General features: G+C 41.5%; 6 protein-coding genes and 2 non-coding genes across 8 annotated transcripts; 5 read left to right on the top strand and 3 right to left on the bottom strand.

Moving 5' to 3' along the window:
• Positions 1-11,329: 11,329 nt before the first annotated feature.
• Positions 11,330-25,450, bottom strand: PLP2 (proteolipid protein 2). The gene is made up of 5 exons (XM_075184992.1): positions 25,200-25,450; positions 21,308-21,463; positions 16,606-16,701; positions 14,259-14,349; positions 11,330-11,686 (listed from the first exon to the last, which is right to left on the bottom strand). The coding sequence occupies exons 1-5, from the start codon at positions 25,293-25,295 to the stop codon at positions 11,667-11,669; spliced, it is 459 nt and encodes a 152-aa protein (XP_075041093.1). The 5' UTR covers positions 25,296-25,450; the 3' UTR covers positions 11,330-11,666.
• A 12,484-nt stretch (positions 25,451-37,934) lies between these two features.
• Positions 37,935-66,766, top strand: GPKOW (G-patch domain and KOW motifs). The gene is made up of 11 exons (XM_075184991.1): positions 37,935-38,133; positions 49,762-49,919; positions 56,489-56,619; positions 57,255-57,361; positions 58,780-58,981; positions 59,071-59,203; positions 60,930-61,140; positions 62,218-62,290; positions 63,145-63,214; positions 65,171-65,256; positions 66,550-66,766. The coding sequence occupies exons 1-11, from the start codon at positions 37,985-37,987 to the stop codon at positions 66,676-66,678; spliced, it is 1,449 nt and encodes a 482-aa protein (XP_075041092.1). The 5' UTR covers positions 37,935-37,984; the 3' UTR covers positions 66,679-66,766.
• LOC142102656 (small nucleolar RNA SNORA50) lies at positions 51,090-51,226 on the top strand. The gene has a single exon (XR_012679310.1). It is a non-coding gene; the product is annotated as a small nucleolar RNA SNORA50 (small nucleolar RNA).
• Positions 66,767-70,150: 3,384 nt separating the features above from the next.
• On the top strand, positions 70,151-77,927 carry WDR45 (WD repeat domain 45). The gene is made up of 11 exons (XM_075184989.1): positions 70,151-70,247; positions 70,330-70,400; positions 72,475-72,549; positions 72,632-72,736; positions 72,857-72,953; positions 74,438-74,532; positions 75,315-75,394; positions 75,480-75,688; positions 76,950-77,051; positions 77,401-77,546; positions 77,628-77,927. Exons 2-11 carry the CDS (start codon positions 70,352-70,354, stop codon positions 77,735-77,737), a joined length of 1,068 nt encoding a protein of 355 aa, XP_075041090.1. The 5' UTR covers positions 70,151-70,247; positions 70,330-70,351; the 3' UTR covers positions 77,738-77,927.
• Positions 77,928-80,545: 2,618 nt separating this feature from the next.
• Positions 80,546-84,646, bottom strand: LOC142100999 (EKC/KEOPS complex subunit LAGE3-like). Its single transcript, XM_075184990.1, has 3 exons — positions 84,553-84,646; positions 82,720-82,848; positions 80,546-80,839 (listed from the first exon to the last, which is right to left on the bottom strand). The coding sequence occupies exons 1-3, from the start codon at positions 84,576-84,578 to the stop codon at positions 80,722-80,724; spliced, it is 273 nt and encodes a 90-aa protein (XP_075041091.1). The 5' UTR covers positions 84,579-84,646; the 3' UTR covers positions 80,546-80,721.
• A 4,540-nt stretch (positions 84,647-89,186) lies between these two features.
• LOC142101688 (RIB43A-like with coiled-coils protein 2) lies at positions 89,187-109,788 on the top strand. Its single transcript, XM_075186077.1, has 8 exons — positions 89,187-89,252; positions 91,425-91,555; positions 91,634-91,715; positions 93,260-93,604; positions 95,287-95,405; positions 95,483-95,710; positions 107,446-107,612; positions 109,561-109,788. Exons 2-8 carry the CDS (start codon positions 91,439-91,441, stop codon positions 109,640-109,642), a joined length of 1,140 nt encoding a protein of 379 aa, XP_075042178.1. The 5' UTR covers positions 89,187-89,252; positions 91,425-91,438; the 3' UTR covers positions 109,643-109,788.
• Positions 109,789-117,334: 7,546 nt separating this feature from the next.
• On the top strand, positions 117,335-124,901 carry HSD17B10 (hydroxysteroid 17-beta dehydrogenase 10). The gene is made up of 6 exons (XM_075184987.1): positions 117,335-117,427; positions 119,123-119,287; positions 119,512-119,676; positions 120,300-120,428; positions 123,198-123,306; positions 124,416-124,901. The coding sequence occupies exons 1-6, from the start codon at positions 117,404-117,406 to the stop codon at positions 124,604-124,606; spliced, it is 783 nt and encodes a 260-aa protein (XP_075041088.1). The 5' UTR covers positions 117,335-117,403; the 3' UTR covers positions 124,607-124,901.
• An 18,269-nt stretch (positions 124,902-143,170) lies between these two features.
• Positions 143,171-143,289, bottom strand: LOC142102543 (5S ribosomal RNA). Its single transcript, XR_012679276.1, has one exon. It is a non-coding gene; the product is annotated as a 5S ribosomal RNA (ribosomal RNA).
• Between the last annotated feature and the right edge of the window lie 890 nt (positions 143,290-144,179).

The following is a 144,179-nucleotide window of genomic DNA, read 5'->3' as shown; positions in this document are numbered from 1 at the left end:
GGAGCGCAGCGAAGGGCGTGGCGGTATGTATGTATATATTTGGTATTGGCTGTACTGTATTATAATTATGTATTGAACTGCTAAATTTTGCATCTGCTAAATAAATTAATTTGTGCTTTGGAAACACAAATCGCTTAGACAATGCTTATTGGAAAACAATTAAATTACTTTAATAGTGTGTACCCAGCATTACATAGTATAATCAGTTTGTTTTTCTGACTTGTGACAGGTGTTGCTGGTACCTTGTTTCAAATGGGTGAAGCATAGCAGAGCTTTGCAGCTGCGTAAGTGAGATTGGCTGCAACACAGGAGGTAAAATCTTATTCTGCAAAGGTTGCTCTCTGCTTTGCCAAGGTGTCCCCCCTGCCACAGCTTGTGCCACAGGAGCTACCTGTCCCACCCCCTCCAGCTACTTCCCAACCTGCAGCCTGGGGTCCCTCCAAAGAGCCTACTTCAAGGTTTCAGACCAAACACACACAAAAAAGCTGCAAAAAATTACGATAACAATCAAAATGATAAATATATATTTTTTGTGGGGTTTACAGCATGTGTGAGATCACATTGGTTACAGATCCATACATATTACAATATATAGAGGTTACTGGGCACATGTGAAACCTTGCATATTTATTTGCAAAGTACGATGGTCAACAGTCATGTTATGGGGCAGGGTGTTAAAAGTGTGGTCTCCATTAAAAGTTAAGAGTGTGCTGTAGTTCAGGTCTGGATAACCTGTGGCTCTCCAGCTGTTGTGAAACTACAAGCCCCAGCATGCTTTGCCATTAGCTAGCCAGCTAATAGCTTGCCGGACATGCTGGGATTTGTAGTTTCACAACAGCTGGAGAGCCACAGGTTGGCCAGGCATGCTGTAGTTTAAGACTCTGAAAAAGCACTCCCATACATGGATAAATGTTGGAACAGTGGGCCTCTATGTAGTTGCATTCATTCTCATGTGCATTACAGCCACAAACATAGTACAGACAACATGAACTATGTGAATAAGTACATTGCACACCTGATATCCATGAGTTTTGACCTTGCCTCTTAGATAATCTTTGCCATATGCCTGATTGCCACATGTTGTACACATCATGCATGGTGGTAGGATAATCGGCATTTAGACTACAGATAAGGAAAGACCCATCACATATTGCCTGTATGTTGATGGCATCCTAATACTTTCATAGTGCTATGAGAAATGGTCTCATATAGCACCAGTGGTACAAGAAATTTACCAATATTATGAAACTTCTACTTTATCCGCACAAAGGATATCTCATCCAGTGACAAGTGTATAAATTGGCTGATCTGAGATGGGAATGCCTGTAAGAGTCACAACTGAAAGCAGACCGGGACGCACCTGCCACAACAACCACTATGGTCAGGAATGACACAAACACACAGAAATGTAACACTGCCAACAATGTATTATATTGCTGTACGGATAGTAGTCATAGACTGCAGGGTATAAATGTATCAAGCGGCGAGTTTCCGGCAGGTTTGTAAAGTGAAGATGTTGCCTATAGCAACCAATCAGATTCTAGAATGTACTAAATAAATGATAACTAGAATCTGATTGGCTACTAAAGGCAACATCTCCACTTGTCAAACCCGCCGAACACTTACAGCTTGATACATTTACCCCCTGGTCTCTCTGCACAATGGCCAGAATTTGCAAGATGACATGAGGTGGGAGCCTGAACTTGCGAGATCTGGGGGTGTAAGGAATTACCTTGACATTTGCACCTCCGACCACTAGAGGTCTCTGTATTTGCAAACTTGCCCTTAGATTTGCCCTTATCCAAGATGGCCAGTTTGGAATCAAAGAGAAACCATCTTGGATCCTGTTTCCTGTTTGGGCCTATAAATGGCACTTCCTGGTTCAGACATATGCTTGAGTATTCTGCCTGCTCAGCTCCTGCTACTCGCTACTCTACCTTGCATCTGTGACTACCTGCTTGTGTACCCACCCGGCTAACGTCTGACTACCCGCTTGTGTACCGACCCGGCTAAACGTCTCACTACCCGCTTGTGTACCGACCCGGCTAACATCTGACTACCCGCATGTGTACCGACCCGGCAAACGTCTGACTACCTGCTTGTGTACCGACCCGGCAAACGTCTGACTACCCGCGTGTGTACCGACCCGGCAAACGTCTGACTACCCGCTTCTGTACCGACCCGGCTAACATCTGACTACCCGCTTGTGTACCGACCCGGCTAACATCTGACTACCCGCTTGTGTACCGACCCGGCAAACGTCTGACTACCCGCTTGTGTACCGACCCGGCAAACGTCTGACTACCCGCTTGTGTACCGACCCGGCAAACGTCTGACTACCCGCTTGTGTACCGACCCGGCAAACGTCTGACTACCCGCTTGTGTACCGACCCGGCAAACGTCTGACTACCCGCTTGTGTAACGACCCGGAAAATGTCTGACTACCCCCTTGTGTACCAACTCGGCTAACGTCTGACTACTCTCTGGATATCTACTCGGCTATTGGGCTTCAGGTAATACCACCAGTATCGTTACAGGGGGTAAATGTATCATACTCCGATTTGTACAAGTCGCCAGAAATCGACGAGTTGACAGCTAAAATTTAAAGCGCCACTGCCTTGTAAAGGGAAGTTTCCGGCGACTTGTACAAATCGGAGTATGATACATTTACCCCCTGTTGTTTATTAGCCACAGACATATGTGGTGAATTTACTTGGTTTATATATAACCCGTCATATAATTGCAGATGCTATTGATACAATGTTTAAAGTGCGATTATATTGGTTAGTAGAGTTGCCATAGCAACTACACGCTATATGCCGTGTTGAAATGAAACGATGTATGCGGATAATGTTTAATCCCCAATGAAGCAGATGCACAGTATGAGGAAAGAAATATGATGTATAATAATAAGCAGCAATATGTTAAAAGAAAATTTTTGCTCTTCATATGTAAATGTGACGATTTTATGTTTTTCAATTATTGCTGTAGCATTAATACATCATGATTGACGTACATGTTAAGTTGGAATCATGTCGAGCATGTACACGCCATGTTCAGGATTTTTATGTGGATTTTAACATTATCTATTTTTTTAATACTAATATACAAATAATATGACATTAATAATAATAATAATATTATTACTTATGACATACCAGCACTTCTTCCCCTACTTCATTTAAGCTGCACACCTGCTCTGCTACCCTTGGGGGGAGAGGCACAGAAGAGAGAAGGTGGGGTGAGATTGGATGACGACACATGGGCAGCGTGGACAGATAAGAGATAAGGGAAAGTTGAAGAGTCACAAGGAAGACATAGATGAAGAAACACAGGACTGTGGGGGACACTGGGTGGCCTTACATTATTTAATATGTTTTACACTATACTATACACTGTAAAAATGCATCTACAATAAATTTTACACTATAAACATCCCCAAAAGCTCCTAGCGGGGCCACAGCCTTTCATTTTAAATTTTCATACCTGCACTTCTAAATTCCCACTTCGACTGATTAACATGCTAATGAATGAGAAACGGGCCTGATCGGACTTTTAAACGGAAGATGACATTAATCCTCCCCACCTTGAAAAAGCCATATAATGTTGAAACACATTGGTGGATAGTGGGTGTTTGGATGTCTCCAGCCGAGAAAGTAAGATAAAAGGCACAGCCACCCTGACATTGACAGGGACATTAACCCGGGGTTGCAATCAGGGCCGGATTAACCCGGGGGTTTTCTGGACTGGAGCATCTTGGGGGGGCCCTTGAAACTATTTTAACTGTCAGGTCATGGAGAATGGCAGGCAGCTAACAGCAAATGTTATGCTGTTAGCTGCCAGCTGTCATCCTTACACAGTGCGCAGCAATCTACTTACTGAGGAGATCTCGTGAGAGTGAGACTATGACTCATAGTCTCACTCTCACGAGATCTCCTCAGTAAGGAGACTACTGCGCACAGCGGAAGCACGACAGGGAGTGACTGAAGAGGTAAGTGCTCCGGGGGGGGCTATAGGAGGAACGGAGCAGAGCTATTATATTATGCTGTATTATATATATATCGGGGGGGACTCACAGTACACATAGTCATGGGGGAGCCTCACAGTACCCTTAGCCAGGGGGGGCTCATAGTACCCTTAGCCGGGGGGCTCATAGTACCCTTAGCCAGGGGGCCTCACAGTACCCTTAGCCAGGGGGGGGGGCTCACAGTAGCCTTAGCCGGGGGGCTCATAGTACCCTTAGCCAGGGGGCCTCACAGTACCCTTAGCCCGGGGGCCTCAATTCCCTTAATCCGGCCCTGGTTGCAATGTAATAAGTGGCATATGATAAAGCTGATTTTTTCGGGTAGACTTGTATGGGGATAACTATACATACTTCCATGTAATAGAAATGTTGTGAGTGTAATACCAATTGATTATTTTTAATTAAGGTGATACACTAGAAGCGCTTGTCCCTTCCATTTTTGAGGAATCTATGAAACAAATCTGGTTTAGTAAAAGATAAAATATTGACCTGAGATCCACGCAGGAGATTTACAGAGATTTAGATGAAAAGTGTTTTACAGATTGTACATAGGTGAGTGCAATTCTGGGAAGGATTATATATATTCCAATTTTTCCCTGCAGTATTACAGTTCTTTCTTTTGAAGGCACTATTTAATATTTGCAATGCAGTTGGATTCGTGAGAAAATCTATCTTGCAAGAATTAATACAGAAAGTCAGTGTGAGAAGAAGCATTGATCCTATATATCAGTCCTGGTGAAAATGTGGCTCTCCAGGTGTTTGTGAAACTACAAGTCCCAGCATGCCTTGCCTGCTATCGGTTGGCTATCTACTGGCAAAGCATACTGGGGCTTGTAGTTTCACAACACCTGGGGAGTCGCTGGTTTACCAGACCTGTTATATATGAAAGGTGAATAAATTTTCTGCGCAAATGTGATTGAAACTCACTAGATCAGTGATTCCCAAACTTTTGCAGTTCGCGGCACCCTTAGAGTCTCCAAATTTTTTCACGGCACCCCTCCAAAATAATTACTGAGCAGTCCTGTTTTAGAAGTAGTTGGGTCAAAAAAATGTAATAAGTATTTAGGTCACGACAGAAATACTTATTTAGTTGTATGCAAAAATGCCCCTCTGCATCCAGGCACACTTCCCCCTCTGCATCCAGGCACACTGCCCCCTCTGCATCCAGGCACACTGCCCCCTCTGCATCCAGGCACACTGCCCCCTCTGCATCCAGGCACACTGCCCCCTCTGCATCCAGGCACACTGCCCTCTCTTACGTTGCCCCCTCTGCCCTCTGTCCCCACCTCTGCCCTCTGTCACGCTGTCCCCCTCCTCTGCCCTCTCTCACGCTGTCACCCTCCTCTGCCCTCTCTCATGCTGTTCCCCTCCTCTGCCCTCTGTCCCCCTCCTCTGCTCTCTGTCCCCCTCCTCTGCCCTCTGTCCCCCTCCTCTGCTCTCTGTCCCCCTCCTCTGCTCTCTGTCCCCCTCCTCTGCTCTCTGTCCCCCTCCTCTGCTCTCTGTCCCCCTCCTCTGCTCTCTGTCCCCCTCCTCTGCTCTCTGTCCCCCTCCTCTGCTCTTTGTCCTCCTCCTCTGTCCCCCTCCTCTGCTCTCTGTCCCCCTCCTCTGCTCTCTGTCCCCCTCCTCTGCTCTCTGTCCCCCTCCTCTGCTCTCTGTCCCCCTCCTCTGCTCTTTGTCCTCCTCCTCTGTCCCCCTCCTCTGCCCTCTGCCCCCCTCCTCTGCCCTCTGCCCCCCTCCTCTGCCCTCTGCCCCCCTCCTCTGCCCTCTGTTCCCCTCCTCTGCCCCCTCCTCTGTCCCTCTCCTCTGCCCTCTGTCGCCCTCTGTCCCCCTCCTGTGCCATCTGCCCTCCTTCTCTGCCATCTGCCCTCCTCCTCTGCTCTCTGACCCCCTCCTCTGCTCTCTGACCCCCTCCTCTGCTCTCTGACCCCCTCCTCTGCCATCTGCCCTCCTCCTCTGCCATCTGCCCTCCTCCTCTGCCATCTGCCCTCCTCCTCTGCCATCTGCCCTCCTCCTCTGCTCTCTGTCCTCCTCCTCTGCTCTCTGTCCTCCTCCTCTGCTCTCTGTCCTCCTCCTCTGCCATCTGCCCTCCTCCTCTCCTCTCAGTCCTCCTCCTCTGCCATCTGCCCTCCTCCTCTGCCCCGCGCCAGGCGCCAGCTATAGAAAGAAAGAAAGCAAACAGAAACTTACCAATCCGCGCGGCGCTAGGACCCTGCAGCCTCCTCTCTCGCCCAGCTGTCACTGACTTCGATATTCAGTGACAGCTGCAGGAGAGAGGAGGCTGCAGGGTCCTAGCGCCGCGCGGATTGGTAAGTTTCTGTTTGCTTTCTTTTTTCTAGGGCTGGCCCACGGCACCCCAGTGACAGCGCCGCAGCACCCCTGGGAGCTGCGGCGCACACTTTGGGAACGCCGCACTAGATTATACAATTTTTAAAGCATTTCAAATCAAATTACACTATGGGGTGTATCTACTAAACTGCAGGTTTGAAAAAGTGGAGGTGTTGCCTATAGCAACCAATCAGATTCTAGCTATCATTTTGTGGCATGTACTGAAAAAATGATAGCTAGAATCTGATTGGTTGCTATAGGCAACATCTACACTTTTTCAAACCCGCAGTTTAGTAAATATACCCATATGTGTTGTTTTGTTCTCGTTATTTGGAGCCATTGATTGCTGCAATATTATATTTTGAATTTCTGGGTTAACAAATTCAGTTATTTTTTAATGTTAGTATATATAATTTTTGCACGGAATAAGCAGACAATTTACGAAGAGTATGTCTTGTGCATGAAAGAGCATTGAAGTATGATCATGGAAAGTAAAAAGGGAGCACAGAGAGTTTATTCTTTCTTTACATTTATTGTGTTTTTCTTTTCTTATGTACACATTTGGGTACTGACACGTGGGCCTGATTACAAGAGGTTTCAAGCCTGGAAATCAATCACGTGAGAACATTTTCAAAGTGACTTAAACGTCTGGACATCTAGCAAATGATCGGAACTCTGTTATTTGCTGTATGTTTGTAAGAAGTGGAAGCAACAGTAGTTTCTCCATTTAGAAACTTGACATTTAAATATTTTTGGAATTGTGGTAAGGTTCCGGGAGTTTCTAGACGGCATCCATTTGGGAGTTCTTAAGAGAGAGTATTTAATAACTAGGTTGGTCCTTATAAATTGTGTTTGTGTATGTAACTATGTAGTCTTGTTCACACGATGTGAGGAGGGGCATCTCGCTCTATAACCTTCACAGACATCTGTTACCACTTTCTCAAGAACCACTGTTTGCACTCTGGAAATCCTCATTACTCTAGTGCCCATGAAACATCTCCATGTTTGTCCAGTCATATCCTATTTTGCTTTTCTCTTCTCAGCCTTTTGGCTAAGAACAAGTGAGTACCTGTCCAAGTAGGGAATTCCTGCACCTGAAAGTGCTATGGGAAAGCTTGGTCTGGCCAGAAGGCCAGTAGCTTGAAAGCCCCTTGAGTAGTGACCCAGGGGTGCCTGAACTCACTTAGGGCGCGGTGACCCTCATTTGATATTACGGCACCTTGCACGAACCCCACTTTCAGCTACACACTCTTCCTTGCCCCGTTCTTTTGGCTAGGCAGGAATAATTTTTTACCATCTTGGCCGAAAGGCTGGGGCCGTTTTGCACGGCACTATTTATTTTCTCAGTTTGTCACTTCACTTATTTTGATGTTTTTCTTTCACGGATTTTAGGGGTGTGGATAGGCCCTTTTTGGGCTCTTCCCCCGAAGATCTAGGGGGGGCTGTGTGGCCCGAGGTTCCGGCCCCCCTGCAAACCATTGTGGGTCCTCCCTTCCGGGGGTTGGACGAGCTGTCGAGCCCTGGGTGAAGCTTCTGTGGATCCCAGGGGCTAAGGGTCCTTTTGAAACTGGGGGTCGGGGACTAGGGCCTTTCCTTTTTTGAGAAGGGCCATGTACTGCACTCTTGTGCACGTTTTTTAAGTTTTCACATATTTTTTCGGACACTTGGGCACGAGAGCACTGCTTCTCAGGCTTTCAATAAAAAAAAAATTTGCACTACATTAGGCCACACTTGCCTACGCTCCCAGAACATCTGTGAGTCTCCCGTACCCCATGGAAGAGCAGACCTCTCTCCCATAGTACACCCACTTCACTAGTGGGTGAAGGTGGGGCTTGATGACCCGTCCCCACAGTGAGATGCCATTAATTGTGGCACTGTACACCAGGGGGCGGGGTCACAATGACATAATCACGTCACCGCGCCTCACCACCACCTGACCTCCCCTGACCACATGACCTCCCCCCGGGACATATTAGACATAAATAATAAGTCTACACAGTTATGCCTAAAGTCCACCCTGATCTCTTCCAGTTTGCCATCATATATGGCCCCTATGTATATAATGTGGATAACTACTATTATACAGAGAAGATCCAATCATAAGCTTTTGAAGAAGTAGTCTTCAAGGTAAGGAAAGTGTCAGATACCAAGTCAGGTTGTAGATCTGAATGATGAGAAACCAACATTAGGACTCATTTTGGATATATGCACCACAACAACCAATCAGATACTTGCACTTTTTGCCTAATTTTCACTAGACAAAATGTAATTGTTGATTGGTTGCTGTGGTTCAAGTTTGCACCCAAATGTAATATTAGTTATTATTATTATTATCATTTATTTGTTAGGCGCCACAAGGTTTCCACAGCGCCGTACATAATACAAACAGGAGACCATACAGGGTGACATAGTACAGAGCAATAAACACAAAGTACCAATACTTCAGAACTCCGGGCAGACATATGAGCGAAGATGGAGTAGAAGAACAGGTATGGAGACAGGAGGGGAGAGGGGCCCTGCTCATACGAGCTCACATCCTAAGGGAGGGTGGACAAACAGGCACAGGAGGGAGCCATTAAAGTAAGGGAGAGAAAGGCGGGGCTGGTGGAGAGAGGGGAGAACGAGAGAAGGATGTTTGCAAAGGTGCAGCAAGGTAAGGGTTAAGTGGATTGTTGGTAGGCTTTGAGGAACAGGTGAGTTTTGAGTGCCCGTTTGAAGGAGCACAGACTGGGTGAGAGACGGATGGAGCGAGGGAGGTCGTTCCAGTGGAGGGGAGCAGCTCGGGACAAGTCTTGGATTCTGGAGTGGGAAGACGTGATCAGAGTGGAGGAGAGGCGACGGTCATTGGCCGAGCGCAGGGAGCGGGCAGGGGTGTGAATGGTGAGGAGGTTGGAGATATAGGGGGCAGTAGACTGGGAGAGGGCTTTGTAAGTGGTGGTGAGGAGCTTGAAAAGGATCCTGTAGGGGAAGGGGAGCCAGTGTAAGGCAAGACAGAGAGGGGAGGCGGAGGAGGAGCGGCGTGAGGGAAAGATGAGTCGGGCGGCCGCATTGAGAACAGAGCGAAGGGGGGCGAGGTGGGAGAGGGGGAGGCCAGTAAGGAGAAGGTTGCAATTAAGCCCCACTGGGAAGTATTCCTCCATACCAGTTGTATTATTGGTGGGTGCAGAGTGACCGGGCTGTGGGCAGTTGTCCTGGTTCCAGAGACAGACAGGGGATCCCACATAATTCCTCTGCTGCTATTATCGTCTCATAGCACAATTCAGTTTGTGAGTTTGATGGTTTAAATTTCCATTTATTTTTTTTTACTTTTATATAACATTATTACCTTGCAAGTTGTTTTCCAAATATTAATACACGATTCTCTTACATATTTCTTACAAGATCATTTGCTTGAAAGTGATTTCCCAGTTGTGCTGCTACTACTGCAGTACGGTCATTCACATATCCTGTTTTGTGAATTGTGAATCTTCCCATACATCTTCCTAATAACATTCTTTACCAGACCTCAAAAATGAGAACGTAACAGGCCCCCAGGGTACTATCAGGCCCCTGTAAGATCAAGGAACTCCTATAGATTGCTCTTGTGTATCCCACTTCCTACACCATTTCTCTTGATGAAGATGATGGTTACTTTTTAGGAGAAACCAACTGATTTAAAGGACACGTCTGCTGATTTTTTTAAAGGAAAACTAACCTACAAAATGTTCTGTGCTTAATGGGTGCCTTAAACAGGGGCATTTATATGCTAGACGCAGATGTGTGTTATTCTCTCTGTGCAGGTCATGAGTAAACATGAGAATATTTTATACTTGCATCCCTTAATATTTACATTAGACATGTATAAAAGGAAAATAACAAAATATAGACACTTCAAATGTGCAAAATTGACCTAACGAGTCAAGTGTACAAATATAACCACTATCCCATACATAATAGTTAATGAAATACACGCTCTAGCAGGAACTCTATCAGCGCTAGTCACTTTCAACCCAATGAGGATGGCTGGTTCGAGACGCAGCGGATGGGGAAGTTCATATAGAGAGGGATGCATACCCCTGACACCCAAAGAGTAAAATCCAGCAAGTGTGGTACATAATAGATACATTCATCAAAAAAATACAGTTAATTAGTGGTAGGTTATCAAACCTTCTAAAAAGAAAAAAAAATGGAGGTGTTGCAGCTATCATTTTTTACAAGGTACTAGATAAATGATAGCTGGAGTGATTGGTTGCTATGGGCTACATCTCCACTTTTCCTTTATAGATGTAGCCCATAGTAACCAATCAGACTCCAGCTATCATTTATCTAGTACCTTGTAAAAAATGATAGCTAGAATCTGATTGGTTGCTATTGGCAACACCTCCATTTTTTTTTTCTTTTTAGAAGGTTTGATAAAACTACCCTTTAGCCATTAATTAGATCTCCACTTAACCCTTGCTCCTTACATTCCTACATGCTTACCAAACCCAAGAATTGGAGCTTATCCTGGTCCAACTTCTACCCTCAGGGGCAAACGCAGGATTTACATAGGGGGGTTTTCACACCACGCCGCCAGTGGGCGTGACCAGCATGCATAGGGGCGTGGCTATAATTCTAGACAGTGCTTGGCTGCTCTCCAACTCTTCCTATCCCCATAATATACATGGGCAATGCTACGTGCACTGCTATTAGGTGCACGCAGCTCTCCCTTTTCAAGCAGAGCCGTGTGAAGTATGGACAGGGTCCAGCCACCTCAATTATACAGTGCCCCAGGCTTGGAGGGGGGTTTCCAGGCACTAGTCCCCCCCCCTGGGTTTGCCTATGACCCTGTTCTTCTGACTTCAGAAGCTAGAAAGGACATTTGGATTACAGATATACCAATGTTGACCAGGTCACAACTGTAAAGTAATAACAGAGACCCAATAAGTACATGTCCTACTTCATTTCATTGATTGGGAGCCTGACTATTTACCTTGTGCCCCAATTTGAACCACGACACAGTGATATTAATATGTTTATTGACGTGTTGTGACAACTGTATTAAAAAAGCTGATTTTACAAGTAAAACACCTACCCATAGTGGACCCATGGTAGTAAACTGAAACATACTAGCACAGACAAAACTTGCCATCCATCCAATTAACATGAAAACCCTCACCCATTCATCTACCGTTATAATACACACTTATACGTGCACACACAGACGTCGTCCACCGTGGCCCACCACTTCCTATGCTGCCCCGGTTCCTGGTGACCGGCTGCACAGGGTGGGCAGAGGCATGTTGTTGGCTTGTAGCTTGTGTGAGGCGTTAGGATCCCTCCCGCTTAGAGCTGAACGTTAGATGTTATCTGGAGACTCTGAGAAAAGAATAAGATCAAATCGGCACAATGAGAGAAGATCCGTTATGATTTGTCCCATGACAGTTATTTAAAGGGACAGATTGATTGTACATTGAATTAACATAATTGCCAACTGACCATAATTTGTAGGGACCGTCTCTGTTATTAATAATGTGTACCTGGAAATGTCCCTATCATTCCCTATTGGCCAGCTGCCCATTAAAACTCTTTTTCTGCATACTATAATCAGTTCTTACATCTATCCTCATTCCCTGAATTTGATCAATTTATACTGATTTAATAGGAGTAGTTAAAATGCAATACCATAAAAACATACTGGTAGGTTAATTGGCTGCTAACAAATTGACCCTAGTCTGTGTGTATGTTAGGGAATTTAGACTGTAAGCCCCAATGGGGCAGGGACTGATGTGAGTGAGTTCTCTGTACAGCGCTGCGGAATTAGTGGCGCTATATAAATAAATGGTGATGATGATGATGATATTATAATTAAATTCAGTAAAGATGACATGATGGGATCTTTACAAGCCAAGCAGCACGGTGTCCTTGGAAATTTTAAAATGTTGGCTAACGTAAAATTATAGTTTTGTTTTTTTTTAACATATTTATTTATTTTGTAGCAAATTTGCATTTGGCACAAAAGTCAAGATATTAGTATGTATTAGAATTATAATCTTGTTTTAATTTAGTTTTACAGGGTTTGGAAAATAATTTTCTTGCAAACATACTTTTTGCGGACTGCGATAAAGAGGGATGTTGTTTTAAATGACTGTAGTACGAGACCGGGATAAATCAGTCCAAGCGGTACCAATGTGTCTTACATGATATAAAAGTAATCTGTCCGTTTTGATTAAATAGATATATAACTAATATTTAGCTTAGTCATGTAGGATTACTGTGTAAATTATGTAGTTTGATTACAATGATCTCTAGTTACATATTGTGATGTAATAGTGGATTTCTGTGTATTTTACATTGGTGATAAAGGCGTATATTTACGAAACTGCAGGTTTGAAAAAGTGGAGATGTTGCCTATAGCAACCAATCAGATTCTAACTGTCATTTTGTAGAATGCGCTAAATAAATGACAGCTAGAATCTTATTGGTTGCTATAGGCAACATCTCCACTTTTTCAAACCCGCAGTTTAGTAAATCTAGCCCTAAGTGTTATTATGTTGACTGTAGAGATACGTGCGATGTGAATAGGCTAATAGTGAGTGATAATAAATAGCTGTGTCCATAATACAAAGCTATTAGCTTAGTCAAACGACATTCTATTGTTACTACAAAGAAATAAATTCTGTCTATATTGTTTTTTTAAAAGGTTGACTATCTATAATAACAATTGTGAATAAATATAAAGTGTGAAATTGTGCATTAAATCTAATCGCGATTGTGATACGAAAATGTGTATATCATATCTAAGGTGTTAAATATTAATATTCGTGATTGTGATAGTCAAGTAGTGTCAAACAACTTTACTTACTTTGGTTAACTGATTATTAATTTTTTTACAGAAAAGAAAATGAGAAATGTTATTCTCATTCAATCTCTTAGGACTAATGTTATTCATGAGAGAAAAAAATTCATGAATCTCTTTTCAAAAGTTCTATTTTGAGGTTCCCTAATATAATAGCTAATAATACCTAATTCTTCCATTTCCTTTCCGAAGGCTCTCAAGGGTTCCCACTGTGTTTTTTCAAAAAGTGCATTTTAGAGTTGAATGTACAAAATACCTATTTGCCAAATATGTGTCAACGCACTTAGATTTCCTGTACAGTATTTTAAGCTATACTCATCTTAGATACATGTAGCCTTATATCTAAAGTATAGATTATCCGGGAACAAATATGCATCAATCATCAACTTTACAAGTACACCTATCTTGTGTACGTGCAGAATTGGTAAGGAATGTATTTTAAAGATACGTGTAACCCAAAGTAAGACGCATCTTAAAAGGGTTGTGAGTACGTGCTCTGTCCGGCCTCATTTTACTGCCCTTGCCCTCCTATCATCCGCCTCTCAAAGCACAAGGGGTAGCAAGTGTTAGACACAATCTAGCTCATAACACTAGTGCAAGTTGTGAGCATGCTCAATGCAAAAAAAAATTCTGTGTGTCGTGCAAATACACTTGCGCCCAACTCTGAAGTGCCCTTCACACATTTGATTAAAGTTTACACTTCAAATGCTAAACACTTAATGAATTGATATAGTCTAGTGGATACAATGGGTTTTCATACAATGAACATCACTGTTTGTTTAGAAAAGTACATGGGGATAGAAGGAAACAAAAATAAACATTCATAAATATGTATGTAAACGTTTTAGGAACTTGTTACAACTAAACATAGTTGAGATAATAAAGTAGTTTTGTCAACACTCCTTGTAAACCTATTCAAGAAAGCAGGAAGCCGTCATCAGTAGCCAAACATTTATATAGAGATAGATAGATAGACAGACAGATACACCCTGCAATTTAAGCTGTGATATTAATTTAGCAGCACTGAATGAAGCACCTTGAGAGCTGCACATAAGTAAATATTCTTATTATATTGGAAGAAACTTTACTCACCAGTTGCAGCTGGTGCGTGTGTTTTCCTCAGCGTAGGAAATGTGATAAACGCATCATAAGCAAACAGGATGCCTGCTAGAAGCCCGAAGACCTGCAAGAGACAGGAGGAGATGGCGACTCAGCAATTTGTATTTCTACATTCCAGAGATACTCAACAGCTTTACTACATGACCTCAGCCTATTGTCATGTCCTCGTCACAGCCTATCCTCCACAATGTGCTCCCTGTGTGTCACCTCTACACTTACTCACATTCCATGTACACAGAGACTTTAAAGCAACTACAGAGCAATCAGCGGCACTTAGAATGAGATGTGAGATCAGATCAATGAGCGTCAGAGCCCTGTACACTGCCGCACATGATTAATGTCAGCAGTGCCCAGCTTGGTCACTGTATAAACTGCTGGTCAGTCAGTAGTACCAGCCCAGACATACTGCCACCCATACTACAGGCCCTCCTGCGGTCTGCTCCCAGCTTCCTGCTGTGCTACATAGGCATATTTTTGCAGCAGTATGTAGGGCGGTATGACATATATATATGTCCACATATTTATTTATTTTTTAAGTAACATTAATTCAGATCCCTGTGATGCTGAAGAGCAAAGGAGGGTTGCCGAAGTGCCCAGTTACAATGTCATGATCTTTGCCAGTGGCGTCAAAGGAATCCCAGGTTGGAGTAACACTGGTGTCCATACAAGCAGCAAACCAGACGCAGGTAATTGCAATAAAGGAGTATTTAATAAATCTAACAAAATACGAAACAGTGAACATATATTGCTAAGAATAGGTAATACATAGAACTAGGAACAATCATCATCATTTATTTATATAGCGCCACCAATTCCGCAGCGTGGTACAGAGAGTATTTGTTATTCACATCAGTCCCTGCCCCACTGGAGCTTACAATCTAAATTCCCTAACACACACAGGCTGGGGTTAATTTTGTCAGCAGCCAATTTACCGACTGGTATGTTTTTGGAGTGTGGGAGGAAACCAGAGCACCTGGAGGAAACCCACGCAAACACGGGGAGAACATACAACAGAGAGTGAATAATACATAGAATAGAGAGTGTAGAAGGCCGGGATATACAACAAGGGAAGGCTGGGAAAACAGGATAAAGGTCAAGAAAGTCTGAGCTAAGCAGAAACAGACCAGGAACTCCAAGTACTAAAGACCGAGGGTAGTTCCAACAAACAGGATTCAGTACAGACTAGAAGAAGATGTTTTCAGGATACTCCAAGAAGTCAGGGAGGTGTTACAGTGCAATGCCCTGATCGCACAGAAGGGGGATAATATACACACAAGAAAATATGTGTCAGCAATCAATCATTGCTAGGGCAGCACGGTGGCGTAGTGGTTAGCACTTCTGCCTTACAGCACTGGGGTCATGAGTTCAATTCCCGACTTATCTGTGAGGAGTTTGTATGTTCTCCCCGTGTTTGCGTGGGATTCCTCCGGGTGCTCCGGTTTCCTCCCACACTCCAAAAACATACTAGTAGGTTAATTGGCTGCTAACAAATTGATCCTAGTCTGTCTGTCTGTCTGTGTATATATTAGGGAATTTAGACTGTAAGCTCCAATGGGGCAGGGACTGATGTGAGTGTGTTTCTCTGTACATCGCTGTGGAATTAGTGGCGCTATATAAATAAATGGTGATGATGATGATAAATCATTAGTCAAACACACACACACTGTGTCTATCTCCACCTACAGGCCAGCTGGAAGACTGCAGGATCTGTACAATGAAATGCTGCCACATTACAGAAGCCATCCTGACACACAACACATAAGATAAAATAATAATAATAAGACGTACAAATATATATTATAAAAATGTCCGGACCACCCTGTCCTACTGGTCTCCTGGCCTGCCAGAAAAGTGATATGTTTGCCCCTTAGTATGAAGATGGCTCTGGTTAATGTATCTTAAGGGAGACATGAACCATTTACAATTCTAATGTGATTTTAAGTGAAAATAAAAATCCATGCGTCATATAAGACATTAGCATAGCTCCAACTATTTAAAGGGCCACTAAAATAAAACAATGTCAGTAAGAGAAACACAGCACTGTACAGAGAATATGTAATCATTCACATCAGTCCCTACCCATTGGAGCTGACAAATAAGGCCTTGGTTGGAATCGAACCAATGACCCCAGCGCTGTGAAGCAGCAGTGCTAACCACTGTGCCACCATGCTGCATTTCTGAATGTTACAAAACTCCATTTCATACTGGATCGATGGATATTTTAGGGGGGGGGGGGGGGAGCTTGTGGTTACAATATAAATATAGCTTTCTATCTGCCATTGCAAATGAATGTCCAGCTCTCATAATGTCTGTTACTCACCGATCCAGCTATACCCGGGCCATCACCGCCACGGATTAGACACACTAAGGACAGAATAATGAAGAGACAGCCCCCGACTGCTGCACGTATAAAATCCTAATTGGAAAACGAAGTAACGAAAATTTGGTTTTAAAAACATATAACAATGTATTACACGTTACCACAGAAAATCATTTACTACAGCATTCTCCTATACACACAGCATTCTCAATCATAGCGACACAGGATCACTTTTTATGCATGACAGAGATGGAGTCTAAGGGGTAAGTTTACTAAACCTTCTAAAAAGTGGAGATGTTGCCTATAGCAACCAATCAGATTCTAGCTATCATTTATCTAGAGTGTTTTAGATAAATGCTAGTTAGACTCTGATTTGTTGCTATGGGCAACATCACCATTTTTAAGTTTTAGAAGGTTTGCTAAAATACCCCCTAAAAATTTTTAATAAGCTCATCATTTACATTAGAAGGAGCACTATTCTCAGTATGAAGTATAGAACCTAAAGCCAATAATTTGATTTTACCAATGCATGCTTCATTATACATGACAATATACATGGAGATATGTGGAACGTTTGTTACTGCTGTCCATGAGGTATTTCGTACTTATATGTAACCAAGCCAGCACTGCCAAACACTTAATGTTACGAAATACATGTGTTTATTGTTTTACCAATGCAATGTGTGGGCTATTTATGTATTAGTCTAATATGGGGTCTATTTTTATTAAATGTGGGGCTAATAATTTTATGGTGGGGCTGGTTGGGGGAAGGAGGCTTAGGGCAAGGTTTACTAAACTGCGAGATTGAAAAAGTGGAGATGTTGCCTATAGCAACCAATCAGATTCTAGCTGTCATTTGTTTAGCACATTCTACAAAATGACAGCTAGAATCTGATTGGTTGCTATAGGCAACATCTCCACCTTTTTCAAACCCGCAGTTTAGTAAATCTAGCCCTTAGTGTGTTCCCTTGTTACTCAGTTTTCCAAGATGTTAATAATACCTATACCTTTTTCAAACAGGGCCCTAAGACTTCAGCAGCAGGTAGTCAAAGCTGCAAGAACAGGTAGGAGAGAGAGGTGCAGTCCGCCAACTCTTCTCATTCAGACGGGACAGTCCAAGTTTTGGGGAACTGTTTGGAATCGTTAGGATTTTGTCAGGAAATATGTCCCGCTTCATGTTGCTCTCCCAGTCCACCCTTGCCATCAGTTCTTACCCTGTAGCTCTGCCCGGTGGAGGAGCAGTCAGAGTGCGGCACTGTACTACACATGCCGCTGCTCCATGATGTGAGCGGTCTGCCCAGAACACCAGTAACATCATCGGTGGAAGTCACCAGAGCTCTGCAGTGGTCCCACGTGGAGCAAGGAGTGGTGGGCAGGGCCGCCATCAGGGGTGGACAGGCGGTACAGCAGTAAGGGGTCCGGACAGACCCCTCTGTCCTTCTGGGCCCCCGGACTCCCTCGTCTAACCATTGTGACTCTGCATCCCTCCACAATGCGGTGGTTCCCTGTCACTGATAGGCTAGGAGCGCACAGGACGGTGACATCATCACTGTGCGGCACACTCCCAGGCTATCAGTGTCTGGGAACCACCGCATTGCGGCAAGAACAAGGTAAGTGGATTAGGGGAATGTATTGAGCAGAGGGAAAGGGACATATATTGTAACGAGGGAAGGGGGTGGACTGCCAGATTAATTTGTATTGGGCCCCACAGCAGGCAGGAAGCTTATGTGACAATGGGAGAGCGGAGAAGGTGTATTATCATCATCATCAGCCATTTATATAACGCCACTAATTCCGCAGCGCTGTACAGAGATCTCACTCACATCAGTCCCTGCCACATTGGAGCTCACAGTCTAAATTCCCTAACACACAGACAGACACACTAAGCTCATTTTAATAGAAGCCAATTAACCTACCAGTATGTTTCTGGAATGTGGAAGGAAACCGGAGCACTCGGAGGAAACCCACGCAAACACGGGGGAAACATACAAACTCCACACAGATAAGGCCATGGTCGAGAATCCAACTCATGACCTCAGTGCTGTGAGGCAGAAGTGCTAACCACTGAGCCACCATGCTGCCCACACATGTGTATATCACATATGCCCAGCCCACTCTTCCCACCATTCTACCCTTATCACATAAGGGGAGTGGGGGTAATCACCACTTTTGCACACTAATTTCATAAACCTCCCCTGCCCTGTCTGTCTGTTAGAGCTTTTAGTCATAAGACAGATCACTTCCTGGATATCACTAGAAACAAAGATACAGGATGTAAACATCTGCAATCAGCCAATCTGAAGACAAAGCAGCATCGTGACGAAACATTAAGTAGGAGAAAAACTAAGCATTTCGTTCTAATCAAGTCAGCTGGACAAGAGGAAACGAGGAAGGCGCCACAGCAAAATGTGTAGCTATGTTCTATATAGAGAGCATGGGAGTCTTACAGGATTTTGCAATCATTTTTCCTGCCGTTTACTACAGAATTCTAAATCACAACCTGTAATATATACACTTCCTTATTCACAGTTTTACAACATTCTATTTGGCAACATTCTTACTAGTTGCCACGGTAACTTGCAGCTTCCTGCTGACCATACTTGATACAATATTACTTGCAGCTTCCTGACAATACTTGTTATAATATTACAATTTACAGTCCATTAGAGGCTAACTCCACTTAGATACTGCAGGTTGACAGCAATAATTGCAGACGTAGATCAGGACAGTTTACATTTCTGTTCGGCAGCGTGATTGGTCGATGAAGAATCCCAGATAATAATCAGCCAATCCCACTAGAGGAGAGGGGTAGATGCAAAGTAAACTGTCCAGATTCTGGTCTAAAATTGCTCTTGGCAAACAGGAGGAATATTGAGAGAATAGGCAGTAACTAACAGATAAACCAGCATCTGTAACTAATTATATATAGATAGATAGCGCCATTGGAGCTTACAGTCTAAATTCCCTAACACACACACACACACACACACACACTAGGGTCAATTTTGAGAGCAGCCAATTAACCTATTGGTATGTTTTTGGAGTGTGGGAGGAAACCCACGCAAACACGGGGAGAACATACAAACTCCTCACAGATAAGGCCATGGTCGGAAACTGAACTCATGATCCCAGTGCTGTGAGGCAGAAGTGCTAACCACTGAGCCACCGTGCTGCTCATATACAAGCTCAGCATTTAAGTTCACATATAGTATAACTTTAACTGCACACTTATTATTGTCATTCTGCGTCCTAATTTATCTTGGCAAATTTTGTTTTCATTTATTTGTACAAAATTAAATGAATGAATGGGGTGGTTATATAGGGGTAGGAGGTTAAACATTGATGTGACATTTACACTTGTGTGTTGCTGCTTTTCCTCTCCACTCACCGAGTCACACTTTCAGTTTGCGGAGCGTCTCCTGAAAGCGGACAGTAAGCGCGCACCTTAAAATGCTACGAGCGATCATCTAGCTGCACCCGCGCAAAACCAATGAGCTCTACTGAAGGGGACTGGACGGATTGTAATACAGTTGTGAGAAAATGAGCTGGGATATTTCAAGCACCCTGCTCCCAGCTGTAGGTTACATGAGAGAGTTCTAGAGTGTAGGTCATATTAATGGGGAGAGGGGGGGGGGTCCAAAAATGTACAACCCCTTTAAGGGTATTGCTGCTTGGAGACCACATGTTGATCGATGTTATTGTCATGGTTCCCCGTGGAAAGCATTGGTAGTAAAACCACTCCAGCCAAAGATATAGGCTGGAGAGATGTACATCAGTTTCCAATCCACAAAAATAAGATATTCAACATTTCTATACTACATGATAAATGTACAAATAAATAACTTTAATATTATCCATTAAATTCTAGGCTATATCTAAAGCCTTCTTGTTCCCTGACACAGTACGCACCTATGGTACTGGGGTCAAGCTACCAAACTCTTCATAGACTGCAGTCAAGTTATTAGGCCATATAGCAGTCAGATGGCTAATCTATTAGATTGGTTATACCATGCATAGGCAAAACGGGGGGGGGGGGTCTCTAGTGCCTGGAAACCCCCCCCCCCACCCCAACCCTGGAGCACTGTATAATTGAGGTGGCTGGACTCTGCTCCTGCTTCACACAGCTCTGCTTGAAAAGGGAGAGCTAACAGTAGTGCACGCAGCATTGCCCATGTATATTATGGGGATAGGAAGATTTGGAGAGCAGCCAAGCACTGTCTAAAATTATAGCCACGCCCCCATGCATGATGGTCACGCCCACTGGCGGCATGGTGTGGAAACCACCCTGCGTTTGCCCCTGCCATGTGTTATTACTGTCCCTCTATTCTCTATATTCTTCATTTCTGTGAACAATAATAAGTTAAAAACAATACATTTATTCCAAGATAGAGACCTGTAATAACATATCAGCAAGCATTGCTGGTTACAAGCTATAACAAACAGATCTGACAATAAAGCATGGAGAAGCTGGGGGCCACGTTTGAAGGCTGCTCTCCAGCCAAGTGTATTGTGAAACGACAATTTATTTACACAAAGCAAATGTTACGGTGTGATCATAACATTGAAACGCGGCCGTCTAGTTACAGAGTAATACAAACAGAATCTGGTAGTTTGAACTCCGTTCCCTTCTAATGACCTATCAATTTAAACTCTCTGATGTGGTATTTGGAAGCCAAGCCCTGCCATTGTAGCCAATACTCACAGTCCAGCCCCAGTGGATGAAAGGGATCTGTTGATCGTATTTAACTGCAAAGATGACGAAAAAGATGACACAAAATATCAGTTCTGTGATGGCAACTCCGAGGTATCCTGGAGTCCTTGAGGCAGCGTAACAAATCAGGATGATAATGCAGATTATCTGTAGAAACACAGATACACAGGATTATGTTTTGTTAAAGGTTCCGGCATCCAAGTAGTTAACTAGTAATGCTTTTCATGTAAATAGAAAAATGGTTTATGTAACACAAAAATAAGTGTAATATTTTTAGATCTGAACAGATTATATTTGAAGTTGAATTTAAATTGTTTGCTGTGTATAAGCCATTAAGTCAACCATACCAGGGGCCTGATTCATTAAGGATCTTAACTTGAGAAACTTCTTATTTCAGTCTCCTGGACAAAACCATGTTACAATGCAAGGGGTGCAAATTAGTATTCTGTTTTGCACATAAGTTAAAAGTTGATATTTGTGCGCTACATGAAAAAACAGTCAGTATTTGCAAAACAGAATACTAATTTGCACCCCTTCCATTGTAACATGGTTTTGTACAGGAGACTGAAATAAGAAGTTTCTCAAGTTAAGATCCTTAATGAATCAGGCCCCAGATTCGTACGTTAATAGATTTTCACACAGTGGTGAATATTTGCTGCCATATGTGCATACGTACGCAGTGTAGATCATAACCAAAAACAACCAATCAGACGCTGGCTTTCATCAGTTTACCTTGTACTAGGTGGATCAAACCTGATTGCTAACTGGTTGAAACAGTTGACTGCAATGTGCAAGTTTGTTAGTAAACAATCCTCATTGAGACTACAGGGCATAAGATATTTCCCCATGAAGCAAAAGTTCATTCACATATTTTTTAACTTTACAGTTACTGGAGGGGTGGTCATCAGCTGGATGCTAAACCTGGCAGTGACACAGCAGCTATGCATGTTTCTGAAGATGGAGAGGGCAACACAAGAATAGGAGTACAGGCATTGATCCCGGATGCCTTTTGTGACAGGGTGAATTGTGGGTAAAATCCCAGAACCAATGAACCGTTCAGAATTTTCTAGTGTTAGGGCCTGACGTCTTGTTCGTACTGGGTTTGTGAACATTGCATGGGCCAATCTCAGTATAGTCTGACCGTGTAAACACGTTTTCTGAATGCACTCGCCTAAACAAGCCCTTACAAACCAAGTAAAGTCACTATTCACTACTTAACATTAATACATAACAAAGACTGTGTGTTACCATGCCGAGTATAATATACACAAGAATATTCTAAAGCTCCGAAGATTCAGATCAATTCAATAATCATCACCTTCTTTAAATGACAAAGGAGCAGGGAGGGTGAGTGTGAGGACCAATTTACAAGCCACAATCTCTTGTCTCATGAACAATAAGTGGGGAATTCAATTAGCCGCGAGGTGTTTCCAGAACGTCCACGAGACACTTTGTGCAGGGAGATATGACAGAAATCTCAGCTCATTCTTCCTCGCATGGAATATGAGCGGAGATTTCTACCGTAATTGCCGTCAATATGCGCGACAGGATGTTCGCACGCTACATCGCCAGCAATTGAATCTCAATCTGCACTTTGTCGCCAATTACGGTAGAAATCTCAGATCATTTTTCCCTCGCCCCCCCCCCCCCCACACACACACACACGAGGAAAAACGAGCGTACATTTCTGTCAAATCTCTTCCGTGAAGTGTCTCGCGGACTTTCCGGGGACACTTCGCGGCAAATTGAAACTTCCCCCAAGGGGCAGATTCAATTAGCCGTGAAATGTCTTGTGGGTATTCCATAGAAACTTTGCAGCGGATATGTTCACAGAAGTATCCGCTCATTTTTTCCTTGCGCCCTATAGAGCTGCCAGGAAAAAATGAGCGGATATTTTTACCGTAGTAATGGAAAAAAAAATGCGCAGTCGCAAAGTTCTCAGAAACATCGCGGCTAATTGAATCTGCCCCCTAAACTTTCTGAATTTTGCGACTACGGGCTACATTTCCTAAGCTGTGGGTTTGAAAAAGTGGGGATGTTGCCTATAGCAGCCAATCAGATACTAGCTGTCATTTTGTAGAGTACTAAATAAATGAAAGCTAGAATCTGATTGGTTGCTATAGGCAACATCCCCACTTTTTCAAACCCGCAGCTTCGTAGATCTAGCCCTACATCTTTTGTAGAAAAAAAGCAACTTTATAGCAAGTAAATTAAGTAAAACTCCGTATGCCTTTTTTTCTTTTTACAATCCCCATCTTAACTGCACAGTATATAAGTAATATAATCAATGATTTGTGATAAATGACAGCAGCCAATGTGATTTTAGATGGGAACGATTCCCCAGAAATAAACAGGAGCACAGGCGCTCTGCCTGTGTGCAGTAAGATCAGGTGCTGAAGTCGGTGGAAACTTATAGCTGGCTCATTTTTTCCTGTCAGGTTACACATTACACATGAAGCCTGGGTGTGTCCGGATGGCAATGCCATGCATATGCATTACTCATTCCTTCCTGAGACGAAGCAGCATGCACTACAGATGTGAGCGGGGCTCAGTGTGCTGGAAATCCATGCAAGAATAAATGGAGGTCTGATGCTTCAGCTTGTGAAATATTAGCTGTAAATAGGTAGTCAGGCAGCATAGGATGTGATAATAGGGCTGAATTATCACAGGAGCGGATAGAGCTGTGCACAAGTACATTGTGCCTGAAAGCTACTCAGAATTCTAAACAACTATTACTAAGCTGTAGCTGCTGCAGAACATCTTGTTATGCAAAGAAACTTGAAGGAATATTTTATCTTGTTCCAGTCCAAAATCCATAATGCTACATTTTATATATATTTTATCAACTTAGTTATTTTATTGGTGATATATTTTTTTTTCAGTTTATGATTGTGATTAATCAATGACAGGATTATATTAGCTAGCAAGCTGGAGGCTTGTTAGCATAGCCTTAAGCTGGGTACACACTACACTGTTTTCGTCCAATAATCGGCTCAATCAGCTGACATATGACCACTCGTTCAAAAGTCGGGTCAGTGTGTGCAGTGACACGATGGTCGAAAGTCTGCCCAAATGGACAATTGTCGCCTTATTTGGTTGGTCGTACCGTTTAATATTTTCGTTCCAATCTCGTTTCCGCTGTGTAGTGTGTATAAACTTCCGACCGATCCACAACAGTGAGTACGAAATTACAGTCATTGCTCACGACAACATGGCTGTAAAAAGTCGCTAAAGGGACGTCCACTCTTCCCTTTATCGTCCTAAACAAGGCTAATGTGTATGCAGTCCATGGACCGAGTGATCGGAACATCGATCGCATGTAAAATCGCTCGGCATAAAAAGTTGGTGGAAAATTCTGTCGTGTGTACCCAGCTTTAGTATTGTGGCCCTGCACAGTTATGGCAGCAGATGTCCCAGAAGTAGACTTGGCAGTTAACAGGCTATCTAACCCACCCTCTGTACACAGTTTTCAGCTACTGGTGTCAGTCCCACTATGATCTGTTTGCATTCATTCAAAAAAATCTGCAAAGTCTGCCATTCTTTACAGCCCTTGGTGATGCAATAACCCAACTAATCCTAAAAAGTAAATAGTGAGTGAAGGTGTGGTGAGAAAAAGGAGGGAGTGAAGAAAATAAAAAAGAAAAGAGAAATGGATGAATATAGGGAGAGGGTGAGAAAGGTGGATAAAGAAAATAATAGAAGGGGACAGGAGGAAAAGTAATATAATGTCTATTTATACAGTGAAATAAACTTGTTGTAAAAATATAGGAGAAGAATTTGAAGAGGGTGGAATTTGGGAAAGAAAATGGCAGGTACAGAAGAAAGACAGTGTGCCAAGCCAGAGAGAGGGGAAGGGGTGCTGCGTGGGCACTGCCACTCTTACTATCTCCGCTGTCAGGACCATTCCTTTCCTGCTCCGCACATAGGCTTTGACCAGGCTCATGCAGCTGGCGCTCTGCTCCGGTCCGGAGTCCGACATGCTGGCACAGACGGGTGGTGATTTAGCTGGTGGGGAGCTGTCACTGGGCGGGATGTAGTGCGCTCCTGTGGGCTGGTGGAGGGGTGTGGACAGCCACAGTGACTCCCAGCAGCTGTAATGCCGTGTAAGGAGAGAGGAGGCTGCATCCAGCCAGGAATGTGCGGCTCCTTGTTTGTTGTCAGTTTTATCACTTTACTCCGTCCCATGGGCTGGGGCGGCCAATGGTTTGCGCTGCGCCCGGGGGGAATGGGCTTATTCGGGAATGGTCAAGGGAGGCTGGCACTGAAGGGGTTACTCTGCAATGCCTAAGAGAGGACGGGGGTTATTAGGCAGTCCTTGTTGGATAGTGTCTGGCAGTGGGTGATTTATTCTTCATGTCACGTTAGAAGAGTATTTGGCAATGAAGGGGTTACTAGTCTGTTATTTGCAGGGTGGCTGGCAGCGAAGGAGTTATTCTTTATAGTTTTGGAAGAGTGTCTGGCAATGAAGGGGTTATTAGCTGCTTATTAGCAGGGTGGCTGGCAGTGAAGGAGTTATTCTTCACAGTTTTGGAAGAGTGTCTGGCAATGAAGGGGTTATTAGTCTGTTATTAGCAGGGTGGCTGGCACTGAAGGAGTTATTCTTTATATAGTTTTGGAAGAGTGTCTGGCAATGAAGGGGTTATTAGTCTGTTATTGGCAGGGTGGCTGGCAGTGAAGGAGTTATTCTTCATAGTTTTGTAAGAGCATCTGGCAACGAAGGGGTTATTAGCTGCTTATTAGCAGGGTGGCTGGCACTGAAGGAGTTATTCTTTATATAGTTTTGGAAGAGCATCTGGCAATGAAGGGGTTATTAGCTGCTTATTTGCAGGGTGGCTGACAGTGAAGGAGTTATTCTTCATAGATTTGGAAGAGCATCTGGCAATGAAGGCGTTATTAGTCTGTTATTAGCAGGGTGGCTGACAGTGAAGGAGTTATTCTTCATAGTTTTGGAAGAGCATCTGGCAATGAAGGGGTTATTAGTCTGTTATTAGCAGGGTGGCTGGCAGTGAAGGAGTTATTCTTCATAGTTTTGGAAGAGCATCTGGCAATGAAGGGGTTATTAGCTGCTTATTAGCAGGGTGGCTGGCACTGAAGGAGTTATTCTTTATATAGTTTTGGAAGAGCATCTGGCAATGAAGGGGTTATTAGCTGCTTATTTGCAGGGTGGCTGACAGTGAAGGAGTTATTCTTCATAGTTTTGGAAGAGTGTCTGGCAATGAAGGGGTTATTAGTTGCTTATTAGCAGGGTGGCTGGCAGTGAAGGAGTTATTCTTCATAGTTTTGGAAGAGTGTCTGGCAATGAAGGGGTTATTAGTTGCTTATTAGCAGGGTGACTGGCAGTGAAGGAGTTATTCTTTATATAGTTTTGGAAGAGCATCTGGCAATGAAGGGGTTATTAGCTGCTTATTTGCAGGGTGGCTGGCAGTGAAGGAGTTATTCTCCATAGATTTGGAAGAGCATCTGGCAATGAAGGGGTTATTAGTCTGTTATTAGCAGGGTGGCTGGCAGTGAAGGAGTTATTCTTCATAGTTTTGGAAGAGCATCTGGCAATGAAGGGGTTATTAGTTGCTTATTAGCAGGGTGACTGGCAGTGAAGGAGTTATTCTCCATAGATTTGGAAGCGCATCTGCCAATGAAGGGGTTATTAGCTGCTTAGTAGCAGGGTGGCTGGCAGTGAAGGAGTTATTCTCCATAGATTTGGAAGCGCATCTGGCAATGAAGGGGTTATTAGTCTGTTATTAGCAGGGTGACTGGCAGTGAAGGAGTTATTCTTCATAGTTTTGGAAGAGTATCTGGCAATGAAGGGGTTATTAGTTGCTTATTAGCAGGGTGACTGGCAGTGAAGGAGTTATTCTTTATATAGTTTTGGAAGAGTGTCTGGCAATGAAGGAGTAAGTCTGTTATTAGCAGGGTGACTGGCAGTGAAGGAGTTATTCTTTATATAGTTTTGGAAACGTATCTAGCAATGAAGGGGATATTATGTGCCTATTGGATATTAAGGACAGGGGTAACACACTCTTGTTAGAATTATCATGTAATTGAGGAGAGGTCACTGGTCACCTCTCATCAGCTGTAGGAATGCTGTGGGTGCAGCCAGGGCCGTAACTAGGGCTGTGCGACAGGGGCGACCGCCCAGGGCGCAACGCTGAAGGGGGGCGCAATTTAGGAATATTTTAGGTTCATTTGGTTAAAATTGAGGTCTAGGGGGGCGGCATTTGTCTTTCTCGCTCCAGGCGCTAGAATTCTAAGTTACCGCTCTGGGTGCAGCTTTAGGGGGCTGATCATAGACCTCCAGCTACACAGGGAATCCCTCTACTTAGCCACGCCCTGCTACCATGGCGACAGAGGACAGAGTCTGACAAGATGCAGCTTGTTCACAGTTTCATGGGAAAATATTATCAGGCACTTATCCCTTCCCTCCCTCTTCCCTGAGGTATAAACACAGCTCATGTCCTGCTGTTTATAGGTTCTCATGGAGATCAATGCCCTCAATGCAAGTATAAAACATATGGCAAATCAAAGTATCTTTAAAATATAATAAAAAAATCTGCATAATGATGATAATTATTACATCTTATGATTGGTTGCCTAAAAGCTACGACTTTAAAATGATATATCATTAATATTTGTGCCACGGAATGAGAAGAAAGTAAGGGGTATATTTACTAAACTGCGAGTTTGAAAAAGTGGAGATGTTGCCTATAGCAACCAATCAGATTCTAGTTATCATTTATTTAGTACTTTCTACAAAATGACAGCTACAATCTGATTGGTTGCTACATCTCCACTTTTTTAAACCATCAGTTTAGTAAATCTAGGCCTTGGTCAGAAAATAACAATAGATAAGGTTCTTTAGTGCCATGATGGGAACCACAGGGTGTGGACAGGCAGCTGGAGATATGGCAACATGCTGGCACCAACCTCAGTCTTACGGTTGCCCAACTCACCAGCTTTAATTATCAGTCTATCCTCACTCACACCTTTAACCCTTTAGCTTCCACACTACTCATCATGTACACTTATCCTTTTATCTCTCTCTGCCACTTTCACAGGACACCTGGGAGTATGTTTACTAAACTGCGGGTTTGAAAAAGTGGAGATGTTGCCTATAGTAACCAATCAGATATTGTTATCATTTATTTAGTACATTCCACAAAATGACAGCTAGAATCTGATTGGTTGCTACAGGCAACATCTCCACTTTTTCAAACCCGCAGTTTAGTAAATATACCCCCAAGTCTGTTGTGCTTATGGTTGTTATTTCCATCATAAATATGTTTGGCTTTACAGAAACTGGAAATCTCGTTGCAAATTGTAACCAAACTAAAGAAACAACAAAACACAGCAGGTTAGTTTGTAACAGAATTCAGGCCCTGGATTGAGTGTGACGGAACTAGAGAGAGAAAACATAATCCATCTATGCAGACACTCCTCGCTCTATGCTGATCACTTACATTGGCAATAAACCAAAATAAACAGACATGAGAATTCCTCAATGACATGGATTGGACCTGGCTACCAACATCACTCATCTCAGCTGCAGCAGGAGAAAGATTAAAATCTTGACAAATTCCCGGTTCCCCATAAACCTGTATGTGATTTTAAAATGTTATGCAAAATAGAGTAACCAATCATTATGTCACAGACCTTAGAAGGTGAGTGCAGCTGCAGAACGCTGGATCTGTCCAGACAGCGGAAACAGCTTTTAAGGTGAGCTTTTAAGTACCCCAAAAGTGTGTTCTATTAATCGTCCGGCAGCGATGCGCGCTGATAAGTATCTGTGTTCGGCTGCAGTAACAAGGGGCCTGATTCATTAAGGATCTTAACTTGAGAAACTTCTTATTTCAGTCTCCTGGACAAAACCATGTTACAATGCAAGGGGTGCAAATTAGCATTCTGTTTTGCTCATAAGTTAAATACTGACTTTTTTTTCATGTAGCACACAAATACTTGATAGCTTATTTGTACACTGAAATTTAAAGTTGATATTTGGGTGCTACATGAAAAAACAGTCAGTATTTAACTTATGTGCAAAACAGAATACTAATTTGCACCCTTTGCATTGTAACATGGTTTTGTCCAGGAGACTGAAATAAGAAGTTTCTCAAGTTAAGATCCTTAATGAATTAGGCCCAATATTTTCAAGTTGTATTTGCTTACTCCTGTGCTGAGCCCCCATCCCCTCTAAAAAAAATATATATATATACCATGCTTGTTTTCATAATAATTAGCAGTTTCAGAAAATACCATTAGTTTGCTTTTACATCCTGTGACGGTAAAGAAAATTGACCCAAAATGGGCAACAAAAAGTTTTGTTTATTTAATAAGCATTGAAATTGCAAGACAGTGAACTAAAAGCATTGTGGTTCTTGATTTGGCATCAATCCACCTTTACAAAAAAGCAAAAAGCTAGAGTCTTCACATTATTATTATTATCTATTATTTATAAGGCAAATGGTTTGAAGTGCTGTACATAACATTTAAAGTAATATACAATAAACAGAAAACAATGATCCATAACACGTTACATAATAGAGGAAAAACAAAATAATACAAAGACCAGACATCTGTTGATAAAATAAATAATACACAGATAACTTGGTAATGCAGATCAAGTTATTTACAGGACAGTGAGTGAGCGGGATGGTAATGTCTAATGTGAAGTAAATCTGGGCTCAAGAAGTCAAGGCTAGGGAAGCAGGCCTAGAGGTATAGAGGGTGAAGGAATAGTAGAAGGAGAATACGAGGAAAGAGGGCCCTGCACATGAGAGTTTGCATTGTAAAATCTGCACTTGAAAATTATAATACTTTTTTTTTTTTGCTAATTTGCACGGTCTTGAATGATATGCAAAAAAAGGCTAGGAATATTATGGGTAGCCCATTTTTAAAAATAGACAACCTACTGCATAAGGGTACCCCTGAGAAACCAGGATGAGGGAGATCAGGGCATTAAAACCAGTCAATAACTACTAAAGGGGCATATAAATTGAGAGAGGGAACTATCCTCTTTCAAATGAGCGGTCCCCCATACTTTCTTGGAGCCAGGGTGGGGGATATCTGGGCATTGTAAAACCCCTCCCCATCCTGGACTCCTTAAAGCAGGCCTGTCCAACCTGCGGCCCTCCAGGTGTTGTGAAACTACAAGTCCCAGCATGCCCTTCCAGCTATCAACTGGTTGTCTACTGGCAAAGCATGCTGGGGCTTGTAGTTTTACAACACCTGGAGGGCCGCAGGTTGGACAGGCCTGCCTTAAAGTTTTCTCTAGTGTAGAGGGCTATTGGATGCTGATCACATGTGATCATCAAACAATAACTACTAAATGGCCACATCATTGGAATGAGGGTACTCCCCATTTTCCAATGAGGCAGCCCGTGAGTTTATTAAAGCCAGGATGGGGTAGATCTTCCCCAATCCTTGGACTTCTTACTGATTTCTGTAAGGCAGAGGTTATTGTCTGGTGATCACACTTATCAAAAGAAAATAATTTCTAAGATATCACATCATTTGAAAAAGAGGACTTTCCTTTCTCAAACTAGGTGCCCGTGAAGGTGCCATGAGGGGGAGATAGGCATTTCTCTATCCCCTAAACTATATCTTTAGTTCTGTAGTGCAGTGGCCTAGCTCCGTCCCCTCAGTGACATCATCTCACACCTGCGCGATGATGTCATAATTTTGCTGCCTCCTCCACCAGCCCTCAGTGACAGTATATACGGTGAGGGACTTGTAAATAGGTTTTTTGTTACTTTGTTCAATGCTAACATCCTGAGGCCATGTACAGAAGTGCTTTAATTTTACATAGTTTAACTCACATACTTAAAGTCAATTAAATGTGCTTTGAGCTGATATGAAGAAAGCAATACAATGTGTATGCACACAATGCAGTTACACAGGTCCTCAGGTAAGTAGCGGGGAATGTTTGTGTAAAGAAGGTTAACGTGAGTCCCGTTACATAAGAGATGATACGACAGAACTTGGAAAAACTGAAAAAGACGAGTTGATGGGACCAAATGAGGTGCAATCAAGAATGTTAAAAAAGCATAAAGGTGTGCTGGTTTACCATTAGCTGAATAATTCCGTTCCAGAGGGCTGGAAAAGAGCAAGTGTATTATAGGAAACAGTTCTACTGATACTGAAATTAAAGTTTGCATTTTTCCATATGACACAAAGATTGGTCTCAAACATCCAAAACCTGAATATATTAATAAGGCCACAAAAATTATCAAACTACTGAGAAGGAAAGTCACATATAAGTCAATTTTTCAGGTTAATTAAAGGTAGGAAAGCATTTCAGCAAAGACATGGGGACAGCCAATCGGACACTAGGTTGAATAAGAATTAGCAGCAGAAAGAGGGAGGTGGTAGTGTCACTATGTAGGTTATAGTGTGGGTTAATCTAGAATATTATGGGGTATATTCAATTAGGTCCTGTGCTCACGATTATGAGCGGCTGCGTGTGTAAAGTGACAAAACGGTACCGCAATATTCATCGTCATCATAAGTTATTTATATAGCGCCACAAATTACGCAGCGCTGTACAGAGAACTCACTCACATCAGTCCCTGCCCCATTGGGGCTTACAGTCTAAATTTCCTAACACACACAGAAACAGACTAGGGTCAATTAGTGATAGCAACCAATTAAGCTACCAGTATGTCTTTGGAGTGTGGGAGGAAACCGGAGCACCTGGAGGAGACCCACATAAACACGGGGAGAACATACAAGCTCCACACAGATAAGGCCATGGTCAGGAATCGAACTCATGACCCCAGTGCTGTGAGGCAGAAGTGATAACCACTAAGCCATCGTGCTGCCATTGCCAACATTGCGGATTTCTCTTCGCAACCCTATGAGGAACGCACGGAAATCTGCGGTGTTGCAGTAACAGGACTTGTGCAGCCGTGTCCGGGCCTAATTGAATATGCCCCTGTATATAGTTCGCACATAAATATCAGAAGCCACACAGAAATGATAGTCATCAATGGCTGATTTAATATTGCTGGCTGATTGTTTTTCTGCCTTAAAGCAGCCACGCACTTACAATTGTAATTATATTACCTTATGTAGCAATTTTTTCAAGGGCTAGTTTTAGATTCTGTTTCATGTCGTTGTATATTATTTATTTTCATCATGATACTCTTAATTGTCAGTGCTGCATAATACGCTGGCTCTTTATTAATAAAGGAGAATAAGATCATTTTTGTTCCTGGAATCTATACATGGTTTTATTCCAGAAGCATCCCTACTAATCAATATTGTGTCCAGTGCTGTCATAGAGACTGTATGGGTGCTCCACCTATATACAATTTAGATTCATACCGAAACGCTACTTGTCATTCATTGTAAATATATCTGACTTAACCTGACCCAGGTGATCAGTGTGCACATATATAACGACTCCTCTTAGAACATCAGCATCTTTGCTACTATTCCCTCCATCATCTTTGTGTGCATGACTTCAGTACACATAATGTAACGCGATAGCCTCTGTAACTGTTCCTTTTGAGAGTATTTTGTAATTGGCAGGATATTATGACATCACACCTCATTATGTCTACAAGTGCATGCCTTCTTTTTAAGGCACCTGATCTCAGCTCTCTCTGTGTAAGCAACATATTAGTACAGAGCATTAGTTGTGAGGAGTCCAGCCTTTGACCTCAGCTAGTGACCTTGACCATTCTGCCTTCTCCAATCCTGACCTCGGCTTGTTGCATTGATTAGCCTATGTTTAGTCTATTCAGCTGTTCTTCTGTCTGGGTCTTCTTTCTGAATCAACAGACAGGACAAAGTTTCCTGCTCCAGGGTGGTTATTTTAGTCCCTATTTGTGCCTGATTGGTCCTAGTCCTGTCTGTAACGAGCAGTGTTACACCTTCTTACTGTAATAGATGCAGCAATGTTGTAAACTGAATAAAGAGTCATGAGCAAACTTTCTTTAGTTCTTTAGGAACTAATTGGCCATGCCTCAGTGACATCACTACATCTCATTATACTAAGATGAATTTGGTTCTAACTTCTACCCACGAAATAACTCTCCATTGTGTGTAGTTGATTGGCTCACTTGAGTAGGAGATTTGCTCCCTCTGCTTCCACATCTCCATTTTTCTCGTCTTGCACCTGAGCAACCATACTACACATTTCAGTGTCTAAATGGACAACTTCTATTAAACAAAAAATAAAAAAGGAGGGCAATAGGAGAAGTCCTCTCTCAGAAACCGCCCTTGTTACCAGACGCCGTACCGCACATATTGGTCATCAGAGGTCTATGTGCGCTATGGATGGCGAAAGCACTGAGAGCCGCAGCCGACTCTGAGATTCATGTAAGGAAGGGGTTGTCCACTTTAACCTGTCACTAATCCACTTCCAATGCAAGAATTGGAGATATCTGGATGTATCCTTTTTTTTTCTATTCTTTGTTTGAATGAAAGCATACATTGAGAACAGTTATAAGTTGGGCAAGTAGGGGGAGAACACTACATCTCAGGGCCCCAGAGAAATATTTGTTTTTGGGGGGTGGGGATGGTGATGTTGGTCCCATCACACCTGGGTCCCATAGCCATTGCATTCCCTGCAACAGCACCAGTTTGGCCACTTACATTGTAAGTGTACATTCCACCACCTAAATTTAAGCAAAGAAGCAAGTTTAATCTATGTACTTTGATTTAAAGAAGAGGAAAGATAAAGTATGGATGACTTCATGAGTATAACAATAATGATGAAGTGGAGTCAAAAAAAGGCTCAAAAGGTGGGAATTTGGAAGTAGGCCTTAATAGTCAGAGTTAAATGGTTTTCTGTAACATATTTATATAGATGTATAAGGATTGAGCTTAAATAGATAAGTGATCTTATGATTAGACAACAGAGAATAGGCTTCAGTATTCAAGATGGTAAGGTTACATTTCAACTCCTGACAAATGTGACTTGTGTAATCACCACGAGGAAAGGAATGTATACTGATAAGAATTGATTTTGCAGAAAAAACTTCATTGTGTACTGTGCATGTACCATATGGTAATGTTTTTTTCTCTTTTCGTTGTTTCAAGCAATAGCTACCAAAGTAATCCCATTTTATTGTATGTTGGCTAAAGAAGATGGCTGTGGGGATTGAGGGTGTCGCTACTGAGAGTTAAAGCACAAAATATTGTTGTCCTATACTGAATAAAGGAATTTATTTTACATACTACGGTCAATGAAGAGGTTATTTTTTAATGAGGGTGTGGTTTATGTGTTTTCTTCAAATAAAACTCTGTTTTAAAACTTTGTGTATTTATTATGTTTAACTAGGCCTTTTATATATACTGTAGGTTGCTACATCTGGTTGTCAGTTACCAACTACGGAGGCTCCATAGCAGAAGCTTTTTTTAGAGCACGTGCTGGTTGCCTCTAGAGGAGAGTGGCTACAGTTTGTGCCCAATTCCCGATACTTTGGACATCCAGCTGGTTACTGACCAGCCTTGAAGTTGCTTATTGTGATTAGGTCGGAACCCACTGCATATATTTACCCAAAATCATATTACTCAGTCTTGTCTGGCTAGAATAGAGGCTGTTTTTCAGGGTTGCAGGAATCACACACTTTGAGGATTTATTTTAGTTAAATATTGGAATCAAAATAATACTTCCATATTAATTAACGAAATTAAGATCACTTCATCACAACATGATCAAAAGAGGGACAGACAATACATTGTAGTTATCTACTCAGAGCAATATATGAATTTGCACTGAGCAGTGGATCTAATAAAGATTATACAGGTTGCTGAGCTCTGGATAAATGAATGTCACCCTTATGGGTAGGGCATACTTGCCAACTCTCCCAGAATGTCAGGGAGACTCCCTGAAATAGGGGTGATCTACCTCACTCCCTGAAGAGTTTGGCATTCTCCCTGATGCTGAGCCAGTACAAGATGTGGTTGACTTCATCATCTGTGGCATGAAGACACAGTTCAGAAATTGTGTTCTATGTCCATTTTCTGGGAGACCAAGATCTAATCAAAGACTGACAGGTAAGACAACATGACTTCAGTAATGGAGACAGAAATGTAAAAGACACTTCAGTCTCTAGAGATTCATTAGCTGCTTTTCTTTAACGCATAGTTGCCTACTCTCCCGGAATGTCCGGGAGACTCCCGCATTTCTGAGAGACCTCCCGGGAAAGCAGGGCAACCTCCCGGTTCTCGTCCCCGCAATAGATAAGTGGCACAAATATTGCGTCATCTTAGCCCCATCCCCTGCTGTAATTGGACAAAATTGTGACAATCATTTATGGGGTGGGGCCAAAATGATGCGATTAGTCAAGCCCCGCCCCCGCATGCCCACCTCCCCCAGGATCTCCCTGAAGCCAACGAGGAAAAGTTGGCAAGTATGGGGTAGAGTTTATTTGAGTCCGGCCTGGACATGGGAACCCATAGTTCTGCCTGTTTGGAGGGGAGGTGGTATAAAAACAATGGTTGGAGTTCTTCTTTAATAACAGTCTGGCTTACAGCGAAACAAGCAGAGCCATGCAAATGAGTATTTTCGACTGATAACGTTTGTTACACCTGTTAAAGATTATTGTTGGCTCCCTTATTTAAATGGAAGCAATTTTCCGTGTTGCACTACAGTTGCATCAAGCTGTAAGTTTATGGCCAGTCGAAAAAACTGTGGATGACTACATTGTGTAGGAATGTGTCTAAAATTAGTGTGATTTTTTTTTCTTCTTCACAGTAATGTGATCCTGACACACTGAGGGTGGTAAAGGTATTAATAAACCAACTATTTGTAGCTTAGCTAACGGTAACTGACAACAAGGATATTATTGTTTCCTATTTAAAATATACATATTGCATATGATTTTAACTCTAATTGGAAGTTATAGCTATAGTGTGTCAGCTACACTTGGGGGTAAATGTATCAAGCTGCAAGTTTCTGGTGGGTTTGAAAAGTGGAGATGTTGCCTATAGCAACCAATCAGATTCTAGTTATCATTTATTTAGTACATTTTATAAAAATGACAGCTGGAATCTGATTGGTTGCTATAGGCAACATCTCCACTTTTAAAATCCGGCAAAAACTTGCATCTTGATACATTTACGCACTAGTGTGCAAGTTTCAGCCCTCAGGTAAATTTAGAGAGAAGTGGATGTAATCTTGGCCACACACATGCTGCAATTGCTTTATAAAAATCAAATTTCTATACTAAACTCACATGAATACCATTTTGTGCGTGGTAGATAATCTATTGGAAAAGATGAACTTTGCAGAGATTTTGACCAAAGAAATCACTTTAAGTTGGAAATTCTTAGATTACTAAATAATTTTGTACTTTTGTGTGTATGTATGGGCAGTTGCATTCTGTATCTAATGTTTAGTATCTCATCTTATTCTAAATACTGGGAGCATTAGGTATTTAGGTCATACTTACCAACTTTTTGTAGTTGGTGTCCGGGAGCCTCATGGGGGAGGTGGGCGTGCAGGGGGCAGGGCCCAGAAATTGCGTCATTTTTGACACACCCCATGTGGCGTAATGACGCGCCATTTTACAGCGCGGGCGGGGCCAAATGCCGCGATTCCCGGAGAATCGCAACATTTTGGACCTAATTCTGCCTACTTCAGTAGGAAGTGGGCCATACTCTCCCGGGAGTCAGTGAGACACCTGAAATGCGGGAGTCTCCCGAACATTTCGGGAGAGTTGGCAAGTATGATTTTAGGTGCCTATGTATCCACAAGAGGGGAGTGGCATTTCGCCAACAAAGCATGACCACACCCTGAATGCTGCATGACCATGCCCAATTTATGTGGAGGCGCACACAGATTGTCCCATTATCCACCTGAACAATGTTGGGAGGTATATTTACTAAACTGCGGGTTTGAAAAAGTGGAGATGTTGCCTATAGCAACCAATCAGATTCTAGTTATCATTAATTTGGTACATTCTACAAAATGATAACTAGAATCTGATTGGTTGCTACAGGCAACATCTCCACTTTTCCAAACCCGCAGTTTAGTAAATATATCGCATGGTTTGCTGTGTCATACATATTTTCTATATCAAAACAAGTTCATACATCCAAATTGTTTTTTACAGGAATAAAAAAAGAAAAATATGCAGGGCCGTGACTAGGGCTGTGCGCAAGGGATGACTGCCCTGGGCGCAACGTTAAAGATGGCCACAATTTATCAATATTTTAGGTTCATTTGGTCAAAATTGAGGGCTAGAGGGGGCAGCAGTTTTCCTTCTCCCTGGGCTCTGAAAAAAAATAATATATATATTATATTTATTTATATATATATATATATATATATATATATATATATATATATTTATATATATATATATATATATATATATATATATATATATATATATATATCATTGTACACTTAGGCAACCTGTGGCTATCCAGCAGTGACTGGCATACTGCTGCAACTTGTAGTTCCACCACAGGTTACATATAATACACAACGTCCATCATAAACAACAGTATACTGCAAAACACACATAATAGTGTTTCAAATTAAAATAATTCCTGCGAATCTTTATCCACAATAACAACTGAGCGGATATTTGATCTATGGCCCCACATGTTCATTCACAAACTTCGGCTAAAAAACTACAGTTCCCATCATGCCCCACGTCACCTCCCAGCATGCCTTGCGGCTGACCGGCGTCTGTCTCCCCCTGGAAGCTGGAAACAATGGCGGCCCCCGGGTCATCACAGGCACCTATATCATTTGGGTTCAGCCGAACCTCCAGGCAGAAGCTGCTGGTGCCCGGGAATAAGGAGATCGGGGATGGGGAGAAGAAGGAGTATCTGCTGGGAGCAGAAGGGAAGGAGCTGCTCAGGTGAGCTGGGGTCCATTACCTCTGTATACAGCCACACAGCACTGCATGTCTTGGTTAGATGTGTATAACATACATTGATGGGGAGTAGGAAAGGGTGCATAGTATTACAATGCGTAGTAATAGAACTACATTCCAGCAGTGTAAAAATATATCCTCATCCAGTGTTGTGTAGTGTAGATTTTATCCTCTGCAACTAGTGTGTGATATATTTTGGTTTTAAATATTGTCACTAGCTAGCTTTTTCCATGTATGGTTAGTTATGCCATGATCAGTACCTCCCAACTGTCCCGAATTAAGCTGGGTACACACTACACTGTTTTCGTCCAATAATCGGCTCAAACAGCCGACATACGACCGCTCGTTCAAAAGTCGGGTCAGTGTGTGCAGTGGCAACGATGGTCGAAAGTCTGCCCAAATGGATGATTGTCGCCTCATTTGGTTGGTCGCACCGTTTAATATTTTCGTTCCAATCTCGTTTCCGCTGTGCAGTGTGTATAAACTTCCGACCGATCCACAACAGTGAGTACGAAATTACAGTCATTGTTCACGACAACATGGCTGTAAAAAGTCGCTAAAGGGACGTCCGCTCTTCCCTTTATCGTCCTAAACAAGGCTAGTGTGTATGCAGTCCATGGACCGAGCGATCGGACCATCGGTCGCATGTAAAATCGCTCGGCATAAAAAGTTGGTTGAAATTTCTGTAGTGTGTTAAGTGGGAAAGTTTGTGACGCAGTGAACAGCTTTGACTGGGCACAGCCTAGCACTGGACACCCCATTCAGATGTCCCAACATGACATGGTCACACCCCTGTACCGCATGGTCGTGCCACCTTTTTGTGTGCGCACGCATTGTCCCCATTACCCAACATCAAAAGTTGGGAGGTATGCGTGATGCTTGGTTATACAGACAACCGGCAATACATACCCTGGACCGGTTCCCACTAAAACAGGGTGACGCTGAGCGAGAGATCCCTCTGCTATAGAGGAAACCAGCCCCAGGCTTCACAGTCTGGGTTAGTTCCCACCATTAACAAGGAAACCCACAGTGTGCGGTTACCCTGTCATAGTGGAATCTAGTCTTGGGACAATTTGCCACCTTGGTGGTACCTGTTGTTATGATTATGGCCTAGTCAGAGAGTTAGTATATCAATGTAGCCCTGATCCCTCATAAAGATATGAGTTGTTTAACACGTGAAAACACTGTATGCCACTAAACAAGGAGTTATTGTTTTTAAAACATTGTTTTATTTAATCATGTTTACAAATGTAAAACATCCAAAATAACAATGTGATAATACAAGGAGTTATTGTATGGTAATATCTTTGTCTTGTCACTTAGCTTGGGTTGTTTATCCAGAGATGCCTGGGGTCATCTCTCCTGATGCGACATCTTTAATGATTTTGCCAATGCCTGAAAAAAAAAAAAAGAAGTTCCGATCAGCATGCCGATTCTTGTGTACACGCATTATTATTATTATTATTATTATTATTGTAGTACATACATAAAACAGGGACATACAAGGTAGACAAAATAAACGCAAACATGAAAACAAAGTGGTATGAAGGACCCTGCTCAATAGAGAGCTTACATTCTAAGTGGAAGAGGGCACAGCTGAAACAAGAGGAGCGAATGTGGCTCGGAGTAGAGATTGTGAGGGTGCATTAGTGTGCATAGTATTATCAGGGATAAGGTCACCTCTTAAAAAAAAAAAAAAAAAAAAGATGCATTTTTAAAGCACATCTAAATATTTGAAGGCTTTGGGAAAGTCTGTGCGTGGTAGGGAATTCCATAAGTGGGGAGCAGCACGGGAGAAGTCTTGTAGGCGGGAGTAAAAGGTGGTTACCAGAGACGAAACAAGACGCAGGTCGGAGGTAAATCTAAGAGGGAGGGATAGTATTTTGATATGAGATTTGAGCTGTATGCAGGGGTGTTGTTGAGGGCTTTGTATGTAGGGATGAGTAATTTGAATTTGATTCTGGGTGACAAGGGCCAGTGTAGGAATTTGCCAAGTGGTGCAGCAGATGTGGAGCAGTGAGAGAGGAAGATCAGTCTTGCAACAGCTTTTAGGATGGATTGAAGTGTGGACATTTGGGTGCCTTTAATGCCAGATAGCAGGAGGTTGCAATAGTCGAGATGGGAGATGATGAGAGAATGGATAAGAGTTTTGGCAGCATGTTGAGTAAGAATAGGGCGTATTCTGGCAGTGTTTTTAAGGTGGAGTCAACAGGACTGGGAGAGAGTCTGGATGTGAGGAATAAAGCAGAGGGTGGAGTCAAGTGTGACACCAAGGCACCGGGCTTGGGAGACTCAGGAAATTGTGGTGTTATTGACAGTGAGGGAGAATTGAGGGCTGGTGGTGACTCTGACTGGAGGGAAGATGTTTTGGACATGGTTGAACTTTAGGTAACTTTGGGAGGGAGAGAGGTCAGGGGGAATAGATATAAATTTCTGTGTCATCAGCGAATAGGTGGTGTTGGAGGCCGAATGAGCGAATTAGTAATTTTGGAACAATAATTGTTAATCGTTGGAGCGTACACACTAATGTGATATTGGGCTGAACGGTTGTTTATTGTGTGATTGGCCAGATAATCAGCTGAAAACCCTGTCGTGTGTACCCAGCCTTAGACCACCAGTCAGATATGGTTTATGGCTCAGCCACATATTCCTTAATGTATGGGAAATTCTTTCAGCTGGAATTGACCACATAAGTATAGGTATATATATGTCCGCTAGACACGTGTCCATCAACTTCAACCATTGTTACATTTTCTAGGCCAAGTTCATTAATAAAAAAGATTGAAAATTACAGAGCCGTATACTGATCACTGTGGTACACCTCTGGTCACTTTGACCCATTTATAACTACCTTTTGTTGTATATCTTTGTTTATCTCTTTACCCTAGACCTAGTATTCTCATCCTACGTTCCAGAGTGTTATGTAGAACAGTGACAAACACTTTTGAAAGATCCAAATAAGTCACATAAATTGTACTGTTAAGGTTCAGTTTTAAATTTGCCACATAGTGAAAACTAATCATATTTGAGAGGTATGAGCGGTTCTGTATGCAACTATGCTGACGCTATTGCAGAATTGTATAATTTCAAATAAAGTCATACTCAAGATCTAGGATTTCCTGGACCCAGTTTTGTACACTTTTTAAAATTGGTACCACATCTGCTTTTCGATTATCAGGAAGTTCATAAATTGAAGAAATGGTGGTGTCTCAGTCACTGAACTTAGTTCCTTTAGCACACATGGGTGAATGCCAGGTGCTTTAATTGTCCTATTTTTGTTTGGGCATAACTGCGCCTCTTCCTGTGCTAGGCAGGTTACATTTAATGGTGTGCATAAACTATTGCCGCACAACCTATTCCCTGGTACTTTTTTCCTCCTTCATGAATAATACTTTTTGTTTATCTTTTACAATTATTTTTCCTACGTTTTTATTTAGTGGCCAAATGTGTTTTGTTTTTGCTTTTGCTTTTTATGTACTTAAAAATACTTCCTGTGATTTTATTTGCAAGTTCTACAATTTGTTTCTCTGCTTCAATCTTTGCTAACTTGATTTCCTTTTTACATATCTGAGGCATTCATGATATTTACTTAATTCATTTTTAGTTCCTTGTTTAAACAATTTAAACCCCCTCCACCCTTATTACATCAAATCTTTTTTGTTTAACCAGTGTAGTTGCCACTTATTCCTAGCAATTTTGTTGCAATAGCTATCTATGTACTTGTGTGCTCTTATTTACAACATAGTACTTCTCTGTTTATAAGCTTCCTAGTTTCTTAGCGCTTTGCCCTTGTAAAATTCTACAATTTTGTAGATCCCTTGCAAAACATTTTATTGAAACTAGTCCAGTGTTACCATGTTGTGATCTCAATTCCCTAAATGCCCTCTCACCTGTGCATTAAATGATCTAAGCAGCTGTTTACGGGAGACAGCAACCCTCCCAGATTAATAGTGGAAGGTCCCCACTGCACAACTCATCATCACGATTTATTTATATAGTGTCACTAATTCCACAGCGCTGTACAGAGAACTCACTCACATCAGTCCCTGCGCCATTGGGGTTTACTGCCTAAATTCCCTAACACACACACACACACACACACTAGGGTCAATTTGATAGTAGCCAATTAACCTACCAGTATGTTTTTGGAGTGTGGGAGGAAACCGGAGCACCCGGAGGAAACCCACGCAAACACGGGGAGAACATACAAACTCCACACAGATAAGGTCATGGTCAGGAATCGAACTCATGACCCCAGTGCTGTGAGGGAGAAGTGCTAACCACTGAGCCACCGTTCTGCATGGACATACAAGTCTTAAGTGGGGAGTTAATTTAGCTGCGAGGTGACGCAATGTTTCTCTGAACAGTCCATAGAGACGCATTGCGTTGGCATTTTTACTAAACACTTCGCTCATTTTCCCTCATGTCCCATAGTGATGCAAGGGAAAATGTACAGAAATCCCCGTTCCTTATTGGCCGGCAATGTGCACAGCCAACATCGAGATGATGTCCTACGGTCAGTTGAGGTGTTTGTCAAGCACGGAAGAGGAAATGTAATGGTATTGGGCTGTTATGGTGCTGGCAGGGCCGGATTAACCCTAGGGCTAACTGGGCTATAGCCCAGGGGCCTCGGGCATCCAGGGGGCCCTTCAAAGTCCTCAGCAGCATTATTGATCGGTCCGGGGGCGGGGGCGCCCCCATCCCGATCAATGCTGCTGAGCACTGTCAGTGCAGTTCTCCGTCCGCGGCGCCGCTCAGTAATCCGCTTACTGAGGAGATCTCGCGAGAGTTCACAAACTCTCGCGAGATCTCTTCAGTAAGGAGCTTACAGCGCGCCGCGGAAGGAGGACTGCACTGACAGGTAAGTGCTTGGGGGGGCCTCACGGGGGGCGGCGGGCGTCTCACATTGGGGGCCTCCATTCCCTTAATCCGGCCCTGGGTGCTGGTAAGGTGGGAGTGCAAGGAATAATGAATCAGAAAAATGCTCATCTGTTTAAAAAATAAAAATGATGGATCTCTTTAAAGATTAAGAAACTATTGTCAGCAGTTACTCAGTGATGGAAAATGTTGACGTTTCCTCTTCTCAATGTAAGTAGTTTTGGAAAAAGACGTTTCTCCTTGAAGCTGCGCTATACACGCTGCAGGCTATGGATTCATGATCTGACTTGTATGTGTGACCAGTGTTTACAGATGCTGCCTTTAATGTAACCAGTAGGCACTTTCCAGAAATGACACAATCGCGATTTACACTTGTTCCACCTCTGTGTCTGTTTATTTTTAGGGTACTTGCCGCCGGCCTATGACACTAAACTTATTACCACCAATTATAACAGGAAACTAGGCCTGACCTCACTTTTTTTTTTTTTGCATATTTGGCTTTCATTCTGTGTTTCCATGGCAAGTATACCGTGTTGTTTTGTATAATCACACCATATACATGATGGGGATCTGATGCAGTTTTCTGCTCATGGATTTGCATGTTCAGGAGGGGAGTTTTTAGAGGGGTGCGAAGAAGCTATTTTCAGAACATGGTTTTATAAATGAAACCCCTATTGCTGAACATCAATAGGTACACAATCTGGCCTTTTCTGTACATTCCAACCACTGGCTGCTTTCCTGTAAATACATACCATGCATCATATAGTAGCTTTGTATACTTTATATGCACCAGACAAAGGTCCCTTTCACTACGTCCGTTTTCCACAAGGGTTTTTCTTTGTCATACAGGCCCGTGTGAGGGTAAAGGTTTAATTAGTAACCTCTAATGTACGTTTGTTTGTGTATGCTAAGTGTGCTCTAATGTTTGTACATTTATTAAGTGCCTCCTAATCAGAATAAATTAATACTAAGGCACTTCTTATGCATTTAAATATTTTAAAAATACCTGACTAATATTGTATATGTTTTATTATTTAGTAATGTTGGATGCAAAGGGTAGTTCAGTTCACTGGACAAAGAGGCCAATAGCAAGCAAAGGTGCAAGGGCAAAGAAGCGAGGGCAGTATGGTGGCCTAGTGGTTAGCACTTCTGCCTGCAGCACTGGGGTCATGAGTTCAATTCCTGACCATGACCTTATCTGTGAGGAGTTTGTATGTTCTCCCCGTGTATGCGTGGGTTTCCTCTGGGTGCTCCGGTTTCCTCCCACACTCCAAAAACATACTGGTAGGTTAATAAGCTGCTATCATAATTGACCCTAGTCTGTCTGTTAATTAGCTGCTAACCCTAGTCCGTCTGTATGTTATGGGAATTTAGATTGTGAGTTCTCTGTACAGCGTTGTGGAATCAGTGGCGCTATATAAATAAATGATGATGATGATCTGTGGTACCACCTACAGGTGAAACACGGAGGGCCTTGGTGTTTGAGGTAATTAGAGGGCACTCCTGTGTACGGATCATATACTTGGGTGTTGGAAGAAATTTTAAGCTATTCGCAATTCTATTCTTGATACTTGAAAAACCAAAGCCCACAACCTACAGCACAGGGCAGAACTTGTATGACCCAAAATAAGTGTAAACTGAAGCTTACAAAAATCCATCAATATGTATTAATACATAATGTTATTAACAGACCGCGTGCATAATTATGCTTTTCATTCAGTCCAAGAACTTGGCAGATTGTAAATCCATCTGGAATCTTGTTGCGACAGATTCCATTCACAGTCCCTGCTCCAAGGATGAATGAGTTTATGGTCTTGTCACGTAGCATTAAGAATTAATTTGTTTACTTTGCTGATCAATGTGTTTTATGACAGGTTCATCAGAAAATAGTCTTGTTCCGGTGAACCTAAACTGCAAATAAGAGGGTGAATGCATATAGCTTGGGCGTTCAGCGTTTCACTAGTAACAAATCTGTTATACAGCCAGACTGAGCATTCCTACTAGGTGGTGACCAAGGGGAGTTGGCACTTATCTAGCAATGCACTGGGGAGTTTGGACTGAGCAAAATCCTGAGTTTGTTTTGTAGAAAAAGCCTTTCGGATCTGTTATCCCAGTGGTTGGGAAAACTTGGAGAGATTCCGATATTTAAAGTGAAACCTAAATCTAGGTATGGTGCCAGAAGTGGGGTGTGGCCATGTGAACAGCACAAGTGATCTGGATGAAAGTATTCGAGAGATTGCACAGACAAATTAACACAATTTCCACCTCAAGCTTTGAACCTATGACAAACTTTGCACAATTGAATATCCATGTTGATCTCCCCTGAGTTATTACAAGTAATGGTGCATTTGACCACAGGCATGTGCTGGGTGGAACTCATCCTGTGTAAAAACACATTCTGGTCTGTAGATTTCCTGTGATACATTAGGGTCAGAGTGCTGGTGGTACAATAGATAAAGACAATAGGTCAAGTCATTTTCCTCCGCAGAGCATTAGTATGACGTGTGAACAATACCGGAGAGTCCAAAGAGCTAAAACGATCAGTGAGCCCAGAAAAAACAAATGATGCCAATAAATAATCAATGTATCGGAAGTAATGGGGATGGATGTATTCCTTCCTAGAATAAGCCTATACAGTACTGTAAGAGCTCCGTGTGCCTGTTTGGTTTTATGGATCTGTCTTTGCAGGCTCATTTGGGATATCTGTAATTTTGACAACCTTTCAAATTGAGGTGCAAAGCATTAATTCCGGATGCATAGACCTTCAGGTACCTTGTATAGACACCCAAGACACTATTTATACCTCACATATATGGATGTACATATTGACATACTATTTCCACGCTACATCCCTTGCTGTACTGGATTAGTGGCCTCTCAGAGTAGAGGTTTAGATATGTACTTTGATACTGTTCTATAGCCATGCGGCTTCCATGTTGCGTATGATACATGTACAATGTGTTTGTGTTCCCATTACTTGGCTATATATCAAACTCGTATCTTTATTAATTTATTTTCAGGCTGACGTTCCTTTTTCTATGTTCAAGGCTGTGTGTCACCTTCAATATTTTACTTTACTCATCTTTTATATATATATATATATAATAATTTTCAAGGATTTATATTTGTGTATGGAACTCCTGAGGTAATTGTCACTGTCTTGCCATAGAAACATAGAATTTGGCGACAGATAAGAAGCTCTTGGCCATCTAGTCTGCCCACTTTTTAACCTATGGTAACCTCAAACCCTATTCGATCCTTAGTTCTGTGTAAGGATATTCTTATGTCTATCCCAAGCATGTTTAAATTACTCTACTGTGTTATCCTCTACCACCTCTGATGGGAGGCTGTTCCATTTATCCACTACCCTTTCTGTGAGGTAATTTTTTTCCTCACATTTCCTCTGAACCTACTTCCCTCCAGTGTCGGTACATGTCCTCGTGTTCTAATACTTCTCTTCCCTTGTAGAATGTTTCTCTCCTGCACCTTGTTAAACCCTTGATATATGTGAAAGTTTCTACCATGTCCCCTTTTTCTCTGCTCCAAACTATACATATTAAGATCTTTTAGATCTGGAGTCCAGGTGTGTATATCTGTTGGTGCTTACTATGTACATACATCATAACTTCACATAGCTGCAGTACTTCTCCTTGACGTGCCTTGTTCCTGTATCTTGTTCTGTATGTTTCAATATATGCTCTGGTGTAAACTCCATACATCTCAGGACTCGCTGATGGCTTGTTGTGGATCTTCTACTACTAATTTTAATGTCCATGACTTTTTATTACTGTCCTCCCTGATGTACATATGTGTCACAGTTGAATATTTTCTCCCTCCAATTCACAACAATGGTGCCTTGATCCTTCACCCCCTTTTATAAATATTAAAGGCCACAAATTGGCTGCCTTGGTGACCGGTCCTTTTTAAAATCTCTCTGACCCCTCTCCTTTGTTTTAGAACAGCAATGACCCTGCCACAGGTTATTATATATTGCTTTAGGTACTTTACTAAGATATGAGTGATTTTAAACTTATAACCTCAGATGTAAGAAGAAGAAGAAAAAAAACAAACCTCCTGCCAAAATCCGTTTCTTAAGCTGGGTACACACTACAGAAATTTCGACCAACTTTTTATGCCGAGCAATTTTACATGCGATCGATGATCCGATCGCTCGGTCCATGGACTGCATACACACTAGCCTTGTTTAGGACGATAAAGGGAAGAGCGGACGTCCCTTTAGCGACTTTTTACAGCCATGTTGTCGTAAGCAATGACTGTAATTTCGTACTCACTGTTGTGGATCGGTCGGAAGTTTATACACACTACACAGCGGAAACGAGATTGGACCGAAAATATTAAACGGTACGACCAACCAAATGAGGCGACAATCGTCCATTTGGGCAGCCTTTCGACCATCGTGTCACTGCACACACTGACCCGACTTTTGAACGAGCGGTCGTATGTCGGCTGTTTGAGCCGATTATTGATGTGAGTGAGTTCTCTGCACAGCGCTGCGGAATTAGTGGCGCTATATAAATAAATGGTGATGATGATGATTGGATGAAAACTGTGTAGTGTGTACACAGCTTTAGTAAAACGCCTGGAAAACAGCCCTGGGGTAGAGGGACTGGAGGTTATCTGGAGATAACTGAGGCAATTGTCTGTAGTGAATTGCTCCATTATTTCTGTGTATTTTATTAAAGATTACACATCCTAAACCACATGACTGTTAGGTGTGCCAGCAGTTTACCATTAATACAGTGTGCAATTTATTAAACACAGATACACTCTCAACTATGTATAATATACTGTATCTGTTTTACCATATAGCATTTATTAGTGCTCTTTTAAACGTGTTTTGATGTAACTTAAGTACAATGTGACTGTAGTAGTTCTAACCGAGTCGCTTCCTTTTAAGCCAATCAGTTATGAAGTGAGTCAGAAAAGTGTGTTAACTTTATACCAGTTATCTTATTGATTTTAATCAACGTCTGTCTCATGAAGCAGTAAATGAAGAACCAGTGGGAGGTTCTGCACTTGCACACAGTTTTTAGTGTGTGCTTGTAAAGATTAGGTTTTAATTGATGTTTTCTGACTTGAGCGGGTTTAGGAATGGTCCCTGGCCCCGTTAGCTGTCCGTTACATCACAAGGACCCACAAATGGAGGTACGCGGCCACCGTTTTTTAGTGCTACACTACAAGCAGGAGCATTAAACCACGCTATTGACAAGGAAAACATGCCTCTAAAGTCTATTTAAATCATATATATATATATATATATATATATATATATATATATATATATATATATATATAACAAGTCTGGGTCACATACAGCACTCACTTGAGCCAATGTGACATGTTCAAGGGTTAATCCAAACAATAAACGCCTGGTCTGTGTAAAAAGAAATTACAATTTGCTAATTGGCTTCACAACTGCTTTTATGGCCCTGTGCTCCAAATACTCTAGTTCATGAATTCTTATACATACAATATTTATCTTATGGGACATGATAGATTTATAATATGACATTCACCAGACTGGTCATATCTTTCCGCACATTTGCATGTGAAACATGGAAATATTAGGTACATTATTTTGGAACTCCACTTTATTTCGCTGACGTGTCTATGGGGCTGGCATTTAGGCTTGATAGGGCTACTTTTACTGATTATAAGATTGTCATAGAGATATATGCAAATGTCTTATGAAAGGTGGTTCTTGGATGTATTAGATTCCCTATATGAATATTAGAAGGCCATGGCGTGATCAAATTGTTATCTAAAGCATCTGGAGGCTGCCATAAACCTTATCTGCCAATCTAATCTCGTGTTGTAGTTGGGAGGACCCCAGTCTATAAAACAGCTGTGTTCCTGGAACCTAAACCACAGTTGACTGGTCCCTTCTTGCATAAACAATTCAGACTCTATGACAAGGACCAGGCCTGTTGGGTTCAGCTGCCATTAACTCTTACTTGCACACAGGGAAAATGCTGCTAGTTCTATTTCCAAGGTGAGGACATCTGTCATTCTATAGTGGGATATTTATCTGCATATTTTTATTTTAGGGTGCGTACAAGAGATGTTGTATTGCTTGCTATGGGTAGTGAAAAGCTGCTCATACATGGGCTCAAGTGGTCAGGTTATGGAGGGCAAAGTGTGTTCCTCACACATGGTCAGATGCGTCTGTTATCCAACCCGGTTTACTAGCTCTCCTGATTGACATCTGAAGGATCCTGTTTAGTTGGTGCTTCGGGAGTCTGGAATATCTTTGCCTAAACAGGCTATTTTTACTCAAGCAGGTTTAAAACAAGCAAGTTGGTGATAAAACTTCAGCATGTGGGGGGCACCTTCATGCTTAGACTCCAACAAAATGGTGTCCTATTCCTTTGACATAAGTTAAAGCTGTACAACCATCTTTTTCCACAGCCTCAGCCCCTTCCCCCAGCTTTCAGCCGTGACTGTAAGAGGAATGGAGGAGTTAGGGGGGCGACCATGTGCGTAAAATAATTTCCATAGGTTGTAGTACCACCTGTTGGACATAATCTTCTGAAAACAATGATATGCTTTTATGGAATTGTCAAGCAATAACAGAGAATCTCTTATGGGGGGGGGGGGGGTTCTCATTATAATCTGTAAGAAAACCTAATTTATTGTTTGTGAAAGAAGCAAGCCCGATGTAATGTCCCTTTTGAGATGTGATTAAATAAAATTATTTTATTTCTTTCTTCACAGCGCTAACCCAGTTCCTGTCGCCAAACCTCTGGTCATCCCCCTTATACAAAAGAACAGGTGGTCCCAAACCAGCTGGACTAAGGCGAAAACAGATAATGAGGTCCCACAGACAGAACAGGACTCTGTGCTCTCACAGGCTGTACAAGAGCTAATTGCAGGTGCTGTCACTTCCTATTTCCTAATATGTTGTTTTACTTTCCATCTGTGTGATAATACTTTGTGCCTCAATGATGTTACTAGATGCTCGTGAGCATATAGCCAGCAGTCTAGTATCGCCTCACCACCACAAAATGGCTGCCTGCTCTGTGGGTGATGGGTCCGCTCTGATTACAAAATCAACTTCATGACGTTAAAAGCCTTTGTTACTCCAGCTGCCACAGATATGCAGGAGCTAATGTGTTTTTAATGTTTAATATTTTATGAACAGTTGATGCTTCTGGTCATCACCTATGTAGTGATTAGGGACATTTGTGATTAAAAAGAAGTAACCATCTTTTATTTCTCCTCAGAACTTACATGTGGTATTTTTTGTAAATACAACATGGCTCAGGAAAAAAAATTTGGCAGGAAATAACCAAGAAGCACAGAATACTAGAAAAGTTCATAGAATTTTTAAGAGTACTGGTCGCTTGTACGCATGTGGTGGCAGCCATTTTGTGACCTTTGCCAATATTTGCAAAAATGCAGTCTGTCAAAACTAATAACATCACTGCTCCACAAGTAACCTCCCCCCACTTGATTTGGGGTATAAATGCTGCAGTGCAGGGTCAGTGTTTCCATAGGCTGCTGGGTGATAGATGTTAAAAATTTGGCGGAGTTCTGGAGTAGATTTCGGCAGCATGGTGGCCTAGTGGTTAGCACTTCTGTCTTACAGCGTTGGGGTCATGAGTTTAATTCCCGACCATGGCCTTATCTGTGAGGAGTTTGTATGGTCTCCCCGTGTTTCTGTGGGTTATCTCCGGGTGCTCTGGTTTCCTCCACACTCCAAAAACATACTGGTAGGTTAATTGGCTGCTATTAAATTACCTTTAGTCTCTCTCGGTCTGTGTGTGTGTATGTTAGGGGATTTAGTCTGTAAGCTCCAATGGGGCAGGGACTGATGTGAATGAGTTCTCTGTACAGCGCTGCGGAATTAGTGGTGCTATATAAATAAATAGATGATTTTCTCTGTCTTAGTTGAATATTATGTGCACGTTATGTCATGTGATTGACTTATGGAACTCCACTCAAAACTGCCTTTGTCTGTGACGCCTGACCTGGTGTGATATATACTATATTATATGTGTATAATATTACTGTCCTGCATTGTAGGATGTATGTGTGTATATAAGCACTGTCTTTGAACCTGTGAATTGCCCAGTCAGTGGCGTCATCGGCCAAGCATCAGTGCGATAGTAAGTGGCTTGTTATAACTGGCGCTTCCTAGCTACATCCTGTGCTGCGCCTTTAAAACAAAGCTACACTGAACCCCGATCAAGGAGAAAGTGTTATGGGTCAATATTTAGAGGCAAATTAGAGATGATTTGGGGGTAAAGTGACCTCTTCCAATGTTCTGTAATTATTGGGTGAACCTCTTTAAAATACAGTAACCTGCCAGGAACTAAACACATTCCTGTAGAGCAGCCCTGGCCAACCTGTGGCTCTCCAGGTGTTGTGAAACTACAAGTCCCAGCATGCCCTGCCAGCGATCGGTTGGCTAACTACTGGCAAAGCATCCTGGGACTTGTAGTTTCATAAACACCTGGAGAGCCGCTGGTTGTCCAGTCCTGCTGTAGAGTGTAAGGTCTCATGAGTCCTCTCCATCCTGTGTCTCGTGTCTGTCTCCCTCATACAACCCTGTAGTCATGTCTTAAGCTGAATCCTCTGCTGTCTGCTCACTCACATGAATGGAATTGTGTCTGTGCTAGCTGTGTTTACTATCTTGTGACCAACCATGTGTGTGGTGTTATGCTTAATTGTATTCATGTATCTGTTATCTTGATCGGTTATTATATGTATCGTGTTCATGTATGTCATGTGTAAGATGATTGTACGGCACTACGGAACCAGTCATGCCTTCTAAATAAACATTTTTTTATCATATGAGCAGCACAGTGGTTAGCACTGCTGCCTGACATCCCTGGGTTGTGATCTTGATTCCCAACCAGGGCCCTATCTGTGTGGAGTTTGTATATTCTCTCCTTGTTCGTGTGGGTTTCCTGCAGTTTAATCCCACACTCCAAAGGCACATACGTCAGGCCTAGCCAACCTGTGGCTCTCCAGGTGTTGCATACCCTGCCATCGGTTGGCTATCTACTGGCAGTGCATGCTGGGGTTTGTAGTTTCACAGCATCTGGAGAGCCACAGGTTGGCCAGACCTGACGTACATTATAGGGTAATGGACTGCTGACTAAAAAACAGACCATAGTGTGTTTGTGTTAGGGAATTTAGTCTGTAATCTCTAATAAGGCAGGGACTGATGTGAGTGAGGTCTCTGTACAGCGCTGTGTTATATGGTGGCTCTAAATAAATGGTAATGATAGTAATAATGCCACACTTTGGCATAGGTTCTGATTTCCCTGGTCATTTATGTTTTGCTTTACTGTTAAGCATTCACAAATGCAGATTTATTTATTTTTTGGCTAATTTCCCTCAATTTTGACTCTGTATTTAGATAGATTAACTGTATTAATGGCAATTAGATTCCTCTAACTTTGGATTTGCACTTTATATGGACCAAGCAAAACGCGTGACTTGTAAAAATTAGGACGATTTGGGGCTAGATTTTACTAAGCTGCGGGTTTGAAAAAAGTGGAGATGTTGCCTATAGCAACCAATCAGAGTCTAGCTTTCATTTATTCAGTACCTTTTACAAAATGACAGCTAGAATCTGATTGGTTGCTATAGGCAACATCCCCACTTTTTCAAACCCGCAGCTTAGTAAATCTAGCCCATGGGGTTGTAAGAGCTGCATTAACAAAGGGTATCTCTCCCTCAATGCAAACAAATGGTGAAACGGGGTTATGTGCTCATTGACTGACTAAAATGTAAACATAATATGAAAAAACTGAATATAAATTATTATCTTGCCTGTCTGCCAACATTAATGCCTACAGGTACTAATACGTTCTGATTAATGAATGAAACCTAGGTGATGAGATCTGTTTTCAATAAACCAATATCGCTGGCATGAATAGTACATTAAAATATAGTAATAAAACAATTGTGTAGCTGCTACACTCTAATCAGTTATATCATGAATAATCAGTGCACATCTATGTGCCTCATACACTACATACAATAATGATACAATCCATAATTCTGTCCATAAGAAAACATAAATGGTTAAAACGTGATTGCTTTGTTGTAGCCAAGTGCTTGAATGAAAATACCACAAGTAATCAGAAATAGAAATGCCCAATTAAGAATGTCAAGGCCAATGAGCTAATATAAGCCCAATGTACAGTTAATTGATCGTCCAAATGTTTGGTTAGACAAGTCTGAATATTAGCGTGACTTGGGCTAAACCAGATCACTTTTACTGACAAAACAGCCTGAAATTTGATGGTGGGGAATTAAGTTGTGAAAGTTCTTGTTAAATTTATATTTATTAGTACAAAAACGAAATGTGTGCTGTTAATCCACCTGCCAGTCTGTATGTTCTCAAACAGGCTCTATCCACTATAATGGTGTACGTTGCTTTAATGCATTCTATACCATATTCTAAACAGCTCTTTGAAAATAACAAATGTAACTGTCTATTTTCTAATTACTTAATGAAGTAAGAATACAGCGGACAATTTAAATATTAACTATCACCAAGACTTGGGCAACTTCAACCCAGCTGTTGTTAAAATTAACTTCAATCCCCAGCATGCTCTGACAACCACTGGCCAGGCTTTCATGCCACTAGATGGAGGTGCATGCTGGGTATTGTAGTGCAACCAACAGTATATGATTAATTTTCATAACCTTTTTGGTTCAACTTTCTTGATTAGACTTTCACTAATTAAAGAAAGATAAGTATGCACAACGTGAACTTTCAAGTACAATAATACAATTTGTACAGTGCCTTTAGCATGGCTCTTGTTGTGTGTGTATATAGTTTTAAGTGATCTAGATAGATATTTGTTGATTTGCCACAATACAGAGAGCAATAAATAGATGAAGGATCATGTGAGACATTTTAAGGGTAAATTTATCAAGCTGCGGGTTTGAAAAAGTGAAGATGTCTAATTGTCTATAGCAACCAATCAGATTCTAGCTGTCATTTTGTAGAAAGTACTAAATAAATGATAGCTAGAATCTGATTGGTTGCTATAGGCAACATCTCCACCCCCCCCCCCCCCCCCCCAACAGAATTATAGGTGGAAGTTTTACACAGCTCTTTGGGTCACGTGGTCTTTGCACGTTGACAACCTCATCTGTTTCTGCTAGGATGCTGATCCAGGACTCATAATATTGTAAATCCCTTGATAAATCCTGTGCAGTATCTGAGTTGTCCTAAACCCCTGATTTAGAAATGTAATATTAGTTCTGAGTGTAAGAACGCACCCAGAGGTGCGATGGTTCCATTAACGGCCACCGAGTGAAGTAGACAACTGCTTCTCCCACTTTGTTATATGGGACAAACGTTTAATTTTTTAGGATTTCTGACAGCATTTTTTAGAGAGAGGACACCGTTCTTTAGTTTTCTAACTTTCTGCCGAGACTTTCCAGCATGGATCTTTCCCTAAACACATCTAAGAAAGCGATTAGTAGTGGGATCAAGAAATGTCACTATATCTCTCTATCGCTTAGATTGTAAGCTCATTTGTAAGATCGTATCTTTACCTTCTGTTTCATGTCATTGTATGTAACTCGTGTCATCATCCCCTGAAAGTACTGCGCTGCGCAGTATGTCGGTGCTTTATAAACAAAATATAATGACAAGCGGTGGATGATGACACAGCCCCCGTCTAATGTTTCTGGATTAGTAGTCGGTTAGTTGCATTGATGCAGGTCTACAATTAAAGAATATGAATACATATTTAACATACAACCTGTAAACGCCTAAAGGTGATATAGATATATATATATATATATATATATATATATATATATATATATATATATATATATATATATATATATATATATATATAGCTATTTCTGTAAGTGTGAGCACAGATGAGCGATGTTATCAGTATCAGTAAGGGTGGTGTTTCTGTACAGTAACTTCTTGGCTATCTCTAAGCATTTAATTTACCTTCCAGTGGTAGGAGGTCTTCTGGAACAACTTTAGCTCATTAGTGATGAACAATGTCTGGTTACAGTTAGCTCCATAGATACAAGTAAAGTGAATGTATGTGTACGCAGAGCGACTGTTACAAAGATACATCCACCCTCTCTATCCATCTCCATGCTTCTAACTTTAATCAGGGCAATTCTTCTGCATATCCTTTTCCTGCAGGGGTAACTCTGCTGAGGAAAGATTAGGAAGCTTCCCCATGTTAAAACTGGATACCTGAATAAAAATGACATCCACCTGCACTTCTTGGCATTCAGTTAATAACGTCTTTTGTTTGTGTGGGGAGTTGAGAATAACAGATACTTTTCCACTGTTGGTGGAAGACCATGTTATCCATGACTGGTGTAGGAAACGTCAGGGCTGTTCCTGAGATTGGCAGCATACGTTGTATAGCTCTATATGTATAAGAGCGTTGGCTCTCAGTGGGGGCTTGTTTGCTTTGAAGAATACAGATGGCCGATTTATTTAGTTTGTGGGAAAATTAATAAACAGAAACTCAAATTGCGATAATTACAGGATTACTGATAAACCAGTCAGCAGCTAGCCCAGTGTTGGCTAACCTGTGACACTCCAGGTGTTGTGAAACTACAAGTCCCAGCATGCTTTGCCAATATATAGCAGCTTATTGCTGAAAGGGTATGCTGGGACTTGTAGTTTCACAACACCTGGAGTGTCACAGGTTAGCCAATACTGAGTTAGCCGATTCCTGGGTAGAAAGTTCATTTAGACAATGTCCTTACGAACCGGCCTAGCCTGCAATAAACAAAGGACAGTCTTTGGCCTTGGGTGCGTTCCCCTGCTTGGGCATCTGGGACCTTCTTTGCTTACTATTGGCCTCTTTGTCTGGTGTCTTTCTATAAAGACATGAAGCAGAATTTTTGTTCTCTTATCACTCAGTATTCCTTTTACTAAATCTTTCTTAGAGAGAGTGATATGGCTGCCACTGCAAGGCAGTGTCACTCAGCTGGAACACCTTTGGCATCTCTGCTCACTGCATCATATGTCATGTGGCTGTGGTTGTCATGGCAATAATGTAGCAACACTTTTTTTTCCCTCCTCTCTCCCCTGAGCATAACAGTGGTAGTTATTTGGTTGGCTTACCAATCAATAATCACAACACTAAGCCGTCCAGCTACCTCAGTATACTTTCACAAGGGGTAGTAATGTTGCTTATTCATCTGAAGGTTGTCACAGTAACTATTGTACCTACTTTGCTTTAGCAGTCATTTTATTATCCTTTGTTAGTTAGTATTATATTGACCTTTCATATAGAAGCTACATTGTTAAACTCCTCAGCTACTGGCTTACGATGCAAGCTGGACTTAACTACATCCTATATTGACCTAAAAACAGGCAGTTCTGTGAGTGGAGACCATCGCTGATACCCCTACTTCCTCCATATACTGTACCTGCCTTTGCCTTCAAGTTGTTCATTGTTTTCTATCTCTTTATTTGAAGAATCCCGGAAATCAGAGCAGAATGATTCTGGGGAGGACCAGACACTCCACATTCCTCTTCTCATGCAGAACAAAGTCCCCAGTGGATATGAAGATGGCGACAAAGTGGATGTTAGCTTGAGACCGGAAGCTGTACGTTTATATGTTTATTTCCACCAGTATATAACGCCTTCAACTCTTTATACGCTGTACATACTCGCTAGCACCCTCTGTTGTCTTCCATCTAATTCCTTATATATTTTTATAGCGGATCTGGGCAAATTCCCCCCCCCCAAAAAATTAGGAGCCAGGGACAAAAGTTAGGAGCCAGCAATTTGTGAGTGATGCAAAACTTTTATAGGTGTGGGAACGTAGCTTGGCAGGTAATATGGCATCATGCACCAGTGGCAACATATAATTACCCCAAATGATTATAAATCATCACGCCTATTGCTGGCGTGTGCCCACATCAATTAAGCAAAGTCTCCTGGCTCTCTAACTCACCCGTGCGTCTTCCCGGAACCATTAGAAAAGGTTCCCGATGATTGTAGCTCCTAGACGCAGTGTTACGACATGCCGTGGTGTTACTGCAGCCGGAGATGTACAGTGTTAAAACCCTGCACTGCTCCGGCTGCAGGAACCGCGCTTGGTTCCATAATGCTTTACCTGGGAGCTGTAAATGACAAGAACCAGCTATAATGTTCCATGGAAAATTTTAATATATGTTTGTTACCTTGGTGAGTGGCATTTGTTCATCCTTTAACTGTGCTCGGTCTCTCTTCCTTAAGGCAGAGGCTGCAGATTATGAAGTGGTACCTGTGGAACATTACGGGATGGCCATGCTTAGAGGAATGGGCTGGAAGGAGGGAGAAGGCATCGGAAAGACCTTCAAACAGTGCGTGTGATACCTGGCTGCTAAGTATTCTGGGAGAAAGATGGCGTTGCCTGAGATATAAACTTGTGACTTGAACGGTGTATGGCAGGGTTTCCCAAACTCAGTCCTCAGGACCCCTAACAGTGCAGGTTTTCCATATCTCCCTGCTGGAGCACAGGTGTATTCATTACTGACTGACACATTGTAACAGATCCACAGGTGATACTAATTATGTCACATGTGATCCAGAAAACCTGCACTGTTAGGGAGCCCTGAGGACTGTGTTTGGGAAACCCTGGTGTATGGTGTACCCTAGAGCTGGTGAAGCACCAGGGTTCCCAATGTTCATACAGCTTTCAATGGGGAGCACTTCCTTTATACATTTAGATGTTCCGAGTGCTTCAGCTGTGAAAACGCTGAGTGTAGAAACTCTGCACTAACCATAGGTGCTTCATCATTACCAAATACCATCTGTTTGTAAATATCTCATGATCACCTATTTAGAAGCTCCTTTTACTAAAATGGTAACCTCTTATATTGAGTTCAGTTTACATGGTGAAGAATCCCTTAAACCCCCCGTGAACAATGGCCACGGAACTTTGTGTTTTGGATTGTAATAGTTTTTTTGTATTTGCCACTTAACAAGAACCATTTATCCTGTTTAAAAATACAGGTATCCTATTATCTTGTTGACTAGAGCACATTCTGTCTATATATTGTTATAGATCCACATACTGCCTACGATGGAGCTAATCCAGTTCTGTACAGAGTAGATTATTTTATTATGTGCTTATTGAAGATGGATATTTCCTTTTTAATTCATCCCAGTACCCAGACAGCCATGGGTTGAGCGGGTGATCGAATCAGACAATCAAAGATCACGATTTACACGTATCTCATATTTTATTGCGATACCACTAAAGAACTGAAATGATAGATTGTTATTAACAGTATTTTATAAGGATATCTTAGTTGGGTGCGGTAGGGGATCTTTATGTCCAAGAGACAACAGTTCCCACCATTCATGTTATGCTTCTGGAGGCAGTTTTCCATTTGATGTCTATCGAAGATTTATTATTTTACATCTGCATAGAAAACAGCATGTCAGTTGGGCCTTATGTCATTAAGTATATGTATAAAAATAAATTATCTTTGTGGGGTAACTCTTAAACTTGTATCTAACATTCATAGCAAGAGAAGTTCAAATTAAACCAAAGAAAAATATATATAATAAAGTTTATCGGAGCATTAGAACGTTCACACATCCAGACCAAATTGCAGCCAATCAGAGGATTAGAACCTTCTCTTGGTTATAGTAGCAATTAGCCAATCGGAGCACAAGAACTGTCACAACTTGGCTACAAAATATGCTCCTCTATATGAAATGAAGCTCATACATCTAATTTTGTTTTTTAATATCTTCTTTGCTTTTTGCATAGGGATGTTAAGCCATTAGACCAGAAGCTGCGTCCCAAGGGCCTAGGACTAGGTGCTGACCGCTCTGCCCTCAAGGAACTGGAGCCTCAAAAACCCCGCAGGCCTCTAAAACCAGGAGAGGAGCCAGAAGAAGAAGCTAAAGGCCTGGGTACAGGAAGCACCGTGTTAATACAGAGCGGTGCCCACAAAGAGCTGTATGGAAAGGTGCGGTCTGGTTATTGTGTCCTGTTCTCTGAGAAATCATGGTGTCTCCTCGCTGTTCAATGACCACTGTTTGTTTGTCACTGTTGCAGGTTGAGGGCCTTGATACAGACAATTGTCGAGCAATGGTAAAGCTTGCTATTGGTGGAAAAATTGTGACCGTGTCCCAGTTCACGTTACGATTGGTTGGAAGTACAGAATACTCGAAGTATGCAAAGGATCTGAGTGAGTAATATGTGTTTTGTAGTTTTCAAACTGTGCAGGAGTATTGGAATTGACAAGATAAGACGCACACCCATCCACTCCCAGTCTGAATTACTACTTAGATAATGCAAGCGTGACTTAATTTCACCATAAATACTTGAGATCAGGCTCCCTTAATATACGGTCACATGATGCGGGTTGGTCTGTTTAATAGCTAACACTGTGTGTGTGTGATCAACAGCATTTCTGCTCTGTAACCTGATTGCTGCTTTCTCTGCACCCTTCATGTCCGGGTTGAGATAAGAGAGCAGATTTTGAACTGAATTGAAGCCATTCTGACACTTTACAGCTCTTGGATCCTACAAAGGCTTTAAAAGGACTAATTTGGTTACCTAGGTACATATTTACATAAGGGTTACTGATTTAACCATTGGATCTCATCCAGCTTTTATACTACACACACAACATTTACAGCCACTGTATCATTACAGGTATTAGAATAAAGTGTTTTCTATCTGCAATGCCTGTCACCTGTAATGACCTCTAATGTAAACACTCATCACATGGTTGTACTACCTATCTGGGGCAGCTGTATACATATAGAGCAATATGCCCTTTAGTTATTGTTGCTTTAAGTAATGTTTTAGAAACATTTTGTGCGTAATGAGAACACATGATGAAATAAATATTTTACGAGGGTCAGCCACAACATTAAAACCACTGACGAGTGACGTGAATAACGTATATTATCTTGTTACAATGGCACCTGTCTAGGGGTGGGATATATTGGACAGTCGGTTCTTGAAGTTGATGTGTTGGAAGCAGGAAAAATGGGCAACTTTAAGGATCTGAGCGGCTTTGACAGTGGCCAAATTGTGATGGCTAAACGACTGGGTCAGAGCATCTCCAAAACGGCAGGCCTTGTGGTTCTAATGTTGTGGCTAATCTATGTGTAATATATATATATTATGTAAAAGGCATCCATTAAAAGCATAGGTATACGATGGGCACATTTGACCTTGAACCAATCCGCTCTGCTCCTTCTATCGGAGCACACTGTCACCTCTCTGACACCGCCATTTTGACCTGTCTCATAAAATATAGAGAATTTGCGAAAAATAGGCTCTTGACACAAAGTGTATTTGACTTGTGGTCACATTTGGAACGGAGGCAGCAGATATATTGGTAGCCGGTAATCACATCAGCAATATGGTTGAAGTTGGCCACTGTGACTGACAGATATAATGCAAGTAGCTAACAAGAAGAGTGATTATCACAACATACACTGCTGAAATGTGCTGTGATCAATCATTGACGACAACAGAATCTTGTCTATACACGAGAGAATAATTGGCATAATAGGAAGACATGGTGATGCCACAAGGATATGTTATCCTAATCTGTCTGTGTGCCTGCCCATCAATTCAATAAGTAGGCCCAGCCCAAACTTAAAGCATAATTGGTGAAAGCAAAATCCAATCTGCATACCACACGCATTGGGCTCCACTTACTCCGGTGGTTTGGCAAATCTACCCGAACATATGTTACCAAATTGGATACATATGTATTAGTTTTGACACCAAGGCCGTGTGCAGGCAACTTTATTGTTACGTGATCAAATTTAATTGCTCTTTGGTTGCTCTGGGTAATTGCACATTAGCACTTTGCTATTAAAAATCTCCCTGTGTGTGACCAACGGCCATCCAGTGTAGTCCTTGAATGTTAAACTACATTATCTTCCTTCCAGGCCGGTTAAGTAAAGCAGAGCAGCAAAAGAAGAGCCAGGAAACAAAAGAGGAGCCGCGCAAGGAATGCTCACCAGAGAGAGAGCCGCCGGGAAGGGAGGAAAGCCGAGAGCAGAGCAGGAATGGAAACTCCAGCAGCAGCAGAGACAAGAGACATCGACCCAGGAGCCCTGAGCGGGAGAAGAAGAAAAAACAAAAGCAGGAGGAACAAAAGTGAGACTGAACTCTTCCCAGAAAGCTTGTTCTGCTATGTCCCATATACAGTGGGACAGTACCCATCTGATTAGGAAACTAGTGTAAAATTGCAGACACATGAGATGATTTGTCTTCCCAATAAGATCATATTAGATGAGATCTTACAGCTAATGCTATGTCTGTGGCACACAAATGATCTTCATCTAGAGATCTTATCTTTATCAGATTTAGGTTATTTTATTTGTCATTTAAAGATCATTTATGAAAATATCAATTTATTCAGAGTCATAGAATTGTTGCCTGTGTGGACACCCTTACAGTGCTACATTGATCGCCAATTCAGCTTGCAGGGACTGAGCTCCCAGCATGCTTTGGGCTACCATTGTCCAATGAGATGCATCTAATTGGTCAAAACTCTGATTTGTTAGAGACACTAGAATTTTTAGTTTGCGGTTTAGTTTTTTGCTTTGCAAGTAGAAACTTCACGCAGCTTTGCGGGGGACACTGGGGTAGGGGATAGATTTATCACAAAGTTGCATAATAAGTCTTAATATAAATATTATGCAAATTGGCTTAAAATATCTCTTTGATAACTCTACTGTTCGGCAGCTTTGTTGCAAATTACAGCATTGTGTTTTGGCCATGAACAGACGGTGAACTCTGACGCAGGCTTTTCATAGTAGGAAAAATATACTACTATAAGAATAACACAATTGGGTTTTTTTTCTCTAAAAAGAGGATTTTTGGTACCCAACTTATTAAAAAAAAATGCACGGCCTCCAATATGCATGCTTCTAAAAGTCTATTGTGCTCATCTGATCAGTCTATTAGGTGCTCAAAAACCAGCTCCTCCTATAATCATTCAAAGAAAACCATGCCTAGGTATTATACATACATACATACATACATACATACATACATACATACAGTTTGAGGGACTGCGATTGAGGATATGTTGTACTGCTCTAACTCAATAGCCGCACAGAGTAAGAGACACTTCTTTACCTCCTAGCTGCTTATACCAACCTATTCCCTCTGTTCTGTGCTGCCTTTTTCCTGTAAAAAAGATTAAATATTTTCCATTTTCATTCACAGCTGGTTATATCGGGACTTAAGAGTTCGGTTTATTGACAAGCACTATAAAGGTGGCAAATACTACAACTCCAAGGTAATCCTGTCTATGTTGTGTCCACCTGTCTCTCCGTGTATGCTTTGTAGTTGTTGGTAATACATTGCAACAGGCTCAGGCCTTTGTCTTCTTATGGAAATAACATGCAAATAGATTTGCTAGTGGAATAATGAGGAAGTTAATGTGATCAAAGCGATTAAAAAAACAAAAGGTTGAACTGATGATAAACCCTTTTTTTTTTTTTTTATTTGCTTTGTGAGGAATCAAATATAAAAGGATTTTTATTTTCTTGTATATTTTTTTATCGGTTTTAGAGCGTAAGCCGGCTTTCTAAAACACTTTGGTCAAAAAAAGATCTAGCAAGTATCACAGGCAGCAGATATCTTATGGGGCTCCCTAATTTTTGCTAGGTTCACGTTTACCTGTATGTTAAATACTTGGTTAAGTAGCAAAAAAAAAAAGTGAGAATTTTAATAAACTGAAGACACTTATGAAAATTGGTGCACAGGTAACTGCAGAATGGTGCTCTTGGGTCTGGCAATAGATTTTTAAATCTGTTAGTAAGGTCGCCCCTGTGTTCGGGCCGCCCCTGTGTTCGGGCCGCCCCTGTGTTCGGGCCGCCCCTGTGTTCGGGCCGCCCCTGTGTTCGGGCCGCCCCTGTGTTCGGGCCGCCCCTGTGTTCGGGCCGCCCCTGTGTTCGGGCGCCCCCGCGTTCAGGCGCCCCCGCGTTCAGGCGCCCCCGCGTTCAGGCGCCCCGAGCAGAGTACCGCATCCTTTATCACTTCAGTCACCAGTGACATTAGGCATGGGGCAGCCTATTGTACCTTGCTCCACGAGTAGTGTATATCAAACCGCTTTGCTAGATGCTAACTCTCCTCCCTCCCTTCATACAGATGGTGGTAGAAGACGTGTTGAGTCCTAGAACTTGCGTGTGTCGGACAGAAAGTGGACGGCTCCTTGAAGGTAAACACCTGCTCATAAAATGACCAGTTGTTATGCAGCTTATGTTCCAATTACAACCATTTCCTGCAGGTCACATGGCACAAACCTGCCTTGTAATATAATATAATGTTTACCTGGCAGGTACAGTTTTATGGAGCTGTATTACAGGCAGAGGAGTCTGACGGCCCTCACAAACTAGTTGTTTCAGTACCACACCACCAGGGGGAGCTATTTCTGTATGGGGCCCTGAAGTCATACAAACTACCCTTATGCTGCTGATCTTCATCTCTACTTCCAATTATTACTTTTTGTCCATCTTTTCCTCCCAGAAACGCCTGTATGTATATAGTCTTTCATTGGGTGCCAGATATGTCTCTTTTGTTCCTGTATTTAGAATACATAATAATGCCTACTTATTATGTGCAGTACGGCTTATGTAGCTGCGTAGAATGATCTAACTTGTGATCATTTGTGGATGCAAACCATACATAGACTCGGCTATGAGCGCATTGAAAATTGTTTTTTCTGTTTGTGTTGCTTTTTAGCTTTTTGTTCATTTGAAACAAATCCCAGATGCTCTTTCTTGGCCCTTTGAAAGGTTGGGATGTATTATAGCGATTTGGGTCATTAAATATAAAACAGAAATGCAGGTCTTGCAACTGGTGTTATAGCTTGATGGGAATAGCAAGATGATTTTTACGAACTGTCTTGAGTGATAATAATACATTATTAACCTCTTCTGTATATGATCACAATAATAAGATATAAGGCCACGGGATGAGGGCTTTTATTCAGGTCATGGGAATCCAGGCTGTAATAATTTAGTGGTAAGTGGTGTGTTATACTTTATAATACACAAGACCTATATAATACACAAGGTTTCCTAATAAACATTGAAGTGGTGGCATCAGAACTCTGATTATAACTAGTGATGTCAGAACTCCTCATTTATACAGTTATTTACAGACGTTTTTACATATTGGTTTGGTGTGTGCATATTGAGACTACAGCGCTGCGGAATCAGTGGCGCTATATAAATAAATGATGATGGTTTGTTATAGGCATTTTCATTGCATGAACTTTGATTAAGGAGCTATACATTACATCAGTCAAAGTGATTGGTTTATTTAAGTCCTTAAAAGAGGGAAACCAAATTACTTTCTCATTTGTCATTTACTGGAATTGTTTAAAAGGTCTTCATTTTAGTTTAAAAAGAAACAAACCAATAAATAACACACACGTTACGCGCTCTGTGGCCCCAGCAAATATTAATCCTGCTCTGATTACAGTGTCTACCATCCACCCTGGATGAGGGATACTTTTTACTCTTCCTGTCTATATATTTAAAGAGCAGCACAGCAGAGCCAGCCATTGTGTAGGCTGTATCCATTATTCACGGCTCCCATCTGCTGGATGTTTGCCGTGGGTGTAATTGAAATATGGAAGGGGGGTTGCAGTAGTCCTGGCAGACAGATGCCTTTCTTTTCCCTCCTGCAGAGGGCAAGGAACAGGGAGTAAAACTAGTTTCTCTGGACATCGCCAGGCACAGATCTGATTTTGTAGAGAATGCATTCAGAGTTGTAGCAGTTAATCAGCTCAACCCTAGAGCTCCTAGGAGGTATCCTCATCATAATCATCATTTATTTATATAGAGCCACTGATTCCGCAGCGCTGTACAGACAACTCGTTCACATCAGTCCCTGCCCCATTAGAGTTTACAGTCTAAATTCCCTAACATACACACACACACACAGACTAGGGTCTATTTTGATAGCAGCCAATTAACCTACCAGTATGTTTTTTGAGTGTGGGAGGAAACCCACGCAAACACGGGGAAAACATACAAACTCCACACAGATAAGGCCATGGGTGGGAATTGAACTCAAGACCCCAGCGCTGTGAGGCAGAAGTGCTAACCACTGAGCCACTGTGCTGCCCTCGTATGACTTAGCTCAATGGTCTTGTTTTCTCTCTCAGATATAAAACAGAACATGCTAGAGACCCTCATACCTAAGGAGGAGGGAGAACATGTGATGGTGGTATTGGGAGAACATAAAGGACAGGTAAGTGTACATGAGTGGTAGATAAATGTTTGTACTCTTCTGTTGTTGTAGGTACCCCTCGTAGTACTTTTTAATTTCTGAAGTGGAGGAGAAAGCAGAGGCGTATTGTTTATCACATAAGTGCGCCTATTGTTCTTGCTACGCTGATACTTTGTACTCCGCCCGTTCCACTTCTTGATGCTCGATTCTTCAAATACTTTACCCGTGCACAATGTTTACAGATATATTTGTTTCTGTCTGTGCCAATACATGTAGTGTAATCAAAGTAAAAAAACTAATTCTTACTGCTAACTACTATAGAACATTTGGACCATCCGCTTAGTTTTATTTTTTTAGTTTAAATGTATTTGTTTTTATTTTTTGTTCCTCCTAAAATACTTCTTTTCATTGTAGCATCGTATATATTTCTTAAAGAAAGAGTTTTATTTAAAACAATGTTGTGTATATATAGTTTTATTTAAAAAAAAATTACAATTAGTTTGAGATGTACGATACGTATGATTACCGTTGCCTCCACAGTGATATAAAAACCTGTGTTTGACTTATGTGGCTAAATAGAGATTGCGGCCAAATTTCTCCGGAACGTCCGTGAGACACTTCACAGCGGAGATTTGACAGAAAACTCAGCTCATTTTTCGGTGCAATGGGAAAACGAGCTGAGATTTCTGCCGTATTTGCAGGCAATGTGCGCGGGGCGATGTCGGCATCAGCAATTGAATTCCCCCCTCTGTCTTGTATTTTTTAAAACTATTGGGCACATTACTGCAGCTTGTCTATCCAGCAAACATTTCTGACCATTACTATCTTGTTGCACTGATCATGCAATTACACACATAGGGGGTATTCAATTGACCATGAGTCGTTTTCCCTATACTTTCAATAAGCCTTCTACTGGAGCCTGAGAGGACCGTTTCATGAAAAAAAACGTAGCGATAAAAATGGAATTGAATCGCGGGTAAAGTTAACCCGCTCAAAAATTATAATAAATAGTGTTAGAGTTAACACGGTCTTAAAAAACAAACAAAAAACTTGCATCTAATTAAATACCCCCCTCCACATAGCGTAACGGCCAACAACCTAAATTCAGATTTGGCCATGATGTCAATTGAAGGTGGAGATGGGTGATTTATATCGGACGCAGGACCCTAAAGGTCGTTGATTGATCGTTTGTATGAGGTTGGGAGGAGCCCTCTTCATTTCACTGGGTGGTTGACTTAAATCCAGTTACGGAGCCTTCCTTTGAGGGAACACCATTCTCATGGTCCAGTAATAACCCCTTTTGCCTCTTTTCAGGTGGGAAAGATCCTCTATAGAGAGAAGCAGAAAAGCCGAGCTCTGGTTCAGTTACAAGGTGAACATGACGCTGCAGTAAACCTAAATTATGATGTAATCTGTCACTATACAGGGGAGTACGAGGACTAAACCCTGCACTAACCATGGAAGAGAGACCTCCTATACATTGTCACATCTCCTAACGTATACCTGTAAATAAACATGTTTTTTTGTACTATGTCTGCAGTTTTCACTTTGTATATTATGTATTATTTATTCAAAACTTCCCACAATTCTTTATTTTTTAGACGCTGTTCAATTTTCAGGTTTTATAAGAGTTTGTTAATCCCCCCCCCCCAACAATCAACTTGATATAATCACCAATATCCCAAATAAGCTGAATTTATAAAGTAGAAAGAAATAGTGTGTTTTTAATCTATCCCTTTAAGAACAAGAGGTTATATGTTGGAATAGCCTGGAGAAAAGCTATTTAGTGACAATTGAACATACTTGCAAAACTAATACATCGTTGAATGGCTAATTTTCGAGGACATCACAATCCAGTAGCAGAAGTTCCACGTATGTGTTATTTCTTATCTTAAGATAATCAACGAGGGGCCATCTCCGGATCGTCCACAAAGGATGTTATGGGGTTTGGTTTACTGCTGCTAACCCACAATCTGCCTCTAGTCTTTATGTATATTTATATTTGCACTTGTTTATATACTTTCTGATTATACCTGTCATGTACCTGCTCTCTCCCCTTTCCCACCCCTATTGGTCCTTTTCTAGGAATTGAGAAACACTGGTACTCATCCAATAATGTTTATGGTAATCGTTTCTATCGGTTTCTTTCATAAATATAAAGTTTAAAAAAAAAAAGAAAAGATAATCAATGATGATTGGAAAAATGTGTGATTAAACTGTAAAAGTAAACATTACTACTCCTATGTAGCAGGATTTTATATAACTGTTCCTTTCTGTGGACAGAAGTGTAAAATAAATAAAAGATTTAATTGTCTTACTGTACCAGACTTGTTAGAATTTGTGCCTTTATCAAATCAGAATGAATGACGTTAATTCAGTCCTATCGGCTGAAGTAACGTCTGCTTAATATTTGGTTAATAAAATGTAAGGTTTGAGTCCCCCTTGTGGTACAGACAGGGCCGCCCATAAAAATTATTGGCTTCATGAAAATATTTGATCCTGGGCCATCCTCTAGTTGAGAAATGAGATGGATGTATATTGCATTTTTAATTGGACATTGAAATAGAAGTTCTTGCAAAAGCCCCCTAAAGTCTCCCCCCCCCCACCCCCGGTACAGTGTATGTTTTATATATTTGTTTTTTAAATATAATAATGAAAATTTGAATATGAATAGGTGCATTTTATTTGTGTTCTCTGCTGCCTATATAACACAAAAATAAAGAATATTTTCTCCAGTGTGTTACTCAGTCCTAATTATTAGGTATACATGTAAACTATTATTTTAGTACAAGTTGTAATAAATAAATCATTTCCACATGTTATTCTGGTGAAAACAAAAACTTAGCTTGATCACCAGAGTAATGAAAACTAAACGTGATTTGAAACAATTTTTTTTTTTAGTTACAAATCAATTGGGTGCTTTTTAACGGGGGTTTCCCCTCAGATCTGTGCTCTTCATCTGTCATAACCATCGGCTAAAATGACCGTGACTCTAATCTTTATGGAGATCTATGGACACAGCTGGTCCTGAGTGCGTACACACTGCAGAATTTGCCCTACTTCATTTATAGAGATTTGTCAGTTTATAAACTCAAATGAAACGACACGATGTGCTTTGGAACGATAAAACATGATAGTGGGAGCGTACACACTAATGTGATATCGGACCGAACGGTCGTTTATTGTGTGATTGGCCCGATAAACGGGTGAAAAACCTGTAGTGTGTACCCAGCCTTACACTCGGAAACCAGAAAAGCTTTGTCCGTTGTGGGATTTTTAGATTTTGATCACATCCATATAATACACACACTATCAAATGAAGCCTTTCCACCCAAAATAGATTGGACTATAAATTTTTCCATGTACATATGTTTGTATAGGATGTATTGCCACCCACACACGTTCACTCTATAAAGATCGCATTGTATGATTGAATTTTAAAGTATGTGTGGTTTAATCGACCTCATCAGGGGCAAACGCAGGATTTGTAGAGGGGGGTTTCCACACCACGCCGCCAGTGGGCGTGATCAGCATGCATGGGGGTGTGGCTATAATATTAGATAGTGCTTGGCTGCTCTTCAACTCTTCCTATCCCCATAATATACATGGGCAATGCGTGGACTACTGTTAGGTGCACGCAGCTCTCCCCTTTTCAATCAGAGCCGCGTGAAGCGGGGGCAGGGTCCATCCACATCAATTATACCGTTCCCCAGGGTTGGAGGGGGGTTTCCAGGGACTAGCAACCCCCCTCGGTTTGCCTATGCTCATAAAAATGCTGGAGGAAAAAATGGTATGTTGAACAAGTGACTAAAGTCCAAGGGGAAAGACCCTATCCAACATACAGTAAGCGGAAAAGGGAGGGGGGTATATAATTTCTGCATCACCCTAATGTGGAAAAAACCCTTTAATGGCTTCACTTTGGTCATTAAAAGATTTGGTGAAGTTATGTGAAAAACATTAACAACCCAGTTAACATTGCGCACAACTATATAAATAAGAGGTTTCCATTATAGTTCCGTTAGTTGTCGCCACAAAACCGTACATTTGAGGGATGTGTACCCTGGAGGATGTCTGTCATATGATGTATAAGATTAACCACTACTTGTATATTAAAGTACGATTTACAGATCTTGAAATTTTGTGATGCAGCTACCAACAGCATGTTACGGGTAGTGGGATTGCAAATCCTTGAAAATATTCTGTACTTACAATGTTTTAAAAAGTTACAAACGGGAAGCTGTTTGTTTTTTATTTTGTTTTCAACTTTTTTTTTTCAACACAAGTAACAGTTACAACAAATATAAATATATAATGGTACAATACAAAAACAGCATACAACACAATCTCAAAATTGTTTTGCAAAATATAAACAAGGACAAGAAGAGAGGCAAAGGGTTATAAAGTGGTTGAGGGGTGAGATCATGGTTATGGAAAGCTGTTTTTAACACCCATTTTTTTTTTTTGCATGAAATAAATTTGTCAAAAATGCTATGATGAGCCATCTATAAGACTAAAGTATTGGGGAAGCATGGAGGTGACAGGTCTACACAGCTCCAGGTCACTAGGCCTATATGTGCTATGTGCACTTTAATTGTGTCATATTTCTACTTAACGACCTGGAGCGGGACTGGTGGCTCTTTAGATGATGGTTTACAACAGCCAGGATGTTTTTCTAGAGTGTGTAAAATAAATACATTGTGGGACTTGTAGTGCCACTAAAGCTGGCTTGCCTGTGCCTGGCTAAAGCAACGTCTAGGACCTTCCCGCACTCCAGTTATTGCTGACATACAATCCCCATCATGCTTTAGTCCGTCAGTATGTGTCCAATGTTTAACGAAATCCTTTCTGCCAGTACATAAAATGGTGGCGCACGGTGCCGCTGCCCTTAGTAGACATGGCGCTGGTCTACCATTCCGCCAGTGTATTACGTCACATCCGGCGTATGACACAGTGTAACATGTAAACACGGAAGCACCGTGACAACAACACATCAGCTGTCACCGGAGACCCAGGTAATCCGGGATGTGGGCTAGAGGGGGACCGGGGGGCTGTGTCTTACGTCACTGTGATGTCATCATACTGCTCTCTTTACAGCTGGGGTACTCCAGGCGGAGCCATGACGCAGCAACGCGGTGTCAACGGGCTGCGGTTCAACCAGGATCAGAGTGAGTGACAGTATGGTTGGCACAGGGTCATGCACCATCCCAGCCATCGTAACTATACTCCTCCAGCCCACAGATTAGACAACCTCTGGTGTGGAACTACATAGAATACCAGCAGGGCATGCTGGGACTTATAGTTCCACAGCTGCTGGAGAGCCAGAGGTTGCTGACTTCTGATCTATTTACTATACACACTAGTAATGTATGATGTACACACCGCCATCATGGTCCCTCACAAAACAGTGCTCTATGTTTATCCTTACAAAAAAACACAAAACTCTAGTTGTGAGACTCGTACTATATGCGATGTGTATGTCATGTTCTCAGATGCTTCCCTGTGTCATTCTAATTTTACAGCCAAAAGAATTCTCTATAAATTCTACATCAGAAGCTATACCTCCCAATATTTGAAATGGCCAAATAAAGACGTTTCAGATTTGTTATTATTATTCTTATCATTGTTTATTTATATGACGCCATAAGGTTTCCGCAGCGCCATACAATATGCAAAAGAACAGTGGACCATACAGGGTACAACAGTACAGGAGGAGGCGAGTAAAACCAAGACTCCAATAGCTCCAAGCATAGCAAGTACAGTGACGTTGGAGAAGAATAAATGGTAGAGAGACAGGAGGCAAGAGGGTCCTGCTCGTAAGAGCTTACATACTAAAGGGAGGGGAAACAGACAGCAGACACGAGAGGAGACAGTGGAGTGAGGAGCGTGAACAGGAAAGAGGGAGGAGGAAAAGAAGGATGGAGAATGTTAGTTGGATGGTTGGTAGGCTTTGTGGAACAGATGGGTTTTGAGTGCCCGTGTGAAGCTGTTTAGATTAGGGGACAGATGGATGTTGCGAGGGAGGTCGTTCTAGTGAAAGGGGGCAGCACGGAAGAAGTCTTTAATTCTGGCGTGGAATGAGGTGATTAGTGCAGAGATTATTATTTGTTATAACACTGTTTTTTACACTTCCGTGAGTACCAGCATGTACCTCAGCAGACTTTTTTTTAAAACTCTTTATATTGTGAGGAAATAAGAAATATCAGCTACAATTAACAGTTACACATAAGACGTTTCCTCCTATGCTTGTTATTTTATGATCGAAGGAGAGTAAGAAGAGGGGGGGGGGGCAAGAGAGAGTGAAGGGGGGGTGTGAAGGAAGAGGGGGGGTGCAGTGAATTCAAACAGCAAGCACATGTGAACGGGGGGCCACCAACTGCATGTGAAACAAAAGCCATCAATATGACGGCGCTTACCCGGGAAGTGCAGGATCCAGCCTGAAGAATCCAGAGGTGGCTCGGGGTCTAAATCATGTGCAGGTCCATTTTCTCCCGGAACATGGGGAGGAGCAGAAGCCTATAGGCAGCTACGGCTTTTCCTAAGGTACCAAGGGGCCCAGATACGGTCAAACTTGTGCGATTTGTCATGAAGATAGTAGGTGATACCCTCCATACTTGCAATATGCCAACCATAGTTTCGAAGGGCCAGCAGGGAGGGGAATTGGGATTCTTCCAATGATTAGTTATCAGAGAGTTTGCCGCAGCCAGAATATGGGAAATCAACTTATTGGATTAAGCGCGCTCATCAGGTATGGGACGAGAGAGAAGGAGGTAGGGGACAAGAAAGAAGGAAGGTCCCTCAGCAGACTTCTTTATGCAAAGTATTATATAAAAAAAACAAAAAACAAACAAAAACAACTTGCCAAACACCAAGAAACATGATTAAGCACTACTATATTGGATAAGTAATACACAGGATGAGCGATATTACAATTTTAGGAGCCAATCAGAAAATTTTAAGTCACTAGAGGAAATTATCTATCAAAGATGGACTATTTGAAAGATAAGGGGAACTGGACTTCAGTAAATAATATGAACACTTGGGGAGTAGGGAAGTTTGGTGTAAACTGTGTTCAAAAACTAAAAGTAGCTTTGTAATCTGCTTCTGGCAGACTGATTCATAACTCTACCAATGTATTCGTTATTTCAATCTATCAATCAATATATCCAATGATCAGTGATTCTGACAGTGAAAACAATAAATGATGTATGCTATAGGTCTGCATGCTTTTTTGTGTTTTAGACTGCTTTTGCTGTGCAATGGAGACTGGAGTGAGAATCTTTAACATTGAACCACTGATGGAGAAAGGTCACCTTGGTGAGGAACGCAGACTCCGTTCAGGGGGGGAGAGGTCTGATCGTTCTACTAACCAGTACTAACTGTGTTCCTTCTCTCTTAGACCTGGAGCAGGTGGGCAGTGTCGGACAGGTAGAAATGCTGCACAGATGTAATCTGCTGGCACTAGTTGGAGGTGGGAGTAATCCCAAATTCTCCGATATATCAGGTATAACATTTTACACCCTTTCATTGGTCTCCATTGTAATTATTGTCCTTTCACACTCTGACAAACCAAAATGTTAGGTGGCGCAGGAAGAGAGTTTAAATATCTTTATTCTTTGTCTAGTGCTGATCTGGGATGATTCACGTGATGGAAAAGATAAGCTGGTTCTGGAATTTACATTTACTAAACCCGTGCTCAGTGTACGCCTAAGATCTGACAAGTGAGTATTTGTACAGGGTTTACTACCTTGTTAAGATGGTGCTCCTGGGTCCAAGGAATATTTAGCTGTTTTTTTTTGCCTTCAGTTTATTTTAATTTATTGACTGCTATATACCCTCTTACAACTTTAACTTTTTTTTTTTTTCTTTCTAGTGTTTACTATGTATTTATATAATCGGTAGGGCCGGTGCTACCATTGGGTCAATCTAGGGCGCCAGGGTTTTGGGGCACCTAAAAGACTTGAATGAGTGACATTTAGGGTTGGTTTTCCGACAGGGAAGGGGGGGGGAGCTGATTAGGGCACGTGCTGGCCCTGATCATTGGCCAGATAATTTTATTTTTGCTTCCTTGGGATACTATTGTACTCCATGCAGAGAGCACAATACAGTTGTGTTGTATTTGGGGCATTATTTACTGATGATGTAAAATATGTCAGAAAGGACAGACAGAATCTAGGAAACGCTGCAGTAGGAAACTTAGAAGCCAAAAGTAATCTGAAGGCGGAATCATGCTGCTGATACATGGACGGGCTTAACTAGTTTGCGCAGATCACAGGAGGGTCAGGTGTGGTCAGGTTCTGATTGTCTACCTATGTGGTTGGTTAAACTGTACCAATCGTGGGTTCCAAGCTCAGGGCGATTGGTAACTATGCAATTAAGTTGGAGCAATGTGTTTGAAAATGAACAAATTGTCCAGCCTGATGTTCCAGGGCCGCTTAAAGCACCACTGAACCCAAAGTACAATTTGGCTTATATAGAAGAATAAGAACAATCACAAATCTATATGTACAAGTTTCAGGAGCTCATCTGTTCAGATCGGGCTTTTTAAACAGAACTAAAAATCTCGTTCTACGATGGAACAACGTGGCCCCAGTTCTGCAGTGTGTACGCACTCAGGACCGGCAGTGTCCATAGATCTCTATGGAGTGTGCAAAGTCACAACCCCATAGAAGTATTGTCATCCTATCCTCAGCCTGACAATAGAGAGCAATAGCTTGTACTCAGCTGCTTAACAAATGTAACTACATTGTAAAATACCTCCAGTTCTGTCATGGTATGACCACTTTCATATGTGCGCCTGTAGATTTTATCATTAGCTTTTTATGTAAGGCCCTTGTATTTTAGAGTTTTTGTTCCGTTAAGTTGGACATCTGCAGACTGGAGTTTTTAAACATCAATTTCTATGGCCATATGCCAGTGAGTTGTGCAAATAAGCTGGAAGTTTTGTCAGCAATTATTTGTAGAACTATATAGATGCTCAGGAAAAAATCCCGGAGGAGGTATTCTGTGAAATATATCAGTATGCCTCTGTCACAGGGTATTTGTAACAAGGCGATGCTTCCAGCATATCTAGAGAGTTGGTTATCCAGCAGTCTGTAAATTAGTAGCACAAAACATGGGTGGGAAACCTGTAGAAAAGAGGAAGTGTGAGGTGCTGAATGGTACAATTCTCATCTTCCTGACAGAATTACGTTTCCTGTTACAGAATTGTCATCGTACTTAAAAATCGGATTTATGTCTACTCGTTCCCTGACAATCCAACTAAGCTCTTTGAGTTTGACACCCGAGACAACCCCAAAGGTAACAGCTTCCTAACGTATCGCTGTGGGCAAAATGCGCCTTGCTTTTATACAGATTATTGTTGACTACGGAGGATGAACCAGATTATCACCGTGCTAAGGTGCAACCAAACTTGCTTGTTATCCGCAGAGCAAGGGGGGGGGGGGGTCACTAATAAACTGGTGTGTACATGTACCTGGCATTATCCTCCAAGAAACATTGTCTGCCGGCCCTGGGTTAGATTCTGACTAGAGAGCTGTTTGGAGTTCATATGCCCCTTTCCTCCCCATGTTTATGTTTGCAGCGGAGCCAAGAGGGGGGAGGGGGAGCAGGTACAAAGTACCAGAGCCCAGGAATTCCTGGGGGCCCTGGCTGTATAGTGGGAGGAGTCACCAACCTGGTACAGCCACCCCCCCTTCGACACCTATGGAAGGGTCACTAATAAGAGCTGGGGCCCAAAATTCCTCTTGGTCCCCCTGTGTTTTTCCTCCAGGTGCTCTGGTTTCATGTCGCCATCCAAAAACAAACTGGTAGTTTTATTGGTTCCTGACTAAATTGACTGCAGCGTGTGCCACTGTGGTAGGGAATTGTATTGTAAACGCCACCAGGGCAGGGAGTGATGGGAATATACAGTCACAATGGATAATAATAATTGTCAGCACACACCATTCTGTGTAACGACTGAGGATGTTTCCAGTAGTCATCTGCCATACTGTGATATTTTAGCATTGTATGTCAATAAATCAGTTTATTGGTGAAAGTATGCCATATCCATTCTACTAATCTGTTATTAATCTCCCCAGGCCTGTGTGATATGTGCCCCAGTATGGAGAAGCAGTTGCTAGTTTTCCCAGGGCATAAATGTGGCAGCCTGCAGCTAGTGGTACGTTTCATTTAATTAAAGTGCTTTTTACAGGGAGGGAAAGATCGGGGTATATTACAAATCTAAGCGCTCACTCTGCCTGTAGGATTTGTGCAACGCCAAGCCTGGCAGCTCATCCGCCCCATTCACGATAAACGCCCATCAGAGTGAACTGGGCTGCCTGGCCGTCAACCAGCAGGGGACTCTGGTCGCTTCTGCCTCACGCAAAGGCACTTTAATACGGCTATTTGACACCCAGACGCGGGAGCAGCTGGTAGAACTGCGGCGTGGTACAGACCCAGCCACTTTATACTGGTAAGTGTTTTAGAGAAGGCACAAAATACAAATAAATACGTCTGAAATGGCTGGTGCAGAGGGATAGTTATACTATCAGTTATTATCATAAATTTGTACGGTACCAGGGCTCCGCAGCGCTGTACAGTAAGGAAAACAGGACATACATAAGACAGGGACATACAAAGCAGACAAAATAAATGCAGAAATGAAAACAAAGGATAGAGGACCCTGCTCATTAGAGAGCTTACATTATAAGTAGAAGTGAGCACAGCTGAAACAAGAGGAGCAAATGTGGTTCAGAGTGGAGATTGGGATAGTTGTGAGGTTATATTAGTGTAAATAGTTAGTGTTATCGGGGAAAAAAAAGATGGGTTTTGGGCAGCACGGTGGCGTAGTGGTTAGCACTTCTGCCTCTCAGCACTGGGGTCATGAGTTCAATTCCCAACCATGGCCTGTGAGGAGTTTGTATGTTCTCCCTGTGTTTGCGTGGGTTTCCTCCGGGTGTTTCGGTTTCCTCCCACACTCCAAAAAACATACTAGTAGGTTAATTAGGGAATTTGGACTGTAAGCTCCAATGGGGCAGGGACTGATGTGAGCGAGTTCTCTGTACAGCTCTGCGGAGTAAGAATAGGGCGTATTCTGGCAATGTTTTTAAGGTGGAGTCGATATATCATATAATCATACAACATATCAGTTGTTACGGAACACTCATCAAAATTCTGTATCATTTATATTTGTGTTTACGCACATCTCTCTTGGGAGGGGAGGGGAGGGGAGGGGTTGTGTATGTTGTGTTTGTGATAAGATTTTGCACAAAAGTAATTTGCTTTGTTGGTGGAATTATTAACAGGTGACAGTCACTGAATACTTTACTTTTTTTTCTGTGCGTTCAGCTGAGACTTTATATTTATATATATATAACTTTATATTGCTGAAAGACTGGATCACTCTGGCATTGCCAGATTTAACCTTGAAGCCCTGTTATCTCGGTAACCTCTCCTTCAGTCTCTGTTACTTTTAACTGTGCTGCTAACAAATAGCTGTGTTATCATTAAGTAGATTAATGACCATGAGCCAGGTTAATTAATTGAATGAATGGAATGAAATATATTACCAAATACATGTTGTACAAGGTGCAATGAAATCAATAAAACAGTAAAATATTAACCTGACATTTTCATTTTATTACGTTGATTCCCGATACATTTAAAATCATAATTGAATTTCATTATTAAAATGTATTTTTTTAACATCCAGATTCCTTCTGTTTTTATTTCAGCATCAGTTTCAGCCATGACAGCTCCTTCCTGTGTAGTTCCAGTGATAAAGGAACGGTACATATCTTCGCCCTGAAGGACACCAAGCTGAACCGCCGCTCTGCGTAGGTAGCGGATCACGCACAGGCAGTGTCAGCGCTTACTGTGTACAGTGCTGAGGGATAACCATTTATTCTGCAGGATAAACTGCTAAACAAGGCTTAACAGAACATCGCACACTTGCAAGACAGGGCAGGAGACGGTATATGACAGGGAACTATAGTTAAAGATTTATTTAGTTTTTATAATTGAATACCTTATGATTCAGACATAATTAAAGCTATATAGCCACAGCAAACTAAATACACTTGGGTCTCCACTTATATGTAGATTTCCAAGGAATATCTGTGAGTATCTATTATTATTGTGGCTCGTTAATATTTTGTACTAAACCGATGTCTTGTCCTTTCTCAGCTTGGCACGGGTTGGTAAGGTGGGTCCTATGATCGGCCAGTACGTGGATTCGCAGTGGAGTTTAGCCAGTTTCACGGTACCGGCAGAGTCTGCCTGTATCTGCGCATTTGGCAAAAACACCTCTAAAAACGTCAACTCTGTCATAGGTGAGACCATTACCTGCCTCACAAGCCCCCAGCCTCAGACTCCACCAGTGTATGTATATAACGCTGCTTTCTCATTCACAGCGGTCTGCGTGGACGGAACCTTTCACAAATACGTCTTCACCCCAGAAGGGAACTGTAACCGGGAGGCTTTTGATGTCTATCTGGACATCTGCGATGATGACATTTTTTAAGCCGTTCTTGATGCGGCTGTATGTTGAGGACACAGGGTCCGAGGACACTGTGTATTACATCGTCTAAGGGGATTTTATGGACATTGGAACACGAATGCTGTGTTCATGCAGTATTATTAATGTATATAGGATGCCACTGATTGTATGTATTCATCTTAAAGTTTGATAGTAATAAATGAGTTTAAAGAGACCAGACAAGTGTTGTAATAGAACACGCCTGTGTATTTAATGGTAACTAGGTACAAAGTAGATCATTCATTGTGCATTTATCAAATTATAAAGTATCTTCTTTTACTCTTTCACTTGCTTGTTACTTGACACCAGGATTACTCCCACACTGGAAAGCAAGTAGATTCTGCAGCTATACACCCGTCAGTAGAAAGTAAGGTCACATTTATGTAAACTCTTTTACAAGGAACAGTGCACAAATGGTAGCTTTGCCCATAGTAACCAATCAGAGTCTGCCGTTTTCTAGTACAGTTTAGAAATTGAAAACAAATGTTTGGGTTACAGTAGCCTCTCTTTCTAGATATCTCCCAGCTTAAATGGCAGCACCCCTCTTTTTTATTTGCACTTGCCAATTGCAGATATAGTAAGACTCATTGAAACATTTACAGGTACTTCAATCTATTTTATGCAAGTAATCACAATTATATGGCTGGAAATGACTTGTGTAGCATCTAAGTTGAGTTGCTCTCAAGGACACAGATGAACTGAGGCCAATATGAGCTATAGTGGTGGTCACGTGGGTTTCCTCCTACAGTCCACACACACTGGTGGGTTCACTGGCTTCTGGTAATAGGGAGTTTAGTGTGGAGAATTTATCTCCACTGGGACATGGGCTGTTGTAAATGAGTAAATATTCTCATAAGATGGAGCTATATAGATTAAGGATAATTATAATAGTCCAAAAGAAAATGAATATGAAAACTCCATTGTAGAAAGTGAGCGTTCACGTAACGTCTATATATTAGACATATCTTTATTTATTATGTCCCTACATATGCACAGGCTATGATCAAATTCAAGCAGTTGTATCTGCTACCTCTTTGTTGCTGGCCCATGTCTGGTCCTTTCCGAACATCCCCAGTGATGTAAAAAAAATATAACATTCCACTAAGCCACACCCCAAGCTATTATAGGAGTATTATTACACCTCAATAGGACTGACAAGAGCTCTCAGAGGAGATAAAGTGATGATGATGGGAAGAGAAGGCAAACAATGGCAGGTGCACTGAATGAGGACTTCTGCAAGCGGACTAACCAGCGACACGTTTATATATTCAGCCCTTAATAGTTACATAAGACAAACACAAAGGGAAAATAAAAAACGCATACAAGTCACAGCACTGTCTGCAGTTTATGTACAGCAGCTGTCTTCCATAGTAACCTTCCTCCTCCCATGGTGGTCTCTGTGAGCAGCTTTCCTAAAACATTCCTCGGACACACAGCTGCTTTTATTTCCGCCTTCCCTCTGTTCCATCTTTCCACATGGAGAACAGAGGAGACGTTGTGCACAGAAGCAGATGTCAGACAGGTGACCATGGTACATCTGCCCCAGCTGATCATCTGTCTAAGTGCCAGTGAGTACAGTAGCTCTTCTACTCCATAGAGATTGGTGTGTACAGTAGCTCTTCTACTCCATAGAGGCCGGTGTGTACAGTAGCTCTTCTACTCCATAGAGATTGGTGTGTACAGTAGCTCTTCTACTCCATAGAGATCAGTGTGTACAGTAGCTCTTCTACTCCACAGAGATCGGTGTGTACAGTAGCTCTTCTACTCCACAGAGATCGGTGTGTACAGTAGCTCTTCTACTCCATAGAGATCGGTGTGTACAGTAGCTCTTCTACTCCATAGAGATCGGTGTGTACAGTAGCTCTTCTACTCCACAGAGACCGGTGTGTACAGTAGCTCTTCTACCTAGAGATCGGTGTGTACAGTAGCTCTTCTACTCCATAGAGACCGGTGTGTACAGCAGCTCTTCTACTCCATAGAGATCGGTGTGTACAGTAGCTCTTCTACCTAGAGATTGGTGTGTACAGTAGCTCTTCTACCTAGAGATTGGTGTGTACAGTAGCTCTTCTACTCCATAGAGACCGGTGTGTACAGTAGCTCTTCTACTCCATAGAGACCGGTGTGTACAGTAGCTCTTCTACTCCATAGAGATCGGTGTGTACAGTAGCTCTTCTACTCCATAGAGATCGGTGTGTACAGTAGTTCTTCTACCTAGAGATCGGTGTGTACAGTAGTTCTTCTACCTAGAGATCGGTGTGTACAGTAGTTCTTCTACCTAGAGATCGGTGTGTACAGTAGTTCTTCTACCTAGAGATCGGTGTACAGTAGCTCTACTCCATAGAGATCAATGATCTAAGTGTCAGTATCTGTCTCCTACATTCCCATATCAAACAATACAACTGAGGGAAGACAAATATAGAAACAGCTGTGTGCAGATGGCTTTATTCCAACCAAAGATCCCGCTCCTAATTACAATAAGGGTTTTTACACAATCTGTAATCTACAACATAACCTGGTTCAGCCTCCGCAGTTCAATAAACACCCAAAACTAGCAGATCAAAGACCACAAGGTGTTTGCTGATTAAAGCGGAACGCCGTGGACTCTATTCTTTCTTAATAATGAAATAATAATAGAGGGAAGAGACAAAGGTGAAACATCATCTGTGAGAATGTATGTTAACTATAGTATAACATTAAAATGCAAAGGCCTGTCTGAATGTCTTCAATAAAAATGTTTTGAAAAAAAAAAAAAAAAGTGCAAAGGCCAAATAATACCAGGCAGGAAGTACCATCTATAAGAAATGTATTTATTTTATATAAAATCTACAGGAAAAACAAACAGTGGTACAGAGCTTGGGGTCTAGAACAAGGTAAGAATGATCCATTCCAGTTCTACAGACTGTGATACTGTCTGCTGACCAGCAGGTTTCGATCTCACAGAATATATAACCCAGCAGAAGAGCCTGTAATCAGGGGTCAGCTACAGGAGGTCCAAATCTGTCCATCGTCTGTACCACAAGGGAGAGGTGATCCAGGAACGAGCTGACAGATACTCGCAGGATACGGGCTTCATCCGCTTGCCAGTGTCTACACAAACAAAACATTACTGGAATCACACAATAGAGGCAGCCATCTTCTCAAAACCACCATACGTGAGAACGCAGTCACTAGTAACATCGCTGATCCTGTATTACCCCTCCAATAAATGACAACATAGCAAACATTTATAGACAATCTGTACCAGCATGTTCATAATTCCATGTGCTAACTAGGAGCCTGGTCATAATTGTACAGATACAGTATACATCAGTGACATTTCACCTTAACATTTTCCTCTGTGTTATAAATTTTAAATAGTTGGGTGCTTAGGTCCAGCCTGTTTCTGCAAGAGGATTACACAGCAGTGTGACATAACGTTCTCTACAGACTGCCAACACAATCAGTTAATTAGTGATAATACTAAGATAAACGACGTCATCCAAAATTGAAAAGTCAGTTGGGTGTAATTCAATAAGTTACCCAATAATAGAGTAAATCTAATTTACTTGGGGTTTTGCGTTCCATCTAATTTTGATATATGTTACTAGTCTGCTCCCCTCCCCAGAGCCCCAGGAAAAAAATGGCTGTATGGTGCTCCTGGAGTTCTGTTATACAGAAACAGGAAAAGGATTGTCACTTAAAAATGGCTGCCGGGGTGGTCAGGTGAACGGGAGGACTAATCTCCATGACTGCAAGATTGATGTCAGTCACCAACGATAGGCGGGGAACTTACTGAACTCAGTGACAGCTGTTCTGTGTGTGAGTGTCAGAGTTACATTTTGGCCACTGGAAGACAATGTGAAGACTCCCGGATGGGCAGGAAAGACTGTGTTTTAATGCGTGTTCTTTCCAAACAAACCGCATGATCAGACAAAAAGACAAGCAGCAAGTAACCAAACCAAGTGACCTCTCTCTCAAACAAATGGCTTCTTCACTTTCTCATTCATCCCCATCTACCTGTCTGTGTGGGAATGGAGCTGCTCAGCTGGGACAAGGTCTTGTAGTGGGAACAGTTTTGTTTACCGAGGTCTACTCATCATCTTGAGTGGCACAGTGGACTAGTGAGGCAATTACTAAGGACACCAGTGGCTGTGTAGTGGGCTATCAGGGTCTAACATCAACTTATCCTGACAATCAGCTGGACAGGGAGTGTGACTGAGGAAGGAGAATAGGACAGGTAGATGGGGATGAATGAGAAAGTGAAGAAGCCATTTGTTTGTGTGGACCCCACAGGCTAAGTGTTGAAACACTTAACCAGCGGGGTCCACACATTGCCGCTTTAAATGAAGATTCATCTAAGTCGCGCACACGTCACACTCAAGTGCCGGACAGCTGTCCATTCGGAATCACTGCCGGTCAGCCTGCGTTGCCATTGGACATCTGCATCTTCGGCTTTCAGGTAAGTCTGTTTGTATTTACTTCGTTTTTTAGTGTAGGGATGAAGGATGTCGGAATTGTGCTCATCGATAACCCGTACCCAACCCTGAAAAGGAGCGTGGAAAACTATGGTTGTGTTGCTTTTTATGCTCTTTCATGCTCAAAAGCTGCCAGTACGCTGTGGAAATAACTTTACTTTGTAAAATGAAGACAACCTGGGATTAAGTGACAACATCTATTTAAAGCCACGGGGCCTGATTCATTAAGGAAAGGAAAGGAAAATAAAAAAAAAAGAGCAAGTCTTCTCCTGGTCAAACCATGTTACAATGCAAGGGGTGCAGATTAGTTTATTATTTTGCAGATAAGTTACCATTTTACCTCCCCCTCCAATGCAACATGGTTTTGCCAAGGTAAAAAGTTACTCCTTTTTTATGCTTTACTTTCCTTAATGAATCCCATGGTGTTCAACATTTTTAGCCCCGGCAACAAGTGCCAGTGTGTTATTTTGGTTACCTCAGCTGAGGAAAGAGGTGTAACAAAGTCCAACTTACACATGGAGAATATTGTCCGTGACGCTCAAGGTCTTGCTTACTCCTCCTTTCCTGGGCTCTGCGTCAGGGCACAACGTGTCGTGAGCGATTTGGGCTTCTCTGGAGCAGGGGAAGGGAACGTGAAGCCGGCTATATCGTTGTTACGGAAATATTAGGGACAGTTTTGTGCAGACAGTAACATTGGTATGTTGGCAGTACATCATTATACCTAGAACATAAAATCTACAAACCACTGATAAACTTTTGGTCAACTCTGAATGTAAGTAATAAATATATGGCATCTATCTGACATTATTATTCTACACAAGCTAGATTTCACCCATATTATGTTGTGTGCTGTCATTTCTAAAGTGGCGCTAAATCCAAACATTTGTTTGAAACAATACATTGATAATAAATATGGATATATAACTACTACAATCTCAGCTTTTTTTATATATTTTTTTTAACGATTTTAAAGTATAGGGTAGGGGGATACAGGGGATACAGGGGGAGAAGGGGGGGGTACATAGTAGGGAGCAGACAGAACAATAAACACCAGAGCTATGCAAACATACTAAGGGGGCCGGAGTTGACGCTGGTATCGAGCCATCAAGGAGGTGGTAAGGATAAGGCAGCCAGGACAGAGATGAAATAGGTTGACTCTAGACTACAATCTCATCTTTTGCAGACTAGGAGCTACCATGGGGATGCGTCTCAGTAAGAAAGAGGGGTAACAAGTGCAAGGGAGGAACACTGGGTGTCGAAGAACCTCCTGGGCTTATAAAATCATGTGAGTGCAGATTCACCATTTTTAATATGGACGTGCCCTCATCCTGCACTGCATTTGGAGTTTGTGATCGGCAGCAGGAGGTGGTATTTTGTCCCCCACCCTCAGTGTGATGAGAACCCTTTCCTCTCTCTCTAGGCACCCCTGTACGGTTAGTGTCACTTGATTCTTGCCTTTTCATTTCTAAGCTCAATCAGAGCTATCTAGACGTGGCTACGCATTGATGTGCCAGCAAGTCCTCTTGCAAGGGATAGATAGAAAGCCAAGCCACCGGAGGCCAGAGTGAGAATTATAGCTATGGGGATGCAGGGGCAGAGAGGATATTTCCCATCTCCAGAGGAAGCCACAACCAGCAGTAAAATCCTGCCAACCACCTTTTTATGACACAACACAAACCTTCCCCAAAGTAAAAGTAGAGTTAAAAAATATATATATTAATATTAAAATATATATAGATCTTATGGGCTGTGCGAGACGCATTAGTGACTGATCAAATTACGCATCCCTTACACCTAGTTAAAAATCTGTACATAACTTCTCTTGTACATTTTTATTTTTTGCATTAAAGTTCCTAAAGGAGTGTAAATCAGCAACCCCTAAGCAGCTACAGTCTGCCCTCCTCTTTCGTTTTAAAAGTACATAATTAAAGACAGCCTTGCCCAGGGTACAACATAGTTTAGGTTCACTTATACCTAACAACCTGGCTTGTATTTCCTGGTTAATAATAGTATGATTCTGCTTTTATAGCTAATTTTGTAAATACAATAACCTTGGCTGAATTTGTGCAATGTCTTTCATATCAGGTATTTTATTCAATCCACGCTATTGCAATTGGGAAGTAAATGGAGGGGGGAGGGGGGGGGAACCGAAACAGATCTGACAAACCTGGTCTGGACATGTTAATGCCACACACTGCATAAATAATAAACATGCTACATGAGCAACACAACGAATGAATTAAACCAATGTTAAGGAGACACCACAGCACACCCCGTTTCTATTTACGTTACAGCCACCTCTGTCATCCAGAAAACCCTCTGTCTTGACAACATGTGAAAGGATACAAGTGTAGTGCTGGCACCGCCATCATAACTGTTGGCAAAGGTATTCACGCACCATAGAGAGGAAACGAACACTGTAGCCAGCCATCCTACGTCAAACGCGTGGAGGACTTATCTTTGGTAACAAAGACAGATTGTCGGCTTGGAGTGGCCAATCATTTGGCGCCCCCTGCTGGCTGTTAGTAGTAGCAGCTACTTTTTCAACTGTATTGCTAGGCAAATCTATACTATAATGAAAGTATCTGAGTGGAATCTGTTTATATATATATATATATATATATATATATATATATATATATATATATATATATATATATATATACATGTCTATATATATATATATATATATATATATATATAATGCATTATCATGATTATTATTGCTAGCAAGCTATCATGTTTGCATATAGCATTTTAGCCAGAACATCGCTAGAGTTTACAACTAGATATCTATCTAATTTGCATCTCCATTTATTTTGGAGTTTACAACAAACGCTTGTTTTAAGGCTTATATAGAACTTGTAAGAGTGACAGAAGGTTATTTTACACTGTGCACAGTCTCAGCCATGTTGTAATACAATGGTGGTATGTTTTGTATATACTAAGAGTGCATCTATGTGGGTTTACATGAGCCTATGGTATGTCCTTGAAGAAAGTGTAGCACTGTTCTAAGAAACTAGCAGCACCTCCAATTATGGACTGTCGGAGATCCAGAAGCAAAAAGTCAGATTGTTCCCACAAATCACTGTGATGTGGCCCTAACATTAGATCAATAGCACCCACAATTTGGACCTCCTTCCCCCAACCTGCCCCAGCACTAATTACTAGCATACAAGTTTATTAATAGGTGACTGCAAGTTGGAATTATCAAAATGGACAAGGAATGTGAGAACACACGTGTGAGCATTCAGAGGGAATGCTGGACAGCCGATCTGGTGCTACCATTAGGAGTACTCTGGCGTAGGGCAACAACATTTATGGAGCGCCAAAAACACTGAATGAGAGACCTCGTGTCTCTTATTTAGGGCTAGATTTACTAAACTGCAGGTTTGGAAAAGTATAGATGTTGCTTATAGCAACCAATCAGATTCTAGCTGTCATTTATTTAGTACATTCTACAAAATTACAGTTAGTATCTGATTGGTTGCTATAGACAACATCTGCACTTTTTCAAACCCGCAGTTTAGTAAATATACCTCTTAGTGTATAATAATAGGATATACCGCAAAGATTAACCCATTGTCTACTTAAGTGATGATCACAGTGGCATTGGAAGTTTTCTATTTACAGATAAGGTTATGTCAACTATATGCTATCCGGAAAACTGCTGTCATCGACCCCATCATCAACATTTATATAGCGCCAGCAAATTTTCGTAGCGCTTTACAGTGCAATTGGGAACAAACATTAATAAAACAATACTGGGTAATATATACAGACAGAGAGGTGAGAGGTCCCTGCTCGCAAGCTTACAATCTATGGGACAGGTCTAAAATCCCAGCTAACAAATCCTTTTCTGTTCAGGAGTATTTTCTTATTTCAGTTATTCTCAATGTCTTTCTTGTCATAGTAACATGACGTTTATGAACAGGAGGGTTAATACATCTTTATAAATTGGATAAAGTGTTCCACTATTGTAAATTCTAAGGATTATAAAAGCTACCAAGGAATTCAGTGCCTATATATAGGCACAAGGCTTAAGGCCACGTGAGCTTAGACAGGATACAGAAATACAAGATATATTTTATTATACATAATCATTTCCAGTAGAAGGTACATTATTCTTATAATAAACAAGTTGTCCAAATGAATAATGAAGTGATAACATCAAAACTTACGATAAGCAATGACATCAGAACCCACTATTTATACAATATTATTTACAGAACTGTATATGTATATTACCATCACTTATGTCTTATATGCTATATGTGATAAATAACTGAACGTTGTAATTTATTTACAACAGGGCAGCACAGTGGCTCAGTGGTTAGCACATCTGCCTCACTGGGGTCATGAGTTCGATTCCCAACCATGGCCTTATCTGTGTGGAGTTTGTATGTTCTCCCCGTGTTTGTGTGGGTTTCCTCCAGGTGCTCCAGTTTCCTCCCGCACCCCAAAATCATACTGGTAGGTTAATTGGCTGCTCTCAAAATTAATCCTAGTCTGTGTGTGTTTGTTAGAGAATTTAGACTGTAAGCTCCAATGGGGCAGAGACTGATGTGAGTGAGTTCTTTGTACAGTGCTGCGGAATTAGTGGCGATATATAAATAACTGATGATGATTTAAAAAGGAACTCCAACCATATATTAAAATAAATTGTTTCCCCCCTTATCAAGATAATTTACAAACCCTTGTTATTTTGTATTTAAATAATTAATTTTAAGGCCATTTTGCAGAACTGACTACGGTAACATACAAGTGAATGGACAGGGAACAAAGAGGAGGAGGCGAAAGACTATATAGGCCACCCTAATCAGCGGGCTCACCAACATATATTAATTCATTTATCTGAAAATAGGGAGAACACTGACAATGAACTTGGTCCCACCCTAACTCTCCGACTTTATCAGACCTCTCCAGGGCACATACTGGGAAAATCAGCCTTCTGCATTTACACGAGTACAGTAGCTATAAAAATTATTCACCTTTGGCATTTTCTCACTTAGGGTATGACGGATCCACGAGGGGGGCAGTGCCTGTAAAATTGTTTATTTTTTTACATTTTATTTTCTTTCATCATGGATTAAAAGTTGAATGCTCAATATTCTGTAATAACAAATAAATGTAAAAAAAATTTGAAAAGTGCAAACAATCCAGAGGTCACATACTTCATTCATTGGAGCTCATCTGTGTCCAATTATAGTGTTTTGTTTTGTTTTTAAATACACCTGTGAGTGAGATTCCACAATTATTTAGTGCATTTCCAAACCAGAGATTCATCATGAAGATCTAATAAAACTGGAAAAAGGTTATGGAAAGGCACCAATCAGGGAGGGAATGTAAGAAAGACTTAAACAAATGTTCAGAATATGTCAGGATGGGTCTCTGCTCAACAGGCCAGGTTTTAACTCTTCTATTTTAAAGTGGCATAAGCATCCTTGCCTACTTTCCCGGAAGAGTAGGCATCCTCATGAGTCTTGGAGGCGGGGCTTAATAAAACAATCAAGGCCCACCCCCGCTAGGCGATGCCATGAATTTTTGTTACTTCACAGCAGGGGACAGGGCCACAGTGATGCGATGGAGGGGAGGTTTTAAAAGTTGACAAGTATGGGCATAACCATCTGGAGCTAATTAGCTCCTCCCCTTATTGGAGAAACTTACAGCCACATAGACAAACTGAGGGGGGGTTTCCCAGTGTCTGGAAACCCCCTCCAAGCCTGGGGCACTATATAATTGAGGTGGCTGGACCCTGCTCCCGCTTCACACAGCTCGGTTTGAAAAGGGAGTGCTGTGTGCACCTAACAGTAGTACACGCAGCATTGCCCATGTATATTATGGGGATAGGAAGAGTTGGAGAGCAGCCAAGCACTGTCTAATATTATAGCCACGCCCCCCATGCATGCTTGTCACGCCAACTTGTGGCGTGGTGTGGAAACCCCCCTCTACAAATATTTGCCCCTGAGCCATTTTCTGTCTCCTCCTCACAGGGGGGACAGTGGTTGCCTGGTCTTGTAATATCATCTTTAACATTTATTTTTATAGTGCTTTACAATTGGGTAAAACACAGTAATAAACAAACGGGGTAAAACAGACAGAGAGATGAGAAGACCTTACTTACAAGCTTACAATCTATGGGGCAATGGGAGTTGAATACATGAGGTCAAGTCTACATATTGCATTTCGGTCTAGCCAGATTACAACAGTAAAAGTCAGGTTTTGAGTAAAATACACATATGATGGGTCCCCAAATTTGGGAGCAATAATTAATCTCCATATTTGGGCCAAATAATTAATTAAATCTTGGGGATTCCTTTCTTACTTTTTATAAATTGTGTGAGTTATTATGGCAAAGATAATTTAATAGTCTGATTTCTCCCCCACCCTCCCCCCACACCATTTTTCTTATTTTTAGGGTACATTTAGTAAAATATGGTAGCATCAGAAAGCCCCTTATGGCTTTAGAAAAATATTCCAAATAAAATTTGCTTTTGGTACAAAATGGTGCATAAAAAAAATTTGAAAAATAGGTCTAGATAGCTATAAAAATAGATTACAAATGAACAATAATTTACTTTTAACTATCTACAATACCTACAGAAGGAAATTGGAAGAACAGGTAACTAAGTAACTGTTACATTGTATACACAGTCATTATAGTATCATTCTAATGTTTCATGTTACTATAGCAACCGTGTAACAAGTATCCAGAGTCACGTGACAGACTGACCGCTTCTCACCCAGCCTCAGGGATCCCACATTGTCACTCACAATAAAGGGGGTCACAAATTTCAAAATCCCCTTATACTCTTTAGACTGTGTTATCTGGTTAGCTATTTAGACAAATACACTCTTAAAATATGGTTAGACTTGTATGTGACCTAAATGAGTCATTGCAGAAGTAACACTATGAACATAGAATTAACTAGTGCCCGCAATTTCCCCTCCCCTTCCAGCACTTGCTTACTTGGTGAGGATGAGAATGGTACAGTCCGTTGCTATAGCAACTAATGTTGTTGCTGAGTGATATCTTGGATAAGCAGGTCTGTACTTTGTCTATACTTTTACACAACATACAGCATTACTCATCTGCTTGTTCTTTACTTCTGTTTAACTTAAAAAAAAAAATATGTGCTTCATATGTATATTTTATTTCTACAATTTATGGTTTATTTCCAAGAATATACTATGTGCATCTCATTTATTTTGACATTCATTCATACTTAAGAATGAAAGCTAGCCACATAGGAAGATTGTTGTACATGTATTATACTGTATTACTCAGTGGAGTGAAAAGGTATTTCAAACATCTGCAGTTTAGAAAAACGTCGGAACGTTTACTGATATATTTCCATTTATAGACCCTATTATCCAGAGATAATCCTGGGAATAGGTTTTATAAGTTCATTTTGCAATAGTAAGCACCTCCATAGTCTTATTCTGTATATAAGATGCATTTCTGACAATCTGTTCTTACGTTCTTGACTTTATAACTTATTATAATAATAATAATAATAATAATAATAATAATTATTATTTATTATAAACTAACATCTAAATGGCAAGTAATGAGATAATATTGGGGTAAATATGCAAGCTGCAAGTTTCCGACAGGATTGAAAAGTGGTGATGTTGCCTATAGCAACTAATCAGATTCTAGTTACCATTTATTTAGTACATTCTACAAAATGACAGCTAGAATCTGATTGGTTGCTATAGGCAACATCTCCACTTTTCAGACCCGCAGATTGATACATTTACCCCAATATCTTTGTTCTGTGAAGTAGTAACGTGTACCAAGACAATAGTTTCAAATTTTGGCACATTTCTGAATGTTACTAGCGGTTCTTCCATACAATGTAATTTTTAATTTGTATTTAATTCTTTTAATCTATGTAATACTTTGCAATTATATTTTTCAAATGAAAATGTTAAAAATCAGATGCGGGTTATATTTTTTTTACATTTTTTCAACTACAATACTTGTAGGTTTTTATACGCTAACCCGCTATAACCCCCTCAAGAATATATGGATAGATAAAAAGCTACACGACTAAGAAACAGAGTTAAAAGTGATATAAATGGTGCATATTGCCTGCCTGTTTTCAGAAGTTATCTTAAGGCATCTGCAGCATTGACTCTAAGAAAGGCTTTTAGGACACATGCAAGATGGAGTTACCTTCGTTGTAAAAGCAAACAGTTCTACAGTATTATTAGTACACATTATATATTTAGTGGTGATTTATTATGTAATGCTGTACATTGAAGGGATCATAATACAAATAAATAACATACAATAATATGAAACAGGAGGTAAAGATGTCTCTGTTCATATGAGCTTACAATCTATAGTGAGATTGATGTAGCTGGTTAGTCAGGATTGTCTGTCAACATTGACAGGCTCAGTGTGTCCAACAGCAAAACCGAAAAGGTAACACCAATGACAGATGAGCTCAAATGGGTCCAGCACTTTATCAGAGATAGTAGCCCAGTAGATCCTAGAAACAGCCTCATTTTGGGTGTCATGAGACACACTATGTGTTATTTGTGAATGATGACGCGTTATAGAACAACGGCCCCCAGGATGTAAACGCAAAGGGACAACTTATTCACCTACACATATGGAAATGTATTAGACCTACCAGACTTTTAGCCATACTTGCCAACTCTCCCGGAATGACCGGGAGGCTCCCGAAATTCAGGTAGGTCTCCAAGGATAGCAGGCAAGTATCCCGCATACTGGAACTTACTCCGCAAAATGACGCGATTCACCGCGCCCCGCCCCCCTCCCACCCTCCAACCACGCCCCCAGCCAGGGATCTCCCGGAATTCACTTTTTAAAGGTTTGCAAGTATGCTTTTAGCAAGCCATAACTTCACAGTGTAATAAGAGCATATAATGGCTCAATAATTAGTGTAATTTCAGATTTGTTTGACACTAATTACTGGGGCTATATACGATACCAGGTCAGTTTGGTAGCTCAATTTACCTACTGGCATGTTTGCTGAATAGAAAACATAGTGAATTAATTTTATCTTCTAAAATCGGTCCCCAAACTTCTCCTTTATATTTAGAGAATAATTGCAATCTCTTGTGGGACCCCAACACAGAGTTATGGCGTTTGATACAGTGTTACCCTGTATTAGTTTTCACATATGATGATGATGATGATGATGATGATAGGGTATATAAATATTGTCATTATATGTCTCTAGGTGTCTCTGCAGCCATGTATAAGTTAGACCTGCCGATAGACGTGAAAGAACTTGCTGCAATTGAAAGGAGAAGAAACAAAGAACAACAAAGACAAAGCCGAATATTCAATGCCAGATATCGGACAATGGGGGTATGATGTACTGTATAGGAATTCGTGGATTCCGTCACTTTACTTCCTGTGTGTCATTAAATACCGCTCTTTGTGTAGGTTGATGTGGACACCCTGGAGAGACAGGTAGAAGAAAGAAAGACTCTGGAAAACATAGAGAAAGCTCGGGATGAGGCGTTCGGTAAGTATCTTTGTTTTTAACACTGACACTTTTTTATTCCAAGTCCACTTATTTACTGAGTGCAGAGAACCCCCCTTTTCTGTGCATTTACATGAATACATATGTCAATCAATGTCCCCTCTAAGCTGAACAATCTGGAAACGAAAGTGTGAAAAGCATTTTCTCATTTCTACAGTACCCAGCTTAGAGGGAAATTTAAAAGTCGTGTTGTTATGGGTGGGCTAAATGCTGAACCTGATATACTATTTTTATATACTAGTTATGTGCAGCAAGCTGTCTGTTCTATCCTTTAGATAAAGCAGATATTGGTTTGGTAAGTGGTGCTTCTCTATCTTGCATCAGTGGAGATTGGCCAATATATCTGCAATGTACCTAAATGCAACATACAGGTTGTACATTTCTGCATTTATACCCAAAGACAGGACAAATATGAGTTAATTAGAGAATTTACACACCCTAGGCCAAGCTTCAGCTTGCACCCCTCTCCCTGTCACTAGAATGGGTGTGGCTATCACATGGAATGGGCATGACCTTGATCCTGAGGGTGTCATGGTCCTGTTGCCCCTTGTCCAGCTTCATCCCTGCTTTTTTAACCTAGATATTCTGGGGTGGGGTGCGGAATAATGATGATCATTATTCCAACAAGACTTACCCCGATGTCTTCAGAGCAAAGGGCTACTTCCCGACCAGGCTTCAGGACGAATGTTGTGACCAACGACTGCAAGGCATTGCGACGAATGACAATGTACTTTACAAAGCGTTGTACAAGGTCCATGCCCACATACTTACATTACCCCCTTAACAGCACCGATAACATCGTCGCGGTCGCCAGTGACATCATCAACTCTCGCCGGCGTCTTCATTCATTGCGATGCCTTGCAGTCGTTGGTCACAGCAGTCGTCCTGGAGCCTGGTTGGAAGGAGCCGTTCGCTGTGAAGACATCGGGGTAAGTCTTGTCGGGGTAGTCAGCATCGATATGCTGACTACCACCGATATTCTGTACGTCCCAGTACTAGGTGTTCCCTATCTCTTTCACGCTGCTCTGAAGTGGGACATACTATCTAACTTTTACCTTGTAAACAGGTGGACAGAGAAGGTGAGTGTCAGTCTGAGCGCTGGTAGCAGGTGAATTGTATGATCACATGACCACACACACTAACATCTGCCTCCTGTGTCCACCCCTCTGCAAGGTAAGAACCTGCAGGGAGTGGACATGAGAATTTCCTTTCTTAGAAGTTTATGCAGCTGGCTGGATTAATAGGAGAGCTTTGCAGCCAATTGGGTGGATAATTTCTCTGCATACTTGTGACACTATATATGTAAATATAATATATACAAGTTGTCAACATGATAGAGTAATGAATGGAAATAAAATAAATTGAATAGTAACATAATACAAATTTGGTGTTATTATCTTTTCTGGAGTAGCTGTGAACATTTTTATTTTTTAATGAGTTTAGTTATTATTTTTGTGTCATTGTGTTGTACTACTGCATATTGCTGTGTACCGATCCAACTCGATAACCTCATAATGTCGTTACAGATGTAGACAGACAACAATATGATAAAATTGCTCTGATGCTGGAACAAAGAGAGGAGCAGCACGCCCGAGACCTAACCCGGGCCGTGCACAATTTCAGCGAACAACATCAGCAGCCGGAGGACAGAAGGGAATTTTACCTGTACGACCCTGATGCGCTAAAAAAGGATAGACCTGCTAGGGTTAGTGACGACGACCCCAGATGTGGACCTGCCAGTTTACAAAAGTTCGCCGGGGAAGACCTGAGCGAAAAGGAACGGAAGAAGTTACAGATAGAGATGTACAAAACGTGGTTGGCGGAGCAGAAGGATGAGAGGAAGAGGAGTGAAGCAGATAAAAAGTTTGCAGGTGAAGTACAGCTTACTGGGGAATATTAAATTAAAGATAGTGAGTATATTATCCTGAATTCTAAAAATATTCAGGAACAACCAAACTTTGTGGTATCAGAGCAGAAGACAATAGGGACAATTACAAATATTAATGTTTTACAGGGCTGTATCAATGATTTTCCAGGCATGATTTCATTGCTGATAATCTGATACTGATGTCTGAGACTAGTCCATAGTTACTTGGCATAATGAAAAGAACACAAAAAGATACCGTGTGGGATCATCAATATAACTCATTACCATAAATATTGAAATTTATAATGAAACAAGTGACCTTTCAATGTTAAATTGGATATTTAAGTATTCCTGTAAGCGCGTTGTGTTGAGGATAGATGCCACATAGTAAACCTTTACTTTGCCTGAAACTGTTGCTAGCAAATAACATTATTTCAGGCTCTAAAAAAGTAACACTAAACATAAAAATTAGAATTACTTAAAAATTGGGATAATGGGATGGAATATTGCTATAGATGCTCAGAACCGAACACAACCGAACTTAGCAGATCTGAGTACCGAGCCATAGGAATTGAAAACAAGGCAAAACGTCATCGGATCTCGTGAGCTTTGGATTCTATAAGTACCGCCCGATCCAGCGCCATTTCACAGAGGGACACAGAAGGGGTAGCAGAGTTCTTGACAGTCTCTAGTGCAGTTGGGCAGCGTCATAGGTAGAATAGAAAGAGGAGGGGTAGCAGTGTTCTTCAAAGTCTCCAGTGACATTCAGGAGAGCTCCATTGCTCCATTGCTAATTGTCATTGCTGAAATACAAATAATAGGTCTGGCAGGCTTGGTCTTCTAAATCTGCAGTCACATTGTACTGTGTTATATAGGTAACATACAAAGAGGAGAGCTCCATTGGTTCATTGCTAATTGTCATTGCTGAAATAAAATTAATAGGTCTGGCAGGCTTGGCCTTCTAAATCTGCAGACTTTGTTTGAAAGTATATGAAAGTAATATTGTGACCTGTGAGGTGGTCAAAATTGACTGCAAATGGCTTGAAATTAGTGTTATTGAAGTTAATGATAATAATGTAGGGGGATAAAAAAAGCAAAAAATATGTGATTTTAGCAAAAAAAAATTAGGGATTTCAGGAAAAAATCGGGATCCTAAACCAAAACCAAAACACACAAGGGCGGTTTTGCCAAAACCAAAACCAAAACACAAGGTTAATCCTGATCCAAAACCAGAACCAGAACACGAGGGTCAGTGAACATCTCTAGATATTGCTAGCATCCCCTAAAGGTACAATACAACGATACAAAACAAATGTTAAGTAATCTAATGCAAAACAATGGCAGATTCTACTTATGACAAAGAAATGGCTAAAAAATAAGTAAAGCTTTTATACTTAAAAAAAAGAAAGAAATAGATCTAATAAAGGGGGAGGGTGATTCCAAAGTGAAACATCAGATTACTGCTGTCAATAAATCTTCGCTGTCCCAGTCACAGTGGTATAGTTCAATCTTCCTTCCTAATATTCTTTTGGTATAGAAGCCAAGAGTATTTTGTGAGGGACCCCGTCGTAGTACTAATCAGGTAGAATGTAAACTGAAATTAGAAAGTGAATCTACTACATTTTTATCATTGAAGAATTATTGAAACCACATCACCATGTAAAATGTCATTTCATTTTTGTACAGAGGAATTATATGATAAGAAGAGGGTGGAGATGGATGAGAGAGCCCAACATCTCAGCAGGATGGAGGAAGAATGTAGGAGAGTGGTACGCATGGCCACCAACAACTTCAACCAATCCCTGGTAGGTCTTCTGGCTGCACCTGCCAACACGGATGTTTTTATTATAGTCCTGACCTTGGTTTTTTGCTCTCGGTCTAGGCCATGGAGGCATCAGAGCGCAGGAGACTGGAGAAGCAACAGGAGGAAGATAATAACTACACGGAGATCTACAACCACCTGACGGGAGACATCTTGACGGAGAACCCTGCAGCGGCAGTCAGCTCCTATGGGCCACACCGCGTTGTGCCGGATCGTTGGAAAGGCATGAGCCCCGAGCAGCTGAAAGCTATCTTAGACATTCAGGAGAAGCAATGCCAAGAAAATCAGGTTAGTATACTCAACTATTATGTCTCCAATATAATATTATTCTTTTTTTAAATGTTTAATTTTAAATTGTTTAGTTCACAGAGCATATATATTCACCAGTCCCCTAATACATCTGTGAACAGCTTGGTGTGCGCTCTGCTGATGGCAGACACATTGAATTCCTCTTTGTACAGAACTGTACGTATCTATCCATCAGGATGGGAACTTCCTGCAGAGTGATACTTAGAGCTCCTCGGCTAGCTCTGCAGGCTGTGTCCTATCCCGGGACTGGGAGCAGCTATCAGCTTCCTCCTGCTAACCAGAGCTGGATCAAGGCTTGAGGGGCCCGGGATATTTAAGAAAGGGGCTCCCTATATATGTAACATGTTTATCATTTTAGACAAATTTTAGACAGATACACAGGCAATACTGTGTGCACTACTGTTAGATGCACGCAGCTCTGCCTTTACAAGCAGTACAGTGTGAAGTGGGGCATACCTCCCAACTGGCCTTTTAGTCGGACCAAATCCTGACTAAGCGAGACAGTTACTCAAATTTGGGACTGCCCGACCAGATTCAGGACAGTTGGCAGACTGTCCTGCTCTCTCCTACTGTTCTTGTCACTTTCATCACCTGTGGCTGCTGGCTTCTTTAGATCAGTTGCTGCTTGTCTGGATCCTGGAATCTTGGAGGCCCTATTTGGGAAAAAAAAGGGTACATGAATCTTAGAAAATTCCAACCAGCCATGGTGTTAAATCAATAGCACCCACTTTTTATAATTAGGCCTCCCTCAACCCCCAATATTAAAATAACAGTACTCATATTTAATAAATAGACTAATTTCCCTCCAACCAGCCCCAACATTAAATTAATAGTATACACATTTAATAAATAAACCTTTTTCCTCCCTCCAAACAATAAATAAATAGCAAATATGTTTAATAAATATAACCATTTCCCACAACCATCCCCGGCATTAAATATTTCATATTCACATTTAATAAATAGCCCACCTCCCCAAACCCAAACCCATATTCAATTAATAGTCCCAAACAACCCCAGCATTAAATTAAAGGTCCTGTCACCTCACCTTAAATTGATAGACCCCACTATTAAATTAAAAAGCCCCAGCATCACCAACAAATAAATTAATAGCCCTCCACCCTCATGCCACCATTAAATTAACCTCCTAACATAAATTAGTCCAACTCCCGTCCACATTACATTAAAATACCCCCCCCCCACCTCGCACTTACCTCCTTTCACCAGCGCTGTGTTGGAGAAACAGACTGAGATTTGGTGAGAAGGTCTGTGGAACTGCAGGCAAAGTCCTGCTTGGGCTGAAGGTTAGTGTGGGTGGGAGCTGCTAGGTTGTGGAGGTATCCAGTCTCAAAATAATTATTATACACTCTTTGCAGTCCTGTGCCTGGGCCACTAGCTTTGGATACATTTAATAATCCATGACTTCTAACAAGAGCGCGCCGTCCGGAATTGAATCTGCGGTATGTGTTCCACCGCGGAACGCACCCCGACTTCCTGGTTAACAGGCTCTTCCTGTGTTGTGTGTATCCAACAACAGCATAAAGTAATGCGTTTGGTCCCGCAGATGGGGCCAATCACCAAGTAATAGTAACGGACAGGCCCAAAATAGTTTTTTCCTGGCCCGGCCCTGGTGCCGGGAGATGCAGTTGCTGGGGCGGCCAGATCGGCCCATTAAGCCATCGGCCCTTCTGGCATTTGCCAGAAGTGACAGATGGCCAGTCCACCCCTGGCTCCAGGTATCAGTGGAAGTCTTAGAATTCTTCTATGTTTCAGATTTTTGGTAATCCCAGGTTCCGTACTGGGTAATTTATGTGTGGATGATTCATATGGAAAATGAAGGGGGTAAACTTTTTTTGATGTTGTTTATATCAAGAAAAATTAACCCCCTTTACCACCTTACAGGAACGCCACTCTTTAACCGATGCTGACAGTAACATGATAAACTTTTATAAATTCTCATACATAATATAGAAGTATATTACTATGGTTAAGAGGTGTGGAGAACTGTTACAAAATGCTTTTTTTTTTATATATAATTTTTTGCATTCTGTTTCAAGGGTACTAAACATTGTTCAAAAACTTTATGTGTTGAGGCTACCTTACAATGGTATGTATGTCATGTACTGTGATGGTTGCAGGCTAGGGGGCGCTAGTTCACCACCTGTTCAAGCCCTGGAGTTTGGGGTTCTCCCTTTCAGGATTGAACAGGTTTGTGACCACACCTTTACTTACGCTGTTTCTTATCCTAGGTACTTCTGGGGTTTACTGCAGGCGCATGTCCTGTATTAGCTTATAGGTGTGTTTTGCCTGTCTGTAATTACGTACTTAAGGAATTTCCGTTGCCACATGTATCACTCATATTTAAAATGTTCTGTAATCAGGGCCTAACGATTAAATAAAGCAATAAAAACCTAGATCTGACATTCACAAATTGTTTACATTACACCTTACTCCTGAGCTACATCTCAGGAGTCCTAACTACCACCATGTTGGATACTTCGCCATCTAATAAAATGAACAACATTCTATTAATATCATCTACAAACTAAATTGATGAACAGAGATTGCGGTGCTGTCACAAGTAGCAACTATATAGCTGTGACAGAGTAACTAATACTACCATTTCTGAAATTGGTGCTGCTGTAAGCCATAGCAGCCAATCAAATGTTTGCTTTCATTTGCTAAACTGTGTGAGAAAAAAGTCAGATTCTGATTGGTTCCTACGGTTAACAGCATATTTTACTCACTGTGCATTAGTTTTGAGAAATGCCCCTTATTGGTAGCTCTAAAGGGACACACCTATGTACACTAGGATCACTGTCTATTTTTTTTCCCCTCACTGTATTCTTTAAAAGTTTGAACTTCCATAATAACCTAAAATAGTGTAATCTCCATAGTCGAACTCTTAACCAAAACATGGACATTACCTTTTAACATTTTCAATTAAAAAGGGAAACAATGAAATACAGATAAGAAAAACATATCGATAAATACCACAGATTTTTTATTTTAAAACAATCATGAACTTTTCAATTTTCCATTCAACTTTTTAATCTGTTTTTGGCTGCGTTGGTAGTAATGCTCCCTCTGCTGTTCACAGCAGGCATTACATGAACACTGGCTCCATCCTCATTCTTGGATGGGATCTCCACAACTCCATAGTGTGATTTGAGGATAGACATGATTGTGTCAGACAGAAACCAGTAGGAGCTATTGGAGCATTCCTCAGCAATTTCTACCCATCCTTCTGGGGTACAAGCCACATCTTTAAGAATGATATTCTCCAAAACATCTGTGGAAAAAAATGAGTATATTAGACTGAAAGTCATATATAACGAGTTGATGGTTCTATTTCATGAAATGATGCCTAAAGAATAAGCGCGTTGTACATAATAAGTTCAATGGGGCCCTGTAATTGACCGCTATGTAGTAGAAATTCAGTGGCATAAACCTAGTGATCCAGATCCACGATTAACATGAGGCACTCAGTGGCGCATGCAGGGGGGGTTTCTGGGTCTCCCCCCCCCTCCGCTAACTAAGTGCCCACCATAGCGGCACTGTCCTATACAGCAGCTGCGGCGCTGTCAAAGAAGCGTCCGCGGCGGTGCTGTATTGTATACAGCACCGACGCAGATGCTTCTTTGACAGCGCCGCGGCTGCTGTATAGGACAGCGCTGCCGCGCATGCGTGGGTGCATGCGCAGCAGCTCTCTCGTGTGTTTTTTTTTTGTGTTTTTTTGGGGGGGTCAGGGGGGGAAACTTTCCCCCAAACAATCCTGCGTGCGCCCATGGCACTAATGTCTAAATGGCAGCAAGTGCACAGCAAGTACATCGACATTTGTTTACCTGAGGAACAAAAATGTGAAATTGGCCTGGTGGGGCAAAGTGTACTTGGGGAACATGAATTATCTGAGGATCAAAGATCAATTGTGGAGGTAACAAGAGATGGTCTACCAATAATACTACAGAGAAGGACACTGATTAAATCATGGGCGGAGCTAAAGGAAGGCGGTCTACCAATAACCCTACAGAGAAGGATACTGATTAAATCATGGGTGGAGCTAAATGAAGGCGGTCTACCAATAATACTACAGAGAAGGATACTGATTAAATCAGGAGCGGAGCTAAAGGAAGGCGGTCTACCAATAACCCTACAGAGAAGGATACTGATTAAATCAGAGGCGGGGTAAAGGGAGGAGGTCTACCAATAACCCTACAAAGAAGAGTACTGATAAAATGAGAGGGATGAAATCTATTTTTATTGCAGCCCCTTCAAACGAATACAATTTCCCAATGTTAACCACACCAAAAAAGGTTGTGCACCACATAGATTTAAAGGATCTAAGAGACCCAATCAAAAATCAGTCTTTGGCCTTGGCTGTTATCTTTACTTCACACAATGCAGTCAAAAATGCATTAATAATTCCAATGTTCATAGTGAAAATAAATATACTGGCATATAGTAATATAGTATATAGTAAACATGTTGTGGTACATCGTGGAACTTACTGTCTCCACAGCTGTGTATGTAGTTCAGCATTTCAAATCCTGTATTCTTATAAATAGTATGGATCACAGATAGCATGAACTGTCCGAGAGAGGGTACCTCTGGATTAACATTCCTCTTTCTTTTCAAACTGTTAATGGGCTGCACAGTAGGGCAATCCTTAAGTAAGAACAAGTCATCTGTACAGAAAGCAGATTTATAAATATCTACAATAATGGTCCTATAATTTTTATCAACATCTTATTTATAAATGCTAACATTAAGGTAAGTACAAAAAGAAAACAATAATGTAGATTGTCAAATTGACATCATACACTAACAATATGTAAAACTGCTGGTCAGTTTCTGCTAATAAAGGGGTAGTGAAATTTAACAACCCTTTAGATAATAATTACCTGTAAAATTGGTATGATTTTGGTTTTAAAGGTAGGATAGGAGTAGGACCTGTTAGACACAGGTAGAGACTTTAATAACTGCCTGCTCATTGAAGATCAGGGAAGTGTGCCCTGTCTGAAGATTCAGGAAGTTGAATCAGTTGGCAGAACAGCTGAACACAAGCCAAGGTTATGGACTGGTGAAGGCAGGACAATTAAGGTCACAAACCAAGGTCTGGATTGGAACTAGCTTGTTGTTTCATTTGAATCTTTAAATATATATCTGCCACTGTCCCTGACTGAGAGATCACGTAGCTGAGTTATGCACAAAATAATAGATTACACAACAAAAAGCATTTGGTCTGGTAGGTGTAGTCAAGGTGTGCTTACCACCCCAGTTCTTCTTGTGATGTACAACGTTTCCTCTAATCTTCTCTTCTTGGAGGACAATAACCTCAGACCTGTCATTTTTGTAAGTCACCTCACCATCAGTATCTTCCTGTCCTGAGTTTGCCCCAGGTGGTTTTCTCTTCTTATCCATTTTGCAAATGTAACTCAGAAGGCTGAGAGAGCTGACTATACTGTTCAGCTTATTGTGATGTCATACACTCATGATCCAACAACGGAATCCTCATGATCCAACAACGGAATCCTCATGATCCAACAACGAAATACTCATGATCCAACAATGAAAGCCTCATGATTTTGATATATGATTGGTGTCTGGCATACAAGGACCACAGTCTAGCTTATAATAGGGTGATTGGACCTTGATTCACAAATGTAATTAAGCAGAAGTCTGTGGCAGGGCACCCTTTTATAAATAAGACTACTGACCTACACGTAGATGGAGAAATTAATACTTTTACGAACAACATAATAATTTATCTAAGCAAATAAAAAATAATGGTGAAGGAAGTTAATAAAAAAATAAGACGTCCGTGGATTAATAGAAAAGATTAAAAAATATTAAGGAATCCTGTGGTTTCCGCGCCAGGCAAATAACTTTTTAGTTTAGCATTAATTGTGAGAAATCTGTATTGTATATTTTTTACAGTTTACACAGTTTTACATTATCGTTATTATTTTGCAAAATGCAACAGCACAGGTTATATTCACTTTTATACTTCTGTACACGCAAATACAATTATATAGTATATAATCTATGCTACACATAGGGATTGAGATTTCCACAGGTTAAAGAATGGGCTGAATAAATGGGCCAAGTGGTTCTAATCTGCTGTCAAATTCTATGTTTCTATGTACAATATTAATGATTATGTATTAATTGCTACACAGTGCCCTGCCTATTCTTACCCTCCCAGTATTAAAAGGCGTGGAGTCCCCGATCCCCCCCATGCGTTTATCTGAAATCAATATTTTGAAACCGGTGTATACCTGAGTCCCAGTGTATTACATATAAAAGGACCCTACTGATTAGGAGTTAGCTCTGGGAAAGTAGACAGGTAGTATTTGCAGGACATAACAGAATACGAGGGAGCTTGTGCAGACACACCTCCCCTCATCTCTCTATCCATTGACATCCTCACGCTGTCCTGTCCTGCAAATCTGCAGCCTAGGGGTTGTCCTTGACTCCTCCCTCTCGTTCAATCCACACATTCAATTCATCTCCAAATCTTGCAGCTTCCACAATAGAAACATGTCCAGGAGCAGATCCTTTCTCACCCTAGACACAAATAAGACCCTCATCAACTCGCTTATCATTCTCTCTGGCCTTCCCTAGTGCCGCCTATCCCCACTGCATTCTCTGGACACTTTGATTTGTTGCAGCTCCAGGCAGGGCCAGAGTGGGATTAAAAATCAGCCCTGGCATTTAGCGCACACAGGCCCACATCTGTTGATGAGCAGGAAACAAACTGAGTGCCACCACGGAGCGGCGGAGCCACCAAGGGAGTGGCCACATTGTGCTGGGGGCATGGTCAACATGGGGTGCTGAAACATACATAATAATAAAAATTACATTTATCATGCCCTCCTGAGCCAATCCCCCAGGCCCATTTCTACACTCCCAGTCCACTGCACTTATCTATCCATCAGGATGGGAATTTCCTCTAGAGTGAGCAGGGAAGCTCTTAGCAGAACCGTAACTAGGGCGGTGCGGGCGGTACCGTCGTCCAGGGCGCAAGCCCAAGGGGGCGCAGCAGCCGCCCGCTACCTGCCTCTGTGCACTGGCTCAATCACTGGACACAGCTTCCCCCACCAGAAACAATTTGTTCCTGGCATCGGAAGCTTGAACAGCGCTGTAGCTGCGGCCGAGCGGCATCCTGCATTAACATTTGGAAGGCAAATTTGCGTTCCAAATACCGAACTTCCTGTCAGTGGAACGCATGTGCGTTGAAAAAGCCACGGAGCGAAACGCGCGTTGGCGTTTTGTTTCACCCATCCTCCTTGACTCCTATTTCAATCAAGAATCGCTCCCCAGTTTTTACTAGGTAGGGTATTTCACATAATCCCAGCGATTCTTGTAACTCAGTTTTTACCCAATCTCGCTGTCTCCGCTTTGATTTATACAGCCGGCTGATGCTCAATACTGCTCACATTAGATTTTGATTTAGATTCTATGGCTGCTATTTGTGGACAAGGTAATTTTACTTTTTCCACTTTTAGAGGATTATTACTACTCGTGTCATGCCGGCTTAATACTATCTTGAGCTGACATCACTACTCGGGCAACAGCTTGTTACATTATATTGTGACTTAAACCCGACACTCCTCTCTGCGGATATTGCACATTCAGCGATAGGTGACTGAATTAAAATATATTATTAGGCACCAGTTGTTTTTCGTATTTCAGTTTATAGCTGAAGGATATATATTGTACCAACTAGTTGCATTATGGACGCAGTAATGTAGCGCTATTTAAGCGTGTATCCATATAATTGTGAGGATATAGGTGAAACTCTGCAAATTAATTTCGCATTTTAACCACTTATCACTTTCCCTTTTTTTACCGCATCTTGTTTTTAATTATTTCGCTCATTTCTTTCTATTTTTAATCAATCTCAATAAAAGTTACATTTTACAGAGCACTCAAGGAGTGCCTCAAATTACACTGTCTTTTCTCCCTACTCCCCCCTTCCTTTTCCCCTACATACTAATCAATACAGTGTTGGGTGCACCCTCCGATTAAAGGTCTTTGTTCGGGTCAATAAGATCAATATCTTATTCGTGTTCTTGTTAATCTGCCTGGTGCGGTTCTCCACCCCCAATGTTTTTGTAGTCAGTGTCACTATGTAATATACTACTCTAACCATGTAATATACTACTCTGTGTCCCCACATAATATACTACTCTGTGTCCCCATGTAATATACTACTGTGTCCCCACATAATATACTACTCTGTGTCCCCATGTAATATACTACTCAGTGTCCTCATGTAACATACTACACTCACCATGTAATATACTATTCAGATTCACTATGTAATATACTACTTCACCATATAATTTACTACTCTGTGTCCCCATGTAACATACTACTCTGTGTCCCCACATAATATACTACTCTGTGTTCCCATGTTATATACTACTCTGTGTCCACATGTAATATACTACTCTCACCATATAATATACTACTCAGTGTCACTATGTAATATACTACTCTAACCATGTAATATACTACTCGGTGTCCCCATGTAATAAATTACTCTGCGTCCCCATGTAATATGCTACTCTGCGTAATCATGTAATATACTACTCTGCTTCCCCATGTAATATACTACTCTGCGTCCCCATGTAATACACTACTCTGTCTGTGACACCATGTAATATACTGCTCTGCGTCCCCAAATAATATACTACTCTGTCTGTGACACCATGTAATATACTACTCTGCATCCCCATGTAATATACTACTCTGTCTGTGTTCCCATGTAATATACTACTCTGCTTCTCATGTAATACACTACTCTGTCTGTGACACCATGTAATATACTACTCTGTGTGTGTCCCCATGTAATATACTACTCTGTGTCCCCATGTAATATACTACTGTGTCCCCACATAATATACTACTCTGTGTCCCCATGTAATATACTACTCAGTGTCCTCATGTAACATACTACACTCACCATGTAATATACTATTCAGATTCACTATGTAATATACTACTTCACCATATAATTTACTACTCTGTGTCCCCATGTAACATACTACTCTGTGTCCCCACATAATATACTACTCTGTGTTCCCATGTTATATACTACTCTGTGTCCACATGTAATATACTACTCTCACCATATAATATACTACTCAGTGTCACTATGTAATATACTACTCTAACCATGTAATATACTACTCGGTGTCCCCATGTAATAAATTACTCTGCGTCCCCATGTAATATGCTACTCTGCGTAATCATGTAATATACTACTCTGCTTCCCCATGTAATATACTACTCTGCGTCCCCATGTAATACACTACTCTGTCTGTGACACCATGTAATATACTGCTCTGCGTCCCCAAATAATATACTACTCTGTCTGTGACACCATGTAATATACTACTCTGCATCCCCATGTAATATACTACTCTGTCTGTGTTCCCATGTAATATACTACTCTGCTTCTCATGTAATACACTACTCTGTCTGTGACACCATGTAATATACTACTCTGTGTGTGTCCCCATGTAATATACTACTCTGTGTGCCCATGTAATATACTGCTATGTGTCCCCATGTAATATACTATGTAGTCTCTGACACCATGTAATATACTACTCTGTGTCCCCATGCAATATACTACTCTGTGTCCCCTTGTAATATACTACTATGTGTCCCCATGTAATATACTACTCTGTGTCCCCATGTAATATACTGCTATGTGTCCCCATGTAATATACTACTCTGTGTCCCCATGTAATATACTACTCTGTGTCCCCATGTAATATACTACTCTGTGTCCCCATGCAATATACTACTCTGTGTCCCCATGTAATATACTACTATATGTCCCCATGTAATATACAATGTAGTCTCTGACACCATGTAATATACTACTCTGTGTCCCCATGTAATATACTACTATGTGTCCCCATGTAATATACTACTATGTGTCCCCATGTAATATACTATGTAGTCTCTGACACCATGTAATATACTACTATGTGTCCCCATGTAATATACTACTCTATGTCCCCATGTAATATACTGCTATGTGTCCCCATGTAATATACTACTCTGTGTCCCCATGTAATATACTACTCTGTGTCCCCATGTAATATACTACTCTGTGTCCCCATGTAATATACTACTCTGTGTCACCATGTAATATACAATGTAGTCTCTGACACCATGTAATATACTACTCTGTGTCCCCATGTAATATACTACTATGTGTCCCCATGTAATATACTACTATGTGTCCCCATGTAATATACAATGTAGTCTCTGACACCATGTAATATACTACTCTGTGTCCTCATGTAATATACTACTATGTGTCCCCATGTAATATACTACTATGTGTCCCCATGTAATATACAATGTAGTCTCTGACACCATGTAATATACTACTCTGTGTCCTCATGTAATATACTACTATGTGTCCCCATGTAATATACTACTATGTGTCCCCATGTAATATACTACTCTGTGTCCCCATGTAATATACTGCTATGTGTCCCCATGTAATATACTACTCTGTGTCCCCATGTAATATACTACTCTGTGTCCCCATGTAATATACTACTCTGTGTCCCCATGTAATATACTACGCTGTGTCCCCATGCAATATACTACTCTGTGTCCCCATGTAATATACTACTATGTGTCCCCATGTAATATACAATGTAGTCTCTGACACCATGTAATATACTACTCTGTGTCCCCATGTAATATACTGCTATGTGTCCCCATGTAATATACTACTCTGTGTCCCCATGTAATATACTGCTATGTGTCCCCATGTAATATACTACTCTGTGTCCCCATGTAATATACTACTCTGTGTCCCCATGTAATATACTACTCTGTGTCCCCATGTAATATACTACGCTGTGTCCCCATGCAATATACTACTCTGTGTCCCCATGTAATATACTACTATGTGTCCCCATGTAATATACAATGTAGTCTCTGACACCATGTAATATACTACTCTGTGTCCCCATGTAATATACTGCTATGTGTCCCCATGTAATATACTACTATGTGTCCCCATGTAATATACTATGTAGTCTCTGACACCATGTAATATACTACTATGTGTCCCCATGTAATATACTACTCTGTGTCCCCATGTAATATACTGCTATGTGTCCCCATGTAATATACTACTCTGTGTCCCCATGTAATATACTACTCTGTGTCCCCATGTAATATACTACTCTGTGTCCCCATGTAATATACTACTCTGTGTCCCCATGCAATATACTACTCTGTGTCCCCATGTAATATACAATGTAGTCTCTGACACCATGTAATATACTACTCTGTGTCCCCATGTAATATACTACTATGTGTCCCCATGTAATATACAATGTAGTCTCTGACACCATGTAATATACTACTCTGTGTCCTCATGTAATATACTACTATGTGTCCCCATGTAATATACTACTATGTGTCCCCATGTAATATACTACTATGTGTCACCATGTAATATACTACTATGTGTCCCCATGTGATATACTACTATGTGTCCCCATGTAATATACTACTATGTGTCCCCATGTAATATACTACTCTGTGTCCCCATGTAATATACTACGTAGTCTCTGACCATGTAATAAGAGTTGAAGGCTGCACCACTGCAGATTTTACAAAGCAGTCCAAAGTAGTATTTGCTGATGATTTCATGTTGTGTTTTTCAGAGGATGAAGGAAGAGGAGAAGCAGCGTAACGCTGAGTGGGACAGGCAGAGGTTCCTGGCTGGACGGGCTGCAATGACGATGGAACAACATGATGAAGAGTTTAACAGGGAGATAAGGAAGAGGATGGATCAGTACAACCAGCAGCTGAGCAGAGAGCAGAAGGCTCAGTGAGTATCTGACACCCGTCCTGGTAATGTTGTACCATGAGTCAAGCTCATTATACTATATATGTACGATGCATTAACCTACTCAGACAAGCAGTCAGTATCTTATGTGGTGTTAGAGGACAGCCGGCTCTGCATGCCAAGACCTGTTGCTATTTGTCATTTCATATAATAACATAGACCTCAACATGTAATACATTATCTCAAACCCCAGCACCCATCTCTGCATCAGTGTATCCGGTATGATAAGGTTCCTGAAAGCACCTAATGGATTAAATACCAAGGCAAATATTGGCCAAGTCAATGGAAAACTTTTGTATTTGTTATTTTATGGGAAAGATAAGCATTAAAAAAAAAACCTACTGATTGTTTTTGATAAATATGGAGCAACTACCAAAGATGTTGCTGTAGTTTTGCAGAAGCAAAATTCAAGGAAACTCTCTTATTTCATATTTTGAGGAGGGAAAACAAAGTTTTGCCACTTAGTAGTAGAACTGCAGTGCTCCTATGCCCAAAACACTAGATATTGCAGAGATACTCACCCCAGCTGTCAGCTGCATGTAATGCTGAGCCTGGATAAGTTAACCACTTGCATTGGACGGCTGCCATGGCTTGCCCAATCAGCTGCTTCCATGGCCTTTCTATGCAGGTGGTATACTTCATCATCATAATAATTCATACTTGCCAACTTTTCCTTGTTGGCTTCAGGGAGATCCCGGGGGAGGTGGGCCTGCGGGGGCGGGGCTTGATAAATTGCATTTTGGCCCGCCCCCTAAATGCGGGGCTAAGAAGACGAGATATTTGCGTTATTAAGCCCCGCCCCCCACCACTTATCTATTGCGTGGGGTGAGAACTGGGAGGTTGCCCTGCTTTCCCGGGAGACCGGGAGGTCCCCCAGAAATGCAGGAGTCTCCCGGAATAGTAGGCAACTATGCGTTAAAGAAAAGCAGCTACTGAATCTCTAGAGACTGAAGTGTCTTTTACATTTCTGTCTTCATTACTGAAGTCATGTTGTCTTACCTGTCAGTTTTTGATTAAATCTTGGTCTCCATGAAAATGGCCACCTCCATAGGCATCAATACAAGGACGTAGGACACAATTTCTGAACTGTGTCATCATGCCACCACTTCTTGTACTGGCTCAGCATCAGGGAGAATGCCAGACTCTTCAGGGAGTGAGGGAGATCACCCCTATTTCAGGGAGTCTCCCTGACATTCTGGGAGAGTTGGCAAGTATGTTCTAATTGTGGCATGATTTTGAATCCATTTGTTAAATTTTATGTTAAATTTATTAAAAATGAATATAAACCTGGACACATAAATTGCTCTGCTAAATGTATCCAAAAAGGGACTTTAAATATTGAGTAGGAAATTCACTTTAATATTTACCTTAGCCACAAATAATTAAATTATTGTCCATCTGACTAAATGACAAACTAACTGTATGGATAGAAGTGCTTGTGTGGGTTTCCTCCCGGTGCTCCGGTTTCCTCCCACACTCCAAAAAAACATATCGGTATGTTAATTGTCTGCTAACAAATTGACCCTAGTCTGTGTGTCTGTCTGTCTGTCTGTCTCTGTGTGTATATTAGGGAATTTAGACTGTAAGCCCCAATGGGGCAGGGACTGATGTGAGTGAGTTCTCTGTACAGCGCTGCGGAATTAGTGGCACTATATAAATGATGATGATGATAGAAGGCAGATGTTTCAATTCTAGACACATCCAGGGTCTGTGGCAAATTCTGTTGTCCTATTACATTCTCTTCACACACTCAATAGATCTTTTGTCTACTGCTGACCCTTTAAGTCCCCCCTGCATAAGGCACATTTGTGTATAATGTTTATATGTATGACAGGTAAAATACATTGGTCACTTTGGTCCACAAAAATGCAAGCTGGATATCTTCTTGTATATCTGTCAATACTAAATGTTCACATTTGTGTCTTCCCAGCCTGGAGTACCTGGATACAGTAGTATACACCAACAATCCTACTGCACATTTCCACAGTCAATTCAACACTACCAGCCGCTGAGTGAAGGCTTCTGGGATTAACCTCCTGACCTCAGTGATCAGTAATCTGGCAACCAATCAGCATGATCAAACCTATGGCTCACAGATCCTCTCTATGGCTGGCTATGTTTGCATATAAATAAAAATAAACTATAATAAGAAACTTAATTTAACTTTGTGCTATCTGTGTGGATGTTTCCACTTGAGAAAATACCTCCTTTATTACTTTTGCCAGTCCAACCAGCCCTGACAGATACGATAATTTTAATAACATACGTATTATAAATATACCTGTCACCTCTACACAGTATAGACAGCTATTTTCTTGGCTGAACCAATATCCATGGATCCATGGATATGCAGCCAGTATTTCAGTCACTGCTTCCTAGTGAAGTGATTGGCCGCCATCTCACCAATATTGGTTCAGCATACAAAATGGCTGCCTCTATGGTGTGTAGACGACAGATGTACTTTAACTGAAAGAGAATGCTCTTGAAATAAAGGAATATATGTATTATACAATGATTAATTAAATATAACTTTATATTTGCAAATAATCCTTTATCTCCCCCCCTTGAAAACAAGTGCAGACCGGGGGGTAAATGTATCAAGCTGAGAGTTTTCCGGCGGGTTTGAAAAACCATTCAGATTCTAGCTATCATTTATTTAGTACATTGTACAAAATGACAGCTAGAATCTGATTAGTTGCTATAGGCAACATCTCCACTTTTCAAACCCATCGGAAAACTCTCAGCTTGATACATTTACCCCCAGGGGGTAAATGCATCAAGCTGAGAGTTTTTCGGTGTGTTTGAAAAACCAATCAGATTCTAGCTGTCATTTATTTAGCACATTCTACAAAATGAAAGGTAGAATCTGATTGGTTGCTATAGGCAACATCTCCACTTTTCAAACCCGCCGGAAAGCTCTCAGCTTGATACATTTACCCCCAGATTTAGTGTATTTGAGAATACAGGAGCCTCATTGGCTCTCCTTATCTATTCTGTTATCTATCCTGTTATCTATCCTGTTATTGAAAGATCCATATATACAAGTTTCCATGGCTTAGCGGAATTTTAAACAAGTATTAATCTAAAAAACTTGGGGTCCTGGGGAATAGCAGTAGCCGCTTGTCTCCCCGATTGCAGACCCTGAAATATTTGACAAAAAGGATTTTATTTTGAGAGCACCTCAGTGGCTTATATGCAGAATTCCTACTGTACATGAAAATATTTTCCTCATGATTACATCCTTAGGTCAATAATCTTTCATTCTTGGGTGTAAATGTATTAACTTGCGCTTTTGCAGGGGAATTTTAAAGCGGCATTAGCTTTAAAGGCAAAACTTGCCTTTTTGGTACAATTGGTACTATTTGGAGACCATTGCAAGATATGCCTCACGTTTTTCAAAGAGGCATGAATGTCCACTAATGGAATCTTACCCCTGGGTACATCAATGTCTGAAAATGGCCAAACTTATAAATGGCCAAATTTATAATAATTTACCTCCAGAAATCCAGGTGAATTTCTTCAACTACCTACACAGATTTACAACATAAGCAGTAGTACTTTTTTGGGGGGTAACTCTTGTAGGCGGAGCAAACAGATTATCTCCCATTTTTCAATTAAAAATTGTGGGATCCCTCCCTACCTTTAGCTACCGCTGAGGTCTGTTTGAGAATAAAGAAATATTGCACATAACTCCCAGTACCTTCTCTAGGTGCCATAAAGCCTCACTGCCTTACGTGATCAGGTAGTCAAACAAATGACCCTATGCCACCATCACAGAACAGGGTAGGAGGTTGATATCCAATAGGCTGTTCTGCTTAGGTCCCTACTAAATACTGGATCAGTGGCCTCCCTCTATACAAGACACTGTACTCTATCACCGTAAGCAGACAAGGACCAATGACTGCAAATGGGCTATTTAGCCTCGCTCTTATGTGCTATGTGCATGTTTGTAAGCAGTAATCATCATGGCTATTAGATATGAGTGGATTCACCTACAGTAGAAATCCAGGACAAATTGGATCTTTTTGCATTTCAGTCCTGATTTGGATGAGATCAGGGGGTAAATGTATCAAGCTGAGAGTTTTCCGGCGGGTTTGAAAAAACCAATCCGATTCTAGCTATCATTTATTTAGTACATTCTACAAAATGACAGCTAGAATCTGATTGGTTGCTATAGGCAACATCTCCACTTTTCAAACCCGCCGGAAAACTCTCAGCTTGATACATTTACCCCCAGGTGTGTAAAAGACCATCCCCTGTAGAATCAGACCAATCACAATAAATTCTACAGAAAGGAACCAATGACAACAAATCAGTCACCATCACATGACCAAAACCTTATAAAAGTACTGTGGGGCCAGTTCTCTACTCAGTCTCCTGCTTTGACGAGAGAAGAAAACATCTGTCAGTGCCTATAGTGACCCTTCTCTATCCTACACAGCTCTGCCATGCGATCTGTGTCACAGCAACACACTGCTCAGTTCAAACATTTATCATCGTACATGCAGTATTTACCATACCGTATATGTATCTATAATAGACAGGGGAGTATATTATTTCCATAGGTGTCAGTAACAGTATTACTAATTGAGACAGGTTTTTCCGATGTTCAAAGGTGGCCACATGATGGCCATTAATGCCCTGTGATAAATAACTTTGTTATACCAACAAAAGGAGGAAAATGTGCTCAGTCAACCCGGCATAAATTTTACAAACAAGAAATTCTAAAAGTTCCGTTGTCCATGGCAATGAAGGGTAATAGCTTAAGAGAAATAAAATGTAAAATATAATTACACTGCATTAAAATATCATAATGTAACCAAATGAACTGAGAGATAACTAATAAAACTTAATTTAGAGATTATAAAGCTAAAAACACATAAAATAGACTATAACAATGATTGGTTCAAAACAATGCCAATAAAAATCTCCATAACTCCCATTCATATTACACATCAGAGAGGGAGACATGTGGCATTGGGGTGGAGAAAGCTTACTGAGAGTGAGTTCTTGCAGGAAACACCGCATAGCTTGCACTTCCCTCCTACCACTTACATCTCCCTCCCATCCTCCCTTATATAAAGAGTGCACCACTAACTGGATCACACATGTATGTAACGTGAAGAGTGGAAATACGTCCCAGCTGTCCCTCATGCTGGGACAAGCTCCTGGCTGATCAGGACAGTCCCCTAACATCAGGACTATCCTGATGGAATGGGGACAGTTGAGAGTGTTGGTTATACCTTCTAATGTTATTTAAAGGTGTCAGCGGTGTTAATGTGGATGTTAAGGTAGTAGCAACAGATGAATATATGCAGCTACTCACAGTTGGTGTACTGTGAGGTACATCGGGCAATAACAGTTTATGCAGTCTTGTATATATAGATGCAGGTGTACTCCTATACATATATACAGGCAGGACTCTTTCTGTATACTGCACAGCCGTGCAGGTAACTTATTGTGTGCACACATACTCTCCTAATACTAGAGGTACACTATAGGGAGCCTCCCGATATAGTTGTTGGCTTTTGGACAACTAATATTACACTTGGCCATGCAGCTACTAAGGCTGCTGGCTGTGCTGGGGAGCAGGGGGCATCTGCTCCCCGTGCTCTGATAATTAGTATACAGGTGCTTTCCTGTCATTTGATGTCTGAGTTCCGGGTTCAGATTCCCCTACATTAGCTGGTGCACCTGGCTGGTTTATGATCTTGAGAAGAGTCTTCCAACCTATCTGAAGGATGGTCTGTGTTTATTCACATTGAGGTCATATGTTAGTGGACAAGCAGTAAAGTCCTCAACTGACAGCAGAGTTCCTATCAATACTGAGAAAAGAGTTGTCTAGTTGCAAATTAATAATGTAAGAAAGAGTTCTCTTTTCATACATTGGCTGTTGTAATTTTGGACACAACAGATAAGTTTATTAAAGAATGCTAGACAAACAAGTTAACACATCATCACTACAAGGAGAGAACCCATATAACAAGGCTAATCACATAAGAAAGATCATCAAGCCTGTCTGGGGATTCAAAATGAGACCTCCACCTTCACAATCTGGCTACTAGTCAACTGAGCCAGTACATGATGTAAGCAGCAGTCCGACTTTTATGAATGCCTTCAAGGGGCCTGGAGCAAAATCAAAGGAGCTGTAAATGTTACCTGGGTGGGGATTCAAACAAGGAAATCCATATAAACTGTAAACTAGTCTCCTATCTACTGGGCCACCAAGCTTTAGTTGAAGATGTGGAGAGACTATTCTCATAGACCGTTTGCAACAGGAAATGGGCTAAAAATGAAGCCACTCAGAATTCAAAGCAGGACCTCTACTATAACTGTCCATGGGCTCCTCACTACTAGTCAACTGAGCTAACTTATACTTTTCTCAATGTCTCCAATCAGCCTGCTGCAACATTCAATATACTAAAATGAAACCACACAGGGTATTCAAACTACTCTATCACTACAAGTAAAGAACCTGGCTACTAGCCCACTGAGCCATTTCTTTCTTTAAGTAAGGTGGGAGACTTTTCTCACTGTCTTCAATCAGTAACTTTGAATCAGGAATGGGCTATGTTTCTGAACTGCAAGTACCAGCAAACTCAATAAACCTCTGTTTGACCATCAGTGGAGAGAGTCCATCCACAACTGGAGTCCTCTATTTCTTTGACTGCAAAAGCCTTTGGTATCTGATTATCTTATATTTCTATATAGTTACTTTTAGAACTTTGAAACAATGGTGTCAAATCATTCTGCTCTGTGGTGGGGTTTGTACATATCGAGGACTATAGGACGGGGAAGGTGACAAGTGATATGTGGAGTGATGATGATGATTTTGGTGTGGGTCACCTCTCCAACAGACAAATCGCTCCAGGGGGCAGTTTGTGGTAGTGGTTAAAGAGAGACCTTTGGGGCCTCCTCACACTTGGGGCAGTTAGTGAGAGAGACAAATAATTAAGTTAGATACAAACCTTAAAATACCTTACTGTGTGATGTATTTCAGATATTACTCTATAAGATAGACACAAAGGGCCTGATTAATAAAGGAACGTAAATGCCAATACGTGCCGTATTTTGCGTAAAAATCCTTCTGCGCATGCCCAGAAACAAACCATACGCCAGAGAGTGCAGCAACGTCTGATTCATCTTTGAGCGCAAAGGACCCTACTACAGACTACAATTTCAGGGGTGGATCAGGGTGGGTAATGGACGTATGCACGTAGTCAATGTACAGTGAGTGCGTGCCAAGCTCGGGTGCAATCAGCAGTGTCCGATTCAAGCTTTGGGCATCTCAAAGGTACATGTATTTCTGTCATATCACTTACACCAGCTACAGGTCTGGTGTAAGTGCAGATTACTAGTGATGATGGTCGCATATGCTGCTAGAACATGTGTTTGCAATCAAGAGCAGCTGTAAAAATGCATTTTATGTACAGTAGACATTAATAACTTCCTAAAAATGTTTTGTCATTAATAACTATAAGAGGTGACATTAACTGATTACTTTTTTTTTGTACGTGACTTTATATTCCCCATATGTATTGGACGTATCCTGCAGTGCATTGTCTGTTACAGCAGAGCTGACCGTGACCCGTATTCATCAACAAAGCATAGTAGCAATAGAGATGGTGCATTGGAACATAAGAATAATGTGAATTCCTATGAACTCCAAACTCAGATTTCAGGACCAGCAAGCAAGGTTGTATCATACATCTAAGATGATGACAATGTTCCATATTTTATATAATTCCCTCCTAAACGGACTTTATTTACAATCATACAGATGCCTTTTTCCATGTTATATAGTATACGGCTATTATAAAGGATGCATGGTGTCCAGTAAACACAATGGATATTGGAGATATGTATATTAATATTAAGGCATGCTGTGTCAGAGACAGGGCCACCAACAGGAATCTCTCCATCCACCTAATCTATTTATATTATTTAAGAACGTGTCTATATTAAGTAGGTGTGACAGGATGAACATGCTATGCCACCCTGTCTGTTATGTTGCTGGGGACCGGCTGTGCTTGCCTTGCAACCATCCCCTTTTCTTTATCCCAAATGCGCCCTGTAACCGCAGTAGGAGGGGCTTTTGCTGCTGCCACCACTAGGCTCCTTCATCGGCACCTAGGACCGCATCCTTCTGGATAACTCTCGCTGTGTACCCCCTTGCTGGTACACCTGGGCTGGTACACCTGACCTCTTGCCTTCGGATCAGGGTTGCTGTGGATGGTTCCCCGGCCTATCACACTGCCAGAGCTGCAGGGTAGTGGGCAGAGCATTGGTACTGGCTGCAGGGTCCCAACCTCAGAACAGCCGGATAGCGGATTAGATTTGGGGGTAAATGTATGAACCTCCGGATTCTTCATCTCCGGCGAGTTCAGCGTCTTCAGCGCTTAAATTTAAAGTTTCCCTTTACAAGGCAGCGCCGCTTTAAATTTAAGCGCTGAAGACGCTGAACTCGCCGGAGATGAAGAATCCGGAGGTTCATACATTTACCCCTTGGTCTAATTTGTAGGTCACAAGAATTACAGCAGGGTAAGTAGTCGTCAAAGCAGGATCTTGAAACAGTGATGTTCCTAATAAGGACAGTTACACATGCCAGTTTGTGGTACTAGCGATCTTTCCAGAAGTTACAGATGGTATGATATATTTCAGTGTAACACAGGGCTCTTAAAATACAGTTTGGGGACACTAGCTTGGCAGGAGGTAATCCAGCCTCCTGCCCCTTTAACCAGTCCAGATTGATTCATGCAGCCTGCACATAAATCACCCTGGAGGGGATTAACACCTTTTTACATTGCTACTAGCGGTGCCACTACTTCTGAGGTTTTCTATTGAGTGTTTACCATTAGGATATAACATTTCTATAATATTGCTTTGAACGTACTTTAACTTGCAAAATTCACATTCATCTGCGATCACTTGCATAGGGAGTCTACCAGCAAGTATAATTACCTCCTCCTGTCCGTCAGGCTCAACAGACGTTTTGGTCACTGAGCGATGAGAAGGTCTAATTAACATGAGATTACCTGTCTCTAGACAGTTGCAAAACCCAAACATGACAAACTGTGTCCGAAGTCCATACATTTCCATACAAAACACAAACCAGTAGAAAAGGATAAGTATATTTGCAATGATATACAGAGGTACATTGCACTCCTATTTAAAATTAATATGTTTAATAAGTTATTTGTAAGTGATCCAGACATAAATAAGTTATTTAAATCTATAAGTTGTTCATACTTATTTAAAGGCATTAAGATCTTAAAGCATTGCTCTGACTCAGACCAATACTTTACAATCTTAATGCATTTAAAAGATTATGGACAACTAATAGATTTATACATTTTTATATATGAAAATAGTTCCTCTCCTTAAGATATACTTTACATAGCAATGCATATACATATAGATTTATGTTATTAAAGTAATTGTTATAGCATGCAGCAGAGATCAGTGACCTCAGTTATCAGTTGTTTCAGGACCCTGGAGAATTCCGCGCATGCGCCTCCTGGGAATGAGACTTCTACACGTTGCCTTTATTTCTGCTGCTAAGCAATAAAGTCGGCAGAATGTCGTGTCATCCCTTTAGGACTGCGCCGCGCAGCTTGGCAGCGAGTTTGATTGGCTAACTGCACAAGCCATCGCCCTTCTTACTGGCTGAAAAGTTATTTCAACTGGTGACGTTCGCCTGTTCTGATTGGTTATTCGTTCCACTTCTTGACAGGTGATTGGATGACGGCTCTGCCAGGGTTCTGGGGGAAAACATGGCGAATTTGAGGAGCTTGAAGGTGAGTTAGTGGCCGGGGGAAGGTGACGCAGGCGGTGTGGTCAGGTCAGTGTGTGACTGTATGGTGGTACAGGGAACTACTGCAATGCGTTCTGATGCATGCATGCTTTATAACTGCTGCAGTCCTGCACTGTGTGCACTTCATACATGGTCACATGTCCAATGACACACGTATGTAATACACATGATACACTGCAAGTCACACTGTACTATGCAGGGACCAGCATGCTTGTGCACTGATTGCATTGTAACCCATGCAGCAGATGTCCAGCTTTACCTGGATGATCTAGTTTTGTTAATATAATATATAATAATATTATTTGCACATCCATATAACTCCCACAAACCCTAGCTGATATTGTGCTCCTCTTCACATTTATTTTCCAATTGCATTCGCTGAATTAAAACATTGAGGGTAAATATGTTTTAACACCAATTTTTTGAACTCAAGTTATTGCAAGTGGCAAATAAGTAGGAAAGCGAGGGCATAATATGATCGCATTGCAAAGTTATATTAGATTTTGGTTCCAGTATCATCATCATCATCACCATTTATTTATATAGCGCCACTGATTCCGCAGCGCTGTACAGAGAACTCGCTCACATCAGTCCCTGCCCCATTGGAGCTTACAGTCTAAATTCCCTAACATACACACACACACACACACACACACACACACACACACACACACACACACACACACACACACAGACAGTATTAGAGAAGTAATGTATTCATGTTCTCCTGTGACAGAGGGAGAAAAAGATTGTACAGGATAATTATCTTGCTAGAGCCAATAATAATAATTAGATATATTGGGGCACATTTAATTGCTGGTGATGTGACATCACCTCCATGTCCAACTGCGCACATTCCCAGCCGTTATGGTAGAAATCATTATCATCATCAGCTAATTATATAGCGCCACTTATTCCGCAGCGCTGTACAGAGAACTCACTCACATCAGTCACTGCCCCATTGGAGCTTAAAATCTAAATTTCCTAACATACACACTCGGACAGAGAGACTAGGGTCAATTTGGTAGCAGCCAATTAACCTACCAGTATGTTTTTTGAGTGTTGGAGGAAACCGGAGCACCCGGAGGAAACCCACGCAAACACGGGGAGAACATACAAACTCACACAGATAAGGCCATGGTCGGGAATTGCACTCATGATCCCATTTGTGAGGCAGAAGTGCTAAGCACTGAGCCACCGTGCTGCCCAATCTCCGCTAGTTTTTCTGCGCACCTCTCTGGGATGCAAGGAGAAATAAGTGGATATTTCTGCCATATCGTCGCAGTGATGCGTCTCTGGACGTTTCAGAGACACCTCGCGCTGAATGGAATCTCCCCCATTGAATACCTTTTTTTGCATCCTGTGTAGTTCAAATTAAAGAGCATTTGTTTCCAGCACACAGTGGAGGTGTCCATTTTGTGAAATAAACAATTCACTAGGAACCAGTGACCTCACTGGTTCCTAGCTAGCTGGTAGGCTGCATTCTTATAGATGTTGATTTTGCCGACAATATGTCTGACTCCGTTGTATTTCAATCAAAAATATTGTTAAAGCCCACAAAATATCTTCCTCCACCGTGTATACATGACAGACGCATGTGTTGTTTGTCTGTTTTAATGTTTTTAAGTGTTGTTGTCTTTGTGTATTTCTGTCTACAACTATAGTCTTTTCATTACAGGGCCTGGTTGGCGTTGTCACCGGGGGTGCCTCAGGTCTTGGTCGGGCCACAGTGGAACGGTTAGTACGACAGGGAGCCAGCGCTGTCATCCTAGATTTACCAACCACTGATGGGAACACCGTGGCTCAGTCTCTTGGAGAGAAGTGTACATTTGCTCCCACTGATGTAGGTATATATATAAATCTGTTGCTCACAGGGGCGGACTTGTGAAGATGGCGGCCATATTAAATTACAGAAAGACCACTTTTGGCCACCAGTAAAAAATCCATCTGCCTCTAGAGTCTTTTTTTTTTTTTTTTTTTTTTCTTGCATAAATGTCTGATTAATCATTAATCATCTGATTATAGTGACCTTTGCTTTCATTCCCTCTTACTGATGACTGAACCTAGGTGACCTCAGAGTCTGATGTGCAGAATGCACTGGAGGTGGCCCGTTCAAAGTATGGAGGGGTGAATATTGTGGTGAACTGCGCTGGCATCGCGGTGGCTATAAAAACCTACAACAAAACCAAACTGCGGCCTCACAGCTTGGAGGATTTCCAGAGAGTCATAAATGTGAGTATAGATAACCACATAGCACTCTAGCTTGATTTTTTTTGTAGATGCTGGAATACTGTTCTAAATGATGGTATTAAACTCATCATCACTATTTATTTATATAGCGCCACTGATTCCGCAGCGCTGTACAGAGAACTCATTCACATCAGTCTCTGCCCCATTGGAGCTTACAGTCTAAATTCCCTAACATACACACAGACAGAGAGAGTAGGGTCAATTTTGATAGCAGCCAAATAACCTACCAGTATGTTTTTGGAGTGTGGGAGGAATCCGGAGCACCCAGAGGAAAGCAATGCAAACATGGGGAAAACATACAAATTCCACACAGATAAGGCCATGTTGGGGAATTGAACTCATGACCCCAGCTCTGTGAGGCAGAAGTGCTAACCACTAAGCCACCGTGCTGCCCCACTCAGATAGCTCTGTTTAATTCTCTTATGAAGGCATTTATTGCTTGTCCTCTTAATGCAAGTTATAAACAGGTAACATATACTGATGTAATAAGTCAAGTTGGCGACTTAAGCAAGATGGATTTTCCGGATGTTAAGCGGATCTTGTCTTTTCAAAGGTGTAATTAAAGGAGTTGATTATATTGTCCACATTTTTTGCTTGGCTTGCAGGTGAACATCGCTGGCACATTTAATGTTATTCGTCTGGCGACCACAGAGATGGTGAAGAATGAGCCGGACGTTGATGGGCAAAAAGGAGTCATAATTAACACCGCCAGCATTGCTGCCTTTGACGGACAGGTCAGGCGTTTTATGGAACAACCTAAAACCTTTTAGTTATATTCCGCTTGCGAAGTAAAAAGAAAATGTATTGTGTAGTCTGTAAATATAATTTACAGTGCATGGTGGAAATTTTATTTTATTCAGTTAAATAGTTTTACATGAGCGGAATTACACAAGAGAATGACCTTGGTTTGGATACTTGGAAACCTAGAATTTGACGGCAGATAAGAGCCACTTGGCCCATCTAGTCTGCCCGTCTTTTAACCTGTGGTAACCTCAAACCCGATTTGATCTTTTATTCTTTGTAAGGAGATTCTTATGTCTATCCCAATCATGTTTAAATTGCTCTCCCACCTCTGATGGGAGACTAATCCACTTATCCACTAGGATAAGTACTTTTTGTACTGGTGCCTCTCCTTGCCCTCTTAAGCAACTTTGGACTCACAAATACAAGGTATAAACACACATGTACATGTAGCACATTAAATGTAATAAAACATGCAGATTGCTTTATTAAGTTCTTATAGTATTCACAACAACCCAAGTGAAAGATTTACAAATTTGCCAAAAATGAAGATATTTGAAGGTCAGTGTTTGGAATATCTTTTGTCTTATCTACTTTTCATTGTGAGAGCTCAATAGCACCTCTTCTATAGTAAATTTTGTTATAGTAGAGTAGGCAGATGGCAAATTATGTTTCTTTCAACATATACACACCATTCAGCTTTTATCCTTACTACTCCTCCCTATGTTTTACTAACTGCAAATCTTGTGTTTGCTTTTTAGCTGGTAGCTTGGTTATTGTGTATTTTAGACTAGCTTTTGCTTGCTTTATTCTCCTCCGATTGGGTCTGTCTATTTGATGTGCAGTCTTCTTAGGACAGTGTTTGCTAACCAATGACACTCCAGGTGTTGTGAAACTACAAGACCCAGCATGCTTTGCCAATATATAGCAGCTTATTGCTGGAAAGGTATGCTGGGACTTGTAGTTTCACAACACCTGGAGTGTCACCGGTTAGCCAACACGTTCTAAGGACAACTGACAATTTATTTTAGAGCTACATTGGCTTTCTTTCTTTCGCTTCTACTACTATATTGGTCACAATGCACTGTTGCATTTTATAAAATACAAGTTAACCCGTGCATGATACTCATGCATTCTAGTCAAATCAAGCTACTTAAGGTGTTAAAAAGGTTCTTGTCATGCATTTGGGCCTAGCCCAGGCCTCCTCAGGGGAAGAGCGTTACTTCCCAACGCAAACGCCCTTTTTTAACGTGGTTTTGTCCACATGTCACCACCTCATCATTTTTCTCCATCACCTCATCCTTCATCTTCATCGCCACATCCTTCATCAAGCTACTTAAGGTGTTAAAAACTCCCCACTGTCGCCCCCGGCAACCACCAACCACTCCCAACTGTCACTTCTCCTTCAAGAAATATATAGGTCAGTGTATAACTCTGCCCAGCAGGTGGCACTGCAGCTTGTTTTTTTTTTTTTCACACACGCCACTAGGCATTTATATAGTAGATATTTTAGCTTGGCCCACTGGTGCCGCACTCCACCAATCACTTCCTACAGAGTCACACAAATGATTAATCAACTTTTTAAAACCCAAAACTTTTTCTCACAGGCAAACTTGTGTCTTAATTTGCAATATTAAAAAGTTTTTTCTTTCAAATAATACAACACGTTTTTACCGGTCAGATTTTTATAGAGTGCAACTATTAGGATAACCTTGTATTCCTTTAGCAGCAATTTTTTAGAAAACCTAGACATACATTTTACTATTTGAGGAGACCAAGTAATGTAATTATACAGAGCGATGCTATATGTCATGACTAGGTGTGTAATATAGCAGTATACTTATTTGTGAGCCTGCAGATTGCTTCTTTGATTCATGAGAACCAAATATACAGAGAAGCCTCTTTATTAGTCGTGTACCATCTTCCTTCTGAACCGTCGTTTAGGGACACTGGCTTAAATAAATGTCAGTGCTTAATTATGCTTATTCTAGCCCAGGATTTCTCAAACCCAGCAGTGCAGGTTTTCTAGATCTCCTTGCTTGAGCACAGGTGTATTCATTACTGACTGACACATTGTTACAGATCCACAGGGGGTATAATTATGTCACATGTCACCTGGAAAACCTGCACTGTTAAAGGGCCCTGAGGATGGGGTATTGGAACCGGTACTCTAGACTTGGTCCTATGCTATTCCTCTGTGCGGGTAATGAGTGATCTTGGGGAGTTGTACTTGCTTCTCTGTGTTTGTGGTCATAGACATCCATTGCCCTTTGGATGGCATTGTGTTGCGAGAGGGCTGTGACGGCTCAATCATGCTGACTGGAGACGATAAAAGAATGATGTGATAGAACAAACAAATGTGACTGTACTAAAAGCTAAATAAAGAAACTAAATAAAGTCCTATAACAAGAATATTTGAATTAGTTATTCCTTAATATGACACTAGACTAATTTTAAATGCGAAAAAAATTGGGGCATGGATTAACAAAGGTGTCAAAATACTGTTCAGGCCACAGTTCTGGCCCAGTGTTAGTTTGGATGGTGACTATTCAGATCCGCTTGTTGCATCTTGGGTAATGCACTGCAGTATTAGTTTATTAGAAAAAAATTAGGTTTGATTACATTTAGTGTCTTGTGTTAATGTTTCTCTCTAGTGCACAAATTTAAATCAGTGTTTTATTTTGCTTTTTTCCCTAATGGAGCAAGTTGGATTACTACTACTTTGTCACTTAGTATCACTTAGTATCTCTGTGCTGTTGCAGGTTGGGCAGGCGGCGTACTCTGCCTCCAAAGGAGGAATTGTAGGAATGACTCTGCCTATCGCTCGGGATCTGGCTCCACTTGGGATCAGAGTTGTGACCATTGCTCCAGGTACAATTTTTTTTTACCTCTGTTTTAATGAATTGCATAACGTTGATCTGCTGAGCATCAGAATTTTGTAGACTTAAAATGAACCTGTGCACAGTGGAGGCAGCCGCAATGTTAATGAGAATGTTGCCTATCCATACACCTGGGGCCGATGCCTTGTGAATAGTTTATCGTGCGGTTCTTGAGTGATGTCATTGGGTGCTAGTAAATTGATAGGCTACATGCTGGTTCTGCCCACAAAGTGGCTGCCTCCAGAGTGTGTAGGCAATTGGACATTTCCAAGTCTGCCGGGCCCCTTTGTATTGTTTGCGGTGGTCTCTTCCCTGGGACCTTACTTCTCGTTGCCATAGAACTGTGCAGAGCTGTGTCAGCATACTGTGGCTTCAGGCCAGCGTTGTAATTGGATATTAAAGTCCAAATGCTGATATGTCAGTATTATCATGCTGGGTCTTTTAACTGTAGTTAATGTGGGGGAGGGAATTGGTGGCATGATACAGCTCTGCACTTCAAACATCCTTTGTGGAGCCCGCATTTCTTCAGAGCCCCCCCTCCCCCCTCCCTCCTATTGCAAAGACAAATGGTCACAATTAACCCATTTTTATTTTTTTCTCCAAAAATCTATCAAACATGTAAAATTGTACCTCTTGTCTAGCGAATAACCAAGATAAGTACAACTTTGGCAATAAAGTATGTGTTTTGTGTGGCCTATTCATATATATAGAACTGGAAACTTAAATGGTTTGTTGAAGTGACCGTTAAGACCTTTGCACTTCTACTATTCCCTATGAGAGAGGCAGCGGCGAGATAATGAGGGGTGTTTATGGAATCTGTTTCACAGGTAACGATGGAGAAAAAGTCTGTTCTCAAAAACAACCAGACCTTGACTTTCATTTCATGTTCTACACTTCACTGGAACAATGAGAGATAATCTGATTATATGCTATGGATCGCATAACGTTTCCTTCAGTTACCTGTGGAAGAATGTTCATGAATGTGCCCAATTTTATTTAGTATTTTAGTCTTGCAGTATATAGGTACTGTTATATGGTCTTTTTAAGCAAAGTATTTTAGATGTTCTTGCTCTGTTGTCATGTTATATTCTCAATTTCCAGGCTTATTTGCAACCCCTCTCCTACTTGGGCTTCCTGAGAAGGCGCGAGAGTTCCTTGCCAAGCAGGTACCTTTCCCCAGCAGACTAGGCAACCCCGAAGAGTATGCCCACCTGGTACAAGCCATCGTGGAGAACCCCATGCTGAATGCAGAAGTCATCCGTCTGGATGGCGCCCTTCGCATGCAGCCGTAATAGAGTGAGCAGCATATGGGAAACCACCAGGCCTTCCGTCCACGTCTTGAGGCGTCATTGCTCTGTTGAACACAGAGCTGGATTGTAGTGTAAAGGCTGCGATGACTGTGTCATGTCTCGCATGCCGGGAATGTACCCAGAAATCTATGAACAGATTATATAAGACGTGGAAGACCAGCCATGTTTTATGGTAAAACATTATAAACTGTGATTGTGACCTCGATTCATTAGATTATACGGTTTGTAGGAGCAAATAAGATTGTTTCTGCTTAAAGAATTAAATTGGATTATTTGATTTCTGTAGTCTGTATCTAATTTTATTCTTTTATTGAAGAAAACAATTATGGATTTGAGTGTAAGGAATGGCCCTCACGCCAAGGTCTGAGGTTGGGAAAATCAAGCAAAACAGTCTTGGATCTAATTGGGGAAAGAAAATCCTCAATGTTGTTTTGTGAACATATTATAAGGTCAAATCAGATTTCACCCATAATATCAAGTAATAGAATATTGTAAGATACTAAAGTTGTTTCTCCTTTTAAAGAGCCACTACTTCTATAAATGAGGATTGTTAACACCATGGTGTGCCAGTGCCATATGCCTGACATATTAGCAAGCGGGGTCGTCGTTTAAGATCACACCTCTTTTGTAGCAGGATGAGGCTGCTGCAGAGTTTATTGTTCTACAGGACACCACCAATTCCCAGGATGAATCTGGTACTGCTAGGCTTAAACCACAAACTCTGGGTTGCAGAAGTGCAGCCTCTACACAGTGAGCCACAGGCTCAGAAAAACAACCTACTGCACCCTTTGCATTAGTTTCTGCAGGGAATGGTCTAATGACCTGCTGCTAGTAATGAGTTGCCAGAACCTGAGGCTTGTTACCACAACTTCAAGCCTATATAAACAGTTTATTGAACATGTCTCTGTTAACTAGCACCCTGTACCTTCCTAGCTGCTCTCTTGTGTTTGACCACTGGTTTTCGGATGACTCTCTGGCTCTTGACCTCTATCTTTCGGACAGTATCTGTCTAGATCACTCCTGACTGTTTTCTAGGATTACTGTTACTTCAGTCCCCAGACTCATGCCCTCTGCACAAGGTTCAATACACCTTTTCTCACAAAGCCTTACTATTGGAATCCACCAATCAGCATCTGCCAATACGAAGACCATAATTCCTGACATATCCCAAAAAGATAGTCAAAACAACAATTCCTTTGTGCCCAAAAAATGGCATGTCCCTGTCTTTGTGCTAAAGTTGTAACTATCATTAAAGGGACATCTTTAAAAAAAAAAAAAAAGGCATCAGTTCTATACTAAAGGAATGGCTTCCCGGATATCAGATCCACGTGGCCTTGTTTATTTAAACCAAATGAGGCATCCAGCTAGTAGTCTTACTGATCGGCATAAATCTGTCATTAGGACACTTCTGAGTGGAAAAAATGTGATCAAGTTTGAACACTCGGAAAGATGGATCTGACCTTAAATGGTTAATACTCGAAGACATTGATAATGAATTGAAAGAGAAAAGTTACTTAAGAGGGATAAAGCCTTGGAAATCTGTGCAACTCTATGGGTTGAATAAAGAGTGGATACTCAATTGTTTTTTTTCCAACTTTTAATTGCTGCTTTTTCTGTTCCATCAGTAAATGTTTCTTTACCATTACAGATCATGAACTAAAGTGATCTTGAATTGTATTAATTGATGGCTGGAAACCTAGGCAGTATTCAATTAATGTAATATTGTACAGAATTCCTGGTAGAATACTACACTGTATATAAATACATACTATATAGTTTCACCGGGAATGATCACATAATTCATTTTAATCTATCAAAACAAATAACAAATTTGAGGACAGAAGGGTTTTCTGTGGTAGAATATTGAATTTATTTATTTAAAATGAAAAATGCTTCAGTCAGAGAAAACCAGGCAAAAAATGTGCTTTTCAATAATTCTTCCTATCGCTACTTTTACATACTTGGTTAAATAAATGGTTTTCAACTTTGAGTGTGGTCTGCACAGATCATGGGGCGCATCACAGAACAGCTCCTGGTCCATCACAGAACCCGTTGTCTTTATCCATAGCCACAGATGGGGAATCATTGCGCAGAAATGATAGTAATCGCTATACAGCGTATAGACACTGTTGTATGATCTATCAAACAAACATTGAATACTGGTCAGGGACAAATTAAGGCCACATGGACCTGGGGCTGAAAACTATAAAAGGCTTATTGTGAGAAGTGCCGTCCCACCGGAGGTGTGGCCATTGATGTGTGGGCGTGGCCAGCACCATGCAGGGCATAGCTAACACTTCCCTCCAACCACCTACATCTCCCTCCCATCCTCCCTTATATACAGAGTGCACCACTAACTGGATCACACATGTATGTAATGTGAAGAGTGGAAATACGTCCCAGCTGTCCCTCATGCCGGGACAAGCTCCTGGCTGATTAGGACAGTCCCCTAAAATCAGGACTATCCTGATGGAATCGGAACAGTTGAGAGGTAAAGATATGTTATTTCATTGACCATTGAAGACAAAATACAAACAAAGGTTGATTATTTTTATTTATAAAGTGTTTTAACAGAAACATACATGAAAAATACTAATTTTCAGGTTTTTAATATTGAACAAAGCACAGGGTGCTGAAAAATAAATAAATAAATCTTGAATCTATGTATAAATATATATAAATACACTGTCTATTGTATGTATCGATATTGATCCTAATAATCACTGTACACTGTATTAGGTATATCTGAACATCTGCTAGTTAGTGCAAATATCTAATCAGCCAATCATGTGGCAGAAACTCAACATATGAAAGCATGCAGAGATCAGGAGATGGCTGGGCTGGGGGTAGGGGGGCATCTGCTCCCTGGGCCGGTCCCATAATGGGCTACCGTGGGGTGGGGTCACTGGGCCACCTGCACTTTTTTTCCTTTAAAATGTTCCTAATAAGCTGCTGAGTCAGGTCTTGCCCCCTGGGCTAATATTTGCCAGCCCTCCCCTGGCAGACATGGTCAAAAATTACAATTGTAGTTCAGACTAAACACCAGGGGGTAAATGTATGAAGCTCCGGGTTCTTCAACACCCGCGAGTTCGGCGTCTTCAGCGCTCAAATTTAAAGCGGCGCTGCTTTGTAAAGGGAAACTTCCCTTTACAAGGCAGCGCAGCTTTAAATTTAAGCGCTGAAGACGCCGAACTCGCGGGTGTTGAAGAACCCGGAGCTTCATACATTTACCCCCAGAATGGAGAAGAAATGATTTAATTTACTATTATGTGTTGATTAACTTTCTCAGATTTTACTGAACCTTTCTATTAATGAATGGCGTTACTGTTTTAGAACATAGTTAATTAGGATTGCTTGAGATAGCGGGCTGCTTCTGACGTGTTCCGGATTCATAGGTCGGTTATCAGTTTGACCTATTGAGCCGATGGTTAATTTTGAATAGACCAATCATATTAAAGATAAGCAAAATGTTTTAACACATTTAGGGTCTTGTGTAGAGTCAGGTGAAAGTCCATTTGTGCAGAGTAAAATATGAATTTCACGACTACGCGTGCACACAAGAAGGACTCTATGCCGTGTAAATCACATTCCGCGTATACGACTCCTTACACTTATAGAGGTGAATCGAGGGAGGCAAGGAGAGTGCAAGCATAGGGCAGGTATAGTGAGGGCACGTAGAAGTAAATGCTAATGTTTTAAGTGTTATAAACTGGACGGGTTAATACACAATTAGCTAATCATCGTCATTGCTGTGAAGCCCTTTTTGTGCAAAGCAATGATGACTGCACATATTTCCTTGCAGATAACCATGGTTAACAGAGGAAGAACAATTGTTTCAAGCACCACCCGTCTTTTAAAGCTTCCAGTCTGTTATTCTAACTCAATCAGCATGACAGAGTGATCTCCAGCCTTGTCCTCGTAAACACTCTCACCTGTGTTAACGAGAGAAACACTGACCTGATGTCAGCTGGCCCTTTTATGGCAGGGCTGAAATGCAGTGGAAATGTTGTTTTTGGGATAAAGTTCATTGTCATGGCAAAGAGAGACTTAGAAATTAATTGCAATTCATCTGATCACTCTTCATGACATTCTGGAGTATATGCAAATTGCCATAATAAAAACTGAGGCAGCAGACTTTGTGAAAAATAACATTTGTGTCTTTCTCAAAACTTTCGCCCATGACTGTATAGTAGACAGTTATTAAAGGAATTTTATTTAAATATTTGTTTCTGTGCTGAATATATATCAAAAAAAATCACACTTTTTGCACTATGTAACAAACAAACAATCAAAAAGGGGCTACACCATTCAGCCAGAAGACAGCAATTAGTATAACATCCTCTAAAACTGATAGCTCAACTCAAAAGCCAAATTGGGCTGTCAGCATGCTCTGTGCTCTCTCCTGCTGTGCGACATTGAGGAAGCCAGCCCAAACGTGAGACATGGTTGCAAAGTACCAGTTTTTATTTTGCTTTAAGATAGCGTTGAAATTCTCTCCCAAGTATTCATTAATAGATTGCAAGCCTGCAGTTGATCACTAGGTGTCGCAATTCGCTTGCAATGTATTGAAATAAAACTGTATGGCCAAATTCACCAGTGGCATTAAAGAAAAAATTGACTGTAAAAATAACAGTAATACAGTAAAATAGTAATACAAATATATATTTAGAAAAGGATGTATTACTGTTTTTTTGTCATTTCTTGTTCTTTAATAGCTCATTTCAAACGAAAAAAAAAATTCAGTTTTGGGTGGAACTCTGTAAGTTATACATAATATTACTTACTTGCGGATCAGCGTTCCACCCACTCCGGTGAGTCCACTGGTGTCTGCCACAGTCCACGTAAATGGTGCCCACGTAAATTATAGACTTTCAGTTTTTGGTGGAGTGGTACTTTAATATTCCAAGATATATTCATACCTAAGAAAATATTCACTGTGCTATAACGAATGATTTACACACAGGACTGTACAATGAAGGCTAAATAGGCTAATGTCAGGAGTGTGTGTATATACCCGTATTCCTATACCTGTGGGGACATCGACCTGTCTACATACCAACACTGTGGGGGCCTTGGTTATAGTGGGGACAAAAACGTACCAATGCGAGTCAATGCAGGGGAACATGCTGATATACTCGGCATCAAAATCTGCCACGTCCTCGCGAGACACTTTTATCGGGCCAAAAGTGTGTGTGTGTGTGTCTGCCATGGAGGGGAAAGTGCACAACACCACCACTAGAGGTCAGTGGAACATACGTATGTTCGACTATGCACTAAAAGAGAAGGAGATTGCAGTTTTCACACCAAACAGGGATAAAACACGGTCACATCCTTTTCCTCCTAAAATTAAATTGGGGACAGTGGATCATGACACAGCCCAGTGGGGGCTCCGGCCATAGCCTGGAGAGCAGTGGAGGTGAGTATGTCCTCGATACCAATGGTGATGCGCCACTGTGCGGCAGTGGAACAAATTGAAGAAACACAGAGATGTGTTCTATGCATAATGATTCTCGACCTGATGGCAGCGGTGTTTTAAACACAGAAGGCCAGAAAGATGATGCGGTGTCCATCCAACTGTAGCGATGGCCCCAGGGTGTATAACAAATAGCAGTAATGCCTGTACTGTGAGACATCTGGCAAATGGAGCATGTTCACTGTAATGAGACTGTAGCTGCCGGGGCCATGAAATTTCTCAAGCAATTGAAAGAAAGGTGCATGCAATTTGCACATCTTCAGCATAGAGGCAACTTTGCTCACAACTCTGAGGTGATAAGGACAGGACGTGAAGTTCTGATTCTATGCAAACTTCAGGCAAAGAGATGGCTCCAAAGGCTTCATGCATTGTGCAGCCTGCCAAGACTTGTTTGCAAACAAATACCTGTGGTAACCCATGAAGACTTGTATGGTAAACCGAAGGGGCAACAAACCCAAACCTAGCAAAAATCAGTCTCCGTGTGCCTTTGCTCAGCCTTTTCCACCTGACATGAGTGGTGACTTTGGGAAGCTATTGAGCAACAGGACCCCAGACTAAATTTTACTCACTGTCAAAAATGACCGATGCATCATGCAGATGGGGCAGGATCTATTCAACTGGGTCCGGTCAGGTGTTGGCAAACACAAGTACATTTATCAGAAGATTAGAGAAATGGGCAGGCTACTGTTACATGCCAGAAGAGCTACCCCTTTGGAGAGGATGGAAGACTTTACCATCTCATCGAATTTTCTGCGCGTAGTAGACATAGTGGTTCTGGTGGCTGGTTATGATGAGGCGTCCAGAACGTTTATGAGACCCTCACTAGCACTGAATAAGATTGGGCATGGTTGGCAAAAAGATATGGAGCATTGTGGAGTGTTGAGCAATGATGGAGAGCTGCACTGTTTCAGTGTAAAATGCACACAACTTCATGAAGACCTATGAGGCAAGATGGAAAGGAGAGTTGATCTCATCCCCTGCCATGTAAATTCTTCAGGTGTTGAAATGGAACATGACTCAGGTCTTGCCTTTTACTGAAGATGTGAAAAAGATGCACTGTATCCAGTGGTTGAAGAGGAAATTTAGAAGTGGCAGCGTGGGAAATATAAGGGAATGGAATTTGATAGTGTGATTTTTTTTAAAAAACACTTGTATCCCCTCAGCCCGAATGATTCCCCCTCCTCCCAAATCTGTGCCTGTGTATTACGAACCATCCTTTATTACTACTTGTGTTTCATCTTCTCCCCTTCCCCTCTCACCTATCCCCCTGCACAATCTTCTCCCCAGTCCCTCTCACCTAACCCCCTGCAACATCTTCTTCCTAATCACTCTCATCTATCCCCTGCACAATCTCCTCCCCTGCAACATCTTCTTCCTTGTCACTCTCATCTATCCCCTGCACAATCTCCCCCCGAGTCCCTTTCACCTACCCCAAACAGTTTATTCCTAGTCCCTCTCATCTATCCCCTGCACAATCTCCTCCCCTGCACCATCTTCTCCCCAGTCCCTCTCACCTATCCCCTGCACAATATTCTCCCCAGTCCCTCTCACCTACCCCAAACATTTTATTCCTAGTCCCTCTCATCTATCCCCTGCACCATCTTCTCCCCAGTCCCTCTCACCTACCCCCCATGCAACAACTTCTTCGTAGTCCATATCACCTATCCCCTGCACGATATTCTCCCCAGTCCCTGTCACATATCCCCTGAACCATCTTCTCCCCTGTCCCTGTCACATATCCCCTGAACCATCTTCTCCCCTGTCCCTGTCACATATTCCCCTGCACCATCTTCTCCCTAGTACCTCTCACATATCCCCTGCAACTTCTTCTCCCCTGTCCTTCTAACCTATCCCCTGCAACTTCTTCTCCCCTGTCCCTTTCACCTATCCCCCTGCACCATCTTCTCCCCAGTCCCTCTCACCTATCCCCATGCACCATATACTCCCTAGTACCTCTCACCTATCCCCTGCAACTTCTTCTCCCCTGTCCCTCTCACCTATCCCCTGCAACTTCTTCTCCCCTGTCCCTCTCACCTATCGCCTGCAACTTCTTCTCCCCTGTCCCTCTCACCTATCCCCTGCAACTTCTTCTCCCCTGTCCCTCTCACCTATCCCCTGCAACTTCTTCTCCCCTGTCCCTCTCACCTACCCCCCTGCAACTTCTCTCCTGTCCCTCTCACCTACCCCCCTGCACCATCTTCTCTCCAGTCCCTCTCACCTATCCCCTGCACCATCTTCTTCCTAGTCCCTCACTTATCCCCTGCACCATCTTCTCCCCAGTCCCTCTCACCTATCCCCCTGCAAAATCTTCTCCCCAATCCCTCTCACCTATCGCCTGCTACGTCTTCTCCCCAGTCCTCGTTTTGCAGATGGGATTTTGATATGATATGAAAAGCAACCCACACACATGTATATATGTATATTCAATCCTAAACAATCTTGATTATCTAAGGCTGGATATATACTACACAAAATTTCTCCCGATGCAATATAAAAAAAAGTTCTGATCAGCAGCCGATTCATGTGTACACACTATACACGTTTTACAAGATTTACCTTCAGATCTGTGCTCTTCATCTGTCATAGCCATGGCTGAAAAAGATTGTGAATCTACACCCTCCATAGTGATCTATAGACACTGTCAGTCGTGAGTGTGTACACACTGCAGAATTGGAACGACATTGTTTCATCGTTGAACGTGATTTTTAGTCTGGTTTAAAAATCAAATGAAATGATATAATGTGCTTTGGAACGATAATCTTTCATCGTTGCAGAGTACATACTAATGTGATATCGGGCCGAATGCTCATTTATCGTGATTGGTCCAAAAATCGTCTGAAAACACTGTAGTGTGTACCAAGCCTAATTGATTGCATACTGTTTACTTGTGGGCTACAAACAACTTATAAGAATTAAATATTGTTGTAAAAATAGTCTATTCATTTGCTTGTTCAGTCCTCAAAATTCATGTTGACTGTTTAACAATTGGCTCATGGAAGTAGTTTAAAATATACATATTTGATCAAATTGTGCGTGTATGAAATCACGGCTGATCAATCTAATTCACAGGACATTTGGTTGGCAGGTGTGTGTCCATATTGATGGCTGATGAAACAGAAAAATGATCAGACCTTGTGCAGCAAAATATATTGATCTTTAAGCACATGACTCGCTTAATAGTACTAACAGTACAGGTCTGTTTCAGGACCCTGGAGAGTACCAGGCATGCTCGTTCCTGACTCAGCAACAAGGTCTCCTGGTAAAGCACAGTAGAGGTCTACAATTAAAGCGGATACATTATTTTACCAATCATTGGATTTCAGCCCAGACCTGTTTACTTATAAGGTACATGTGCTATTTTCATTCTTACAGGATCCTGCTACATCTCTCAGGTACTTTGTCCCACTGAAGTCACTGGGCCTGAGTCATTAAAGAAAGTAAAGCCAAAAATAGGAGTAACTTTGCACCTGGGCAAAACCATGTTGCATTGGAGGGGGATGTAAATTTAAAATGTGATGGCAGATTTATATTTGGGGTAGGGCACACCCTAGATTACTTTAAATTTCAGTGTACAAATAAAGCTATCAAGTATTTGTGTGCTACATGAAAAAAACAGCCAGTACTTCATACTTGCCAAATTTTCCTCCATGGCTTCAGGGAGATCCCGGGGGAGGTGGGCCTGTGGGGGTGGGTCTTGCTAATGGCATCATTTTGGCCCCGCCCCTAAACGATTGCCACAATTTAGGCCAGATAATGTGATATTTGCATCATTATGTCCCGCCCCCACCCCTTATCTATTGGGGGAGGGGGGGAAAGCAAGAACCGGACAGTTAAATCTTGGTCTCCATGAAAATGGCCACCTCCATAGGCATCAATACATGGACATAGGACACAATTTCTGAACTGTGTCATCATGCCACAGATGGTGAAGCCAACCACGTCTTGTACTGGCTCAGCATCAGGGAGAATGCCAGACTCTTCAGGGAGTGAGGGAGATCACCCCTACTTCAGGGAGTCTCCCTGACATTCAGGGAGAGTTGGCAAGTATGCAGTATTTTCCTTATGTGCAAAATAATAAACTAAGTTGCACCCTTTGCATTGTGACATGTCTCAGGAGAAGGTTTAATCTTTTTTTTGCCTCACTTTCCTTAATGAATCATGCCCACCGACGTTATTGTATGATTACACTGTATTACAGGGAGAGGGGAACTGCATGGAAATGTGAGTTTACAGAGACTGCATGCTGCTCAATCAGCGCTTTACTGGGGGCTGTGCAAGTAAAAATAAAAACATTTTCAATTTGGGGTGTAGAAATTATTAACAATAATTCTAGCTGGAGCACCACCTTTATTAACTTATTTTGAAAGAATCCATACTGGTGTGAAAGGAGCAACAGTTGCACCTAAGTGGACCAAACAGGAAAAAGTATCATCCTGCAGACACTCTGGGCCTGATTTATCAAGGAGGAGCTCGGTGCTCTCCCGCCCGCTCCGAATCCAAATCGAGGCCGAACGTCATCGTGACGTCGTCGGATCTCGGGGCTCGGTTCTCGCGATACTTCAGGATTATAAATACACGCCTCCACAGCAATCCATCGCCATTTGACAGAGGGAGAGAGCAGGGTGTAGTCACAGGCTCATTAGAGCAGGGACAGAGAATCCAATATTCTTCTTGCAATTGCTCTAACAAAAACCGCTAGAGAAGAGAGGAGGATAGAGGTTTATTTTTTTTTGTTAATATTTGGCACTCCCCAGTGCTTTTGGGGTGTCCCCCATAATTGCGCATAAATATTTCTGGCTGTCAAAAGTCATATCTGTCAGCAGTATCTACCAACTAATTTTTAGCACTCCCCAGTGCTTTTGGGGTGTCCCCCATAATTGTGCATAAATATTTCTGGCTGTCAAAAGTCATATATGTCAGCAGTATCTTACCAAATAATTTTTACCACTACAAGTGCTTTGCGCTCAGAATGAATTCAAAGCAGTCCACATATGATCAGAATGAGCAACCAGGTTCTGTCACCAGTCCTGATGTTAGTGTACCCAGTACGTCATCAGGGCAAGGCGATGTCAAACTACAGAGTGTTTCGAAATCAGTCCAAAAAACAAAATTTTTTTTTTTTACTGTGTTGAAGCGAAAAAGAAGTGTTACTGAGCAAAAGTTAAGTGCCGATAAAAAAAAATTGCCAACATGCCATTCTACACACAAAGTGGCAAAGAGAGAATGAGGCCTTCACCTTTGGCTATTAGTGGCAGATCCCAAAAAGTTACCGAGCCTACAATTGGTACACAACTACTGTTACGCGTCAAAGCCGAGCTGCAAGATAACAGTAAGGCATTAGAGGATAATGTTTGCTCTGATTCACAAATGACACCAATCCCTGTGGAGAGTCCATCCAACAGTGGTATGTCTAATCGTGAGCATTCTGTTAGTGTACCCATAAAGAAGGGCCCTTTCAGCAGTTCTGCTGATGTGTACCTGAACAGCCCGAGTGTAGCCGGTGATACACAAATTGAGGATGCCACTTTGGAAATAGAAGAGGATGAGGGGTAGATTTATGGAGGTGACAAGGGCGTTAATGAGGATGTTGATGATTATGATGCAGACAGATACCAAATTGCCTTTCTCAATTTCTATTTATATTCTAGATTATATAATGGCTGAATAGTTTTCTATTTTACTCCTAGTGGATAGGGGATCTGATGCAGACAGATACCAAACTGCCTTTGTCCATTTCTTTGTATATTCAAATTTCTAGTTCTACAGTCTATGCAGGCTGCTTTTTTTCTATTTTACTACACGTGGATGGGGAGGGGGAGGGGGTCTGATGCAGACAGATACCAAACTGCCTTTGTCCATTTCTTTGTATATTCAAATTTCTAGTTCTACAGTCTATGCAGGCTGCTTTTTTTCTATTTTACTACACGTGGATGGGGAGGGGGGGGGGGTCTGATGCAGACAGATACCAAACTGCCTTTGTCCATTTCTTTGTATATTCAAATTTCTAGTTCTACAGTCTATGCAGGCTGCTTTTTTTTATATTGAACTACAAGTGGAAGGCGGGGGGGCATAGATACCCACCAAAGTACCTTGGTCCATTTAATTTTACTTTCTAGCTCCACAGTCTGTGCAGGCTGCTTTTTTTATATTCAACTACAAGTGGAAGGCGTGGGGGCATAGATACCCACCAAAGTACCTTGGTCCATTTAATTTTACTTTCTAGCTCCACAGTCTGTGCAGGCTGCTTTTTTAATATTCAACTACAAGTGTAGGGTGTAATATACACCCAAAGACGATGGCTACATTGCCAATAATCAAAGATGGAGGAGGTAGACAACCAGGTTTGACTGTTTAATTTGCAGACAAGTGTTCGCATTAAGGACGGTCTACCAGGGATTAAACTGTTTTTTGGGTAATTTATTATCTTTAGAATTACCTCACTTATCTAAGAAACTGGTGAAGCACTAAATTAGGTTATTTTAGACCAAAACCAAAACCAAAACACGCAAGGGCGGTTTTGCAAAACCAAAACCAAAACCAAAACACGAAGGTAATCCAGATCCAAAAACAAAAACAAAACCAAAACACGGGGGTCAGTGACCATCTCTACTTCCAGCCCTCATGTGTGGCCCAAAAGCAAGAGGGATATGACAGCTGGCTTCTGATTGGATGGTTACAACACTCACCCAATCAGAAGCTAGCTCTTGCTTTTACCTTTCCTCTAGAGCTCATATATCATTACTGACACCTTGCTGTTGAAAAAGTAAGTATGTGATCCATATGCTAGCATGGCAGATACTCCTTTAGGCCTCGTGCTCACTGGCATCAAAATACAGGGTGGTCCATAAGTGTGGAAACCCCCTTTTAAAACGGAAATGAGTAAGGGGATATTAATCCAGTGTCTGCACCTCAAGATGGCCGCCATACTGGCCACATATCCTAAAAAGTTTTCCACCATACCCAGATCATATTGTAGACACTGGAATAATATTTCCTTACTCATTTCTGTTTTCAAAGGGTGTTTCCACACTTATGGACCCTTATATGTTTTTGCTAGTTTTTCCCACATCCACATGTAATTGCATATGGAAACGGAACCCACACTAGCATTTGCACATGTGGCCGGTTGTCTTGTGGTTTATCTGATGCTGCCTGCAACACTTACTTGCGTTCACCGCACGGCAAGACATGAGGTCAATGGAGTTTCTTCCATTGATCCCTTCTGGCCACAAGTACAAACGCTTGTTAACCACCGGATGTCAAACACGATCACAATTATGCAGTGTCACTGGTGTTTAATGCAGTGCTAATGTTTAAGAATCCTAAAGCATGTAATTCTATTTTAATGCAAAAATACAGTATATACATAAATGGATTCACAGAGGGATGGATATATACAGAGTCACATTTCTTTGTTTGTACTTTCACAATAAAATACACATATTTACAATATCAACCCTTGTAAAACATAGCATGTAGTTTTATACCTCAAAACCTCAGCTCACAATGGAAGTGTACACAGTACTTATCTCCAGCAATAAAAGCGTACTGAAGTTTGGCAAAAAAGCAAATGACAATAAATACTGCACATCAGCTAAATCTAATCAGTGTTGATTCTGGCAATATGATGCCCTTCTTATCACTCAGAAGCGACCACATGCTGTTGAGGGGCACTGCTGCCAGGGACACCGTGCTGTATCTACTTGCAAGATGCCTTTTGGGATAACCTGACACTTTGATTCCAAGGTGCAGAATGGAGTGAGCACAGGATTCTGTCCTAAGACCAGCGCGGTGTGGAGGGAATAGTGGTAGCTGGAATAGAATACTGCAAATTGTTGATGATCATTCAAGGGCGTAGAAGGTCAACTCAGATCACAAAGGATATAAGATGACCAGATGTCGCATGGATAATGTGGATTGCCTGACCTGGGGTTTCAAATGCAAGCTGTGATCTGCTCACTCAGGGCCTGATCCATCAAGAAAAGCAATTTAATTTTTTGTAAAAAAAACTTGCACATGCATATGCTCATATTCAAGTACAAACATTCCCATTTGAATACAGGTACAAGTGCGCTCTGCCTATAATGTACTCGCCATATGTAGACGGACAAAACACACTGGAGGATACGCACAATGCAAATGTGTAATATAAAGTCCCATCAGAATGCATAGAAAGCTAAAAAATTTAAATACATTAACATTTGACTGCCGGGAACCATGACTGCTGTGTGCAGTGTGAGCAGTCAATAAAGTTAAATTGAAAAAAAAAGTTAATTAGCTCTCTGGTCCTCCCGGGAGGAAGAGAGGAGCAGAATAGAGGAAGAGTCAGGTAAGTATTAGCTCAGTGTTTATAATGTATATACCTGTAAAGTGTTTTCACTGTGTTGGGTTATCAGTCGCTGAATTTCGTGAGGAGGGAGGAATGGGCAAATATTGCTTCATCTCTGTGTGCAAAGTTAATAGAGACTAAAGGCTGTAATCACTGGTAGAGGTGGTTCATCTAATACCCCATTCATACTGCACCAAAATCCCGGGTTTTTGCCGGGGCGAGCTCAAACGACCCGGGTCTTGGTGCAGTATGAATGGTACAAGTCAAAAATCCCGGGTCTAAAAACCCGGGTCTTCAACCCGGGATTTATCGAGGGGTAATTCCCGGGTCGGACAGAACCCGGGTTGCACAGAAAACAAGCTGATTGGCTGTCTGACCTGTAATGCTCACAATATTTACATTAACTGCATACATAAAACCAGGAAAAAAAAACTCGAGAGGAAAACAACAGTATGGACTGAAACAACTACTTCTATCATCCACACTATAAGAAACAAACGAAAGAGAAAGGTCGCACATACTTTACATAGGTGACTAAAGTAAAGTACGGAGCGGTGAGCAGTACAGAACGGAATTGGTGGAAACACTGAAGAAATGTCTGATTGTTTACAAATGATACAATGGAACAATAAAAATTAAAATATCTTATAAGATACACTCACACATCTTTATGGACAAAACAGCAGAAAAGCAGACTATTACAACAAAAAAAAAAAAAAAAAATTCAGCCAATGAAAACTGCTCTGGTGATGACTCAAATTGCCAGGGCACAGACTTGTGCAGTATGAATGGGGTCAACCCGAGGGGTAATTCCCGGGTCGGACCCGGGTTGCCTGCACTATGAATGGTGCAACCCGGGTTTTTCAACCCAGGTTGCACAGAAAACAAGATGATTGGCTGTCTGCCTGTCTCTGGAGGATTTAAAGCAGGAGAATACAAAGAATGTATATGAAAAGAAGGGCAGTTTACAGAAATTTTATTAATGGCTATTACATACATAAATATACCATTGGGTATACATGATTGGAGATATATAGAGAAGGCATACCATCACTATTGTACTTTTTTATATATATAAATCATGCTAATAGATAGAGTATATTTCCCTTTAAAGGTTACTTGTCCTGATTAAAGTGCACTGCTGTGTATTTATTTGGGTGTCTGATGTAGCTGATATCCCACAATACAGAGGTACAAAGTCTGGGAAATACTAGTTGTGTGAAAGGAAGCAAAGTTCAGGTTTTTCTGCCAGGATTTAAACACTGGAGCAGCATCCAGTCTCATTTTTCAGCCAATGAAAACTGCTCTGGTGATGACTCTCACAAATTGCCAGGGCACAGACTTGTGCAGTATGAATGGGGGTCAACCCGGGAAATTCCCGGGTTCGAGGTGCAGTATGAATGGTGTTTCTGAGCTGGGACGCTCCGAGGCCCGGCAAAAACCCGGCTTGAAAAACCCGGGATATTGCCGGGGCGGCAGTATGAAAGCGGTATTAGAGGGGCGAATTCTTATTAAATGAGGTTATTTTAGTTTTTTAGTTTTAATTACTTTACGGTTTGCTATTATCTGTTTCTGTAGGGGAGGTTGTGTGGATAATTGCGTGACTCACAATTAAATATTCCCATTCTGAGAAATACAAATTCCAGGAATGTTATATCCTTACTTAGAACAGTTGGCCACAGACTGTAGCTGTCTGATTACATAAATAATGTTGAATTCTTGGAACGGTTAGGCGGCCCTTGCTCAAATTTTGCCCTGGGCTTTGGAGGCCTTTACCTGCTTCCAAAATAATTGACTGCCCAATTAGTAGGGTGTGTTTTTGTGGCATACAACCGATCTCTTGACAAGAGTAGAGCAAGATTGGAATTTCTCAGGATATTGGCTCATCATTGCTGAGCGCTACGTGAGAGATCATAATAGCAACCTCCAGTCAGAAAAAAAAGACATTTTAGAAAATATGTAAATCAGTATCAACATTCCAGAATATGAAATCAATTCTAATTAGGCCACAACCCAAATCATCCCATTACCACCGGCTTACATCTGTTTCAAACAAGCCACACCCCTCCGACAGCCCAAAAATCTAGTCTGCGCCACAAAAATCTCCACGGTTGCGTATCCATCACTTTCACATGTACAAATATACTTCCAGGTTAAAGTTGACAGTAATTGTTTTCTTTTTGGGTAAATGACACTAAATTAGACTGCCTTTTTATCTATGTTTCTAAAAAGTGTCATCTAGGAAAATATTTTCCTATGCTGCCCCTCCTCTTTACTTGAGAACAGGGTTCTGGTTCGTTCAAACGTTTTTCCTCCATTTCTCTCACAGCTTCGGCCAAAAACTGCAGGGAGCGGTGACTGGGAGGACCAATCGAGAGAATGAGGCTTGTGTTTGGTCCTCCTGCTCATTCCCCTCTCCGTCTCCATTTAAACAAACCTCCAAACATTTGGGAATCGGGAGAGGTTGCGCGGACATGTCATAATGGGGTGTGGCTACACCCAGGGGTGTGTCTAGCGCTTTTGCAGTACTAAGCTGTCCCCTACTCTCCTCCCCTCCAAACACCTTCATTGTCATGCGCACCGGAGAACAGACAATACAACCCACATTTCCCACAAAGCTGTCCCAATCAGGATGGTGGGACAGACCTCTCAAATTGGGACGCTTGGGAGGCATGATTGAAAGATGGTGAGTTTTGAAAAAAGTGTCTGCATGCGCCCCTCCCTCCTGCCTGGAGGAAGGGGCACATTAGATACATATTCTCCTAGGTCAGTGGTTCCCAAACTGTGCTTCTAGGCTCCCTGGGGTGCCTTGGAGATCCCACAGGGGTGCCACGGCCAGGGCCAGTGGTAAGCAAGGCGGGGGACTGCTTGGTAATTATTTTGGCTTAGGGGTGACTTGAAAAAAATTTGGAGACCCTAAGGGTGCCTTGAACTGTAAAAGTTTGGAATCCACTGTCCTAGGTGATTGTGCAGACTTAAGGCTGTGGACTGCAACTTCCGTGGGCAAAGTTTGCAGATAATAGGTCTTTTACTTCTACACTATCTGGGCCCCCATTAAGTAAAATGTCCACATTCTTGTCAGTATACATTATCTAGATGTCATTTGTCATTCCTATAGTGCCAGTATATATATATATATATATATATATATATATATATATATACTTGCAATCCAAAATGTTTAGGAACGCGCTTGCAGGTATTGGCCGCTATGGATTGCTTTTATATTCAGGTTCATTGTTGTAACTCAGCTAAGCTAATAAGTCTGTAGATTACGAATTCAAAGTTAGGAGCAATGCAGAAAAAAAAAATGCTGGGCAGCTTTATTTTTATTTTGTAATTTCAGAGTTCTGCCCACACGTTTTAAAACTTGCTCCCACGCAAGTATGGCGCAACATGGCTGTGCCGACTTTGCACGTTTTTTTTCTAACTCTAAATATATGTGTGTTTAAGGCATCCAGCTATGTAATCAGTCTCTGTAAGCTGTAGTTTTTCTGAAAGAACATCCCTGCAGCATAGTACAGGGGAGTTGGGAGTGAACGCAGAGGGCTGCGGGGTATTTGTGAATGGATTTATACTCCATAATATCATGGCCAGGCTCCAGCGATAAGAGGAGAACTGCACCTTGATCAGTCACATGTTAAGACTTGTCTGCCTGCAGAATATTTCTGTCTGTCCCACAGCTATTCCTGGAATGTGAAGAACAGCTCCCCACACGGGAGAATCCCCTGAAGAAATCTCAGACACTTTGGAAACTACTCTTAATACTTAATTTTTCTATTAAAGGGGGAGGAGGGCGTCTGTCTGTGTACAAGCCAGGGAGATGCAACAAATATATATTTTTAGGAAGCCTAAAGCATAGGTAGCAATATGTTCCTATGTAAGACACAATCATAGCCGTGGATTGGAAACATTTCTCTCTCTTAAATATACAGTACACAAAGTACAATAATGTATGTATAAACTCCTGTCAATCATATATTCTTATAACTAGTGGTTTGTGATGTCATTACGTCAGCATTCACCAGTGATGTCATAACGTCAGCATTCACCAGTGATGTCATAACGTCAGCATTCACCAGAAATGTATTATCTAGAACAGGGTATATGTAATTCCTCCAACTCAGTCTAAGGGGTATATTTACTAAACTGCGGGTTTGAAAAAGTGGAGATGCTGCCTATAGCAACCAATCAGATTCTAGCTGTCATTCTGTAGAATGTACTGAATAAATGATAACTAGAATCTGATTGGTTGCTATAGGCAACATCTCTACTTTTTCAAACCCGCAATTCAGTAAATCAAGCCCTAAAGCTTTGTGACTATGATCAGGAAACATCTATGTGACTTCTACTTATATAACTAACAAAGCATATAGTGTAGTTGCAAAGCCGTAACTTCAAATTTTAGCGTCTGGGGAGACAAAAAATAAAATCTGCCCCCACCCAGCCCTCAATTTTAACCAAATGAAACGAAAATATTCATAAACTGTGCCCCCCTTCAGCCCTAGTTACGTCCTTAGTGTAGTGTAATTGGTTTATCTATGACATGCTGAATTCAGGAGTCTACTATTTATCATTAAAGGGCAATATATAAGATTTACCATGGACAGCTCTCCACCTGGCAGCAGTATTAGGACTCTTCGGCAGCCACTACAGTCCCTTTCCGCATGTGTGAGTCAGCTTGGACTTGGGATTCCAGCTCCAGAAAGCAGGAACAAGAGAGAAAAAAAAACGAAAAAAAAAAAACCTACAGCACCTGGTATTCCCAGGTGGTCTCCCATCGAAGTACTGACCAGGCCCGGCCCTGCTTAGCTTCCAAGATCAGACGAGATTGGGCTTGTTCAGGGTGGTGTGGCTGTAGGTATTGCTTTCCTACTGACCTACATCTCTTATACATCTCAACACCAGCATTGAAGGAAGCAGGAACAATACGTCCCAGCTGTCCCTCATGCCGGGACAAGCTCCTGGCTGATCAGGACAGTCCCCTAAAATCAGGACTATCCTGATGGAATCGGGACAGTTGAGAGGTAAAGATATGTTATTTTATTGACCACTGAAGACAGAAATACAAACAATGGTTGATTATTTTTATTTATAAAGTGTTTAACAGAAACATACATGAAAAATGCTCATTTTCAGGTTTTTAACATTGAACAAAGTACTGGGTGCTGAAAAGTAAAGAAAAATAAAAAAAAATAAAACTTTACTCGATGTATAAATATATATAAATACACTGTCTATTGTATATATCTATATTGATCATCCATAGGTACATACAATAGACAATGTAGGTGCCCTCCCCCCCCCCCCAAAAAAAGATATATATTTTTTTTAAACTCCTGGCTGACCTGGGCCTATTTCTGTGGAGAGGCCTGGGGCTACAACTCCATCAGGCCCATTGTAAATCCGGCCCTGGCTACACAGATAAAAAACTTCTTTATGTTTGCCTTCCCTAAGTGCTGTCTGATTATTATACTGTATATCCATCTATCTATCTCATATCTATGTTAAAAGTATTGAACCCCCATTTGCAGTATGTAATGAAAACTGGTAAAGACCTATAATCATACTTGCCAACCTTTTCCAACTTCTTTGCGGGAGATCTCAGGCAGGGGGGCGTGGTTGGAGGGCGGGAGGGGCTCCGCCCCCGCCCCCCGCTACAAAACCGGCATTTTGTCTTGGTGACGCGATTCACTGCAAATAATTTTGACAGCAAGATGTCGTTTGAGGGATATTTGCCTGCTCTCCCGGGA

Source organism: Mixophyes fleayi, chromosome 9 (genome assembly GCF_038048845.1).
Source record: "Mixophyes fleayi isolate aMixFle1 chromosome 9, aMixFle1.hap1, whole genome shotgun sequence".
Lineage (NCBI taxonomy): Eukaryota > Metazoa > Chordata > Amphibia > Anura > Limnodynastidae > Mixophyes > Mixophyes fleayi.
This window is presented reverse-complemented; position numbering and strand designations above follow the sequence as displayed.

Excerpts from the sequence above, each read along its gene's own strand:
- WDR45 (XM_075184989.1), top strand. The coding sequence starts at position 70,352 with ATGACGCAGCAACGCGGTGTCAACGGGCTGCGGTTCAACCAGGATCAG. Across the intron at positions 72,737-72,856 it reads CAAATTCTCCGATATATCAG|TGCTGATCTGGGATGATTCA; the intron begins GTATAACATTTT and ends TTCTTTGTCTAG. Across the intron at positions 75,395-75,479 it reads GTGGCAGCCTGCAGCTAGTG|GATTTGTGCAACGCCAAGCC; the intron begins GTACGTTTCATT and ends CTCTGCCTGTAG.
- LOC142100999 (XM_075184990.1), bottom strand. The coding sequence starts at position 84,578 with ATGATGGCGGTGCCAGCACTACACTT. Across the intron at positions 82,849-84,552 it reads GCGGTGCCAGCACTACACTT|CCGGCTTCACGTTCCCTTCC; the intron begins GTATCCTTTCAC and ends ACAACGATATAG. Across the intron at positions 80,840-82,719 it reads ACGGACAATATTCTCCATGT|ACACTGGCAAGCGGATGAAG; the intron begins GTAAGTTGGACT and ends TTGTTTGTGTAG.
- GPKOW (XM_075184991.1), top strand. The coding sequence starts at position 37,985 with ATGGCGGCCCCCGGGTCATCACAGGCACCTATATCATTTGGGTTCAGC. Across the intron at positions 57,362-58,779 it reads ATCGGAAAGACCTTCAAACA|GGATGTTAAGCCATTAGACC; the intron begins GTGCGTGTGATA and ends CTTTTTGCATAG. Across the intron at positions 59,204-60,929 it reads GAAGTATGCAAAGGATCTGA|GCCGGTTAAGTAAAGCAGAG; the intron begins GTGAGTAATATG and ends TCTTCCTTCCAG.
- LOC142101688 (XM_075186077.1), top strand. The coding sequence starts at position 91,439 with ATGTATAAGTTAGACCTGCCGATAGACGTGAAAGAACTTGCTGCAATT. Across the intron at positions 93,605-95,286 it reads AGCAGATAAAAAGTTTGCAG|AGGAATTATATGATAAGAAG; the intron begins GTGAAGTACAGC and ends ATTTTTGTACAG. Across the intron at positions 95,406-95,482 it reads ACAACTTCAACCAATCCCTG|GCCATGGAGGCATCAGAGCG; the intron begins GTAGGTCTTCTG and ends CTCTCGGTCTAG.
- HSD17B10 (XM_075184987.1), top strand. The coding sequence starts at position 117,404 with ATGGCGAATTTGAGGAGCTTGAAG. Across the intron at positions 119,288-119,511 it reads GTACATTTGCTCCCACTGAT|GTGACCTCAGAGTCTGATGT; the intron begins GTAGGTATATAT and ends GACTGAACCTAG. Across the intron at positions 123,307-124,415 it reads AGTTGTGACCATTGCTCCAG|GCTTATTTGCAACCCCTCTC; the intron begins GTACAATTTTTT and ends CTCAATTTCCAG.
- PLP2 (XM_075184992.1), bottom strand. The coding sequence starts at position 25,295 with ATGTCGGACTCCGGACCGGAGCAGAGCGCCAGCTGCATGAGCCTGGTC. Across the intron at positions 16,702-21,307 it reads TCATCCACTGGGGCTGGACT|GATTTTATACGTGCAGCAGT; the intron begins GTGAGTATTGGC and ends TTTTCCAATTAG. Across the intron at positions 11,687-14,258 it reads ACACGCACCAGCTGCAACTG|AGTCTCCAGATAACATCTAA; the intron begins GTGAGTAAAGTT and ends TTCTTTTCTCAG.